Source organism: Netta rufina, assembly GCF_964035555.1.
Source record: "Netta rufina genome assembly, chromosome: 8".
In the NCBI taxonomy this organism is placed as follows: Eukaryota; Metazoa; Chordata; class Aves; order Anseriformes; family Anatidae; genus Netta; species Netta rufina.
Window position 1 is genome coordinate 22,641,626 of NC_140131.1, and position 141,759 is coordinate 22,783,384.

Consider the following 141,759-nt stretch of genomic DNA (forward strand, 5'->3'; position numbering starts at 1 on the left):
TAATCTTTTTTGATGCTAAAGTGATAGATAGGATGGAGACCGGGAAGGAATGGCCTAGCTTACAAAAGACACTTGGGTAAGCAGCCTGTGAACGGCTCAATTCATGCCTGCCACTGGTGGCATGCGAAGCAGTGGCTGATAAAGAAGGTCAGTGCTTTGAAAATGCTGAAGCAGGGTATATAATTCAATGTACAACTGCCTGACATTTTTGTGGAAAAAATATCTGCAATACGCATCTTCTGGACTGGATCCTAGTTGTCTTTTTTTTTTTTAGAGCTACGAAAGCCTCAGACACAAAAATCTCAGATGCTTAAGAATGCGGGAGGGGTTTGGTGTTTTGCTGAAACTTCAGGTTTCTCCCGCTGACTAAACTCGGAGAGAGGAAATCCCAGGGAAGGGGCTGCAGGGGAAATCACCTGAGGGGGACAGTGTGGCAGGCTCCTGCGCCTATTAAAACTTCTTGGGAGCCCTGGAATTTCTGCTTCGCTTGGTCTGGTTTTAATAACAGCCTTTGCAGGATCATAGGAAATTGACTCAGAAAATGTGTCTGAGATATTAAAAGGGAAAAAAAATAGTTTTAAGGAAGAGCTCTTGTGGAAACTTGAGCTTCTCTGTGACTTATTTTTGAACTGAGGCTCCGTGCTCTGAGCGCTGTGCCACCGCTTTCTGCGACGATTCCTTGAAGTGTCAGGATCTGCCCTGTCTAGGGAGTAGTTAAGCTTCCTGAAAAGAAAGTTGTGTTTTTAAAGTTTGTCTAGCTTTCCAGAGGAGCTCTGTTTTGCAGCCCCTGTCACTGTCATGTGAAACTGAAAATCCTGACATGCTTAATAAGTAGAAACTTTCTATTTTCTCATGTTCTGCTTTAAGATAAAAAAGACCATTTCCAGAGGTAAGATTTAGACCATCCTGTTCCAACAAGTGGCTGAACACACATTTTGTTTGGGGAATTTGCCACCTTATAGTGACATAGTGAGATACAGCCCCTGCCTTTAAAATAATCTTTTTTTTTCCCCCCCAGCTTTGGTTGGGGAGTTGTGCAGAAGGAGTCAATCAGAGGAGCTGGGCAGAAACTGCGAGCTCTCTGCCTTTTCTCACTGTTCCTCCCTCACTGTACAGGGAAAGGAAAAGGGTTAGGGGAGCAGGAAATAATTTTCTTCCTTGCTTCGCTCTGATTCTAAAGCTGGTTTGGGTTATGTGCTCTGAATATTTCTGTAAGGAAACAGAAACTATTTGCATGATACATGCCTCTTTTAATTAATCCCACTTGAGGTGGGTGGATCTCTCCCAGCAAAGCCTGTGAGTAAAGGCCCCTGGCTTTGTTAAGGGCTTGATGCCAAAGCATATATGATTTGTGAAATATTCCCCGCTGCCAGAATTTAGATTATTCCCTCTCTCTCTTAAAAGGCTGCAGTAGTATTTTGAAAGAAAATGCAGCTGTGCTCTCTTTGGTAAGGCGGCTTGAGGCAGGCACTAGAGCCACCTCCGCTTACCGTGATGTGCGTTTGCCTGCCTGCTTGGGGAGCCTGATCTTGATCAATTTTAGTTCTACTGGGGATGCTTCGATTCATGACTTTTAAATGTCCTGAATGGGAATCTCAGCTTTGCCACAAGAAGAACAATTGAATTGGAAATGTTTGTTTCTCCTGGCAGCAGAGCCCCTGGTGCTAGTGGGGGTAGGAGGGTGCTCCCCTTTCCTGCTCCTGTGGCTTTCTGAAGGCCTCCCCAGTGAAATGCTGACCTCTGCCATTAAAAAATACATGACCTTGCTCAGTGGGGAGCCCTGGGACCTGGCTACTGAAGGGTCTCGGAGGGCTGCAGCATCCACTCAAGCAGGCAGGAACAGAAGAGCTTTCAAGCACATGCATCGTGTGCTCAGGGCTGGTGGCGCACAGTCCCTGGGGCTCAGGATGATCTTTATACGGGAGGCAAGCAGCAGAAAGAGAGTTCATGTTGTCGTGCTGTTCACCAGTGGTCCCATGCTCTCTATACCTCTCTTTTTTCTGCCTTCCTACAATTCAGGTCTATCCACAGCTAGTCAGCACGGGAGGGATGATGGCTACTGTGCAGCTACATTTTATTATGTCACCGAGGCTAATTACATGACCTATTATGTTTGTTACATAACGATGGCTTGCAACATAAATTAGTAGTTCTGCCAGCCCAATGTAAAAAAGTGCTTATACTTGATAGTAATTACAGCTAGAAAATCCCAAAGTCAGATGTATTGCAGAAAGCGTCGCTTCTTGGCATTTCCTGGTCTGCAGGCTCTGTAGTCAGCCCTTTGGTTGCCAAATACCAACCATGAAGTAAGTTTTCTGCGATAGATTTTCTGAATTAAGAGTTCTTTGGAAAGATTTAATGGAATGCATAACCCTGTGTGTTGAACGATGAGGGGATCCCTTGCAAAAATTGCGTGAGGTCCTCTGATTAAAGTCTGTCATAAAATATTGGCATATAAGGCCAGAAGGATTTTCCTTCGTTAGTCTGGGAATCTCCTTCGGAGAGTTTGACCTTGCAGTCTTAAAGGCTTGCTACTATTTTTTTTTTTTTAAGGGAATATAAATAATAATCAAATAGCTATTTCTTCAAACTTTTAGGGTCAGAGAATCTTATGATGGGATGAGTAAGTGCCCACCTTAAAGCATCCTCTTGCTGAGTTGGATGATCGTAGTCTGAACACCTGAGGATAGGGGTATAACTCCATCCAACAGCAGTATCCATCTGCCCGCTCTGAATGGATCTTCTGACTTACAGTTCTTGTTGAAATGTGCACCCAGTAATAGGCTTCTTTTGCTGCTGGCTGCTTCAAGCAGGAGATTATATTTTCTGTTATCTATTAGAAAGGAGTTCTGCTTTCCCCCCTCCTCCACTGGTTCCTTTATCACTATTTTGTTTTCCCCTTTTTCTGCACACCCCTTCTTGTCCCTTTCTCAACCATTCTGGTTGCTTCCTCCTTCACCTTCTCCCCTCACTTGGTTTCCTGCCTAGCGCATTTGTCTGCCTTCCCCACATATTCCCTCCTTTCCTTCTCACTGTCTCATGTTGGTTTCTTTCCAACATATCCCTTCCTAGCACCTTTGTAAACCCGTCTCCTGCTCCTCGTATTTGTCTTTTTAAAGCCTTTTATCCAGTTTTCAAACCATAAAATGCAATATCTGGCAATCTTTCCTAACAGAGCCTGGTGTCAGTGGCCGTGACGACCACTAGAAACACTAGCTGCACTCCTTAGGGTAGACAAACCACTACCATGGGGAAAAAAACAGCTGAGGAACACTTGTCATCGTACCTGGGGTCATCCGGCTGCTTCAGTCCAAATAGGAGCAATGAAAGAAGTAGCATTGTGAATGAGGATACATACTGGAGGGACTGGCCAGAAAGCAGGTCACAGCCGCTTTTGCAAATGTGTAAAATACCACAATATAACAATTCTTGTGGTTTCATCATAATCCTGCAATACTGATCTTGCGAGAAATTTGGAACAGATTTGCACAGAACTGATTGTTCAGCTGCCTGTACTGTAACACCGTAAGAGAGAAACAGCTCCTCTGTCTGCTCCGGGAGCTTCAGTGCTCGCTCACCCCTAAAAGGATGGCTTTCTTCTCGACTAGCAAAAGGGTTTTGCTCACTGCCTTCCTTCATATGCCCTTCCTCCAAACGACTGTCCTGAGGATCAGACCAAATGAAGTTCATGGGATGTCAGACATTGCAGCCCAGGTACAACATCTGCTGCCACTGCGTCTGTCTTCCACCAGCATCTCCCTTCAGCAGCCAGAGGCAGGCCTCTTCTCTTTGCATCTTGGTGGAGAAATTGTTCTGCTGGGCTGTGGTTGGCAATACAGTATGACAGTTGAATACATTTTGGTGAAGAGTCGCTTGTTTTGCGTGGGTTTTAGGCTTGATCTATTTATTGTAACTCAGGTAGTTTTGACTATCTTTAGTATTGTTCCTGAGCTAAAACTTATTCAACAAAATTGGTTTTTTAAACGAGGTGAATTGGGAGAGATCTGTTTCCTTTGGGACTGCCCAAGTTACCTCACAATCCGGTAAAGCGGATCAGGCTGAGAAATGGCTCTTCTTAGTGTAGACCAGTCCCGTGTGATGGGGAAGGGTAATTAAAAATTATGCAAGAGAGAGGAAGACAAAAAAAGAAGGAACCTGAAGAGAGCTGTAAGAGGCAATGCTGGGATAAAGATGATATTGTGAGTGCAGTCCCCAAACACAGCTGAGTCCTGCTTTGGGAGTGTCAGCTGGCGAACTGGATGAATGAGTAATTTATTCACTTAGGTGCTTTCAGCAAAAGCTTTTTGCTTGTTTGTTTTGTGTTTTTTTTTTGCTTTCTTAGCCTTTTCTCTCTCGAGATACTATTAGAAAAAGGAAGTGGTTTTTATTTTTAGCATCTCACAACTTGAAAAAGGAAAGTAGAGTCAAACAATAGCAAATGTTGTTTGCCAGGAACACAGACAGGAACCCAAAGATGTGTTTTGTCCCCGGTTATTTATTCAATCTCATAAAAAGGGTAGTTTAACAACAGTTGCTGTGAAGGTTATATAGGATCAGAGCAAGTGTGTTCAACAGGAAATTTTTGGCCTTGTTTGAAAGAGTGGGCTGAATAGCAGTGCATGTCTAGCCTTCCTTATGCTGGAAGAAAAAAACGTACAACAGTATGTTTAAAGAGAAAGCAATGATGATTCGAACTTCCTGAACCTGCAGGCATTTTGAATGGTTCTCTTTGAAACACTCCTGTCCCTGCAAGCTGTTCTGTTGGTGAAAAGAAGGGCACTCAATGGCTACATTAACCACGGTGACATGGACGATCTTGTTAGTCGACATCATGGACAAGAAGAAATGCAAGTCCAGTTGGAGGTTATAACCAGGATGTTTGTTCCCTTTCTTGCCCTAACTTAAGAAGAGAGACACAAAATGGGAGAGGAGGGTTGAAGGAAGGAAGGTAGGAAGGCTGAACAGAGTGAGCAGAAATAGATGTGGTCTTTGAAGATGGGATACGAATTGACACTGCATGTTACAACACAGATCAGTACACGAAACTTGAACTACTGTTGAAAGACCAGATGTTCCTCCTCCCGATTTTGTGATCCTTCTGTTGTCATCATCTGCTGGGGAAGGAGGAAGGAAAAGCAGGATTCTGAAGGTGTCATTCGTCACTCCTAACTCTCTCTTCCTCCATGTGGACTTGGATCTTCTGGACCATCCTGACCTTGGGCTTCTGAAGGCTTAGGACAGTCCACTAGTGGACTAACTCCACTGGTACTTGCTTAGTTGCCATGTTCCCTGCTGAAGGGCAAAAAGGACACACAGTTTCAGAATAAGTCTTTTTTGGTTGCTCTGTGGAATTATTTTTTTAATTCAAGCTGTTTTTTTCCATGTGACACATTAATTCCCTAAAATAACTAATTCCAAAATGCAACACCTGCTTAAACATGCAAACATATTTGTGTCTGTGACTATATGATAACTTCTGATGGTCGTATAGAAAATCCAGCTTGATTTGCAAAGAAATGAATCTGGTGGAGCATCATCTTTGGGAATTGTTTGCCTCTGGAAGGAATTACCCTATAAGGTTAAGTCATGCCCTTTGGAACCACAGGAACACTGTTAGCACTGAGTTAGTGGAGATTTATATTGCTGCAGCATAGTGGTGGCTAGTGGAAGGACAAATTCTTCCCATTTGCTCTTACTTTTTTTTCCTTTTACTGAGAAGATATAGGCATCAGATAAAACTACTTAACACAACTTTAACTTGCTTATACGAAACACAAAAATTCTTCCACTGACAGTATCGTTCAGCTGGGTCATTTGAAACAGGCTGAGCTGTGCAAGTACCCGGCAGGATAGTCACACCATGCTCTGTGTCTTCGTGGAGCTTGATACGTACACCTGGAGCTGGAGGGCCACTTTAGCACTAGCATTCACGCCGTACCAGTGTGCTGCTGTGCATCTCAGTGCTCCCATTCCTGCCTTGCTTTCCAACAGCAGTCCTCTGGGCATGCTTACTGGAAACATTTCACGTTTGACAAAACAACAGTTTTCAGTACGGAAACAAATGAGAGAAACTTTCAGTCTCTTGGACCATTACGTTGAGGCGAGGGACCATCTCAGACAGGTATTCCCCTACCACTTCTTCTTTTCATCACTACTGAGGGCTGTTTCTCATTTCTCCCCTAATCATCTCCTCCTCCCAATTCTTGTCCATGATTCCGGCCGTACTGCTCTTAATGTTCCCCTTTTTCTGCTTTTCCTATTTTCTCATGACCTGTCACTGGTATCAAGTGCCTTTCCTCCTGATGGTTTTCCCACTCCTGCTCAAGATCTTTTCTCCTGAGCCGATGTCCTGGAGTCTCCACAGCAGCCACTCCGCATCTGCTGTAGGTCAGGAAGAGTTTTAAGCATGCGTAGACTGTACACGGGCTAATCAGGTCTGCAAACCATGTCTTGCCTCTGTTCTTCACCCCTCGTGGCTCCAGTAGTTTCATTTCTGGTTTGGATTTTCTGCCAAATCCGGAAGCTGGTGAAGGTCAAGAGGCAACATGCGAAGATGGATAGGTTGAGAGAAGAACTGGGAAAAGCAGTTCCGAAGTTGTGTGGGTATTTCAGAATCTTAGTAAAACAGGGAAAATCGTATAAAAATCAAATGAGCTCAAGGACAAGCCTAGGAATCAGGCTACCTAGTCTCTCTAAATAATCACCCAAGTAAGAATTGATATTTATTCCTCACCTGAAGTAAGCCACTCTTTTATCCTCCCTTGATATGCCTCACGGCCAGAGTTTTAGTGTCACCTACTTGAAAATTTGCCTCCAGTCCGACTTAAAGCCGTTTAGAGATTTTTTTAAAAACTATTTTAAAGATTTAAAAAACTATTTTCTTGTTAGATTCTGCAAAGACGATGAACGTCACGTACCAGGGTACTGCGAGGGGCCTGCGTTATAGGGAAACCAAGCTCACGGAGAAGGGAGAGAATAATGGACTTTTGTTTACAGCCTCAGATCTATAGGAATGTATCATAAAATCCAGTTATGTGCATGCCTTCCGCGAGTGTTCTCTGGTGGTCACAAGCAAACAAGAATGTAAAATGTAAGTGGAAAGGAAAGCCTTTTATTTAGAAGTATGCTAGCCGTGCTCCGAGGAGAGAAGCCATCTTCTTTGAGCGGGGCCTCCCATGGTAATTACAGCCATGCCTTACTGAAAGCATATTTTGTGGACTCTGTGTGGGGAGTGATAGCACTTCTCAAAAGGCAAGCGCTTGAAGAGCTCCCATATGTTTCTGATCGAATTTGAAGTCTAGACTCGCTTTATTTAGTTTCTTTTGCTCCGCGCTTGCCTAGCTCGAGTTTTTAGGAGTTCTTTTAAAACTGGAAAAAATGGGGTGTGCTGCTTACGTTAAAAATAAATGTAAAACTTTTCCTTTTAAAATAGTGCGGGCATGGGGGCAAGAGTTATCCTCTGCTCAAAACCCCACTGAGCTCTTCAAAGGAGGAGTCTCTGCAGCAACATGAGGGAGTTATTAAATACATACTTAGTCCACAATTTTCATTGGTAAATTCTTTATGTCTGCTTAATGTGCGCTAGTTAGAAGGACTGATTCTTTCTGCAGACTCGTTTACTCAACCCTGGGGACCTATGATCCCCTGCCCCTTTAGCACTAACTTTTACAAACACAGTTTCCTTTTTTTTAAAAAAAATAAAAAATAAAAAAAAATCAGCAGACTGTTAAAGGGGCCAGGCAGTGGGACTCGCCCCCAAAACTTGAAAACACAACGAAAACGCTTGAGACAATAACAGGAATCGCTGCAGCAGTGCCATTTTTATACGAAGGAGCTTTCTATGAATCCGGAGCAGCCGTTTGCAGGCTGGGAGCAGCTCGGTGCAACTGCTGGAATCGCCCCGATAACGCAGAGAAAACGCTCTCCGTGCTGTCTCTCCGGGTATCATCTTTTGGCCCCAGACTAAACATTTAATTGGGCTTAGTCATATATTTCCTCGCTGCCATGGCAGCTCAGCCCGGACCTGGGGGAGGTTGTTTTGCTGCGGCTGCCCCAGCTGCGCGTCCACAGGCAGGCTGCAGCTCCCTCTGCTGCTCCTCCTGCCTGCCTCCGCTGCACAGCTGCCATTTGGAGGGGCTGGCAGCCTGCATTTATGTAACCTTTGCTCAACTCCACGCTCAGAAAGCGGTCACGCCGAAGTCACGCCAAGTTTCCACAGACCTGTGCTTTTCAGAGGTGCCTGCTGCGTTATCCCGGGGTGGCAATTTGGGTGCCAGGTCCCTGCAGAGCTCCATCCAGCTCCATCCAGCCAGCGCTCCGATGTGATCCTTCAGCACTCCTGACCCTGAGGTTCCTGGTAGAGGAGGGGAAGAAAGGGTCTGAATCCTGCTCCCAGTGTAAAATGGTCGTGTATTGACTTGTCACCTTGGCAGGGAAATCTAGAGACAGGCAATTCCTGGGCTTATCTTTTCCTTTGCTTTTTGACTTGAGCTTCAGCTTGTGCCTTTGTTACTGTGTGCCGATGGCAAACGAAGCCGAGGTCTCTTCCTGAGCTGACCCTCTGTGCTGGGCTGTGCCCAGGGACCCAGGAGCATGGCCCATCGTGCTGTGTGACCCCGACACTGCCCAGGAGACCGTCGGCCGTAGGACTGGAGGTGAATGGTGCTTTTGCAGGTTTCTCAAGCCTCCCCTTTTCCCTTTTTGGTTACAGAGGGTGCCTCTGACTTGTGGGTGCAGATCCTGCTCCCCCAGCAATAGTGTGTGGGTTTAAGGGGCTGGCATGAGGCCCTGAGCAGCAGCACTGCCCTGAGAGCAAGGCAACCCCATTAGGGGCAGAGGAAAGGGACGGGAGCTTAGGGCAGATCTGCCCGTGCCTTGCAGTCATCCCTGCCCGTACCCGGGGGAGGAAAGCACACACCAACATACAGATGCAGAGGGGCCCAGAAACATACACGTGTCTCCATCAGGAGGTCTTTGTGGTGCAAACCAAGGGGCTCGTTGCTGTGCAGAGCTGCACGCAGGGCACCACACCACAGACCCTCGCAGCGCCTGTGGCAGAGGGGCCCCTAGGGAGCCACAGCTTCTCCTTCACGTGGCAGTCTGCAGCAGGAGCCTGGAGCTGACTGGCGTAGTTTTCAGCTCAGTTCTGGCTTGAATGAAAATTCAAAATAGCAGTCAGGGTGCAATGGCAGCTTTGGTTCAAGGAGGGAATAGGGCTCAGACCTGATTTTGCTTCAGGTTTGGTTGGAGTGATTAAATCCAGGATATCCTCCCCCTGCGCTCTCCAGTCTCTGATCCAGCCATGCTAAATACCAGTTTGACTAAATCACATTATTTGAATTTATTGTGCTGCATTCACCCTCGTATTAAAATGCATGCTTGGGCTTGTATCTTTTAAATTTGATATGAAGACAGCTGTATGCATTTTCCCTTGTTTGTAAATTGTATACACATGATATGATGTTTTCAGTAAGCGCTAAACAATGCAATGTGAGGCATTTCAACAAAGGAATAATTTAATGCAACCCAGCAGAAATGCAAAGCCTTAGAAGTGGTTCTTTATGAAACTACAAATTTTGGAAATGGGTCCAGAAGACCTACACTGGAGCAACACAAGAAACAATAGTTAACACAGTAACATTTTTTCTGTAAGAAAAATACACCATGAAGAAATTATATTTTGCCTTTTTTTTTTTTTTTTAGCTTGTTGATTTACTTGAACGCTTCAGTTGGCATATTTTCTGTTTGTTGCATGTTAGGGATTAAAATTCTCATTTCTTCACCAAAAGAGAATATTGTCATACAAGATGCAATTGAAGCCAAACAATTTTTTTTGGTCAAGTGTAAATTTGTCTCATATATTATGTCCCAGTTCAAAGGAGATTAACACATTGTTGCATTCTTTTCATCTTCTATTTAGTTTTAACCAAATGAGACGTTTTCTTTGTAATCTTCTTCAGAGACGGGGACAGTTCCTAATTTCACAGGTAGAGGACAGAGGAAGGGAAAGTTTTGCTTTGTCCAGGTCGTTATTGAAGTCTGCCAAAGCTGGATTAGAAGCGAAGAGCCCTTGACTCCCCACCTTGTTCGGACCAGAGCTCAGCTTTATATTCTTGTGATGATCGAGGCTGGATTGAGGAATGGAGAGAGTTGTACCACCCATGAAAGAAAATGGGGAGCAAAAAGGCTGTGAAAGAGAAGGAACGGAACAAATAGCAGCAGGATGGTGCTGAATAGCTAGGTAAGAGAGCAGCCTGGCTGTGAGGATCGGCAGGATCAGAAAGCAGGAATAATGATCATCCCCTGGTGCTTCCCCTGGCCTAAGAGGGTAACTGTGTTCAGAGGTTAAGACTGTGGACTGTCGAATACGTGAGAGAGCTGAGGTATGCATGTGGCACTCTTTACTGTCCTCGTTTTCAGGCATGCTTAGAACTGTCGTGCTTCAGTGCATGTGGAAATGTGACTTTCGTGTTTATGTGCATGTGCGTGTTCACGTAGCGACAGCAAACGGTTCGCTCTCAGTGTTTGTGCTTACTGTTTCTTTTCTCTTTCTCTCCAGTCGAAGACCACCCCCTTCACCTACTCGGCCCACTGTAATTCGTCCGTTAGATTCATCCCTGTTAGACTAAATGAAGTTTCTGGCATGCCATTCCTTGTTAACCAAATATGTGGAAGCAAATTGCTTGGTAACTGTTGCAATAACCAATGTATAGTCGCATGTATGGACATCTGTAGGCAAGTAACCAATTTTACTGATATACTCTGTCCATTCTGCTTTGTTTATGAGGTCTTAAATGTTTTGGGAAGGTCTGTACTGTCTTGACCTTTCCTTTCACAATAGCTGATGTTAGCTAACTTACTGACACACGTGTTTGCTCAGGCAGCCATGCTCACGATCCTGTACACTCAAAGGAGGGCTTGAGTTTGTGTGTGTTTGTGCACGTGTTGATTTGAGCTGCATCTTCTTTTCTCTTCTCTGCGAGGAACCTGGCTTTTTATTTGTACCTTCCAGGTTTTCTGCCATTTGGCATTTTACAGTTGTGCCCACCTTCTTTCTTGATGGTTGAACCGAGCAAAGAAAACCAACGTGGTTTCTTATCAAGCTCTTCTGACAGCCCCACACCTCCATGCCTCTTTTGCAAGAAACTTGCTGGAAGGCTGCTTCTCCCATAATTTCTTCTTCTCTGAAGCCTAGTTTATAAGGAATGTTGTTAAACTGGAAGGGTGTGTATGGGACAATGTGTTTTATTTCCTTTCCTCATGGATGACTGATACTTAGAGCTTGGGTGATTAGTAAGGACCGGGCTGCAGTGCCCCAGCCTGCAAGGTGTGGAGCTGTCTCACTAGCAGCAAGGACGGGAGAAGGGTGGTTTGAAGAGCCAGTACGTGACAGAGTGGTGTGTGCTGGCTCAGTTTGTCCTCTGGTAGTGCTTACTCACCTCAGTCCTCCCACTGAACTCGTAGGAAGGTTTGTGCATAGGTAAGTGCATGTAGTGTGTATATGTATGTATATATATATATATATATATTGCATGGCAGGATCCAGGGAACTGAGCATTGTTTTTGGCCATTTTGTGAAGCAGAGGGGAGGTAGATATATGTACATATATGTATACACATATGCATACACGCATGCATAGCTGTAAATAGGTGACCATTCCTCTGCCCACTGCGTGAGCCAATTCAGAGCTATGGCCTAGATTTGCATCTGAGCTTTCCAAGGATACACTGTGGATTTGAGATACTTGCTCACACCAGTCGATAAATTGCCAGTATGTCCTCCAAAAAAAGATTTTATCTTTGCATTTCTTGATATCCCACACACCTCAGATTAGGAATCACTTTATCCAGCCAGGTACTGAGAAGTGCTCAGCTGTGCACCCTGGCAGTGTATTATTTTAGCAGACGTTCACCTTCAGAGGTCCTCTCTGCCTGTTGCTTTACACGTTCTGTATCGATGTGTTATAAAAACCTTTTGTCTTAACTCTGCATTACTTCACTTTAAACACTTAGGGTCAGTGTTACCCGTGTAGTTTAAAACTTCTTGAGTCGACAGAATTAAGCTAGAGATTAATTTCAGAAAATATTAATTGCTGTTATTACAATTATGGTTACAGATCCCTAGGCAAAGCAATTGGTGGTTTCGAAGGTCCCCGCTATAATCAGTCCAATAAATTCATTTATTGAGGCTGCATGTAGGGCTCCAGTGCGCTGTAGCTCCGTGGTTAGGAAGAATCCAATCAAAGAGCCACAGCCAATGGGGATTTTTGCTGTTAAATATTCCCAGGCTGCTGATTAAATAAGTTGTGTTTGCCGCTGAAGCAAATCATGTTTCTGCTTGCATAAGAGAGACAAGTTTGGGAAAGCATCATGATTTGTATGTTAGCCTAACTTTAATTTCCTGTAAACCTCGTACTTACGACACACACGTGGGGAGTCTAGAGGTCAACATCTGAAGCATGGGGGAGATGGAATTTGTCAGAGCACCGGCACCTCGGTGATCTCAGAAAAGTCCTTAAATGGCTGCTGTGTGTTTGGAGAACAGGCCTACAGCTTCACAATCAGGTGCACAGAGTCAGCTTTCAAGGATGAAAAGGCTGTAAGTCCAACTGCACGTTTCTGGTTTTTACTACCAAAAACCTACTCAAAGCATATTTTGATCATGTTTCTTGGTCTACAGCTTTCTGCTGCATGGTACTCTCTGCTGTTACGTGTAGTCCATCAATCAGGTGTATTTTTACAGCTATAGTAGTCCATTTTGTTGCCTAGCCAGCAAATCTGTGTATAGCTTGTCAGAGCTCTATTACTGACTGGCAGCTGCCTTCTGATAGAAACTCAAGCTTAGCACCTCTTGCAGCTTGGCCACAGAAGGTCACTGTACCCCCAGATTTGTTCAGTGATGCTGCAAGCCTATGGTTTGGGGTTATCCCACCTTACCCTAAGCATTTTGCTGAGTTGCCTCCAGAAGGGGTGATTCAGACTGGTGTGACTGCATGGGAATGCTGGTAAGGTAGGAGCTTAATTAGATGACAAAGCTCTTGGCCTAAAAACATGTATTTAAATCCTCTGTACCTGAGACTTCTGAATTTAATGACTGTTTCTGTCAAGCATAAAGGAAATAGCTAGCACAGTTCAGCACTATCCTTAACTCTGCCCCACAGGAAATTGTATTTCTCAGCGGCAATCCTGAATTGTAAATGAAGCTCCCAGGAGCGGATTGAGGAGAGAAAGAGGAGGCAGCAGTGAGGCACCCATGGCCCTGGTGTGAGCACCATCTGGTTCTGTGCTCAGTATTGAGCTTGTGGGACGTAGCAGGTAGCTGCACTCCCCTCCTCTGCATCCCCATCACACCTAAATCTGGACCTGCTGCTAAAATACAATGCTTTTAGATGTGTAGGCTAATAATTAACCTTTAGCATAGATCCAGAGTTCGATGATTTTACCTCTTCTTGCATATATGCTTTTTAGAATCAACTATGTAGAATTGTTTCTAGAAAAAAAATGCTAAGTGCTTCACAAGAAATTGCCAATTCCAACTGAATAAACACTCTGCTCCTAGCCTTGACCCATTTTCTTGTGCTGTGCAGTGCCTGGGATGGATGATTCTGGTGAGCCATCTCTCTCCCATCCCTCGTTCTCAGAGGAGCAACTTGCCATCAGTTCACTCCACACCTAAAGGAGAGGAGAACAGGCTCACCAGTACCTTAAGGGATCTGCTAGGGGGACTGGCTGGCTGAGAGTGGCTGCTGTCCCCTCTGCAGACACCCTTCCCCAGGGTCAGCTGAGCCTGAGCTCCTGGATCAGAGAAGCACAGGTTACTCTCCCTTCGTTTGATCCCCTCTGGCAAAGCTCAGAAGATTGCTAAGGAGCAGAGGAGACTCCCGTTAAGCAACAGCAGGTTTTTTGAGCTTACGTGAGCCAGATGATGTAGGCAGCTAGGTTTCAGGAGGGTGTTTATCTAGTATTGCATGTAGGCTAAGCCCGAGTCTCTGCCCGGAGAACATGTTCCACTTTTCCTTGTCGTGGCTGACCAGCAGCTGAGGAGTTTGCTCATGCCGTAAATAGTTCTTGGCCTTTGATGTCAGGGGATCTTGCGTTACGTTAAAATGCTTGTATGTTCAGAGAAAAGGCTTATGTACATAGTTAACCTGTGTTTATTTTATTGCTGATCTTGTTGCACTTTGAGTAAGCCTCGTAAAAATAGATTATTATATTAAAGGAGATGCGTTAGAGGTTATGACACTTCATGTTAAAGCATAACATAGAAAATATTATACTCTGTATCGCAGGCCAATACACTAAATGTGTGTACATCATGTGGAGATTACTGGCTAGTTCTGTCTTTCTGTCTTAAAACAGTCCAAACCTCCTGAATTGAAAGCAGACCTATTTTGCACATGTGGCACTGGGGAGACATGGACTTTTGGGGATGCTTGTGGCACACGTCCTCCCGCGGTGGCACTGAACCTCCTCCCTGGGCTCTAGCAGAACAGCTTCCCTGTGTAAATGAACATTACTCTGCCTGTCTTTCCTCTTGCTTTGTCTGCAGGCGAGCTGATACCGATGGCTCCTCCCGTCCAGACAGTCCTCCACTCTTGCTTGATATATGATTTGTCCCGTCTTGCCGGCCGTTTGCTTTACTTCCTGTCTCTTTACTTTTCCAGGATGGTGTAAACAATGACTTCTTTTTTGTAAGAAGCAAGCACTTAATTTCTTTCCGAATTTTGCTCTGTATGTTAATGCCCTGTTTCATATGAGCCAAAACATCTGCCTTTGGTTTCGTAGTCTGTAAATGGTTCCTAGTGTTGACCTTTGAGCACAGTGAGTCGATTCCCGAAACCATGGTCATTACCGAGCATCGCATACACCTGCTGTAAACATGTTATGCTGCATTTCTGAACCTGAAATAAACTGTAACTCCTGCTGGGCTTTTATTATTACTTTCTGGATGTGCATGAGCGGGCTCCAGTCTTGTACCGTAATCTCTGCCTGCTCCCCACCTCGGTTGGGTCTGCAGCGAGGATTTACCGGAGAGGTGCGTTGCAGTTCAGATCCCTCCAAGTGTCAGGAAAAGGGGAGACGAGAGAGAAGTAGCCCACGGGAAGCATTCAACCTTCTGCCCTGCTAGGGGCTTGGATGCTTTGGGGATGTTTTGCTGAGTGAATATTTTTCAAGCAGAGCCTGGTGTTGGTTTCATTGCTGGGAGAAGCATATTTGAGGGGGGCCGAGAGCTGAGCACAGGGCCAGGCTGAGTCCTCAGGAGCAGAGTAAAACTGTGCCTGTGTACGTGTGCTGCTTGGAAGGGATTTCCCCTAAAGCAGTTGTGTATGGCCACGCAGCTGCCTCAGAATGCCTTGATTACTCAGTTCCTCCCTCAGATTGGTACGAGCCAAGTAACTGGAATGGGTGCTCGGAGGAGCAGCTCTGCACGGCACGAGTACAGCACAGCAGCAGGGGCATTTCCCACCAAGCAGCAGGCACTCAGCTGGTCCTTAGGTTTGGGGAAATTGGGAACAAAAGGTGGAACAAGCAAAGCAGTAACGTCCCCATTTGCGTTCACAGCAAGCTTGCTGTAACACTTGGGGACATTTTTTTTTTAATAGCCTTTAATGGATGCGCCCGAGGCAGTCTGCACAGTCTCCCTGAGCAAACAGCAGCATGACACACGTGTCCGTCTGCCTGGGGTACGTTACCTCTCCCTCTGTGAGTTGTTTCCAGGCGTGCTGGCCGGCAATGCACCAGTGCTGCGTGCTGGACAACGGGGTGAGCGGCCGCTCTTCTCCATCCAGGCCGCGGAGCCATCCACTGCCAAGGGTCTCTCCTGCAGGTTTTGGCAGTAGATTGATTACGCTGCTGTCACCCAAGCTTTTAGCCTTCCCCAGCAAGGTTCCCTTCAGATACCCCAGTCCAGCTCATAGACACGTCTTGTTCGCTCGCTCCTGATTTCATCAGAGTCTCATTTGAAAAAGCTCTATTCCAAGAGCAGCGTTTGCAGCAGGTAGCGGTGTAGATTTTAAGGCTGGCTAGAGAAAAGCTCTTCTAGGAGGATATTATTTCCTGCACGAAAAGTAGAAAGCCTCTGAGCAGCAACCTTCACACTTGTGATGGGGTTGTCCTAGCTCTCTGGCGCCAGCACATCAGATGGGAAATGATGAGGATGAAAGCAGAGGCTGTGCTGATAGCCAGCTGATTCTAATCTCCTTCTTGCTCTTTTCCTCACTGTGCATGTTCTGTGCCTTTTTTTTCCTTAACCCATTTTGTTAAGATAAATTTGTATATGAGTCATTCTATTGTATCTCAACCTTTTGTTTTAAATCTCTTCTCCCCCTCCCCTTGAATTTTGGGTTATTTTTTGTCTTTTTCCTAGGCGACCTCCTCCAGCTGTTCCAGGAAGATCGTCCTAACACACACACATCTTTTTTTTTTTTTTTTTTTTTTTTTGTTATGTGCAGTCTGTCATCTTTTCTCCAAAATTATCTTTAATTTGCACTAGTCTATTTGTAAATGAAATATTTTATTTTCAGATGTCAATGATAAGCCTGGATATAAAGAAAATAAAAGTCTGGCTACAAAATGAATGTGTGTTGGTTTTCTGTTGAAGGATTTACCTACTGCTTCTCAAATGGAGCCATTAATGCTCCACAAAAGCAATTGCCTGGGCTCTGTGGAGACCCCTACCCTCCGAGGTGTTGGAGGGAGGGACGTACTGCTGGGATTCCACCTCCAATTTCTGAATTCACAAGCCACCAGGACTGCTCAGTGTAAATACATTTGGCTTAGTATTAGCAGGAAGAAGAATAATCAACATCTTGAACAACAGAGACTGCAAAAGGCTCCTAACAGATGCTTAATGCACTCGCAGCAGCACCTGGCTGCGTGCTGAGTGGAAAGTTGAAGACTGCAGCAGTCTCTCTGCCGATGAATCTGCACACTTATAGACACATCGCAGCTGTTCTCACCGCTTTTTTCAAGCTAAACCTCTAAATTCTCTGCGAGTTGACCTCGTTGGAGCATCAGAGCTCAAATAGCTGCAGGTAGCTACCTCTGGGATTCCAAGTATTTCTGTCCCTGTGGCATCCGAGTGAAAGATAAGCAGGCCAGGTAAGATAAATAAGCCAGGTCTGACAAAGCTCTGCCGAGCTGGGGCAGTTCTTGCAGCTGATTTAGGACCCCGCTGACAACTCCTCTATCCAGGGAACTGCTGCCCCACCATGCTGGTAAATGAGTTTGCTCAAATGATAGGGGGTTGTAAGCCCAGAGAGCTGCAGACTTGTACAGATTTTTGTTTGCACCTCACTTAGGCTTTGTCTTTTGATGGAGTACAACAAAGGGAACAATAAAGGTATTAGCAGAAAGTGGGGAAAACACAAAAATGCCAAGTACAGTAACTCTTAGGGAGATAATCATTCCTGCTAGACTTCTGAATTGTATGTACTAGACTAGGAATTGCAGGAGCTGGAAAGAGAATAGTGATGGGCAATGTGCTTCCCAGCACCCTGGGAAAAGGGAGAAGTGGAGGATCCTAATGGTCGTGTGAACATAACTTCCAAAAGGTAGGACGAGAAGTGAGCTTGGGCTGGCTTACTTTGCTGCATCTCTCAGCAGTGGAACTCGCTGCCCTCAGAGACAGACGCAAAACAAACAAACAAAAAACAAAAACAGCATTCAGGAATTGTGCTTTTCAGGATTGCAAGAGAGATGACATCTGTACCCAGCTGGCTCTGCAAGAGGCAGGAGGTTTTGGCTTCACTTCACCTCTGAGGTAAGAGGGAATGGGACCAGGCTGAATTTTACAAGCTACTTTTTTTTTCCAGGTTGTTCAAGAATCTGTTCTGTACTAGAACAGCTCTCACTGCTTTCCCTCTATAGTATGGTGTGGTACTGAGAAAGGAAGCAATGACAAAAGGTGGCTGATATTTTATTTCTAAGGCTTTATCTACTGCACCTCAGAAACTGCTGCTGCCCTCCTGTCTGCCAGCCAACCTCAGTGTGTTAGGATGTAAGGCACAAAGTTCTTTCGGGGGACGTTTTATAGTGTTATATCCTTCACAGAAATGTTTACCTTCTTCAGAAGTATTTGATAAAAATGTTGTTGGAGATAGGACTGAACTTCATGGTTTTCAGGTAGCTACTCCTAAAATCTCATAAATAGTAGAAGGGATTGGTTAGCATAAGGGCCTTTGTGCTGGGAAACCTTGGCACGTGCTTTGGCTTCAGCTCGTAGGGTGACTTTCTGAAGAAGCCGTTTAACCTTGTCTGTGCCATTTCCATCTGGCAATGGCACATGTTCTGTGGGTAGGGGGAGAAGGCGGGTGGTGCTGCACCCCGGCCGGTGACATTATGCATCCCAGGCTGCTGCTCAGGGGATGATTTCAGACCAAAATCTTTATTTTGGTTTCCTGATCGCTCAGACTGTTGCCGTTGCCTCTCGTGGCACAAAGCTACGTGACGTGCAGAGCAAAGCCTAGCGATTACTGTGGGAACTGAAGAGATAAAAAGGTCTTACCTTCAAAGACAAAAGCTTCACTGTTTCCAGGCTTCCCAGACGCCGGTCTCCCACGTGCAGGAGGGACGGAGGCCCCTGCCAGCCCGCTGGGGCTGCTGTGGGTGGCTGCCGCTTGCCTTTCCCTGCTGCACGCTCTGTAGATGGAGATTCCAGACGGCACGTGGCGGCGACTCCCCCAGGAGCACGGCTTAGCCCCAGCCAGCGTGCAATTACTTGCATTTGGGCCAGATTCAAATCACAAGAAAACGTCCCAGTGAGGCGCTGTATCTCAGTGGAACTTGGGAATGACAACTAGAAAGAAAGGAACCACGCTTTTTGTAACACCAAGTAATTTGTGTTTAAAAAGTTTAATTCTGTAGAGGTGGTTGATGATGATTCAGTTACGTGCGAATCACAAAGGATCTATTTCTTTGCTTGGTCTCATCGTGGGCACCAGCGAAGCCTCAGAACGAGGCTCAGGTAGCGAGTGCTTAAAGGGCATCCGATTGTACTGCTGAGTTGAACACAGTTATGGCTAAGTTCTGCTCTGTAGGGCATGTTCTGACCTCAGGCACAAAGACGTACTCATTATGGCCATTTATTCCAGCAGTGCTGCAGAGTGTGCAGGCTAACGAGGCACTGAAAGGAAGCATCAGGGCAGAACAGAGAGGCTTGTGGCTGCGTGTGGAGATGAAGCTGCCTGCGGCAAGCTGAGCAGGACAAATCCTGGCTGGAGCCAGGCAGAGGTGGCCTGCTGGATCAATCCAAGCCCAGGGATCTGTTTGTAGTGACCCACTGGGTTCTAGTTGGGGTTGATACGATTGTGGCACAGCCACCACATGCCACGGCTAGCCTCAACTTGCCCAATAGGTCTCCATCAGCTCAAGGCCACCCCACTGGGAACCCGTCTCCTCCTCCTGGACATGGCCACTCCCCAGCAGAGCCTGTGACCTGAACATCCCAGTGCAGGGCTGTCCTGCTGTGCACCGAGCAGCTCCAGACAAGCAGAGAGCTCCAGTGAAGGTAAGAGCACGGACTCTGGATCATTTCGAGTCCTCTTCAGGGTCTGAGATGAAGCTTTGCTGGGGGAGCAACACAGAGCCACGGAGTCTCTGCTAGTCCTTGTGTTTCTAGCTCCCTTATTGCCCAGAGCCACATTACTTCGTGCCCATTGCCACCTGGAATCATACATTGGGAACTGATACATGTATTTGCACTTTACCCAATCCAGAGTTGTTTTTGAGAGTCTGAATTTGAGCGGATTATTTTTTAGGAAACATTTCACTTTGGGTGAATGTGTCTGGCAGAAATTATGCTTTCTTGTAGCCTTAAATCCAGCCTCAAAACAAAAAACCCAAGGCTACCTTGCCCTGTTTGCATTAGCCTAATGAACCATCAGATCCCTGCAACCACCTTGAGCTGGTGGTGAGGAACAGCTGCCCCCCAGCCCCATGTGCTGTGCCTAACAATGAAACAGCCCCCACGCACACACCGGTTTGTCCCCATTATCTTGGATATTGCACATTCAGAATGGAGTCAGGCGTGTGCTCCACCTGAGATGCACCAGCAATTGATAACCACAAAGATTTATGACTGCAGTTAGTAACAGTTTGGGGACAGTGGTGTGTTTGTGCAGCAGCAGCTTCAAGTAAACCTGGCTGCTGCTAGCACGGCCCCTACCAAGACAGAAATTAACTGCAGGAGCCGGGCAGGCTAGATTTGATTCCCTTCTTTGACAATTTTTAACTTCTTGCTTAAATTTACACCAATCCCACTGGAGTCTTGCCCTACCGATGGACTCTGTGCATCTGCTTGGGGTGGCAGCATTGCAGTGGCATTAGCCTGACACAGGATGGGGCCCCCTGGTCCCTGGCAGCTGCCTGGCTTTCTTGGGAACCTCCTCGTGAAGAAATGATTTTCTTTCTGAAGGGCTGAAGAATGTCATCTTGATTGTGAGCATCTGGCTACTCCCGCGCTCCCTGCAAGCCTGGAGCACATACTCTAAACCTCTGCAGGTTTTCTTTAATTAAAAACAAAATGAGATGTAGTTGTCACCATGACAACAAACAGCAACATTTAAAACTTGGCAAATGTCATAACAAAGCGCTGGAGGTGTTGGAGGCTCTGCAGTGGGTTCTCATTTCCTAGGAAGCCCAAGGAGCCAGCGCCTGCTCGCTGGGAAGATGCCAGTGCTCCACGTGAGCCGTTTTCCTGCAAAAAGCCCTTCACACTCGGTGGGTTTAATCGAGCAGGAACTCACACTTCTGCAGCAGTGGGGTGCCTTGCCCTTGTCACCTTTCACCATCCCAGAGTGTGCGTGCAAAGCTGGTGCTGCTGCATCTTACAGGAAAACTTACTGGGATGGTTTAAGCATCTCCTTGTACTGCTTCCAGGGTAGGAGGGGTCTGAGTGGCCTTTACACTGAAAGGAGCAGTGCTAGGGCGAAACACCGCAGGAGTGAGAGCTGTCAGCCTCAGCTGCTGCAGGTCCCGTGGTCTGCAGAGGTGCTGGTGGTCTCAGACACTTGGTGGTGTGCCTCTGCATACGGGTGTGTCTGCTTTGCCCAAGTCCGTGCCCTGCTGGACCACCTGCCCCTGGTGTGTGATGGAAAACAAATCAACAGCACAGCAGGGCCGGCTCGTCCCAGGCTGGCCTCCAGCCTGACTTGTTTGCCAGGAGCGCCCTCTGTTGCGGTATGTGTGGAGCTGGACAGACGGACACTGGACAGATAGCGCTGGACAGGACCAGGCTGGGCCCTGTCACCGCTGCAGCACCCTGGGGCCGGGCTGGGTGCCCGCTGGGTGCACCCACAGAGTGTGCTGAGCTGCGGCCTCATCCCTCTGCAGGATTCTGCCCCGTCCCTCTGGCTCGATGGCCAGAGCTGGACAAAAATACCACCGTGGGTCTGCCAGGCACCACCCTGCTGCAGGGCTGTTACAGAGCACATACAGACACATTCCCTGTGTGAGAGGTTTTATTGAGCTGGAGATCCCCCCCATAAAGTCCCTCCGTGCTGCTTGCAGCACAGAGCCCCTCTCCCCCCTGGCCAGGCCTATGTGAGGAACCTGGAGAGGTCCTCCTTGATTTCAGCCTCGTCCCACGGCCCGTGGATGTTGTCCTTGAGCTGCTGAAGCCGGATGAGGCAGTAAGGGCAGAGGCAGGAGATGGAGAGCAGCAGCGAGGCGAAGAGCACGGCACCCACGCTGGAGACGCTCGCCAGCCCTGCCAGCGCCGCCAGCGCAAAGAGCACGGTCACTGCCACGTAGCAGCGCGGTGTCCGGGCCTTCAGCTTCTTCTGCAGCATGGGCCAGAGGGCGAAGATCTGCATGGCGAAGGTGACCATGACAAAGGCGTGGAGGGAGCGCGGCAGGCGCGAGGCCAGGCACACCGAGGCGAAGATGGCCATGTTGAGGGACAGCGTGCTGGACACGATGGCGGCGTTGGCGCCGTAGTCGAAGAAGATGAGGTGGCCGAGGAGCATGAAGACCGACATGGCGTAGATCGTGTCCGTGCTGATGGACTCCGTCAGCGTCTTCAGCACCGGGGAGAAGCCGTAGGTGAAGGCGATGAACACCAGCGTGCTCTTCAGGTCTGCCCACCGCGTCCGCCCGCTCTCCCGCCGCCCAACCCCGGCGTCGATGGCATCGAAGAGCACGTAGCCGAGCAGCGAGGAGGCCAGGGCCGCCCCAAACAACCCCTGCGGGCTCAGCACCCCGGCGTCCATGTACCACCAGGTGACGACAAAAACGCAGACGCTGCAGAGCTGCTGCACCACGGCCCCCGACTCGAAGACCACGGCCCAGTACTGGTACTGGCGGGCGTGGATGTTCTTCCGCAGCTCCTCCAGGAACCGCTGGTCCACGTAGTTATCGGGGAAGGGCTGCCGCTCGTACAGCACCTTCTGCCAGCAGCGCCTGGGGCTCGTCTCCACCTGCGCACACACCATGCTGCAGCCCAGGGGCTGAGGAAGGAGCCGGCTGCGGGTTCACCGCGCTGCGGGACCCCTTTGGGGTCTGCCAGCGGGCTCGGGCAGCACCCACCTCCCCCTACAGCCCCCCCCAGGCACGGATAAGAAGCGGGGGGTGCCCACAGCGGCAGCAGGGACCCCTCAGAGCCCCCCCCAGCCCCGGAACTCCCCGGCCCCGCTCCCGGCCCCGCCGCCTCCGCCTCAGCCGAGCCCGGCCGGGCGCAAGGGACGCCGGGGAGCCCGCAGCCGCCATCTGGCGGTGGGAGCCCGGCCCTGCCCGGCTGAAGGGGCCGCTAATTAAATTCTCGATGATTAAATGATGAAAGATCCCCCTCCTTCAGCTCGTGACAGAGCAGCAGGCGCTGAAGCTGATTTTAGTTGAAGCACAGAAAGCGTGTGGGTGTTCCCAGCGCAGTGGGAACGGGGAGATGGGACCCCCTGCCAGCCCACCCCTGCACTGACATTGCTCGTTTAGCCACCCCGCTTTGGTTTGGGGTCCCCTTGGGGGTCCTGTGAGCAACCGCAGTGCTTTGGGGACACTGGGGCACCTCAGTGGTGCGAGCTGCCCGGGTCTGAAGGGCAGCTGGGCACGTCCAGGTGGCTCAGACTTTGCCTGCGAGGCACTGACTCACCTGTGCCTGCGTGCCACGCCACGGGACCGGCCACGTCACCGCCCGTCCCCGCCAGTCAGAGGCGAGCCATGGAGTCACCCCTTGGCCCTGCCGGGGCGACGTGGCCGGCAGGGTGTCTTGGCAGCAGAGCAGCTGGGAGAGGGACATTCCCGTCACGCCCCGAGCAGTGCCTAGGGTCAAGGGTGCGAGCCCCGCTGTGAGCGCCTCAGTTCCCACTCTTCATTCCGTGCAACAAGATCTCCCTCACCAGCTGCAAGGAGGGCTGTGAGGACCACCGACCGGCTCAGCCCTCTATCATATAGGAAAACACTCACTCGTGCAATCCCCTTCTGCCTGACAGTTCACTGCATGGAGCATTTGGGGTTTGTGTTTCCTAAACCCCAGCTCGGAGGGAAGAAGCCGGCACCAGAGCACTTCCCCAGTGCCCCCCAGCCTGCGTTTCAGCTCTGAGACCACAAGGAATGGCTGTGGCATTGCTCAAGCGACCCCATCACAGACGTGCTTGGTTTCTGCAGGGCTCCCAGCCCCGCAATATGCCGCTAAAGCTGCTTGGAAGCGATGCTGGAAAAGGTGACAGGCTGGGATTTAAATAGCTGTGACTGATCTAGGCCTCCACCGGAGAAATCTGAATATCAAAGCATTCAAGGCACTGGTCTCAGGGGCTGCCTTGAAGTGTGTCTGCATGTTCCCATAACGGGGCGATCGGGTGGGAACTGGTGCTTGTGGTGTGGCCCCTGTGCTTGGGTGCCTGAGGCTGCGGGGACAAGCATGGATCCTGGGCATCCCTGCATCCTTCAGCTCAGGTTTTTCCCTGTTATCCTGCCCGTGCTGAATCCAAAAGGGCACCAGGAGCAGGGCAGGTCACCTCACGGCACACACTCAGCCCTTTTTGCCATCCCGAGCTGCTGCTGCGGAGCTGGGCCCATCCACAGGCAGGTTTTGCTAGGTGTGGGGGTGGCGGGACCGGCAGGGCCGCCTGCAAGCACAGCTACACGCGCCTGGGTTTCATTCCTCTGACAACTGATCCTTGAGTTTTTCCCTTTGACCCTGGAGCTGAAACCTCCCTTTGCAGGAATGTTTTCGGGGGGAGGTTGGCGCAGCTCCAGCTGCTGAATTTTTCCGTGAGCAGAGACCAGCCCCTGCCTTACAAGGCCCCGCAGCGTTTGCTGCGGCTGCTCTCCTGCAATCACCTATTTAAGGATTTAAGTCCCCAGTGGGGAGTGGGACAACGCCAGCCCTTAGGCTCTGAGCAGCCCTGCAGCCACAAAGCTGGCACTGGTGGCTGTGAGCCCCATGGGAGGATGCTGGGGCACATGGAGCTGGTTGCCCAGGCTCCCCCTGCAGCAGTGGGCTGCTGACCACCTCCGTGAGGGTTCTCCTGTGCTTGCTGTTCCTAAAAAGTACAGCAGACTGAGCCCAGTTCTCCTGATCATCCCCCTTGCCATGCACGGGTTGGGTTTCCTGGCTCCAGGTCCACATCCCTGTCCCAGGGACAAGGTGACCCTGCCGGGGTCCCCTTCCAGCTCGAGGGCAGGGATCAATGGGATCCTGTCCTGTAGGGAATCTCTGTGCAAGTCACCAGTTCATTTTTTTTTTAATGTTTTTTCTTTTTTTTTTTTTTTTAAATGTCCGTAGGAAACGGCAGCCAACAATGACGTGAAGAATGCACTCTGCCAGCTGCAGGCCAGGCGCTCCAAGGTGGGACACGGCCAAATTTCAGCTGCCCAGGTAACCTCAGCTCAACCCACACCGTACGTGGCACATCCTTAGCACCCAGGGAGGAAACCAGGCTTCGGGACACAGCTGCAGCCTGTCTGAGGGACACGCAGGTGGGTTGTCACTGAAGCTAGGGATGAAAAAAGCAGGTTTGTGAGCAGGTTTGGTCTCAAGTTCCCAACACCAAGCAGAGCAGGGCTGGGGCTCCCAAATAAAGCTTTTGTCAGGCGGCTTCTGACTGCATTCCTCTTTGTTTTGCCCCAAATTTCAAGCCTGGGGATGGGATGTGAGGTGCTGACCCAGATCTGCCGCAGTCAGTGGAAACACTTGAAGAGCTGTAGGTGGCAAAACTCGCCAAAAAATCAGCCCCTTGGGGGACAAAAGCAGGGACAAAAGTGTTTGGGGGTGCCTGCAGTGAGGGCGATGGTTGCTTGCCCCCGCCTCCCCTAGCAGCTCTGGCACAGCACAAGCGGCGTGAAGGGATGTGGTGTTTCCCGGCGAGGTTTTTACTGTCTGCCCAGGGGAAATTTCTGTTCTTTGGCTGCCTAAGTGCAAAAAAAAAAAAAAAAAAAAAAAAAAACAGAAACAGGCTGGGGGGTGGGGCAGGTAAACTGGATGAAGCGGAGTACAGAAACAGGGCAGCTTTTATAGGAAGCGTTCAGGGGGCTGTTGCAGAAACGTGGGTTGAAAGCAATTGTCCCAGGGCAGAGAAAAGGAACCTGGTGTCTGTGGTGGTGCGTGCCATCCATGTGTTCTCTCAAAGCTGGCAGCTGTGCGTTGAGCCCATCCCTAGAGCCCTGCCCCACGGACTCCCCCTTCCACTGATGCCGCTGATCCCTTGTGCTAACCAGGGGGAGAGCAAGGCTCGGAGCAGTGGCAGTGCTTTCCTCTGGTTGTACTCTGTCACTGCAGGGGAGCTGAGAGGGGCCATGGCCTGGGTGAACCCCACCTGTAACATTTTTTCTTGCCTGCAGAGGCAAATAATCGATGTGGGTTTTGTTTGTTCCTGCCCTTGCAGGGTTGCCCTGGGGCATTGGATTCCCTGGGAATGGCCCGCAGGCCCCTGGTCATCTGCCTCCCTGTCTTTAAATATCCGCCAGAGAGCAGAGGGGATGGAGCCAGGTGGGAATCTGGTTTATTTTAGTGCTTGGCAAGATGGGAAAGGAAGCAGCTGAGCCTACGGGGGTGCCCTTTGCACGACCCGGGCGCTTGCACCGCTGTGAGCATGGTGCCACCAGCTCAGCCCGGTCCCTGTGCTGTGCCAGGGGAGTTTTGTCCTCAACAAAACGGGCACTTTTACAGCCCTTCTCGTCCCTTGGCGTACATTTGGCATGTTCCTTGTGCCACCAGTACAAAGCTGCAGGGGATGGCTGCCCCGGGCAGCCCCCAGCCCGGGGTGCTGGCAGTTTTGGTTTTGTGTTGACGAGGTGACAGCTGTGCCACCCTGCCGCATCACGCATCTGCCTCTTTGCCCTGCTTTGACCTCAATTTGCATGAGGGGCTGTTCCCCCAGCCCCTCAGCACCTTGTGGGCAGCTTCAGCCCACGCTGTCCTCCCAGAAATAGAGCCAAAAGCACAGCTTTACACCTCCAAAAGCAAGTTTTGCCGTTTCTCAGTTTCTGGGGCAAGATTTGGTCTCTCTCTTTGCAGGAGGGCACAGCCAACAGGGACCAGTGCTGCTGTGGCATGGGGCTCTGTGACAGCACAGCTGGCATGGGGCAGTGGCCTCCACACTGGGGTCACCCCAGCCCATGGGGGCCAAGGACGTGGTTTGGGTTGTGTCACAGCTAGGACAGGACCAGGGCAGTGGTAGGAGCCTGGGAAGTGTCACACCACTCACTCCTCTGCCTCAACAATCCGTGCTGGGATGCGGGAGAGTGCAGGAGGCGACCACTGGCATGACCTCCGCCCATCTCCTGCCCCAAGCATGCATCCACCAGGGCTCTGGGAGCCGTGGGACCGTGCCTGGTCTACCCGTGCCAGATGTCAAAGCTCTCGATCGGCGCCGGCTGGCTGGAGATGAAAGCAGCCACGCTCCCACACTGGGTCACGCAGTCCCTGCCAGACACTGCTGTTTGCCGTCCCCCCTGCCTGCGGGGAGAGCTGCCTGCCTCCCCTGCAGTGTGGTCACACACCCAGGCGAGGGTCACCACTTCCCCACAAAGTAGAGATGGGTAAAAAAACAGGGAGAAGAGCTTGCAGGCTGCGTGGGGACAGACCTGGCTGTGGGGACAGGTTTGTGTTCAGAGGGAACGGTTCCTTGCCCCGTCTCAGGGCAAAGACACAACCGTGGGATGCTTTAGGATGAAACAGGACCTCCTCAGGAAGCCACTGGCCTCAAATCCCCCTGCTGGAGGCCGCAGTAGGGCAGGGAGTGCCGAGCCATGACCCAGCACAGCACCAAGTTGTCACTGATGTTATGTTTGGCCAGCACCAGCCTTCCCCAGCCCTGGGATGGGGTGATGAGAGCCCAGGGCAGCGCAGCAGCGTTCAGAAACAACATCGGGCCCCCCAAAAATTACAGTGCTGACTTTGGAAGGTGTCACAGCGGATGGGCAGAGTCCCTGTGGAAGGGGGAGCTGAAACCAGTGATTTCCAGTGATGTGCTTGTTCTGGGGCTCAGTGCCGGGATGCATTAAGCAAACGTAACGAGGCACTGCGCAGAGCAAGCCTTTCAGTGACCCTACCCTACTGTATCTGCTGTTTATCGGGGGTCACTGTGACCCCTGTCTCACGTCCAGGAGTCTGGCAGCCCAGCAGCACACCGTGGCATGCCGCAGGCTTTAGGTAATGCACAAGATGGGTGCAGGAGAGGAAATAACCAACCCTGCATGAGGAGTTGCTGGGGTGCACATTTGGGATTGCACAGGAACACAGCACAAATGCCACCAGCACCCCTGGTGCCCCGTGCCAGGGGTGACATTTCTCAGGAGCTCCCACAAAAAAAATAAAAATCTATCTCACAGCATTTATTGGGTGATAAAAGAGCAGTTGGCAGCTCTGCTGGAAGCAGCATTTCTCCTGTTTGTTTTTGCAAGGAAAATTATTTCAATCCCACTTCTCACACAGCTCTTTCCCCTTTGATGTGAGCTGAAGAGTTTTTGGCTACCCAGACGTTTCAGGGCTTTTTAAAAAAGTTTTACGCTGTTTTGCTGGATTTCCCCCCGAAAGTGGATTCCCCCCCGCAAGAGGTTAACGGTTCAGCTGTAAGTTAGAGGAAGTTATCTGAAGCAATCTTGCAATTTATAGCTTTTCGTTCACTAAATAAGAAACGGTCAGGAAATTAAACAGGAAATTGCATCTGGAAGGAAAACTCAGACAAAAGTTGAGTTGTCAGAACACGCTTAGGAAGGATTTGCTTTATTTTAAACAGTAAGGAGCCAAGATCAATAGTCAGAAAAAGAAGGAGCTTTGTGCAAATTAAATCACACATTAAGGGAGAAAACAAAACACTTGGGGAAGAAAAGAAGGTTTTGTAAAGAGAAGGTGAGGATGTCCTATGAAAAATCAGAAGTAAGGCTTCACATTTTCAGCATGGAGGTGCTGAAACACAAGGGTCTAGCTGAGAGCCTGTGCCAGCCTGGTTCCTAGCATTGCCCACACCGTGCTTCACTGTGTGAGAAGCAGAAGCCAACAAGTGCCAAACACGATGCAGCTGCAGAGATCTTTCCAGGCCTCCCTCCTCCAGCAAAAGCTGCCGAGACGCTGCGTGCTCCTGGCCTCGGCTTTTCTGCAGGGTTGCCCAGCAGGAAGGGCCAGCCCCAGCCAAATGGGACTGCTGGGCAAGGGAAAATGCAGCTGTGAGCACTGCTGCTCCTTCTGCAAACTGCAGTGCTTTATAAGGATCCCAAGCAAATATTTGCTCCCGTGTCGCCTACGTGCATTGTTCTCAGGGTTAATTACAGGCTCCAGCAGGGAGATTGGGTAAGCTGTGATGTTGTTTTACCATCATACTCCTCATCTTATCAGCCTTTGAGAAGCAAGCTTAGCAAGTGACAAACTGTACCGGTAGGTCAGGGCTGATGACCTGAAGCCTCTGCCTGGCAGGTGGCACTGAAGGTTTTCGGGTGTACGCTTGTACCTGGTGGCAGCTGAGTCGAGGAAGTTTTTCTCCAGGATCCTGCCTATTTACTGTGATGGTTTCCCTGAAACAATCTGTTTGCCATGACAGCTCTTCAACTGTGTATGGTTTAAGCTGCATGTGATTAATCCCCTGCTGATAAGAGGACCGTAACACATGGGAGCCGTGCCAGCCCCGAGCAGCCACGTGGGCTGAGCAAATGTGGCCACGGAGGGGACCTGGAGGAGGCGGCAGCTGTGGCCGAGGGTCGTGTTGCACTGCCACTCGCAGCACTGTCCACCCCCAGGAGGAAGATTTTGGGCACTCCCTGACATGGTTAAAATAGCTGCGGGTGCGACGTGTGCTGTTGCTCCCACAGCTTGGAGAACACTGAGGAAGTTTGGGGGAATTTCCCACCACCAGGGGCACGGCTGGGGGACCTGCAGAGCGATTTCACTCGAACAAAGCAAGAGCTCGGAGCCTACCACCCATTTCTGACAGGGCATTTTAACAAAGGGCCACCCTCCTCTTAGAAATGCTGTTGTTTGACTTGGCAGCGTGTCCTGAAGGTAATAACTGCTCTATCATCATCGCACTGCCACTGTTGAGCCTCTGCCCTTTGCGGGAAGAGGTGGCGTGGTTCTGATGCAATTAGCAGAAGGACATCCCCTGCAAGAAGGTGTGACAGCACTGGTAGAGAAAGGCAGCCGTAGTGGCACACCGTCAAACCACGGGCACAGATGTGGGATCCGCGTGGGACTTGGCAAGTTTGTGAGCTGCAGTGGGGTGGCCCTGGAGGGGACTCAAAAGGGTTGGCCTCAGGCGCAGCCCTGTCCTCACCCCATTGTGCCCTTTGGGACCAATGTATGCACTCACAGGGGATCTGCTAGTCTAAAACCAGGTCTGAAAACACTCTTCAGGACTCAAAGCATACTCAACTTTTGGGGCTTGACAATTTTTGGCAAGAAAATAAAAAAGAGCGGGCTGTGCTTCTTGTGAAAACGTGTGCTTTTATGAAACATTTCCTTGGCAGGCTGGCTCAGGTCCCACCAAGAGCCACCTCAGCAGCACCATGGCTGGGATGAGCAGCGCAAACACCTCTCAAACACCCCTCCTGCAGCCGGGAGGGCTGGAGCTCCTCGTGGGCCGTGACTCAGCCCTTCTGCACCTCCCTCGGGGCGAAGCCGCCCTTCCTCACCCCGAGCCCTGCTGTGGGGTGAGGCTGTCCCCCTTGGCCAGAGTCCTGCTGTGTGCACATTTCCAGCGTGGCGTGCTTGTGACCGTTCACCCACGAACCTTGGGGCTCTCGTCATGCTGTGCGGGTGGGAGAGCGGGGTGCCCGCAGCCTGACACGGTGCTTTTTGTCACGGGGGCTCTGCTTTTTGTCACTGGGGCTCTGCGAGGCTGCGTTAAAACCGGGATAAATTCTGTGAGCACACCGCTGGCGCGCACCTGAGTGTGTTCTGCCCACCCTCTACTTATTACAGTGAAAAAATTAATAGTAATAATGAACAATAACGGCTTGGCGCGTCTCGGGCACCCCCTGTGCCTAAGCACGCCCCGAGCTGCCTCCTGTGAGGCACCGTCCCTCCCGCCCCCCAACCCTTTTACAAAATGGCCGCCGGCCGCCTCCCCATCACGAACTACAACCCCCATCACCCCCCGCGCTCCCCGCGCGCGGCCCGCTGGGAAATGCAGTTCTCCCGCCGGCGTCCTCCCCCGGACGGGGCGGGGCTTCCGCGCGGGAGCTCGCCTCGCCATTGGGCGCGGCGGGGCGCGGCGCGTGACGCGCATCCTTCCAGCTCAGCGCGTGCGGGGGGGGGCGGGGGAGGGGGCGGGGCTGGGCGGGCGGGTAACGGCCGCGCTCGCGCCGGAGCCGCCTCAACGGCCGCGGCCCCGCCGGCGGGGGGAGGATGCGCCGCCAGCCGCCAGCATGAGGGGGCCGCCGGCCCGCAGCGCCTGCCTCTGCCTCTGCGCCCTGCTCTGGTGAGACCCCGGCCCCCTCACGGTTCTCTCACGGCTCCCTCAGGGCCCCCTCGAGGCCTGCGCGGGGCTCTGGCGTTCTTCCCATGCCTCGTTTTGGAGTCGTGTGTGGGGAATTGGGGGGAGGTCGGGCCGGGCGCTTGGTGGGGGGGGCGCCCGGCCGCTGAGGGGACTCTGGGGTTGTTGGTTGTTGGGTAATTTGAGGGAAATATTGGTCTTTCTTGGCGCCTTGTGGGGTTTGGGAGGCGACGCAGTGAGGTGAAGGAGGTAAAAGGCAGTGCGGTGAGTGCAGAAGGAGCTTCTTGGAAGCCCTGCTGCCAAACTGCTTCGTATCGTCGCCTTTTGGGGTTTAGGAGCCCTTATACTGAGTACTGACAGAGCTTGGAAGCTTAGCCACTAAGTTGGTTCATTTTGTCACCTTTTGGGGTTTAGGAACCAATACGCCGAGTACTGACAGAGCTTGGAAGCTCAGCCGCTGAATTGGTTCATATCGTCGTGTTTTGGGGTTCGGGGGGCAGCACGGTGAGTGCAGAAAGGACGTAAAAGCGTGGCTGCCAAAATTGCTTCATATCGTCACATTTTGGGGTTTAGGAAACAATATACTGAGTATGGAAAGAACTTGAAAGCTCAGTTGTCAGATCGGTTCCTATCATCGTATTTTGGGGTTTAGGAAACAACACGGTGAGTGCAGAAAGGATCTGAAAGCTCAGCTGTTGGGTTTACATTTAGGTGTTGGGTTTACATTTAGGCAGACTTTTTAAAAGGAATAAAAAGCTCCTAGCTGCGTGTATCAGGCTGAGCTGTGAACCTGCTGAAACTGGCTCCAGACACCTTCCCTTTGCTTGTAGGACGATTAAGCCTCTTTCCACACAGGGTTCCTACGTGTATAGGTAGGTTTCTTATCGGAAGTTTGTGTTTCTTCCTGGGGATTGGAGGCGGATAACCTGTTCCTGCCTGGAGGTATGTTGCTCAGGGAGCTGGTCATGGTTTAATGATACATAGGTGACTAGAGAATTTTGTTGTTCTTCTTAATATGCTGTTATAACAAGGTTTGTCTCTGGTTTTCTGTTATTTTAAGAAAAATTTCAGGCATCTTTTCCACTGTGATTAAGGAATATAATGTCTAGCAAACTTCTTTAAAATCAGATGCTTGCTCTGTAAAGTTCAGATGATTTTTGTGTACATATAGGAGAAAACTTGGCTGGAGGTTTTTTCTTTCTCTTTAAAAGATTGCTCTTTCAAGCAGTCTTAACTGATCCCAGAGCTTGTGCTGCAGTATCCCAGAGCTCTCGCTATTAAAGTGCAGATCATGTTCAACCTGCTCTCTCTGACTACTTCTGATTAAAGAGCTCCTGGACTAATTCAGCTGTTGGAAGGGCACAAATTGACTTCTATAGTCTCTGTTGGACAAACAGCAACTTGTGTTAGAGAGTTTAAAATCCTGTTTGCGGCATGGTGCTGCAGCTTTCCCTCAGTAGCCATGTCAGGTCTGCAATTGGAAAGTCTTTTAATCCCTGTCGTGTTGCTGAGCTATGTAACGTGGTAAGTTGTGGTGTATTTAACTTCTTCCTAAAAAGAAATTTAGCGCTCTTGTTCGTGTAAACTGTAAAGCAACTTCAAATAGTAAATGGAGGGCTTTGACTGTGTTACGAACGTTGGCATGAGTGACAACTGGTGGCTTCTCAAATACAGTTGTCTGGAAATGGAATCTTGAAAGGATTTAAATGCTGGCGGGAGAGAAGCTGTTTTTACAGGTGAAAGTAACTGTCAACAAATTAAAACAAAAGTAGGAAAAAATGCCAGGCAAAAATAAGTCCAGGTGGCGCTGAGAGCGTTTTTTCAGTACCTCTCTTTAACCTGAACTTTGTTTTTATTTCTGGACAGGCACTTGCTTCCTTTATTTCATGAAATTAAACTTAAAATAGTTTTTTTTTTTTCCATACCATACGTTTTGAAGTTTGTCTGAAGAAGCTGGACCAGTGGAGAAATACCAATTTGGTTAAGGGGGGGGGATGGCAAGGTTGATTTGACAGCTTTCTAACTACAAGGTGTTTTCAAAGATCTCATCTGCTCAGTTAAAAATGTATCTGCCTATTAGAAATGTACAGAAAAATAGAAGCAGCTCAAATCTAGCTTGTTAGCTCGAGCCCTTTTGGTAGTGGCAGTACAGAGCTCTGTGGGAGCACAGGATCGCAGGTGTGGCACCGGAGGTTTTCTGAAGCACATTGCACGTGGAAGGAACACAACGGTGAGCAGCCTGGGCTGGTGAGCTTGTCCCAGGGAGTTCAAACGAGTGGGATGGCTGCAAGGCTTTAGAGACGTAGTTTTGACGGGGATGAGGCTTGGGAATATACTGCTCTAGAAATAAGACTCCCGTTGTCCTGAATTCACAGAGATTTCTTTGTTGTGCTTCTGTGAATCCCTTTCTGTGGATGTTTGCCGCGGCAAAACACCTTTAAAACTTGTGGTGCTTCAGGCTGACAATGCAGACGGAGCTGAGTAAGTGGAGTAGAAGCTCATAGGAACTGAGCTGAACCGAGACAAGCCGTGACAGTTGTTTGAACAGTAACCTGTGTAAATTGCTCTGACATCAGCTTTTGCCTAGCATGCGCTGCACTTTCAAAGGGTTAGCTATGCATTTGATAAAGAAATCATGCATGCGCTGATTTGTCTGGGATAGAATGAATCAGAAAGTGCTTTGCACATCCTGATCTACTTAGCTTTTACGAACCCTTTCATAATCTCATCTCTGCAAGTATGAATAAAAGGAAAATGGGGATTAAGTACGTGTGCACATCAGGGTTGTTCAGTTGTGGCTGCCTTGTGAGCGTGCTGCATCGGTGCAGGAAGGATTGTGTCAACGTGGCTGGCAGCAAGGTGTGCTGTTGTTGTCAGAAGGCCCCTGCTGGAGTCCTGCATCTGAATCCATAACGAGATGTACCCTGAAAGCTGTACAGATCAACAGCATGTCCAGGGCTGGGGCTGCTGTACAGGTACATCTTGGATCACTTTGTATTCCTCCCTGTGACAGGTTAAATGTGAAGATTTATGCAGATCTTAATGAGAGGGTATTCCTACTTTCCTGGTCTTTGGTTTGCGTTTACAGTCTTGTACCTTTTGGAGGGTGTGCTTCTGGAAAGCTGCTGCACTGCAAGAAGAGCTCCAGCAGTTCGTGCTGTGCTGGCAGCGTGAGAACATCACTCAGGTTTATCTTGCCCCCTCTGTCCTGTGCAGACAACAGCTGTTAGCCGGCTTAGAGATCACAGAAGTAGAGGCTTTGCTGGTTGAGCAATTATTGGCCCTGTTACTGACTTCTTGCTTAAACCTTGGGCTTGTGTCTGTTAACGACAGCAGGGTGCTGAGTGGCAGAGCTGGGGGCGAGATGGGTTGAAGGCACCACCATGGGGTTTGTGCTCCAGAGCTCAGCGTGCCTCTTGTTGCAGAGCTCTCCTGGGGTGGTTTCAGGGGGCTGCCCAGGTGGAGCTGTTCGGGGAACTTGCTTGTAATGGTGGTCACAGTTTGGTCACTATTTGCTGCTTCTCCCAGTGCATAGCTACAGAAACCTCCCTAAAAAATTGGTGCTAAAATTAAGGATTGTGTGCCTGCTTTTTGTGGCAGGAAGAAATAATTTGGGTACTGTCTATAATTAAAAACTCCTGTTTCAGGCATCCTATTTCAGAATGAAGATGTGCTCTTAGATGTGCAGGGTCTTGTTTGGCAGTGTCTTTGCTCTGTAGCTGAGGCCAGGACGCGAGCTGCCTCGTGACTCCTGGCCCTTAAAGCCCAAGCTGTGCCTGGCTTTTCCTGGCTCATGTGGAGGTGCTGCGTGCGAGCAGGGGCTTTGGTGTCTTTCCTTAAAAACAACCCTTGAATATTTACCTTCATTGATTTTCAAAGAATTCTAGAAATGCTTTCATGCCATATCTTCTAAAAGGTTTGTCCTAGAAACTTCAACTTGTTTGCTTGTTGCAGGAGCGGTGCGTGGGAGTGGCGTGTGCTCCTCTCCGGGACCCTGCCCCTTGTGAAGAGATGCTCCTGGCTTCAGCGCTTCATCTTTTTCTGAAACGCCTTTCTCTATCTTGCTAGTAGTTCCTCTTCGCCCTCACGTTCTTTCCACTGTATTTTCCAGAATGATTTTTTGCTTTTGTTGTCTTTCACTTCCATTATTAGTCCAGCACTCTCAAAGTCCACATTCCTTTCAAGGGGAGGATACGCAGCTTCTCTTGAAGTTACCGCTTAGAGGAGGTGAGAACAGCCCTCTGTCTGAAGGGGGAAATGTTTCTGAGCATTAAAGCTAGCACGTCCTTTGGCTGAGATCAAGGTAATGCAGAACTGTAAGTCCACTACAAACTTTCCTGTAATTCTTGGGGAAATTAGTGAGCTGGCAGAACAGGCAGACCGATCCCAAAACTAGCACAGGGAACTCTTGCTCAGGTGAGTGAAAATATTGCTGTAAATGACTTAAAATCCTTTTGATTGAAATGTCAGCAAATGGTTTGAACTGTTCAAAATAAGCTTGGGTGCTCAAAGGAAACTTCTTGGCTTGGTTGAATTTTGGAATGGCAATCAAGGTATTGTTGAAGTCTATTAAAAATACATCAGAAAACATCTGGGAGTCAGGTCGTAGTAGCTTTGCAGTGATCTAGGGCAGATTCCTGCTGCTGAATTTATGCAGAAATTTCACTTCATGGCTCTTTCAGGCTGTGTTTTATCTACAGTGAGTTTTAAGCAGGGGGTGTTGTCGCAGAGCAGCTGAAGGGAAACCCTCAGAGGTACCTGGGTTAAACAGTGCTGCAGACCCTACAAGCCTTCCTGGCAGTCCCTGGCTATTCCACTGTTCCCATCTAGTCCTCAGGGTCAGGATCAGATTTTACAGTGGTGTTTTTTTCCAGAACGGTGTTCTCCCAGCACTTTAGTGTGAAAGTAACTCAAATTGGATGACACGGGGAGCTTCTCTGAAGCTGAGGTTTCCACTCGGCTGGTCCTCAGCCTGGGTTTCTGTTGTTTGACTTGCAGCAGTGGGCAGCCTTGGGCAGACAGTGTGTCCTCCCTCAGTCATGCGTTTATATCAGAGCACACAGCACCTGAAAGCTTCCTCCTCGCCCCCAGGGTTCATCGGTGTGTGTCCATGATCTCCAGACCTGATGCAGGGGTGCAGGAGCGATGTGTGGCTGAGGGTGGGATGCGGGACTGCCCCTCTGGGCACTAGCTTGGGTCACTCGGGTAAAGCTTGTGGTGCAACCTTGTTTTGCAGCCTCTGCGTGCTATTGCACTTAAAAAAAATAAATAATTAAATCTGAAAGCCATATTTTAAACTGTGAGGATTGGAATTTTATTGTCTGAGGCTATGAAATGAAGAATTGTCAAAAGTATCTTTGTGTTGGGCTCTGACTGAGTGAAGTAACTGTCTCCTTGGCGTGGCATTCCCACGAGGGGACGGTCTGGAGAGCACATTCTTCACAAGGAGTGGGCAGGATACTGAAAACCAAAATTAACTGCAGAATTCAGCAGGGTTAGGAAAGGCTTTGCAAAAAAGCTCCAATTTCAGTTGTGTTGTGGCACACGAATCCAGAATGCAAGAACAGAGGTAGCACTGCTCCTCAGTTAGTGGATGGGGTAAGAAATGGGGTGTGCTGGTGCCTTTCTGGCAGCATCCTTGTTAGTCTGGGGCTGTGGAGGGAGTCCTTGGCTTTCTCCTCTCTTCAGGAGCCATCATCATTTTAAAAGCTGTCTTGGTAAGGCATGCTGCTCTTCTGTGGTAATAAATGGCTTCTAAATGAGTGGTGTGTGTGTTTAAAAAAATAGTAAGGTAGGCTAATGGTTTTTCTTTGTGTGTATCAATGCTTATTTCCAGTTCACGTGCAGAAGTGAGTATTGTGGCCGGGAGTTGTGAACGTTGCCATCCTAAAAGCTTGGCTGTCTTTCTCTGAGGTTTGCTCCCTTCTGTGGGTCCTTTTAAATGCAATTCTGTCTTGCTGAGCTCTTCTGGTACAGGCTGATCCCACCGAGCAACCAGGTGAAGATTGCCCAGTGCCATTAGTTCTGTATTGGCAGCAGATGGGGAGTGGCTGGCTGCGGCCTGGGCTTGGATCCCCTGAGACCCTGTTCCCGGGGCCTTTTTTTAAGCTCTGTGTCTGGTGACAGGGCCTTTTAAATGGATTTCCCCAAGGTAGGTTACTGTGTTACCAAGAAGGCGAGCTGTGCAGCCAGCAAAGGGGCACCTCACCCCTTCCGCAGGCTCTCTCCCCTCCAGACCCCAAACCCACCCCGCTCCTCTTGCAGAGGCCTGCTCTGCACCGGTGCTGTGGATGTTTTCGGTAGGGACGTGCCACGCGGCAGGGACGACGACGTCTTCCTTCTCCCTCTTAGCTGCTGGACGCGGTGCATCTGCACCTGTCGGTAACACAACCCTCGGGAGGTGTGAGAAATGTCAGTGGTCGTCCAGAAAGGCTGTTCCTTCGCGTTCAAGGAGGTCCTGCAATCAGTACACTCATGGGAGCTTCCTTTTATTTTCCCTTCGCTTGAAATTACTGTCTCAGGGATGTCAGCTCTACGCTGTAACGAGCTGCTTCTCTCTGGTGTCCAAAAATAGGTCTTGTTTGGGGAGAATTTAAGGCAACTCTTGAATCATTTAGAGGACAGATGTGTCTGAACTGAATCTTGTGCAAATGTTAGTGTTTTTTTGTGGTGCTTCTGGAAAGAAAAGCTTAGGCTGTTTGGTAAGATCAAACTGTGGCAACACTGCTCTTACCTTCAGGTTTTACTCATTTAAATTTGTTTTGGGGTTAGCTGTAATGTGTATGTTTCACTTTTTTCTTACCAGTTGCTTACTTTCAGCTTGATTTTTATGCTCCTCAAAACAGTTAGGAGGAGCCACACCACAGTGCAGCTATTGAAACTCCTCTATGGCCGCCTTCACGAGTAAAGAGTTGGAGGCGAGCTAGAACTGGACAGTCTCTCCCGAGAAACCTACACTGCGATTTCAAAGCCACCTGCACTTTGCGTTTCAGTTCTGTCAAAGCCCTCCCAGCCATCAGCAGAGCATAGCTAATCCGGACAGCAATAAATGTACGTGCCGTTCAGAGGGGTGAGCAGACTTTCTGCTTCGGTGGAGAACCACAGTGTGGGCCTGCCCTGGGAAGAGTATGTTTGTGTTTTTTTTCCCCTCCGTGTTTGGGCTTGCAGCTTTTGCTTTGGGGTTTGTGCACATCAAGCTGAAAAGTTCATGGTGGATCAGTGAAAACAGCTTTTAAAATACGCTAATGATCTGAAACGACTCGTGCTTAAGTTTCTTTGTTCTCAGTGAGATTTAATAGCAGCTGCTATTTTGAGTCACACCGAACAAGAAGGGAACTATTGAAGACTTCTGTGTTCGGGTTAAGTCACGAAGTGTTAGTTACATGTTTGGAGCAGCCTCTGGTGTTCCCACACTGTTGCCTCACCTGAAGTTACAGCTTGTGCCTGAGACAGTAGATCTAGTGATTGATCTCCAGGACTGTCTGGACGTCAGGGCTGCTTGCCTCCAAGTCAGCATAAATTATTGCTCTTGCCATGAGGAAGGGAAGGCTGCATTCCTGCGTGCAGCTGCAGGAGCTGCTCTGCTTTCACTGGACGTGCTGCCTGAGTTTGCTCAACTCGGAGGGCTTCTGTTCTCAGTCTACACCCAGCTTTTCGTGTTCCTTTTGCTCTGGGCATAGAGAAACGCTCGGTGGAGGTGCTGTGCCACCTTACGGGCTCTACCATGTGGTCTGTGGCTAAAGATGCCAGCTGAATGAATCTGCAGGGTTGTGACAGGTGGGGAGGAGGCAGAGCGCTGGAGGTCCAGAGAGGTGGGAGACTTCTTCCAAGCGATGGCCAGTCTCACACGGCCTTGCCTTCTGTGCAGTCGCATTCCTGATGCGCCGTCAGATCCTTCCTGCCACTGCTGCAGCAGGGCCCAGGTTGTCCTGTGCGTGCGTATGTACACACCAAGAGTTCTCGGTCCCCTCCCTGGCTTAGAGAGCTCTTGGCAGGCTTGCGGCATCGTGTTTGAGCTGGGGATGAGACCGAGAAGAACTTCCAAATATAAGCTGTGTTGCTCACATTTTTTATACACTGCAGTTGTGTTCTCATAAAGCATGACTTGTGTTTGAAGGCAGTGTATTGATGATGCTGCTAGAAATGGATGTCTTGCTTCTCTGCTAAGTGCTTTTTGTGCCTGCAGATGCGAAAGTAGTTATTAATGCGGTTGTGAAAATGTGCCCTGTTTTAAAATGCTGGTTCACAGCCAGTGCTCCCGTTCCTTTTCCGTGTTAAGGGATTTAATGTTGCTCCATACAGCTCACTGAAGATTGCTGCCTTAGCATAAGCAAAACAGGAAAAAACATTGGTGTGTATGTATAATAAAGGGCTGGAGTGAGCTGTGGTTATGTTCTCTGTAATTTTGGATCTTTTGTATTTTTATGAAGAAACAGGCAGTCATTATAGCTGGAAGAGGAGTTCAGAGGTGCTGGAATTAAAAGCATGAGAACATTTCACTGCAGAATGATTGAAACCATGCTTCAGAAAAATAAGGGACTCAGAGTTTCAGCACAGCTAATTGTTCTGAGCGAGAGTTAGGAAATAGGACTGTGAGAGGCCACAAAGGTCAGTAACATTGCAATTAGTGTGAACAAGCAACTAACTACCTGATGAGATAGGGATTTAAGATGGGCAAGCGTACGCTCTTCATTTTCAGCTTACCTGAGACATGAGACTACCCGCTGCAACCGGTGGTTATTAGGACTTCCATACCCCTCTGCTCAGTGTGCTAGTTTCTGGTAACTCCAACTGCTTCACTTGGGCTTCAAGGGCTTCTGTCTAGTTCAGAGGAAAAGCTGTTACCTCGGAGGAAGAGGAGTGGGTAGGTGTGACTGACCTGGCCTGCCTTCTTTACCTGCCTCCAGCCCAGTAAGTCAGATCCCCCAGCTTCCTTGTCTGCTTCTCTGGTGGTGAGACACCTGGTGTTGGCGTGGTGAGCTCCTGGCTTGTTCTTCCCCTGCTGATGCAGTTGGAAAAGGAGCAATAGGTTTATATAAACACCAAAAGCCTGTTTTTGTGACAGCCTGCAGCCTGGAGAAGTAGTGCTCAGTTTGCCACTCGGTGTGGGTGTGCTTACACACGAGCGTGTATGCAAGTATACAAAACTGCTCGAAAAGTGGTATCTGGCTGTGGGGTGGTGCAGCACGGATTGCTCCTTGTTGGAGGAATCTACACTGCATATGCTTCCAACAGAGGTGATCTCTGAGCTCTTACGCCAGGTGTAATTCAGAGTCTAAACCCCAGGCTCATGCCAGCGGCATAGGCAAATCCTGACCCATTAATGTTGTTACCGTTGTGGATGACTGTTAAGGCTGTGCTTTAGGTTTCAAGTCTTATGTCAGAAGGGTGCTGTTTTCTTACATGTATTTGCACAAAGCTCTGCAGCAGCCGTGTGTCCCTGTGTAGGACAGGCTCTGCTTTTGCAGGGTGTGAAGTGATGGTTGTGTGAATTCATGTGGGGTCAAACCTGCCAGCTGGCTGTCATGTCAATATTTCCTGGGCAATCGTTTGCTTTAATATGGCAGGGGACTCCAGTGTTCAAGTGTAGCTGAAAACCACACAGGATGCTGAATTTGCATAATGTGGTTGGACACAGAGCCTGCATGAAGACCTTTGGTGGCCTTTGGGCCTCCAAGCCTAAGGGATTGCTGGATGGATGTTACCCAGAATGTCCAGGGGCCGTGCACTATGTGCAGCGTGAGATGCTGTTCTCATGCAAGGGTTTGTGTAGATGCTGGCTGCCTTATTACAGAAGTAAATCCATTTCCACTCAAAGCAAAGCTGTTTGGAACTAAAAGCACAAAAAAAAAAAAAAGTGGAGGTGTTAGTAAAGCCATTACCTGGTTTCCTACTTGTGTCTGTTTTCATTAGTTTTCTCATGGGCCTTTTGACTGGCAGACTTGTTTTTGCTAATTATCTTAAATGTGCTTAGTGATATTGACAGTATAGAATTTTCTGAAGTAATAAGTAAACAGAGGCTTTTTTTTTTTTTTTTTTTAAACCGTGGCTTTAGTTTCTCCTTAGTAAAAAAAAAAAAAAAAAAAAATGCTGCTGAAGATACTCCATGACTGCATGGCAAAGGTTGATTCAAATTGTTTCTAGTATGCAGAAACTAACTTGTCACCTTCCACTTTGTGACATGGTATCACCCCAGTAACTGTTTTACTGTTATTTTTGTGTTTTGGAAGTAATATACATGTAGTGGTGGCTAGGAATTGCTTAAGGTTTAGTCCTCTAACAGCTTTGCTAAACAAGTATCTGTGAACTGTATACAGACATGTTTTGGGAACAACTGAAAAAAAAAAAAAGTTGAGGGAGGCGATGCTGAGGGAATATTAAAATGTTATTTATTCATTTAAAATCAAGACTTTGACCTTGTTTTTTTCTGTGTTCTTTAACAGGCTTCCTATTTGGCATGTCTTTTGTGAAGACAGTCTTTCATCTGCAGTGCAATATGCCTCAAGTGATGCTTGTGCCCTGGCAAGTGATGGCGAAAACATCCAGGATAAGGTATGGTAAATAAATCATGTTAATTAGCTCCTTAGTCTGACTTTTTATTTGAAAAAATAAAACTGAATCATACACTTTGGTTCATAGCCTTCTTGGCTGGAATGTTTGATGTACTCACGTGTTCTGTGAACCGTGATATCTGCCTGGTTTTGCTTCCTTTACTCCATTTGTTGCTCTTATCTGACAGTACAGCTGGGCAGGTTTTGGGGGGAGGGAGACAAATAGTCAAGCTAGCAATGGTGGTCCAGTGTTTTCTTTTATATGGGGTGCTGGCTGTCAGAAGCGGTTATTGGGGGCTGTACGTGGCTCTGTAGAGACCATGATAAGAACTGATGGCCTTGTGAAGTCTTGGCTGCGGTGTGCACATTGCGTCTGTGTTGTGTTAGAAACCCAGTGCACGAATGACTGCTATCCTGAATAGAAGGTTTAAGATAACTTGTTTCATTAAGTCCGTCTTCATCCTTTTTTCATCCCCTCTAATAAAAATTAACAAAGCTAAAATAGGTATGTAAAATTAAAAAAAATTGTCTCTTTCTTACTCGCATTGCTTGGCAGTACTGAGTGTACTGGGTTCTACCGTGATTAACCCATGGTGGGTTTCTGCATGTTTCAATTCCATAGCGAGTTCTCAAGCAGTTGAGCTGTATCAGAAAGTCATGGTGATTTGATTCAGTTTTATTTACACAGGTAAAGAATCATCCTATGATAAGCACAGATAACGATGTTAAGGGCGTCCCATTTCCCCCTTCAGTCAGTAGTAGTGTCATGGTCCTGATTCCATGAAAATTTCTATATGTCACATAAAAACTGGGAAATCACGTCAAGTGTTCTAATAGACTCAAGTGGTGAGCTGTCTGGCTAGAAAAACTTACTTTTTTGTCATCCGTTTTTTACACATTTTATTGTTTAGGGCAGCTTTTTTTTGCCAGCTTGTACATCCAAATAGCATTTGGTTTTATTCTTCTGGCTGCCTGAATTTGGTGGACAAGCTGTGCTTTAAAGCCACAAGAACACAGGAGGTGTGTTTTTTTTTTTTTTGTTTTGTTTTTTTAAATCCTGCTTAGGTTCAATGGCTGCTACAATAAACCTGAAAGGATCAAGTGAGCTTTGAGATTGGGAAGCTGCTGGTGTATGTCTTCCTGCTTCCTTCAGCATTGTTCCCTTCATTCCATTAGCATTGCTACATTATTAAGATAATTTCTCAGCTTAAACCTCAAGATGTGAAAGCTCATACATCATGCTATAATTTTTTATTCATTAAGGGAAAATCTCAGTTGCGTGAGAAGTCTTAAGCATTTGGCTGTTACTTCTTAACAGGCTGCTGGAGATGTCTTGTAAGGAGCAGTGTTCCAGCTCTTGTTCAGTTTTCTTTAGTTGTCTTCTTGAGTTATTGTTGGTGTTTAGTCTTGTATAGCATAGCGGCCTGTTTTGGGGTCCAAACACTAGCACTTCTGTTTGACCAGAGAATTTTAGATTGCCCTTGTAAAAACAAGGGCTATGGGAATTCCTACCGGATTTGTTTTCGTATTTTAAATAATTGTTGTAGAAAGAATGTTCTCAGAAATAACTTGTGTATTGTGTAGTCATTTTCCTTTAAAAAAAAAAAAAAAAAATTTTGTAGAGTGAAGTAAATTGATTACACAGCCTGGTGCTTATAGAATATTTTCTTCGTAAATTGCATATTCTTGCTCTGTGAACTCATTGCACCTGACAGTAAATCTTTAGTTGTAAAAGCAAAAGCTTTTTAAAAAGGTTACAACAGACTTAGGAATTTATTGTAGTTTCACTGATACGACTGCTATAAAATGTGCCGGGTGTTACTTTGTAGTCCTTTTTTAATGGTTGTCTTTTGAAAGCCATTGTAGGATCACTTTTCTTCCCTCTTCTGGGCAGCACAGGAATAGGGAGGATCTGTGAACACAGCAGACTATGGCAGAGTGATTGACTTGCCTTAGCACAGGAGCTGAATGGCCTCAAACTTGCCCGTGAAAGTTTAACTGAATTGATTTTATTTGCTGTAGGGTTTGTATGGATGAGAATTTAACCGTACGTGGGCAGTGGTTCTGAAGGTTCATAAAGCTTAGTTTCTTGTTGATGTTTGGGTGGTTGTAAAGGTAGTAATCAGTCTCTGCCAAAGCTAGCTCCTCTTATTAGAATAAGAAGGCATTTGTTACTGCATACATACTGTTTTACCTTTTAATACACTAGAGGGAAGAGGCTGGTCCCAGACTGGAGTCTGAGCATGCAGACTCAAGTACGCAGAGTTACTCCACAGAAGAGCTACTTGATGACTCTACAAAATCTGACCAGGTAAGCCTATTATTTCACTCACTCTCCTTACGCTCTTCAAATGCTTCTTGTATTTCACAGTCTTTCATTTTGAGTTGTCTAAAGCTCTTGGTAACCATCTAGGTAACCATCTATCACATTTCACTTGCACGTAGGGTTGCTGCCAGACTCATTTCCAATGAAGAAGAAAACCTGTGAGCTAGCAGATCTTGCATTTCCCATGTGCATAAGTAATAGTAATTTAGTATTTGTAGGTACTGAGTAAATCTTTCCAAGGTAAATTAAAGATGGATGTTACAGGTATGGATGTCACTCCTAAAAAAAAAACAAACAAAAACAAAAACAAAAAACAAAAAAACCAACTCACTGAAATCTTTTATATATAGGTCAGATGTGGGGATTGTAACAGTCACTTTTTATCTTTCATCTTCCATGCCTTTTGTCATTTTTTTCCATTGTTTAAAATGAAAGCATTTTCCAAAGGGTTTTGTTTTAACTATTTGCAGGGTTGTTAATATTAAGTCAGTGCCAGGTGCTAAATGTTACGAAGCCCACTGTTACAGATGACTTAACATATACATTTGTGCTCTGTAGGTTACAAGACAACAGAAGTAGGATGTACTTCCGATGATATATATTGCATAGTTTAAATATGTAATTCTGTGGTGTAAACCTAGACTACTTCATGGTTAGTTAAATGACTTAGAGTAATCCTGGTATTGACAAGAGACTCTTGTTTGAAGTGTTTTTATTGCCACAAAGAATTGATCTGACCTGTTTTGGTGGCTGTGTACTCCTCCAGATTCAGAAATACTTACTTTGGTTAGGCTGTGCACATGCTTATAAAACTGAGGAACTAGAATTAGTACACCTCAAGATTACTGAACTCTCAGAAGTGGTAAGTGATTTATCTTTAGTTACAGCAGAGGATAGACTTCTGAATGCATTTCTGACCTCCATTGGTGTGTTAAAATTGTAAGCCTTCCCCAAAGCGCAGCCGAAGATGAAAATTAAACTGTATTGAAGCATGAAGCATATAGAACTGCTCATTTCAGTTGTTGAAATACTCAAGCTAGTTTTCTTGTGGTTATCTTTTCGTAGTCTTTTCCTCATGGTTGATGAAGCCGTTGCATATGCTTTTCCAGTTAATACTTTTATGCTGTTGTTGTAGGCTGTGAAAGAGTGTTGTAACTGCCCTGAAGTAGCACTGAATGCCAGCTAGGTTTACGAACAAAGAAGACTTTTCTGATCTATCCTGCTGTCTGATTTTCAGGTTTATTGATGACAGAAATCTCAATTACTGAACTGTTAAAATTTTGTAGGTGTTCTTACAAGAACTCTTTCTCTGTTCAAGTTTTCTAAAACTTATGTTCATCTGTAATGTTTTCACAGGCTAAAGAAGTAAGTGAAACAAGCCAGCTTGAAGCTCAGACTCCAACTCCGGTAGATTTAAATGGAGCTTCACCTAGCATAGTTGCAAGCACTGAAAATAATTCCAGTTCACCTACCTCAGAGATATCTACAGTCTCGCAGCCTGAGTAAGTTTTTTTTGTTTGTTTGTTTGTTTTTTTTTAATTTTATTGTTTTGGGCTTTGACAGAATACCACTTTTTCTGATATTGTTAAAAGGGTTACCTGTTCAGGTGTAGCAGAGGGGTGTACTTCTCTAGACTGTTACGTGCTATTATTTTGCTCTTCTTTGGTTTATGGTGTCAACACTAATGGAATATGCCATCACTTAATCTGCAGACTGAGAGTTGCATACTTGCTTGACTGTTGCCATTACCAGTTTTAAGGCCCTGCTCTGAAAAGGGGAAATTCAATGTCTCTTATATGCTATGTAGTCTGTATTATAAAAGCCACCGGGTCTTCAACATCAGGATTTCTGCCCCTCACAAATGTGCTGCACATATGTGATAAAGAACATCATGGCTGAGTGATGGCCTCTGTTTTCAGTTAAGGGTTAACTTCGTAGGGTTTGGGGTTTTGCTCCAGGACTGGGAACAGAGCAGTCTTAAATGAGTTCTGTTATTAAGAGACTTACAATAAAAATGACAAATTTCATTATAAGCATATCCAAGTTGTTTGTAAATCTAGTACTTAGCAGTGTATTGTGAAGCTACCTCTGCTGCTGTAGACAGAGTCCTTTGAGAACCGATGTCCCTACTTCTGTTTCCGTTCTTCTGTGGAATGCTGTGCAGCCAAATTTGAATAGTAGTATAGGAATTCATGTGTTTATATTTCTAGGTACTTGCACAAAATTCTCCTTGTTCTTTTCTGCTTTAAGGTTATATATTTTTTTTGTCTGCTAATAAAGGTCTAGTATTTTGACAGATAAAATTTAGCACATTAGAAGTGAAGTATAATTCCCTAGTTCTTTTTTTGTGTATGTGTCCAGTTTTGCTGATTTACTAAATTCAGTGGTCTTAGCATAGAAAAGGTCTGAAAATCTTGTTGTCTGACTGATCTTACCTAGTCTGCTGGGGCTAACGCTTAAGTACCTTTAAACATCTTTAATCACAAGTCTTGGAAAATCAAGTTCCCAAAACTTGCAGTTTTCATAAAGCAAAACTGGAATGTAACTTCAGTGTTTCTTTTTATAGCTTTTGTGGACTGCTGTACCAACTTGTTTATATGACTAGATGCAGGCCCTACTGTTGTCAGGTGCTGGAGGAGATTCAGGATCTTTGTCTAAAAGAAAAAGCTCAGTGTCGTGGACTTGTTGAAAATAGTCTTGTGCTACTGTAGTTGCTAGAGTGGTGTACTATGAAGACTCAAACTATCAAACAAAGGAGTATTGAAACTTGCTTTGGAGCACCTGGTTTATTAGTTGTGGGTAGGAGTGCTCTGATCCTGGTATTCTTTAGGGGAAGAAAGGACAGGATCAATAGAGGGGACGTAGCATATTTATATATTTTTTTTCAAACTTCAGTTTTACTTTAAATACGAATTTGTAGTCTATTTTACTACAGACTATCTTAATACCCAAGAAGGGTGTGGATGCAGTCCAGCTCCACAGTTAAACAAGATTTTTAAAAAGACTCAGCTGCATTTGTTATTGTTAGACAACATTTTTTCTCTTTTAGGTACTAATTCTTATCAGTGTAACAAATTGCAGCTCCAGTAGGTGTTACTGGTCTGGTACTGCTGCAGGACCTCTTAGACAAAATATTCTGGAAGTAATTTTATTCCAGACTACTTCAAAATAAATCCTTTCTTGCTGCCATTGTAGCTTATCTTTGCAGCCCTAATTTGTGGAAAGCTTATTGAAAAATAATTTGTGCTCTTCTGGTTTTAAGTGACAACAGCTGCTATGCATGGTAAGCCTGGTAATGCACTTGAAAAATGAAGGCAAGGCTACTAACAAATGAAAGTGCACAAAGCAGGGGGGTGCTGCAGTTCCTAGGCTTGTGCTACTCCTGCCAAATCTAGATACTGAAGGCCAGGCAGGTACACCCTGATATCTATCTCTCTCTATATGAACTTAGAGATATGTGATACATATGATTATATGATATATCTGGTGCATATATATGTCAGTTCATGCTTGATGTATATTTTAAGTTGGTAACTACTCATACTGTCATCTATTCATCATTTTTTCACCAAGATCAAGAATATGTGGAGCTTTTTAGTTAGAAGCAGAGTGGTCACCCCTACTTTGGCTGTTAGTGTTATGTGCAGAATTAGCCTGTGTGCATCTCAGACATGCATCTTGGGGGATTACGGAGAAACTATTCTGTTTATAGCTACTAACTTCTTGTATTTGAGGGGTTTGATAGATTGTGCTACATAGTCTTGAATGCCTCTGAGTTTTTTTGTTTTGTATCAAGGGAACTTAATCATGTGAAAGGTACTAAAATTGTACCCTTGTGTTTGTTATGGCTGCTTTTTGTGAATGTAGCTGTCAAAACTGAAAAGATGACTTTCTACGTTGCCCAAGTGCTGTTTGTTTTTGCAGATTTGTGTGCTTATGTTGAAATTTAGGAAGCAGAGTAAAGGCTCTTAGTTAAATCTGGCTTATAACCTTCTAGATCAATATGAAACATCCCTGCACTGGAAACTCATCCCTCCCCACCCACTCCATGACTCCTAAAGAGCATGCAGGGAGGCTTTCTTTGCATTTTTGCCCTAGTATTTGTCTGATGCAGTATGTTTGTTCTCCTTGGGAAAGGAGAATTAAAGCAATGGGCAGATAAGCAAGTTCAGGCTGCTCATGCAGCATAGGTAATGATCTACTGGATTACATCATTTCTGTTGCACTAGCAGAAAAAAAACGAATGGAAAAAGTCCGGCAGGCTGTGCCACGTACTGTTATGCCACACCTTTCCTTGTGGAGGTTTGGCCAAGTTCTGTTCTGACTGTTCCCCATTGACTTGGTAACATTAGGAGCTTTTAGTTATGGGACTCAGTCTCCTGTTTAAGACTCTTTGTTGGAAGAAAGAAGATTGCTGGAATTCCGATTGTGAACCTTGTAGTTTGTAGTAGTGATGGGCAAAAGTATCCATTGCAATGTTTGTGATAAGTTAAGTGGGAGTTCTGGGAGATGGGAAGCTAGCTTTGAGTTTATTTGACTAGAGTGAAGAAGAAATCCTGTTCTTGCACAACTGAGAATGCTGTCCCACGAATACGGCATACTTCATTCCCCTTGTTTTCTTAATTATTTCTGAGATTGTTTTTTTTAAAGCTTTCAAATATCTTTAGTTTATCTAGTTGATTAGCAGGGTTACTTGTATTATCAGAAGGGTAAAAAGCATATTGTTTCTTTCCTTCAGTGCAATAGAAAATTCCCGTGCTGATACCCCTGTAGTCAGCTCTAGTGAAGCTGAACAGTCAGAACCTGACTGTGATATTGGTGGGACACTTGAGGCTGACCCTCAGAGTGAGCCTTCCTCTTTTGTCAGTCCACCAGAGAGGTGAGTATTGAAGTAGGTTGTGAGACTGAATAATTTAAAGGTAATTGTTCATTTCTGTCCTAGCCTTGCAACAAAGATCTGCATGTGCTTGCTTATCCGCATTTGTATGTGTGTTTTAATATTGTGTATGACTGAAAATGTGATCGTTTTATAGGTCCTAATGCTCTAAAATTTTCAGCCTTGCAGGCCAACATATAGAGAACATATCTTCTTCACATGGCAAGGGAAAGAAGACAAAATCTGAGTTTGAATCAAAAGTTGCAGCAGCTGAAAAAGGGGCAGATCAAAAATCTGCTCTGAATGCCTCTGAGAACTTAAAAAGGGAGGTAAGCAGTACTGAGATTCTGCTCAGCACGCACAAGAGTACGAAGGCCTTTGTTAAATAATCAACAGTGTTAAAGATGAGTGATTTCCATCGCTTTTTTGATTGCCACTGTCTAAATGCATAGCTCTTGCATCAGAAGCACTGCGTGCGGGTCTGATGTTGCCCTCTCAGCAAAGGTTTAAAATGGAAGAACAGGGCAGCAAGGTCAATCATTTTGCACAACTCAGTTTTTCTGAGCTGTCTCTTCCAGTACAGGATCTAGGGAAATCATGTCAAACAAAACCATCTGGAGCAGAATCCAGAAGAACGGTTCTTGGTATAATAGGTAGTGAAAGTGGGACTTGCTGTAGGATGCTGGCTTCCTCTGCGTGGGTTAAAGAAATGCAGGGGGTTTGTGGTCCAGGTAAGCTTGTAGAACAGAAGTCTGAAAGTTGACTCTCTCGACTGAGTCAGGAAGTCCTTAAGCAGCAAGCAGATAGCTAGAGGCAAAGACGACACTTGGAGGAAATATACAATGTTTGCTGTGTTGTTACTCTTTCCTAAGTATCTTGTTTGCCCAGTGTTAAAATTGGGTTACTTAGCTTAGACAAGACTTAGCCTGAACTGTGGGACTGCCTTTATGTTCTCATTGAGAGGCATTTTATAAAGCTTATTTGTTTTTATATAGGTAAAGAATGTCCAAGGCCACAGTAACACCACATTTTGCTATTTTAGGATCACATTTAGATTGCCACTAATAACTTTGTTAACTTTTTAAATGTGTAGTCTATCTAAGAAGTTACTCCCACTGAACAGACTGTGGTGTGCCTTAAAATGCAGTCAGAAAGAGTATTCTAAAGAATTTGACTACAAAAAATGGTGTAAAGTGATTTTTATAAAATGCTTTAAATATTTTTTTTTTAAATAACCTAATTCTTTAATGACTGAATTAAATAATTGTGGCGTTGCATTCTGTCATAGTTAAGCAAGAGCATTGTTTACTCAATTGGCTTTTTGATTTGTCACTTGCCTCATAGTCCGGTGAGGATCAGATATTTCTGAAATTTCTTGGGAGAAGAAAATAGGCATTTTTTTAGGTCCTCTGATTTCAAATTATATGGGGATGTATATTTGGATATGTCAAATCTAAAGGTCAGTTGCGCTGTACGTCATGTGAAGAATTCTGTCATGTCACTTTTATCTAAGTATGTGTTATTCCTCTCTGTTTGAGGGCTTTCAGTTACAGAACTGTGTGAAATACTTCAAGTACAAAGATGTCAGCCTACAAAGCAGTCCTTCTGGAAATTACTCGTAAAATATTGGCTGCAAAACAACAAATCTTCCTCACTTTAAATGCCTAGCAAAAGGTTTTTTCACATGACGTGCTGGAAATGTGTTTATATGAAGAAGTTAAGACTTCAAATGGTAGTATAGACTGTGGTTAAATTAAAGTGTAATTACTTTGGCAAGTCCAAAACATGTTTTCTGTATTAAACATAAAATATTTCTTTTAAATATCCAATTCTGGTGTTTTTTGTGGTTTTTGGAATTTCCGGGGGACCTCTGGAATTCTGACATGACCAGCGTTTGTCTTTTAAAGATTTCTGCTGTAGGGAAACCTTTTTTTCTTAGGGAGAGGAGAAGCAAAAATCTTGAAGACAAAGCAGTTGTTTTATCAGACAGAAAGTTTACATTGTACTTGAAATGTATTAATTCAGTGACAAAAATTGTCAGTATCTCAGTGAAAGCCTAAGATTCTGGGAGGAGACCATCACATGTTTATCTACCTTGGTACTAAGTTTTCAGCATGTGTCTAAATGATGGATCTCCTGTTGACTTGATGTAGAAGTTGAGCAGGCATTGATTTTTTTTATTTTTTTTTTATTTTTAAGAAAAAAAAAAAAAACACAACAGACATTAATTCGTCTTTGTTTCAGTGTTTGTATTGAAAAATATTTGCAATTGGTGTTTTCTTTCTTTCTTCCAGAAAGACTATAAGAAAACAGGAGAAATTGACCCTACATCTGTTATAACTCCAAAGGATCCTGGAGATATTCCGACATTTGATGAATGGAAGAAGAAAGTCATGGAAGTAGAGAAAGAAAAGAGTAAGTTCAGGATTCATTTGCTTGCCTTAAATACAGATTGCTTTAATCTTCTCTTAAATCTGAATAGTGAAACTAGCTGAATCCAGAATGCAGCCAGTAGGTTTGCATTCCTACTAGAATTACATGAGTAATGGCATTTATTACATAAAAGTAGTGACAGCAGTTCCCTGCATGTGGAAACATTTGTTGTGTGAGTGTTACAATACCGGTATTTTCTGTTCCTAGGTCAATCAATGCACCCTTCTGCTGTTGGTGGACAGCATTCCACAAAAAAGGTTCAGAAAAACAGAAATAACTATGCCTCTGTAGAGTGTGGTGCCAAAATTCTGGCAGCAAATCCAGAGGCAAAGGTAAGCATTCACTAATTATTAGCATGCATTACTTCAGTTTAAAGTCATGCAAAAAGTAGTGCAAAGTACAGCTACGTAAAAGTGAACACTGATTTTTGAAGTCATCTTTTATTTTGGGGTTTGGGTTTATTGTGATTTTGGGTTTATGTAAAAATGGCATGTAAACAGTGATCTGTCCCTCTTATTTAAGAGGGATTGCTGCAGAGAAAAACTTCTCTTTGACTGAAATATTTGGAAGGGGGAGGAGAATCTGCTCAGTATAGAAATTGGACAAAGTTGTATGAAATAGCTCACCATAGTAAATAAGCTGTGATTGCCCAAGGCTGATGTGGTATACTGTCACCTGTATATTATTGTGCTTAAATGTTATGAAACCTGATATTAATCTTCAGAACTAATACTAAGTTTATTTTCGTGGAGTGGGAGGGCATGGGAAACTTGGTGATGTTATTATCTTCCATACAACATAAAATACTAATTGTTGTATTCTTTATACAGAGCACGTCTGCTATTTTAATGGAAAATATGGACCTTTATATGCTAAATCCGTGCAGTACTAAAATCTGGTAGGTTACAGAGGTTTGCCTGTTTGTAAAGGCTAATTCTAGTTTTCCATCGCTACGGGGGTGCGCGTGTACTATGGAACTGGCTGGATCTTGGTGCATTTGTGCCTGTGAAATGTATGTAGGGAGCTTTAACTGATTTAGCAGAAGGCATTTAAGTGTGTCCCCTGTAGAATTATGTCTCTGAGTGCTACGATTAAGGAGATAACTTTGTTCACGTTGTCATTTGTAGTTGTGACATAACTGTAATTCAAAAGAAAAAGAGCTGGGTATTCAAGTAAAGCTTTTGGTTTCTTTCCTCAGTTGCCAAATACTTGCAGGACGCATTATTGCTATTTACCACATATATAAATAATTGGCCTTTCAGGTATATGACTTAAGTGGTGGTTGCTATCCTTAGTTTTCAGTTCTGTGACTTGCTGCCCTTGATTTTGAAGGGATCAGCAAGTGATGCCTCCTAATTCTATAGCATTTCTGTAGTGTTCCTTTATACCCAGTGAAGTAAAGGACTGAGGAGTGTAATCCTACAGGTGGAGTGCTTCTATTAATAATTTCCTTTATGTCTTCAAGGTTTGTTATTGAGCTTTGTGAACCAATCCAAGTAAAACAGCTTGATATTGCGAATCATGAATTATTCTCTTCAACTCCTAAAGACTTTCTGGTGTCCATTAGTGACAGGTATGTTATCAAAATCAGCTCTTTTGAATGAAGAATGAAATAACTATTAAATGTGTCTGTATCAGGCATGATTTGTGCATTATTTTATGCAAATTGAGATGCGTTGTGAAATGACAGATTTTCTTTGTGTGTATACGATCAGTTACTAGCTTTTTTCCCTGTGTTTCCTGTGTTTTTTGTGTGAAGAATAGTCTTACTTTGCTACACATCTCTTCATTAAAAAGCACAATGCAGCTATAATGCAACTCAAAAAAAACCAAACTAATAATAACTTATTTTGCAGACAGGTGTTTTGGAAGACATAAATGTCTTTAAACAGCAGAGTATGGAGTTTTGAATTTCATTAGATGACTATTTTTTTTTGTTTGTTTTCTAGGTATCCAACAAACAAATGGATTAAACTAGGTACTTTCCATGCTAGAGATGAGAGGAATGTCCAAAGCTTTCCTCTGGATGAACAGATGTATGCCAAATACGTTAAGGTAACTTAAGCATAAATGTTTTTGCAGGGTTGTCAGAAAATGAAGTGTTTGCTGGTTTTACCTTCTATCTGGAAACGTGTTATCAAAGCATTCATTGCTATTAATTGCATTAGTTTCAGTATTGGCCTCATACTAAATGTCTGTCAGACAGTCACAAGTGTTACCTTTCTCAAATGGTGCCTGATAACGTGTTGGAACGCGTGTGTTACCTTGTGTCCAAGAGCTTCCTTAGTTGCTATCTGAATGTAGAAAAATCCAGGCGATGTTCTGATTTGCTTGACTTACCAAACCGTCTTTTGAATATATGATTAAAAATGTAATCCTATTTTGTCTTTTGGCTGTATCTGCTTGTGTGTATGTATGTACATCTATGCACATACATACACATTCTCCTGGAGCACAGATTAGAATAGTGCATTTCTTGATATGTTTGTGCAGTATTCTGCTGTATAGTTGTAGGTGAACATGAAAGAGTAAACATTTAAATTCCTGGTTTTGCTCGACAGACTCAAAGTGCACTTTTGCATTTTTTCAATCATAACTGCTATGTGAGCAAATTACTTAGAATTACTGCTACTGGAGCTAAATGTCTCAAATTATAACTTCAGAAGGCTTTTCACATTACTGCAACACAGGTTTTTGGGGAATTATGAAACACTGTTTGCTTTTTAAAAAGAAATCTGACTTTGTACATTCATTTGGAGGTAAAATTTACTTCCAGAGGCTGCTTTGTTTAAAACATCTTAATTGTAAGAAGCCTGTACACCTTGCACGATGCATCTAGTTATTTTTTAAAGCAAACATCAGTGCGACATAAAACTGAATCTCAAAGCTGAGACTGAAGTCCACTAAAGCAGTATGACCCTTTCACTTCCTGTGTTACGGGTTACTGGGGCAGTGAATGGAACTGAAAAACAGAAAGCAACTGCTTCGTCATGGTAACTACTGAAATTAGGTTTGCCTGATGGGAGAGATCCCTGTCTTGCATTTGCCATGATCTCTGACCTATCAAAATAGCTTGCAACAGTGTTTATTCAGGAGATTCAACCAGAATAAAATTCCATAAATAATGTGGTGCTTGCACAGGGTTAAAAGCGTTACTGAAGATACTGTGATGTAGTGGAGCTGTAATCCAAATAAAATGCAGACTGTTTAGGCCCTCTCAGCAATGTTACCTTGTAATTAAGGTGCTTACAAAAACTGAATACTGGATTGTGCTATTAAATTGTTCTGTGCTTTCTTCAAAAGGTAGCTGTAATAGTTATCTATTGAATTTATATACCCAGAAATTCTGCATGAGTCAGGATAAAGACCTCATTTATTTTTAATTGTGTTTCTGGCTGAATTAATGCCTTAAGGTATCTAGAATCTTGACTGTCACTGAAGCTCCAAAATTACACTGGATGCTTCAGCAATTAATCTCCTGGAGGATATGGTATTTTGCCTTGAATAATATACTGTGGTAATTTTTTTTAAAGAACTTATAGTAATGTTTTCACTTTATAGCATAAAATGTAAGCGATTTCTAGGAGTGCCTAGTCTGCAGGATGAGTCCAAAAAATGTTCAGAAAGGTTTATTTTTTGAAGTAGCTTAATAAATGATCTGAAATTGACTCTTTGTAGGAGTGTTTTTATGAAAATAGTTACCTTGATCTCATTTGCAAATTATCACAGTCCTTCATTGAGAGTTTCTATGTAGTGGTTTTATAAGTGCATTCTACTCTTCCAAGCTGAGTTTAGACTAAATACCAGAGTGTAGTTAAGATCTCGCTAGAAATATACTGAATGAAGCTTCCAAATGTGTAAGATGTTCTATGCACAATCTTCCAGTTGTCTCTACAAATTGCAGCATGTTACATTGAACTCAAAGCAGTAGCAGGACATAGAATGCATGCTATGATTTTTTCTTTTGTGTCACTTCCTGTAATCTGTGCTCTTTAAAGGGGAAAAATTACACATAGTGAATATAACTCACCTTAATACTTTGTCTGGAATCGTGCTGCTTAGAAAAATTGAATAACTTCACAAAGTTAATTAATAAAACGTGTTGCATGCTAATTGCTGTCTGCAAGGTATGAGGGCTAAATGAAATCTGCTACCTAAAGCATATGAAATAGTATTGCAACTTTATCCTTCATAACTTGTCATCCTAGGCATTATAGTAGTGAATTGAAAACAGCAAAACTCTGTAGTTGCCTGTGGCATGTTTGGCCTTTGTACTGACATCTTTTTTTTTTTTTTTTTTCTTTTCCTTTCTCTTGCTTCAGATGTTCATCAAGTACATAAAGGTTAGCAACCTCTTCTTTTGGAATGCTGAATGCATAGGGCTTGGGGTTTCTCTGCGGCTCAGCACATTAATGCATGGCAAGAATAAAGCTTTCAGTCTTTTCTGTTCTGGTGTTTTGGGCAATCTGCAAATCCCTTGTATAAAACAAAAACAAACAAACAAAAACACCCCCCTATGTTAAATGGATTCTTAACTCCATGGATCTTTGGTCTTTCATTTTAAGTATGTTTTATTCTGTAGGTGGAGCTGATATCACACTTTGGATCAGAACATTTTTGTCCCTTAAGTCTTATAAGGTAATGTCAAGTATTTTGCTTTGTATTTCTACCTTTTTGCAATGTGGATTAGTGTGTTCTAACAAGAGCTGGGAAACAAAGTCTGATTTTCAGCATACCTAAGTTAGCTGGAAATGCTGCAAATTGACGTAATTGCCTAAGATGACCTGCTGCATAATGTTCTCTTCACATGTGTTTAAATAAGCTTCACATTTTTTAATTCAATTTCCCATTATGTAGGGAATAGTTTGTATTTGCTGGAGGTGAGGCAGAGAGGGTAGAGAACAGGGAGCATGAGCAGCCTCCCCGTGAGGACATGAGCATTTATTTCAAGGCTGACCAAGCAAAACAAGGAACAAGTGGTACGCTAAAAAGAGCAGGTGTGCTGAGTGCTGTTGAGAAGCTGTGTTGCAGGCACCCGAGGTATGACCAGTCAGTAATATTTGAAACATCTAAATCAGAACTGTACGTGTAGTTCTGTGCTGTTCCTGAAAACCACTTTAAGTTCTGCTGTTAAAGCCATGCTAGGACTTGAACCCAAGAAATCCAGTGTTGTAAACAAAACAATATTTTTAGTGAGTAAGACTGCTTTAAATTGCTTTTATTTGAATTGATTTCAGCAGAGCAGGTCAAAGAACATAGCGTGCAAAATCAGGTAGTCAGGATTTAAAGTTTGTCAAAGGTCAAGCTGAGGAGATTTAAGAGCTTGTGGGGCACTTGAGATGAGAACATGTAGATAAGAGTTCAAGTTGAAAAGGAGAGCAGACCTCTTTGGAATCATTACAACTTAAAACAGGATCTTGGTTTGGAGCAGTGCTTGAGAACATGCAACAGACTGGATAGGAGTTTGAGAAACTTACCTGGCAGCGTATCTGCTGCTTGGTCTTGGCTAACCGAAGGTAACTATTGCTTATCTGATTTGTTTGTTCCATACCACATGATGTTACCGTTGCTTATCTAATCATCAGTCATGTCAGGTAATTGCATAGCTAATAGACAAATGCTTGATTTTTGGTTTTTAAAACTGTTTGCAGGGTATTTGGTACTAGCATGGTTGAGGAATATGAAGAAATAGCTGATTCTCAGTATCAGTCTGAACGACAAGAACTCTTTGATGAAGATTATGGTAGGCAATAACTTCTGTTTTTTCCTTTGTTTTGGTATACCTTATGCAAGTCTGTTGACTTGTCTCCTGTGTATGTTAAATGATTTGACTGTTCAATTTAAGTTGTCTTGTTTGATGTTAAGCATTTCTGGGCTTATCCAAGCATCCTTTTAAATTTTAAACTGATAGTAACTCTTTGGAGGATTATTTTAAAACACTAGTAATGTCTTAGTCTCGTTTGTCAGGCTAGTCAATAATACCTTCATGTACTGACAATAGCGAAGGCTAACTAAAATAATCAGAGTAGCGTCCATAGCCTTTTCCCTAGGATTGTTTGGACCATCAATGTTGCAAACAATTGGAAAGGGCTTATGTTGGCTGGCAGACTTCATAAAAGATGTGTGAAAACACCTTCCCCTCATCCTACAGCCCTCATGTGGAAGATTGGGGGAGAAGCCTGCACTAAGCCCAGTTAGCTGTTGGTGAATCCAGGGGAAACTGAAGCTTGAACTCTGAATCTCTTCGTATTTCTCACTGCATTGAGCTTGATACTTCAGTATGTCATTTCTGACCTTTAACTCTATTTCTGTAGCTTTATTTTTATGCTGTCAAACTGACAGTGTTGAATGACATGTTAAATCTTGAGGTTTATTTTGATTGATTGTGACATGTAATTTTGATAGTCATAAATATTCTTCTTTATTCATAGATTATCTGTTGGATTACAATACAGGGGAAGAAAAATCTTCAAAAAATCTCCTTGGTTCTGCTACAAGTGAGTATGACTTGGTAGAAAAATGCTGTGCTGAAATAAGTGAGCTGTTTGACATTGGAATGACACTTCCTTATGCAACAGTTATGACTTCCTGATTTTCCTACTGAAGCAATTTGTTGTGATTCCTATTTAATTGTGTAGGAGTGAACAGTAGCAATTTGAAAACGGATTATCATGAAATACTCTAAGACCAGAACTTTTAGATCTTTTTTTCAGAAACCTCGCTTTCTGTGAGTAAGGATCCTGAGCACCTAAAACAATCTGAATTTTACATAGGGCTATAAACATTCAGCATTAATATGCAGTAGAACCGTAATTACTTGGGAAACTTGGAAATCCAGGCAGAAATAAGGTGCTTTATCTATAGGAAGCAATATAAAGATTTACTTCCTACAGCCTGAGTGGAAGGGATGGAGAATACTTTCTGAGAAGAGTTTGTGTAAATATTGTAGCTTCCGTGTCTTCCATGAGTACTGTATATTTTTTTGACAGAACTGATAGTTCTTGGCTGTCTCTTGTCACTTTCCCCTTTTGGAAAGCCTTCAGATGTGGGTTTTGTTTGGCCAAGTATACTTGAATATTCAGTTTTAATGGTATTCTTAACTCCTAATTTATTTAGGATAATATCAGCTGCCAGACACCCTACACTGTGCCACTCTTCCTTCTGGCCCAGATAATGAAGATCTGTTGTTCAGATTCAAGACTGCAACCTGAAGTTCTCAGGCTTTCCTTACGGTCCGTAGTGTATGAGAGCTGCAGGGTTCTTCACAACCGTCTCCTAGAACATAGTTGTCCCTTACAAAGGTCGTGGCTACGCATATTGCACAGCTTAGCATGGTTCTGAATGGGGCAATAGGTAGTGGAAAACGCAGTTTTTTTCTACTAAATGTTAGCCTCTCACGCATAAGAGAAAGCAGGGTATTCTTGTGTGACACTGCTTATCTTTGGTTTGTGGCCCAAATCCAAATTTCAAGACAACCTGAGGCATATTGATATTCTGTCCCCAGGTGCAGTATTACAAGGTATCGCTCACTGAAAAAAAAAAAGATTCTCAATGTTTTTTTTTAAGTGTACTTAAGACAGCAATGAAAAGATTTGAAACTTCATTGTTAGTGCTTTATCAGCACAGCTGGGCACTAAGACATTGCAGTGGTAATTATTTAATCCTGGCTGATAGATCTTAGTTTTGAGACCTTTTTTCTCCCTAATGTGTTCCTTTTTTGAAGGCGTACCATGTTTGAGAGTATCGTTTTGGGGGGCTTGTGTGTGTTAGAACAAATGAGACAGAATTCCGTTTTAGATTGTCTGTCTTTAAATAGTGACTGATAGCACAATGAGGGAGAGGGACCTCAGGGGAGGGGGATAATGAGCTTCAGGTACATCAATTCAAGAAACATTTTGCTGATTTAGCCTGTGTGGGTAGTTCTCTGCTCTTCTAGCCATCTCACAGACTGGCAGGCTTCTATACCAACCTTCAATTCTCCCGCTCTTTTCTTGCCTCTCCATCAATAATAAGAAATGATGCTACAAGTTTAACAACTTCAGATTGTCACTTTTCAAAGAGTAAAAGTCCAAGGTAAATAACGTAATTCAGGAACATGGTTTCTGACCCATTCTGGAGGGAGGGCAACGATAAGACTCGACAAAGCTTTGTGAAATCGAAGAATTTAGTCAGAACTTCTGAAATGCCCTTCTGTAAATTTGACCTTATCCACATAACATAGATGGTTATATGTTGGTGGGTGTGGGAGGAATGAGCAATGTAGGGCCAACTTTGGTGTGTTTATAGTAAGGTGCTCTTTCACTGTTCTTCACTTTCTAAATAAGCCTACATGTTAGCTATGTTATATATGCCTATATAGAGCAGACTCTTTGCATCTAGTTTTGTGACTTTTATATGGGAAAATACTGTTCTACTTTGTAGAAGGTAATCCAGATCAGTGGATATGTGTTACTGTTTTCTCCCATTTGCCTTGGCTGATCTTGATGGTGATCTGTTCCTTGAATGTTGAAGTGTAAGTTTTCTTCAAATCCCCAAAAACTTGGAATTATGTTGCAGCATCAGAGTTGAAAGTCTGATTCAGGATTAATAAGGTTTGCACACCAACAAAGTCAGCTCAGCCTAGTATTAATGAATATTTATTCTTTTGTTTGTCCTGCTGTGGGCATTTTGTCTTTAAAGGAGGAATTCTTGTCTTGTACGTATAGCAAATGACATTCCTTGACTCATTCCTTGAATGGTGTCATGACAAATGACCTGGCCTGTTTTCAGTAGAGTTCCTCAGTTTGAGTGTTAAAGCTCAAAGTACCTGACTCAGGGCTTCCCTCAGTGGTTCACACTCTGCTTGAACAGTTTTCTGTCTGTTTCACCGTTTCCTGGTTTGAATGGGCTGATGGTCAGTGAGAGCTTCCTCCCACTTCTTGTCTTCGTTGTTAGAAAGTCTCACTGGATGGTTCAGGCTTGGTGTAGCTGATGTGGTTGGGAAATTGTTGCATTTGTTTTGTGAGGGAGGCCAGATGATTCCTTTCTGCAGGAGTTGCCAAAGCTAATGTAGAAAAACTACATTTAGAGCACAGTCTAAGGCAGCATTTAGAGATGTGTACTGACGCGTGCATTGGCAGCTATTTGGAATTACTGGGGGAGGTTTTGGTGAGCTGCTCCAGACAGCTCTGCCTGAATGCCTAAACAAAGTGGTACTGTGTACTGAGCTTTTCTTCAGCAGTTGTGTATCCCATTTCCCACATAAACTGTATTTTAACTGCCTAGAAGCTGACTGAAGAAAGACTTCAGTAGACTGTGACTGGTATTAGATACTGGTTTTCAAATACAAGCTTCTGACTTATAAACAGAAATCTCTTAGCCTTTAAAAGAAATGGATGCATTTCTTATAATTAGAATGACTTTTTTTTTAATGTATAATGTGATTAATTTCAGGTAAGTGTTACGTAATAGCAGATTGTTCCATGGTGTGATCTCTGAGCCCTCTGAATTTGTCCTCATCAGTTGGTTTCCATTTCAGATGCTATCCTCAGTATGGTGAACATTGCTGCTAATATGCTTGGAGCCAAAACTGAAGAGAATTCTGAAGCTGAAGGTATTTATTTTTTGGTTAAAAGTATTCTAGAAAGTCTTATTTCTCTTTTGCTTTTTTTTTGTTTGTTTGTTTTAATTGTGAAGACCTTGATGGTCTGTGTTGAAATTATTTTTCTTCACCATCTTTTATGCCATTACATCATCAGTGCTGTAAAATACTTATCCTATTGACTGCAAACCATGGAGTGAAGAAGTTGAATCTGCCAAGAAGGGAACTGATACGAATATACCATATGTTTGCTCAGCTATATTCTGATGAGACCTTTACTCTGTTATGCAGCTTTAGTTGTAGAGTCTAACTCCTTCCTGGAAATATTTTGAGGCTGTCCATAACATCAGATAGTTAAACTGTTGTTAGTGTTTTCAAATAACTGGAACTTTAATGACACCTGCAGTTGTTGCTTTGTTAGAGCTAATATCTAATGCCCCACCCCAAAATCATGGAAAATAAACATGGTTCTTGAATCTTTGTCCTAATTCTTCTTCCATCCTGCAACAGGGAACAAAAGCATATCTGAAAATGTCACTGCCACCCCTGCAACTTCAACAGCTGCACCAAGACTGCCTGAACCAACTCCTGTTCCTTCACCAGAGTAAGCAATTGGTGTATTTTTGAGTGTTCTCCTAGCAGAGATTAGCACGTACCAGTCTGGAATCTTTGGGAGTAGAATGCTCTGATACGGCACACTCCCTTAAACAAGTAAAAATGAAAGCATTTGGAGAAGTATGGGAAGTTACTAACCAGGGAAATTTATTGCTTTAGTTACTATTTGTAGCTACTATTTGTAGCTCTTTCATTACATGTTTTAACACTTGACAAAATGTCCAAATGCATCACTAATGTTTTCAATAGTTTATATTAGTTTGTTTGGAAGAAGTAAGAGGAGCATTTCATTCTTTGTGGCTCTTGCAGATTTCTTGGATGGCTGCTGCCTTAATATTGTTTGAGGTTTTGCATGTTGTCTCCTGCAAGGAAGGTGAATTAGGAATGTAAGCTATATAGCTGAAACTTAAAAACAAAAACCAAACTTTTTGAAGCTTATATTTTTTGCTAGGCTGTCTTTTAATGAAAGCACATATGCAAAGGTATGGAATTGGGTGGGGAGGGGGAGTTGTATGTATGAAATCTGTGCCTTTTTTTTTTTTTTTTTTTTAGGTGATGAGTTGTTTAGAATTGATTTGGCTGCTTAAAGCTGAGACTCTAGCTCATAGATATTAAGACATGACTGGTGCTGCATATAACGGTTTTATGTTTCATTAGAGACCAAGGAAGGTCAGATGGAAGACTTTGATTCTTGCATTTGGAGGCTGGAATAGAAGAGTAAAATGTTTGCTGTGTATTAAGAATAAATAAATTAGTGGTATTTGAACTGGCAACCCCTTTACAGGATAACGGGACATACCTGATTGGGAAGGTCTTGCTGTTTCAGAAGCTAGGATTGAAATAAATTGTTGAAAACCAGGATGGAAATATAGTAGAAAAAAATAAATTACGATTTGTGACTGCATTCAAACTGGCCTTTGGTCATAACTTGGTGAATTTTCTAAAGTACCCTACTTCTGCAATCTTCTAGAGTAAGCATGTAAACCTGTTGAAGTAACATCCTGTCTTTAACTTTCTTCTTGTAGACTTGTTACTACAGATATTCCACAGATAGATAAAGAGCAACTAAATGTGGATTTGACAAAAGAAAGTCCAATTGTTCAGCTAGTACAAGAGTATGAAGAAGATGTAAGCCAGTCAACAGTAACCTTGCTGCCCAGTGATGATCAGGAAGAAGAAGCATCGGCATGGTTTGAACTTGAGACAGACAAATATTGCCCTGACTTGAGAACAGCATGTTGCATTTCCACTTTCTCAGAATATCTGTTTAAATGGTGTTCGCTTACAGCAGCCATCCATCGGCGGCGTACCAAGACTGAAGGTAAACATAAGCAAGATTACTCTGCTCATGCTCAGCAGCCGCAGGCAGTTCTGACTGAATCAGTGCACGTGTCAACAGATGAGCCTCTGCCTGAGCAATTAGAGAGCAAAGTTGAGAGGCTGCCTGGATCTACTGCTGCAGTTGACTTCAGCAGTGTGGTCCACGAGGAGATCAGTAATGAGACCACAGATGCTATTGAATTGGAACCAAGCCATCCTCAAACTGTCTCTCAGTCCCTCCTCCTCGAAGTTACCTCTGAAGTTAAGCCATTGCCAACAACAGAGATGGTGCTGGAGCCTGCTAAAGAAGACTTGGGCCAGGTGGCACCAAGGGGCACTCCCCCAGTGGATACAGCTGAGATGAGCGCAGAAACAGAGAGGATTGAGAGCTCTGCTGCAGAAGAAACCCCTGTAGTTTCTGAAACCAGTGTGCTCACTGAAGTAAAGGAGATGAGCACGAGAGAGACTGTTGCTACTCCAGTGATCTCAAAGCCTACAGAGACTGTTCTGCAGCCTGAACATACAGTGGGCACATTAGCCAGTGATGCTGGGGAAGGGAAGGAAAGCACTCCAGAAGTGCAGAAACCTGTCGTGTCTCCTGTTGAGTCCCCTGTATCTGAAACGAAGGAGGATGATCAGGCAACTGAAGAAGCTTTTATGTCAATTCCGGTCTCTGGGGGACCGCAGAGAACAGCTACAGACTTCTATGCTGAGTTGCAGAATTCAACAGATCTAGGCTACACTAATGGAAACCTCGTTCATGGATCTAATCAAAAGGAGTCCGTCTTCATGCGCCTCAACAATCGAATTAAAGCCTTGGAAGTAAATATGTCTCTCAGCAGCCGTTATTTAGAAGAACTGAGTCAGAGGTAAGCCTGAGGAAGGATGGGAAAAAGGTACTGTACATAGACATGATTTTAGCCAACTGTGCAAAGGAATTACACAGATACGCAAAGGAATGTATGGAAGGTAATGCAGTGGGGAGAGCTTTGTGGAAAATTGAGGAAAAGTACTGAATCCTGAGAAGCTACCGGAGACCTAGACATGTGTGGTTAGCTAGGGTTCCCTTTCTGTGTTTTCAGCTACAGTCAACATTTTGTTTTGTTGATTTATTCGTGTATTGCTATGTTTTGGGGCTTTTTTTCTTAAGGATTGAGTGCTGCAAGCACTTAGCCTCTCTGTAATCACTTCAGCAAAAGTGCACGTCCTCCTGTTGCTGTTAAATTGAGTGACACACACCTACAGTGCCTTCTTCACTGGGCTACTCGGTTGCTTCCACATAAACTGCTGTGTAATGACTCCTGTTGAAGAAGGGAGCATGGAGAGGGAACTCAGAACTTTATATGAGGGATGCACGTTTATTAGTGTTTCGTCTGTGGTGATCCTCAGCCATAGGACAACCGGGAAATTACCTATTTAAGAACTGGTTCCAAGGAAGATCTCTGTTACATTTACTGTTGTGCTGTCTTGGCAGTGAGTGTTTTGCAGAGTGAATCCGCTCCATAGTGAATGCCAGTAAATGAGCACTCAGTTCTAAGGTGCTGAAATTATCTTTGACCTTAAGCTTAGAATAAAACCACCCAAGGTAGAATGAAGTGTCCCTGTTCTACGTCTGAAACTAGAAAAGGAACACCACTTGAAGTTTAAATAAAGCTGTTTTGGACAAATGAGAGATTTCTCCTTGCGTAGTGGTGTGTTCTGAAGACAAGTTTAGTGCTGTGAGTTTTATGAACTAGCATTTCAGATCTTTGTGCTGTTTTTGTTTTAGGTACCGAAAGCAAATGGAAGAAATGCAGAAGGCGTTCAATAAAACGATAATAAAACTTCAGAACACCTCAAGAATAGCAGAAGAGCAGGTATGGCTTGTTGAAGTACTTACATGTTTTCCTAAATAAGAAAGACTACTTTAAAGAAAGTTGCTAGGACGTAGTTTTTTTCTACTGAAGGTGTTTTTCTTATCTGTGTGTATGCCTTTTAAAAGCAAGTCCATTCCTTGCTTCCAAACCATTTTCTCTGTAAAAAAAAAAAAACTTTGCAGACATGCTCCCAGTCTCTTTTAAAATAAAGCCATTTCCTGCTTGTTTTTCAGTGTGTCAGTTGGCAGCTGTTAATGGCTAAAAGTCGTAAATATATTTGTCAGTGGAAGTTACCCATGTCACTTCCAACCCTTGTTTCTTGGTTGTAGCTGCACTCAAAACCTGTTTGTGGAAGCTTGGTTGGGTTTTGCAGCTCTGGTTTAAAATACAGATAGGCAATTACTCTGATGTTGCTGGAGAGAGACCTAACCTCCAGAAAGGGGGAGGGAGTGGTAATGGCATGTCATATTTGCAATTCAAAGGGGGGCACGTATAGCAGAAGTTTTAGTTCCTTCTCTGAAATGTCATTAAAGAATGTGGGAGCTGAAAGAGAAGGTTTTGTTGTTTTTTCCCATGAACTACTGTCCTAGCTTTCCTGAGTAGCTGTCAAATATAGCATTAACCGCGTGCTGAATAATCACAAAAGCAATTGTGCATGTTTTAGCAAGCTTAATCCCAAGCACTGAAAATTTCTGAAGTATAATCCCAGGCATGTAGTTAGCTCATTCGTCAAAAGCAAAGAAAATCACAAATTCCCTGAAATCACACGCATGCTCTTTTTTGCATGTCTTAAGTATTATCAAATGCTGGTCAGTCTGAGGTGCTCTTCTTGGCTAACCTCCCTTATGCTCTTCGCACCTTTCTCAATTTCTTGTAAGATTAAGGATCTTGTTAGGACTTCATCCAGGAAACGATAGCTGCAAAGGGCTTATTTCTGGCTGCCTTGGGCCCCTCATACTGGGCGTCTGCCCACCTGAGCCCAGAACAGAAGCCAGATTTCAGCCTTTAGATTTCAGCTTTGCCTAGTCATCTGCACACGTTTTCTGACATGACTGTACTTGGCTTCCTGATAGCCACTGCATGCAGCTGGCTACTTCTTCTGCCTTTCATAAAGATAGTAGTGACTGCAGTGAAATGTACTAGGCATAACGTTACAAAACATCGCTTTATACATAAAAATGCTGATGTTTTGAAATGTTTATATGACTAATGCTGTATAAACAGTTTCAAATGATAAGTGGAAGTTGTGTTTGAAAAGAGTGTTAAATGGATCATGTGGCTACATCGTGCCTGGCTGTGTCAGACAGAATGCTAATGTTGTGCAAGTAAAAGTCCGTGGTAGCAGAATCCTGACAACTAAACAGCATGGGCATGACTCTCCTTAATACAGGATCAGCGGCAAACAGAAGCGATCCAGCTGTTACAGGCTCAGCTCACCAACATGACGCAGCTTGTTTCCAATCTGTCAACAACCGTGGCGGAATTAAAACGTGAGGTAATTATAAATCAGTAATATGGCACAAGAACTCAAGCAAAGGAAACAGATACATAAACATATCTCGGTTTGAAGAGGCCTGGGCTTTTTAAGTGAAGCTTTTCATTTGGGAAAATGTCAGTAGTTGTTGCTTCCAGTTCCTGCTTCAGCAGTTGGCCAAGGGACGGGAGGAACAGCTGAGTAGTTTGAGCTGTCTGGTGCACAGTGGACTTGATGTAATAGGTTTTTACTAGAGCCCTACTAGTCCTGTGATTGTAATCTGATCTTGTGATAAAAGATAGAACTTAGGCTCAGATACTCAGTCCAGCTTTCTGTAGTGCGTTGGAGTTGATACTGCTCTGTAAAATGGCTTTTAATTAGACTAAGCACTGACTTCAAAGTGGCAGTAATAGGATTTGTTGCACTCAGTATTTGAAACGTGCAGTGGGGAATGGTAAATTTTATGCTTCAAGAACTTTACTGCCATTTGATGTATTATGTGACCAGTTGTATCGGATGGCTTTATGTTCTCCAACTTCAGTAAAATGGGATGCTTTACAGTGTCCAGCACTTACCCTGCCCACTTGAACACCAATAGTCTTGCAACAGGAGATGTGTGAGAGTGTACTGAACACTGTTGGAACTGGGCTGTGACAACAGACAAGCGTGTGGAGGGCTGTGCTTTTTGCTATTGAGTGGCAAACTAGCATGGCTAAAGCCCCCTTCTCTTTTCTTCTCTGGCTATTGTGATCTTTGGAGATAAAGGGAATCTTGGCAACAATATTAGGAACATGTTCTTTCAGATGTTTACATTCGCTAGCCTGGGATTTCAAGCCATATCGTAAACATGACTTTTTTGTGTGTGTTGCCAAGAACGTGTCTTGAGCTGTTTCCTAATGCTTAGTAGGGCTCCCTCGATGCCTGGTTGGCTAAGCTCCTGTTAATGAGTGCCGTGCTTTTGTAGGATCTGACAGTGGGTGATCAGGTTATGTTAGACAAGCATCCTGGAATTTGAGCATGACTTTCCCTGAACTCAGTTCTAGTCACCTGAGTCAACTAATCTGAGCAATTTGATCAATGATGGTGCTGCAGTCAGCGGAATCTTGTCCTGCGTTATCAGCTAGTGGTCTTTAGCTGTTAGTCCTTGAATGCCATATGGCCAACATACTTCTGGAAAAACTATTCCAGTTTAAACATTAGTGATAAGAGGGAAAACAAGAAGGTGACTTGAAAAGAACAGTTGTGTTCTTTGAAAGTTCTGGTGTTGAAAGCAGAGTGTAACAGTATCACTGCATTGTTCATTAGTCTTTAACAACTATATCAAATTCTTTCAGGTTTCTGATCGGCAAACCTACCTTGTGATTTCGCTGGTTCTCTGTGTCATTCTGGGCTTGGTGGTTTGTGTGCAGCGGTGCAGAAGCACGTCTCAGTTCTGTGAAGATTACTTCTCAAAAATTCCCAAAAGTAATCACTACCCTAGCCCCAAAAGGTAACGTATTTGCACTAGAAGCTTAATTGTTCTCGCAGCTTTTGTTGGTGTTCCCTAAATCTTCTGGGACTGGGGCATCAAGCAGTTACTACTCTGCAGTAGTGGTCTCATAGGAGCATTTTGGAGCTACTGAACTTAACATGCCTTGGTAGCTTAGTACAAAGATAGTAACTACTGTGTCTGTTTGCCAGGCTTCCTAGGGCACCTGGGCAAATGCTGATTTTGTCCTTCTGCCAAGGATGCTCTTTAATGGAAAAATGCATTGTCTTGAGAAAAACATGCATAAAATTTTTTGGGTTTTGTTTCTTAGATGTTTTTCCTCTTACGATGATATGAATTTGAAAAGAAGAACTTCTCTTCCACTGGTCAGATCGCAGTCTTTTCAGCTATCTGGTAAAGAAGGTATTATTCACATATATAATACAGCTAATCTCTGGTGTTACTCTTGACACTATACAATCTGTCTTATTGCATGTGTATGAAAATGAAAATCATAGGTTAATGTTGAAGTACACTGGATTGTAGTAGTTTACTTACACATTCTTTATATGAGGTGGTTCGTGAATGTTACCAGATGCTCCCAGAAATGTGCTAAATTAAGCTGAAATGTTAAATCTAGGGTAAACGCTAATAGAGGTATAAATGATGGCCTTCTTGTTGGTTGAAACAGTTGATGCAGGTACTCAAGTCTACAAAGCTAGGCAGTTTATACAGAGTGGTATTTCGTAATGCCAAACACAGCCTGAATGCCCTATTTGGATGTCCTAATGGCTTATCTTGAAACTTGGCATATATTTAGGGATCCAAATTTTCTTACTGCAGCCAATAGACCATTCCTCTTGGTTTGGCAAAGAGGATTGAATGATCTGGTCGTTTGAGTATTCGCAGTAGACTGAGGACAAATGAATTTTGACTTCTTAGGCCATCATCATTGTGCAAAAACAAAAGTGGCGTAGCTCATAAAAACTATTGAGTATTGCAGCTGATGCCGTGCTTCTAGATTCAGCATTCTTTCTTCAGTTTTTTTGTACTGCACATAAAACTGGGTGGAAATTTGACTTGATTTGGGAACATTGCAGTAAAGATCAGACTATTTTTTTTCAGAATTGTGGTTTTTTAGTATTCTCTGCTGCTTAGGCTTGGAAGAATGATTTACAAAGCACTAATGGAGGAACACCAGACGGCTCTTATGCCAGTATGAATATCTGTCTGTGCTTCTAGCTGCACATTAAACACTGTTACATTGTTAACGGTGTATTTTTGAGAAGCCCACTTCTGCCAGCCACCTGTCCCTTTTCCCCAAGGGGTGTTCTGGGCCATAGGAGCAGTGCGCAACCTGTCAGAAGGTCAGGAGTTTCCGTGTCTGTCACTGCCAGCTGCCGTGACAGCAGACGGGAATTCTTTAGTGCCAACTTCACTTTCCGTGTGGTTGTGTTGAAAATGGCTTTGTTCTAGAGCCGGCAGCGTTAGTAAATTCTTGTACTCTTTCTTATAGTGGATCAAGAGGACCTGTACATCGTAGAACCCCTCAAGTTCTCCCCAGAGAAGAAGGTACAGTAGCTGCAGAGGCAGGCTGAGGCTGACACATTCCTGCCGGCAGGTGGTGTGTGTCTCGGCTGCTCTCCTGGCTCCTGGGGTTGGGCTTTAAGCTCTGCTTGCCTGTCAGAAGCTGACTGTTTCTCTTTTTATTTGTGGTTTCAGAAAAAGCGTTGCAAATACAAAAGTGAAAAGATAGAGACTATCAAGCCGACGGCAGAGCCTCTGCATCCTGTAGCCAATGGGGAAATAAAAGGAAGGAAGCCGTTTACAAACCAGAGGGACTTCTCTAACATTGGGGAAGTTTATCACTCTTCGTATAAAGGGCCTCCGTCTGAGGGAAGCTCAGAAACGTCATCGCAGTCTGAGGAGTCTTATTTCTGTGGCATTTCAGCTTGTACGAGTCTGTGCAATGGACAAACCCAAAAGACAAAAACTGAGAAGAGGGCTATAAAGCGAAGACGGTCTAAAGTTTCAGACCAAGGGAAGCTCATAAAAACTCTAATACAGACTAAGTCAGGGTCAATGCCAAGCCTGCATGACATAATCAAAGGAAACAAAGAGATAACAGTGGGAGCACTTGGTGTCACGGCAGTTTCTGGACACATCTAAAACTAGCTGAACTTCTCAAACAGGAGAGTGTTTGTTCATTTGAGAACAGTCTGTGGTATTCTGTGGGAGGATGGTGGGAGACGAAGAGCTCAACTAATTGGAAAGTATTCAGAAATTTGGTTTCTGCCTTTTTAAATAGATGGGATTGTGTCAATCTTGGCTATAAGCTGCAGCTTTACAAGGCTGATAATTTCCTATGAGAACATCTTGGGGGGGGAGGGAGGGCAGGGTTCATTTTATAAAGGTTTTTTCACAGTTCCTGGGGCGGAGATTTTTTGAAACCCAGTTTGTTGGGTGGAATAGGGATAAAAGCCTAATCCTCTTCCTTCAGCTTTGTTCCTATTTCTTGCACCTTCCCATATTTATGTGCCTTTTGTCTATTTATAATGCCACTGGAAGAGGGGAGATACAATTGTTTGTCATTTGATTTATTTTGTAATTTCTCTAGCTTTTTTTGAAGATGCAACACTACAGTGCTGTAAAGGGACATGTGTTGGCCTTCAGCTGGACTCAGTAATGTGGACTGGATACTGTAAAAATACTAATAGGTGGACTTGCCTGACTAAATCCCGGTTTTGCAAACTCAGTTGAGAAAAGTGTCTCACTAGGGTTAGTAGTTAGATTTATCTCCACCTTCCGTTACAAATCAGAGCTGTAGTCAGAAGTACTGAATGAATGACAGTTCCTCTGTAGCATTTCTTGTGTACGCTGGGATCTTACGCTGACAAATGCGTTTGTTACCTAAACTGACTGCTGTAGTTCTCCAGGAGAGATGAATGGGGAGTGCTCACTGTTTCTGTGTGAAGAGTTTAGGGGAAAGCTCAGCTGAAGAATGCGAGGATGAGTTGGTGCAGCTGGCGGTGCTTTCCAAGCCAGTTCTGGATGCGTTGAGTTTGCAAAGCCTCGAAGTCTACCCCGTCAGGTTGGTTCCAAGTGGGTATTTCCATGACGTTTGCTTTTGTATTGGCTAACAAATGTGCAGTGTTTGTATGGTTGGTATTTTCATATCCAAGTGTTTTTTATTTTGACTGTGACTGTATATTTGGATACTATAGAGTGCGTGATTGGTAAAATGCTGTATGTATCTGAGTGAGTGGAACAAAAGGTTACTCCTTTTGGCAAATGTTACAGGTTCATGTTGTAAAAAATAAGTTAACTTATTGAGCACTTTTAGTGGTACCCTTTTTAACAGATCTAATGCCTTTCCTGGGTATTGTATGTAATGTGACTTATTTAAAGCCTTTGTTTTTTTTGCTGCTTTCTTGTTAGTTTATGAATACTTTAGGGTGATGTACTTTTGGATTTGATCTGCACAATTAGCCAGTCGGAGCACATGAATCAGACTTGTTGAACATGAATTCAAAAGGGTTTCAAACCTGAATGAGGAAAATACACACCACCTGAGTGCGGCATACGATGTTGTGGAACAAGAGTATGTAACTACAGAGCTGTAGTGCCATTAGAAACTGTGAATTTCCAAATAAATCTGAACACTTTGTCTTTAATGTAGTGGTACTTTTCCTTTGATAATCAAACTTGTAGCTTAATTTTACCTCTGAGAAGGAGTAGTCTTTAAATTTCCATACAGAACCAGGACACATGGAACCATTTGTAGCAAGCACAGCAGTGCTGTGTGCAGCCCAATGCCATGCTCGCTGGATGTCCAGCCCCTTCTCAGCCCTTTTCTCAAATGAGACTTTCTCAGTGCTAATTTCTCTTGACTCATAGCACTCCCTGTGATGAAGTTAAAACAAATTGCATGTGGGGTTTGGTGCAGGATGGAGACTGCTTTTGTGGGGGGTGATTTTTCCTGGTGTGGGTTTTTTTGTTTTAAATTACCTTCCTTCCTTTTGACACGTCACTTTTAGGAAGTCTGCTTTCCTTTACTGCCCTGGCTGTTACTGAGCTCTTCGCATCAGTAAGAATTCTCACCACTAAGACTCGGCTGAAGTTGGACGCTTCTGAATTCTTAGAAAAGCCCATTTAATGACCTTCCCATGAGAGACCTCAAGTATGCTGATAGGTATAGAATGAGGCCAAATGAGTCATGATGCAATATGCTGGTGTCAAATGTGTCTTTGGTAGGGGTTTTTATTTACCCTTGGTTGCTGCTCGCCTTTAAGCATTAGATGAGGGGAAAAAAGTGTTAAACCAGTGATGATCATATATATTTATCAACTATATGGTGTGAGCATATAGCTCCATGGCATGTTAAGTTTCATGGAAGCAGCTACTTGAAGGCTTTGTGAATCCTGAGCTTTTCTGGAACTGTGGTGTTACATAGAGGGCTGGAAACCTTCCTCATCATCTTTTTCTGTTTTATTGGAATAGGTAACTCTTGTCCTTTTTTTTCAATTGATTTTCCCTAGACTGAATTTCCTCACAGCACTGGAGAGCTGTCCATGAAGATTACATGGAAATTATGATTTAGGAATTAGCAGCACTTTGCTGTGCTTCCTCATGCAAGAATTGTTTCTAAAAACATTTTATGTACTCATCCTCGTTATCTTTTGGGAACGTGATATTTAGCCTTGAGCTGAAATGCATTTTTTATGTTCTTTTGCTGATGTAGTCTGTTTTATACCTTAGGTGCTGGTAAGTTTGAGTAGGCAGTGAGTGTTTAATTTCCAAGTATATGTTCAAGTTTCCAAGTCAACAATTTCAGGTGTGAAACTAAATCACTCTTCCTTTATTCCCTGCAATCTGCCCTAAAGTTGGGCAGGGCTTAGAGATCTAAGAAGTTGATGCATTCCGTGGAGAAAAAAAAAAATAATAAAATACCACCAATAAAGCTTGTCATGTAATGAACATATAGGGCACATGCTATGGAAATAATGTACATCTAAAATAGAGCAGAGCTCTGTTTCAGGCGTATGGTTTGAGGCCACGTGGCTTGCAATTCACGCTGGAGATGTGGCAGTTACTGTAAGTGGTAGCTAACAGGGTCAGAAATAATTCTCACTCAGGCTCCCATGTTTCAAAACTGTCTTGGGAAGACCTCATAGTATTCACTCTTCTGAAAGTATCCCACAAAATCAGTATAAAAAACGCATAACATCATTTAGCTGTGTAGATTCACTGTCCTGAAAGCTCATTATTGTTCTTAAGAAATGGTGCCTCTGGACTCTATGTCTACAGAAGCTTGTGTGCATTCATCTGGTGTGATGGGGAGGGAGTAAAAGCATTGCCCACAGTGCAGACTTGTTTTAAGTACCCAGCTAACAGAAGCCTGGGCACCTGTTATTTTTAAAAAAAAGTCAGCTTTTTTTTTTTTTTTGGTGCTGAGTCAGTGGAGATTGACAAGAGTCATTGCTGCTAACAGTGGAGTTCATCTGTCATAGGATCTGGTGCGTGTCAATCAACGATCAACTTTCCATATTCTCGTGTTACCTAAGCATTTCAACTATGTCCAGGTCTAAACTTTCACATCAACTACTACGTGCTTCAACCACTGAAAAAGCATTTGAGGAACCTACTGACCTGCTTGTGCTGTTGTGAACTGGTGTGTTTGCCTCTGGCAATAGGATGGAGACTGAACCACAGCTTCCTCTTGCTCTGCTTGCTGCTTTAAATTATTTGTAACCACTTTTTTATTTTTAAAAAAAAAGGGCACACTCCTAAAGTCAAGTTCTTATTTGCTTAATGTAACCCTTTCATGTGGGCTCTTGAGTCATTTTTTACTTCCCATTTTGGTCTTATTAGTGTCACATCGACTAGCTTTCAAAACCTGATTCTTTGAAATCAAGCCTCTCCTAAATTGGTCATAATCTATATAGAGATGAAGGTGGCTCATAAAGCTTGACAAATTCCTGTGGCATCGTGAGTACTTAAAAGGAGGCCTCGTCTATCTTGTGATATTTCAGGTTGGGCGATTCTTGGTGCGAAATACCAAGAAATCAGGTTTGTGTTCTAAGCGGTGAGGGCTGCATTACTGCTCCTTGGGAACAATCACAGAATTGGCAAGAGGCAAGTCTCTGGGGGTTAATGGCTTGCTCAAGCACCTGTCTTGCTTGCCTCTTTTCCACAGGTGGGGCAGGAAGGGTGCTGTGTTTTCTCAGGTTTCCCCTTGGAGTGCTGGCAGCTGTCGCAGGACCTATCCTTTTGGGCTGCTGCAGTTGCTGTCCCAACAGGAGACAGTCTGCCTCCTGCTCCTGAGGTTTCAGATGTGCAGGGAAGAGATGAGCGTCCAGCTGCTGGGCAGTCCATGGCAGAGGAAGACTTTGCTACCCTTTAAACTGTTACAAACGCAAGATGCCCTGCTTTAAAAACACAACTCCTTTTTCCAACCAACCGGTTACGAACTAGGCATGACCTCCTGGTCTTCATTATGATTTCTAGAGGGCTTTGAGTCAGATTGTGCAAAGTTTATTCAGTATAATGCATAACTTCAAAAAACAAACAGCTGTATTGGAATAGCCATGAGAATTTTTTTTCATTAAAGCACATCTCCCTGTAAGTTATTACTTGGTAGGTGGCTTTGGCAGCAGCTGGTATAGTGAGAAGTGCAGCTGTTGATGACATTACAATGCAGAGGTCTCATCTTTCAGCTCCCTAGGGCACAGCTGTGCTGTGTGTGCTGGGGGTGGACTCTTCTCCAGGATGCCACTGGGAGGTTTTGTGGAGCTGTTGGAGCCACCTGAGCTCTGCTGCAACCTCAGACAAACCACAACACTCAGCGAACAGCTCCGGGGATTACCTTAAGAAGCCTGTCGCAGCGAAGGGAGCCGTTTCCTGTTAGAAAATCTGTTGCACGCAGAAGCACTTGGAGCACTTTCTGATCTCTTTGCACTGCAAATGTTTCCATCAGAGGATGGATAGTCACAAACATGCACTGTATAAACACATTACTAGCCATATCTGCCAGCAGAAGGTATTTAGGCTGTATACATTAAGCATCAGTGGAAATCCAGTATTTTTAAAATATGCAAAGTCTGCTAGCTGTTGTGGTGGTATTGGTAGGAAGAGAACTACAGTCTGAGGTGCCTCTATGGTGGCTTCTGCTTTTGCCAGCTTGCCATGTGAGATGAGATGGAACAGCTTAACAAGCTTCACTTAATTAGTACAAACATGTTCCACTTCATTTGGAACAATTAAAGTGTAGAGGTCTGACCACAAAGTGCTGTGGGTAGGCATCCTCCAAGCAGCGTGTCTCATCTCGTGGAAACCCTGAGTGTCGAACAGCATCAGGTATTGCTAAGAAAATCTGGGGGTTTGTATCAGTTTGAGAAGAGAGAATGTTCCCAGGCCTTGTTTAGCTAAAGTGCTAGCTTAGGAAAGGATGGTGAAAATCAGGAATCTTTCCCATGTAGTCCTTCATTTGAAAATGATAATTTTAAGAGCTGCCAAGGAGCTTTCTGCTGCTTTACTGCTGTTTCTCCTACTGCAACTGGTCTCACCATGCTGCTTTTCGTAGGTCACTTACTAAGTTACAGATGAGAGGAAGGTCTTTTGATGAGGACTGGAGATTAAGATAATTCTGTGCCTTCTGGAGCTAGCAATGGAAAATAAATGTTTGCCACCCTGAGGGTATTTTTTCCTTTGTTAGATCTGGTGGCTGGAGGCTATGTCCAGCTGCTGGGCCCTCTACGAAGTCACTGAGAACAAGAATCCCTGTCTGTGACTTTTCAGGAAAAGAGCTTGAAGCAGTTAATGAATCTCTCTTATTAGCCACAACTTGACACAGTTACTGCTGAAATTTCAGGGTTGTACACACAGCCCAGAAAACTACCTGTAGCTCAAGATTACATCTCAGGGATGTCAGCTGCAGGTCCCTCAGTGTTTTGGGAATTTGGCTGATGTGGGACATGGGTGTCGAGGTGTCTGTAATGAGATGGGACGTGGCTGTGGGCAGCACAAATGTGGGGCTGAATTTGCTCAGTGATGCAGAGCTGAGGGGTGAGCCTGGGGGAAGTTGGTGAGGACTGGTAGATCTCATTTTATTTTTTTAATAGGCTGAAAATGGCTGTTCCCAAGGAGGAGTAAAATGGTCAAATACCGACCCAGCCACGTAGGCCAGCAGAACCAGCTGGCATTTTCCAGGGCTGAGGCTGGCTGATGCACTGGCAGCGTGAGGCAGTGTTGATCCCACGTGAAGGGTTTGTGAATGCAGTTATTGACGGGAAATCAACATCTGTGTGTTCACTGTGGTCTTCCTCGCAACCTCTGAGCGGCCACAGCATCTTGTTCCATTTTCTTTCATGACTAAGTTATCGTACGATGTTTAATAACCTGCTTTTTTCTTTCCTGTATATTCAAGCAATTGATCCCATTACCTCATAACCTCTGTACTTCGTTCCCTTTCTTTTATTACAGATGCAATCAAAAGAAACGAAATCTTACTCTGCTTTCAATTCCCTTTTGAGCTGCTTTGGCTCTTTCCCCTGCTCGATTCTCTCCTGCCTCAGGTCCCAGGCAGAAGGGCCCTGCAGAGCCCTGTACCTCTCCTGCCGAACCCAGGGCTGCTGCCCACTTGTTGGGATCATGGTGCAGTTTGCACGTACTTGATGAACGAGAGAACAAAACCTCTTGCTTGCTGGAAGAGGGCCTTAATATGGCAATGCCAGGCCAGAGCTTTCAGAGATGGGTTTTGAAATCTGCTCTTGTGTGAATGTGAATGTCTCCCTAGTGGGCTGTGGGCAACGAGGCCACATCTTTACACCTGCCTCGTGCTTCTAGCAAAGAGTGACCGTTGAGGAAATGAAAAGCATCACCTTCCCCTGGGAAAATGGAGCTGTTAAAACCATGTAATAAAGAAACAGCACTAAGATGTCAGCGCTCACCACAAGGTCGCACAACCTGTGGGATGCTGTGTGATGCTGGGGCAGGAATGGCAGCTGGGCTCCAATCCGTGTGCCTTCCCCTGCCCTCCTGCCTTACTGGACAACCTAAGGGGCTGTGCAGGACCCTCAGGGCTGGCACACTCAATTATCACCTATGTGGGTTGTTAAACCTGACCACTGCCTATCTCCAGAGTCAGGGCAGTGCAGGGCTGGTGGTGGGCCCTTTGCTCAGTGGCACAGAGATCTGGCAGTGCTGGGTGAGTTCTGGGAGTTCTGGTGTCTTCTGCACCCCTTAAAGGCTTCAGTGGGTGAAGATAATAGTATGTGTGGAAGCAGTTTTTTTCCCAAGCTTCCATTCTACTGTTCAGTCAAAAATAAATCCTTTTTTTTGTTATAAATGCTATCTCCCTCGGCTTTGGCTTCCAGTTAGTGGCTCTTTAGAAAGGCTTTTTCTGTGAGATAAGAACCCTCTGCTGATAGAAATCTCGTCTCTCTTTACAGATTTTCTTGTGCTGTCTGTCCATGCCACTCTGTTCTTGAATGAACCAAACACCTTTGCTGTCTGGCAGTTATTGCAGCTCCTTCCTGAACCCCTCTGAAGTTGAATATGAACTTGTAACATGAGTTGTGGGACTGTCTGTATCTTCCCAGTTAGCCTGGTGCTATGTGTAAGCTCATACCCATGGCCCCTGTGTCCTTTCCCTGCTGCAAGCTCATGTCCAGCTGGGCAGCCTCTCTGTGTTGCTTTCAGACCTGTGCTTTATTTCTAATTTCTTGGATGTTATTTGCTATCTAAAGAGTTGGATCTGCAGTCTGTGTTCCTAGGCTTGCTTTCTTCTGATTGAATTCTCTGTTCTCGTGTTTTTCTTTTTGGCACTGTCTTATCAGTTATTTTAATCTGCAAATATTACTTGCAGTTAATAAAATTATTTCCTAGCTCTGGGGGAAAGGTGTTCAACTAGCACAGTATAGAGGAAAACGCCTGGAGTGAAATCAGAAGCCTTTTCCTGGATGGTGCTCTGCTTGCTTTATCCAAGATACTCATAAGGGAGCGTTAATGGGGTGCATCTCTCCTGCCCTATGTGGCTGGCACTTACTGGTTTTGTACTAATTGCCTCTCTTGGCTTTCGGGTTAATGTTCTGAAACCAACGCACCCTTGGCTTTGAATGCTGTCTTTCTGAATGCTTCTTAACCACTTCTTCAGTTGGTCTTGGGTGTAATTTATGCAGCCTTGTGGGCTCTCAATAGTTGCTTTTTAGCATTTCCAATAGTCAGTGCTATAATAGGAAATATTTATTAATTGCTTTCAGATGTGTATCTGTACAGAACCTTGATGTCTTCCTCCTACGCAGCGGTTCACACCGAACTTAATTTTATTTTTCTGTCAAGTATTAGATCTAGATCATTATTCAAGTTCTGCTTTCCTTGAGATAATATATGCATATATAAATGTGTTATTTAGTCTTTAAACCTACTGATATGAACTTGTATCTGTATTTCTTAGCTGCTGCCTGATTCTATTTGCTGTCAGTACAAACTTTAGCATGGTGCTGTGTATTGCTAATAAGAACTCCCACCTTTCCTCTGGAGGCAAAGGGAGCTGGAGGAAAGAATTCTTCTTAACAAGTTACCATTTTTTTAATCTGTGTAACAGATTAATTCCTTGCGTTTTTGCTGATTTTGCCATACATGATCCTCTGATAAAGGGTATGGAAAGTGTTTACAATTGGTGATCTTCTGGCAGAGAGACAAAATTGGACACCCCTTTTGTCCTTATGTCCTTTTTTACTGCTCAGCTGTCCCTGACCAGTATTTTGGGTGAGAACAACCTTGCCTAAATTTTGATTCCCGGCTTTCATTAATTCACCCACCCATTAAAAAAAAAGTCATCTTTGTGAAAATAGGAAACAGTGGGTGACTGATAAGTGCACTTGTGACATTTAAGAGAGCCTGCTCATGTGCCCACAATCCCACCAGGATGAGCTGTCTGTGGTGAAATGTCAGAAAAAGGTGGGGGCTCAGCCTGAAGACCTATAAGCATCCCGGTGGAGGAGAGGCAGAGGTGACCCTGTTTCATGAGAGTATTTGGAGACTCAGGAAGTACTGGGCTTTGGTCCTTGCTCCTTGGGCCATTATTGTATTTTAAAGCAGTTGAGGGGCTCCAGCTCCAGTGGCGTGCATGGTCCATGTTGCAAAAAAAAAAACACAGGTATGGTGGTGCCATTGTCCTTGTTGTTCTATGTTGAAGGTAGGCATGACCAGGTGTGAACTGCTGGAAGTGGATTTGTGCTACTTTTATGTCTAGAAACCTAGAAGTACGAGGAAGATTCAGACAGGCTGCTGAAACTATTCATGCTGAGGATCATCACTTCAGCAAGCGGCTGTGGTGAACATCTTCAAAAAGCAGTGGGGTGGCTGGTGGTGCAGGGCTTTGAGGGCACATCTGACTGTTAGTGGTGCGGTTGGAGGCACAGCTCAGCCCTTGCTTTGGAGAAACCAGTGTGCGTATGTTGTTGAAGTGTGCTGTCCTCAAACGCCAGGTTTTGATGTTCCAGATCAAAGCCTCCGTGTTGGGGCTGCTTTCTTAAGCCACAAGAGACAAAACTCCAGTTTTGTTCTTGCGTTAGGCATTTCCTTTTTTCAATACTGTCCCCTACAAGTACACGCATCTGTGAAATGGAAGAGCAAATCGCTATGGACAGTGTTCTGAGAGTGCCTGTAAATCTATGGGAAATCACATTACCACCATTTAGATATCTGTGGCCAACGAAGCCTTAAACTGAGAAATAAAAATGTTCTTGTCTCTCCTCGTGATTTTGTCCTTCCAGCGTGGCCCAAACTCTGGATCCTTTCTTGAAGGGTAAGAGAAATTCTATGAAGGTGTGTAGCTCGGCATCTATCCCAGGCTTAATCGTGAGTCTCTCACCAAGGTTAGGTCCTGCTGCAGCACTCACCGTTGTCATGAAGAGAAGATTTAAAAACAAACACACACCAGTCCTTCCCTCTCTGATGCTTCAAGAGGGCTGTGGGATTAGAGATAGCATTTGCAGAGGTAAGTGTGGCAGCAGAAGCTGCTGGAAGAGCCTGCTTTTGCCCCAGGGTGATGTTTCTGGTGCTACAGTGCACTGCTGGTTCAGTCTGCCCAGTGCCCCTCAGCGATTTGGTGTGGTGCAGGCAGCCCACGGCACTGGCTGTGCTTGGGCTGTTAGTGCTGGGGCAGCTCTGCTGAGGCTGCAACACCAACAATATCTTCTTCTTGTCGATTGCATTGGTTTGTAACAGTGGGATGGTGTCTGGAACCAGGGTTTATGTGAAACTATACCCAGGATTTGTGCCATAGGGAGCAGACAAGGTGGGATACGGTAGAAAGCAGTAATTTGTCCTCTGTAAAATGAAGTAATACTTGAGTGCCTGCAGATGTACTTGGGATCAGGTCTTCATCCTTTTGCCGAGGAGATTGTACTCAGCTCTGCTTCTTGTGCAGGGTGCCAGAAGCAGAAGAGTCTTTCTTCCCTCTGCCTGTGGTGCAGAACACCACAGTGGAAAAGCAACTGCCTCTGCCTGAGTGGGCTGCTGGAAAGGGTGGCTGGCTGGTGGGTGTGTGCTGGGCTGATTACTCAGCCCCTGGCTGCCAGCACAGCCCTCGGGTGTGCTGCTAGCACTTCGCTGGGTGCACCTGCTTCCCGAGGCTTGTGTTGTGCGAGCGCCGTCTGCCACTGGCTTCGTCCCGCTGTGTGTGCATGCTGCCGCTGTGTGGGAGGAGCAGGCGGATGCCCCGAACTTGCAGATGAGGGCGGAAGCTTTTGGGGGTTTGCTATTTCTGCTTGAGGCTTTCATAGAGTTCTGCAGCATCTGAGCTGGGTGTTCACTGCTGGAGTGATGCAGGCATATAAAAGCAGAGCTGGGTCTTCCCCCAGGGCTCAGTCTGGGCCAGCCCCAGCAGTTTTTGGCTGCCACATGGAAGATCACGCAAAGCACGTCCAGCCCATCCCACTCCCAGCCATGCAGCAGAACTTGAACTACGTGTACCCACAAATATTTTGGGTGGACGGCTGTGCCAACACCAGTACCTCCTGCCCTCCGGCACCCCCTATTGCTCCCTTCCCACCACCGGTACCTGATCGGAGGAGAAAGCCAAAGAGCACCAGGGAAAGGAGCAGCATCGGCTTCCTGGTGATCTCCTTGCTGATCCTGATGGCCCTGACTGGAGTGGGGCTGAGCATGTTTCAGATTTTCCATCTGGAGAAGCAACTGGCAGAACTCAGAGAGGTAAAGTTTGGCTGGCTACCTGCAGAGGCTGTGGGGAAAAGTTGGTGGCAGCAATGTGTCTGCCTCACCAGTGTGAGTGGGGCTGTTCATTGCTGTGGAGGACTGCTCTGTTGGTGACTGTGATATATCTGGATGTCTTGGTTGAGTGCTGCAGGGTCTCTCTCCCTGTATGGTTCTTCCCACCTTCCAGCTCTGCCTGAACCATTGTTGAAGATAGTCTTTGGCTGCATCTAGATGATGCCCTTATGCTCTCACCCTGCTAAGAGAGCTTGTCGCTCTTCTTTTTTGACAGTCTGCCAGCACTGAACACATCCCTCCAGCTCTGGAGAAGCTCATAGGTGAGTTGATGTAGGCAGAGGAACGCCTCCATTCCTGCGTCTGCAAATGCTCCTGTCAAATTCTTTCCTCCTCTTGTTAAGGGACAAAGGTGGGGTTGCAGCTCTGATGCTCTGAAAGTGCTCCCTTTATTTGCTTGGCTAAAGGAGAGCTTTATCTCTGGGGTATGGCGAAGGAGTCCTGCACCCTGCCTGCTGGAGTGCTTGGTGGTGTGAACAACGTGTCCCGGGGCAGTCTGCCTCTGCCTTGGGGCTCCCGGGCCCTAGTGGGGCAATGGTACGGGGGGACTCTGCTGTGAAAATGAATTCTGGCTGTCTTAACACTCAGCAACAATGTGCATGGAACAAGGAGAACAAAGAACCAATATGGGCACCACACATTTCTGCTTTGTCTCCTCGCTTGTTAAGATTTTGGGATGACGTACAGGGTTTCGTTTTCTTTGGGGGTGGGGGATTCACTCGCACCCTTGAGAAGGAAACTTATTTTTTCCTAAATTTTTTTGGTATGCAGTCTCACTGCAACCAAAACTAGTTGAGAAGAACCTCATTACATGGTGTTTTTTCTCTTACAAAATGTCATTTCAGTGAAATTGAAACTTGCCAAAGAACCTAGAAATGTCTCTAAATTTAGGCTTCTGCTTAAGCCCACTGATGAAGCCATTTTAAGATGAAAACTCTCTCTTTGCTCTTTTTGTTCTTCCCTTTGCTTTTGGTCATGTCTAAATCTTTTACTTCAGTGTTTTTTTTTTTTTTTTTTTTTTTTTAAATCTTCCTATTTCCCTGCAGTATTTGTCTGAGCACCTCTCTGTCTCTTTACATTAATTCACAGCCTTGTGCTGCTGTGAATCTGCACCATTTCAGCTTCATGGGCACCTCCCTTCTGCTCTCCGGGCTGGCTTTTCCATGGAGCACATAGCTAATGCCTTCTCTATTTTCATGCAGGGCAGGAGAGACAGGCAGCAAAAAAGGAAGTGAGGAAAGCAGCACACTTAACAGGTATGTGCTGAGGGCCCAGCAAGATGTGGGAGCAGAGGATGGGGCACGTGGCTGGGGGGAGAGGGCAGCCTGGTTATAGTTGTAAGGAGCTGCCTCATACAGGCTTTCTCAGTTTCCCTTGGTGTAATGTGTGTGCTCTGGCAGCTGGAAGTTACTCCCACAGCTAAAATCTTCCCCTTATTCAGGCTCTGCAATGAGAGCTCTAGTTTTTCGGTTGGGCTTTGTTTTGTCTGTGGAGTGTGTTGGGCAGAGAGCTTTCAGAAGCAGCTCAGCACCAGGTGAGCACACAGCAGGTGAGGGCTCCCACCTCCCCAAGGTTGGAACAGACATTTTCACGAAAAGGACACAGAAAGCAGCTGACTTGTTGTGACATCAGGTATAACTTATAAAAAGACACCTTAATGCTTGTACTTACTGCATTGCCTCTCTCCTTTCGGCTTCCAGGAAACCCATCGCAGCGGGACCTCCCTTTGGAGTGGGAGCCTGTCTCCGGCCATGCTTTCACTAACGGCATTCAGTACCGCAACCAGGGCCTCGTGATCAACGAGACTGGCCTGTACTACGTGTACTCCAACGTGCTCTTCCGAGGAAGCATCTGCAGCAGCCAGATGTTGAGCCATGTCGTCTACAAGACAAATCCGGCCTCGCCAGGCAGCCACGTGCTGATGGAGGACAAATACATCAATTACTGTGCAAATCAGAAAATGTGGGCCCGGAAAAGCTACCTGGGGGCTTTATTCAAGCTCAGGGAGAGGGACAGTCTGTATGTCAATGTCTCCAAAATCTCTCTGGTTAATTTTGAGGAATCCAAGACATTCTTTGGCTTATTCAAGCTTTAAATGGCACTGTTGGAGCATGGCTGGCAGCAGCCCCAACTCTCCCAGGCATGCACAGGAGGTAAGGGCTGCTTGAGAGGCAGCAGCCCCATGCCAAGCCAGGGTTTCTCGCTAGGAAGAAGGAACCATGTTATGGCCATCTGCATGAGTGGGCTCAAGTGACTGGTAAAAGCTCGAAACCAGGCCTCTGGGAAGCACCTAGGCTCCTGTGATGACCTGAAGAGAATCACACGTTTTCCTCCTCTGAGTAAAATGACAAACCAAAAATGTGGAGCATCAAAGATGCTGTTGAAACTCACTACTTGCTCAAGAAGGCTGTGCTACCTGAGAAGGCGCTGGGGCCTCAGTGGCTTTGGCCTACACGTGGTGTTGTGCCCCCAGGGAGCTTGGGCCAGCACGCGTGTGGGGACAGCTGGATGCCATTGAGGAGGCCCCTCAAGCTTGGACCATGCAGTGCCACACCACAGGGGGTGGTATGGGAGCAACCTCAGACTCCTTGCCCCAAGCAGTGTCCTGTCTGCCCTGCCTGGGCATTTGGCACTGTAATTGCCGTCTGACAGATAGCCACCTGCCAGGTGGCTTGCTAAGTGGGATAGACTTGTTTTTGTGTTAAATTATGGACTATTCCCTTTCCAGAAAATGCTTTCAACCCCCTTTATTTAAATTGCCCTGACAGCTTCACAAGGAATGTTCTGGAAGTGGTAGCGCCGTGAGGGGGTCCCAGCCCTGTTGAGAAACCATGATCTGGCTGGCTCCTCTCCACACTGTGGGGGGATGGCTGGGAGGCCAGGTGCCCCCCACATGTCAGCCCAACTCACTGACAAGACCTGAGCAACGTGGCAGTGGAGGGCAGTGGAGCCTGAAGTGAAAACAGTGGCTCCAGCCCCTTCCTGCCTTTACGGTGCCTCAGGCCCTCTGTGGAGACCTGGCCCTGGCTGCCCCTAGCATGGCCCCCGTATGAGTGTCTCCTGAGCAAAACAGAGATGGTAAATAAAGATATATTTTTCTAGAAAACAGCACTGTCCTCTCCTCATTTGGCCCTGAAGGCCTTGGGTCAGGGTCCAGGACCCTGCTCTTTCTGCAGCAGCATGGGAGAAATCTGGCAGCTTGACTCCACTTTGCTCCTTGTCACAGAGCTCTGGGAAAACCAAAGTGTTGGATCAGGACTGATGAGGTGGGCAGCTCAGACCGAGTTTCCCAAGCCCTGTTTGGCTATCAGGGAGGGGGGCTAATCTGGAAATTCAAGCCTGAGCTGGTGTGGAGAGAAATGTAGGTGGGAAACATTTTGAGAAGATCTGCTGTGCTTCTGAAACATTGTTTTGGGTCTGTTTTGGGAGCTCTGTTCTGGATGTGGGTGGCTGGGAGATCTTCCCCACGTGCTGGAGATGGTGTGCTGTGGTGTTTGGAGCTGGATACAAGCCTCTCCCCTGTCCCCAGATCATTTTTCCTCCAGGTCTCAGCGAGGTGTGGAAGAGCTTTGGAAGCAAGTCAGACACTCATTGCTGAGCACAAGTGCTGCCATCCCCTAAAGCCCCAGTGCTCCTTCACATGCCTGCCAGCCCCAGCAGCACTTCACGTGGCAGTCTGAAGGGCAAGGAAAGAGGTGCTTGGTGTTGGATAGCATTCGCTGACTCCAGGGCCCATGAAGTGGTCTGTGAAGCTCTTCCGTTGCATGTGTTAACCTCAGTGCCACCTGCCGTGTTGCTACTGGGCAGTACAGAAAGGCTGTGGTGCCTCATCTTTTGCCTGTTTTCCAGGCTTCTTGTAACTCTGATGTGGTCATAGCAGCACACAACACTTGTTTCCTTTTCCAGGGTGCTGCTCTCTGCTCTGCGGTGTGTGGCCTGTGGTCTGCTGTTGCCTGAGTGAGGTCAACACTACACTCTTCTCATGCAGCTGCTCCTACAGCACTCACAGCTTTCCATTGCATTTCTCAGGAACCAAAGTGCCTCTAAAGGTCAAAGATAACCTTCTAGGAACCTTTTTGGTTGTCTGTTTCTTTTCCACTGCCCTACCTCCTCCTGCATTCAGAGGGGCAAACCGCATAGTGCAGGGTTAGGGGTGTTGGACCTGGACCTATCCCAGAAAGGCTGGAAGTTTCCATCCCCTTCAGATTTGTTTACACTGTGTTGCTTTCTAGGCATCCAGCTGAGGGGTGTGCATCTGTATGTGCATGTGCCTGTATGCTTGCAGCTATTTCTGCAGCAAAACTAGCCGAGCACATTGTGCGTTTCCTTTCTCTGCTGGCAAGCAGCTCAGAGACACAGGTCATTCAGCACCCAAAGGAAACTGGCGCTGAGGCTATGCACTCGCCTCATGCTGTAGTAATGAAGGGCTGGAAAACTCCAAAAGTTTTGTATAAATCCATACAGATTAGCTCATCCGGCCTCAGTGTAAACTCTGGGGCGGGATGTGGCAGTTGCTATTGCTGCACATCAGGAGGGGGCAAGGAGCTGTTAGCCTTTTTATCCGATGTGCTGATGGGAACGCAAATCTGCACGCTTGAGGTGGTGGCATGGGGAGGTGGACAGTGATGTTATAAATAGTGCTGGGGTCTCTCGAGGTGGACAGAGCTGCCTTTCCTTGCGGTACAAAGCTATGTGCTTTTAGCCTTGCTCCTGAGTCAGAGTGGCTGTCACTGTGCTGAGTCAGTGGTACTGATGCCAGCAGCACACGTGTTTCTGTTTTGCAATCCTTTTCTCAAATATCATTCCAACCTGTCTGGAGAAAAACCACTGCTTAGCTTGTGGGCTCTAACTAAAGATTCAAAGTAAGGTCATGACAGGATCGTAGGACTTCAAACTGCACAGACTTGATTCAAAGAGCGCATGCACCAGAGCAGCATTATTGAAGCCATCTGTTTAATTATCAGTCTAGTGAGCTATTCATAGATTGGAATATTTGCTTAATGTTAGCATTAAATACTTGATGATTATTTAATGTCAGCATTGTTATTACTCCTGTGATCACTTAAATTATTTGATAAAAATATTCAAACAAATTAAATTTAATATCAAATGCTCACATATTTTGTTTCCTTTCCAGCACGAGGATGTCTGTGATGGAAAGGCTATCCCAGCTGCCTTGGCAGGGCTGACCATTGTGACTTTTTTTTTCCCCCTGTTTGAGGAAGTCATTCTTCCTCGTGGGTCATGTTTCTGGATTGCAGTGGTCTAAGCCAAGCTCCTCTCTCCTGAGGGAACAGCCTGGGCCATATGTGGAGGTACCCGGAGTTTAGGCAATGTTTTAACAGTTCTCCAGAGAGCTGCTTCTCTGAGGAGAACATGGTTGACAAAAAGTGATAAGCCCAGAGCAACCTGCTGATAAGAAGTTCCTGCTCTGCTCCCAACACCTGGGGGGCTTTCTGGGCTTCAGAGCCTTTCTTCTTAGGCACAGCCGTGCTTTCCTATGTGATCTAGTTCAGACGTGAGCCAGCGGGTCTGTTGCAGGCGCACCAAATCTCATGAGTAGTCAAACCCTTTAGAAGCAATGTCTGTGTGAATGGGGTGTGCAGCTGGCCGAACCTGCATGACAGAAACACGCTGCTATGTGGCCGAGCACAGTGAGCTGCTTGAGATGGGCTCGTCTGTGGTTGATGCGTATCAGACACCACGTTCTATTTACCATGGTAGAGGAAAGGGGAGGGCAGCGTGCTAGCGTTTTAGAAACCTTGGGCAGCTTCTGAATATGTGCAACAACTAAAGTGGCAGGAGGGAAAGGACTATATAGATAGGGTCTTTGCTTCTTCCACAGTAAAAGTGCATTGGAGATGAGGGGAAGCCTGGCAAGCTCTAAGAGATGCGGGATAAATATAAGAGGTGAGATGAGCAATGAGCAGGGCAGGGTTGGGTGCAGCTCCTGCTGCAGCTCAGCTTTCCCACCCAACAGAAAGCAGAAACTGCCTTCAGAGGAGGAGAAATAATCCCTGGGCAGCTATGGCCAGCATCTTTTGTATCCAACATATCAATAGTGCATCTGTGCCTTCTTTTTAGTAACTTGTGGTTACTCCTGATGGGGAGGAAGGTCACTGGCACACAGTGAAGGCTTGAAGGGCACCTGAAACATGGAAGCAGGAGGAGCTGCTGCTGGTCTACAGCTGATCCCCAGCATGTGCTGAGCCAGCAGAGACTCAGACACATGAAACGGCGCCACAACATGGAGTGGCTCCCAGCGGGCTCACTCAGATATGCATCTTGGCTCAGAAACCACACAGCTTAGTCGTTGCAGCTAGCTGTTAAGATGTGTTATATATGACTGTTTCTGCAGCCCTCCAAAGAAGAGTGAGCATGAGTAAGAATGGAAGAACTGATATTTCTGAAGCCACTCCAGAGTCCTGTGAGTTCAGAGAGAGCCTTCAGTTTGATCTGACAAGCTTCATTCTTGTTGCCTGTTGCTTTTTTTTTTTTTTTTTTCCTTACATGTGTGTGCATGCTTATTCATTTACCTGAAGACAATCTCAGGGTTTCTGAGTTTCTGTTACAATATCTTGTGGGGTTACTCCCAGGTCGTGGAACTGTAAAGAATCTGCAAGCTAGCTATTTACCAGGCTGGGAAGGAGTGTCATGCAGTGGTTAGAGAGAGGAGGAAGGAAGGAAGGCAGGGAAGCTTAATTATTACTACTATTTTTCTAGTGCTCAGAAAAGTAGGCATGTTACATCATGGTTACAAAAGTATAATTTTAGGCATGACTAAGCGACTGAGGTTTAACGCAAAAGAGGATGAGGTGAGTAAGAAGAGAGGACGAATTTGGATGCAAAGTGAGGGAAGTTACTTATGTATTGGTGCTTTTTAAAAGATGAGGAACAAAGGCATGACAATTTGTTGCTGATTCATCTCTTGGGGTAATGAGAGTCAAATATTCCACTCCCTACACAACTGAAGCCCTGATAGTCACAAAGTAGGACTGCATTTTGAGGTGCAGGAGACTGCTGGCAGCATCTGCAACAGTGTCCTCTGACAGCTAGGGGTGCAGAGCTCCTGGGCCCCTGCCTGGGGTCTGACCAGCAGCGCTGCTGTTGGATCCCACCAAAAGGTACTGGTCTGGCGGGTTACCCAGGCCTGGACACCAGCAGTCATGGGAACAGGCATGTCAGCTTTCTGTTGTGAATTCTTTCTTTGAAAATAAGCTTCTCTTTGATTTGGGTAGCAAAGAGACGGAAAGCTCTGTGAACTAATAAACGCTGATGTGTTTTTCTCTGCCTCTCATCTCACTGTTCCACAGCAAGCTCTGTATGGCTTACCCTTCTCTAAGGAGAATAAACTCCATTTTGCAAACAATTTCTATTCTAAATCACAGAGAAGTTTGCATCTGTCACTCTGTTTCCCCTTCTTTGCAGCTAGTTTCCTTCACCAACAGTTGAAAGTCTCCTTGCACAGTTTTCTTTTGCCACTGGGGATTCCTCTGGTTCCCCTTTATCCAGTCTGTCTTAGGGAGGGATAGCCTGCTGGCCAGATAATTCCCTGGGACACTCAGCATGGAAACTTGAGCTGGCCTGGGGAGTAGCTGGGCTTTGAGCCACCTGGATGACTGTTATTAAAACAGACTGTGCTCTCCTGAGCTGTATGCTGGGGATGTGCATTCCACCTGGCATAGCTCATGAGATTTTTAATACAGAGACAAAAGATTTCAGAAAAGTCATCTGAGACGGAGATTTTTCCCTTCTAATTTAAACAGTCTTCAAGCTAGCTGTTTGTGTGGGAGGTTGGATGGATGTGAAGTTCCCAAAGCGGGGTTCAATCTGTTTATGGCTGTTGCAGATCTCAGCTATCAGTCGGTCAGACAAAAGAAATGGTATGAGCTGCCACAGTCTCAGTACAGCTCTAAAGGACATGCTGAAAGAGTGACTTGCTGCTATTCTCTCTGTCCATGCTCCCTGCTGAGGCATCTGCATGGAGAACAGGTATCCAAGATTTGGCTTTCATTAAAGTCCTGAAGAAGAAATCCAAATCACAGAAGACCAAGAGTGCTTTAGCAGCAAGAGAATGCAATTTGCTCTAATTCCCTGCTTGTTTTCAACAGGACAGAACCAGGAGAAATTCAGCATATTCAATAAATAAATCACATTCCTGTGCTTGGTTTGGGAAAGGGCAGGTTGTCTGGTTATTTTTAAATAAGCCCAGAAGCGCACTGTTGCAGCCTGTGCAGTGGTCCTTGCTGTTGTGCTCTGAAATCAATCCTGTGCGTCCTTGCCACTGAGCAGCCCTGCCGGGCTGTGTGGGGCTTTGTGCACACGTTGTTTTGCTGCTGCGAGCTAATTTAAGGCTTGGTGTTGTAGGGAGTTGTTGTGGCTTAGTGAGCTGCTTGTCTGTTAGCAGAGCCGTGGCCACTGGAAACATGAAAGAGTTGTCAGCCTTTGAAGTTTTGGGGGTTGTTTCTGCCTCCTGCCCACAGCTGCGCTTGCTTAATTTATCTAAGTTCCCAAGGACTCAAGTGCAGAGCTTTGCAAGGGCTCTTCTGTTACCCTACTCCAAATTTGCAGAGAGGGTAGGGAACGATCATTTTGAAGGCTTGCTTGAAATTCCCTACTCGCATCGTGCAGAGACCCTGCCTGCTGGGCTGGAGGATGCGTCAGGCAAGGCTGCTGAAGGAGAGAAGAGGACAGTAATTGCTTGATCCAGCTGGAATCACCCTTAGGTATTGCTGGGTCTGCACATGGAGCTTGTCTCCTTCTTCCCTGCTCTTGTAGTATGTGTTTTGTCTTCATATGCATTTTCTTCTGCACAGGGGAGTGTTCAGTGGCAAGACATGGTGTCTGCCATCGAGCAGTACACACATCCACGTAGTCACGGCATCAGGTGCCATCCCACTTACTTACACAATGGATGTTTCAGACCTGGTGAGGCCATCTACGCAGCGCTACAACAGAAGTACCAGTGCAGAGTACTGGGCCTTGAGATGTGTGACTTGCATTTTGACGTGAATGTAACTTGCTGGTCTTTGCTCCCAGAGTGCCCGTAAGGTAGAAAAGATACAGTGATGGTTCCCCAATCTGGGATAAAAGCTCAGGGGAGGCCCAGCATGTGTCAGTGCACTGAAGGCTACAAGCAGGCACTAAATCTACCTAGGAGATCAAAGAAAACCATGCCCCACAACTCCCCCCTTCCTATTTTACTCAGAAATGTCATTAGAAAAGCTTCTAAGTACAAGCTGTAGCAGAAGACATCCTGTGGGTCTTTCAGGGGTTTTATAATTTCCACTGTTAGCTCATATGACAGACAGAGGAGAGAAACAGAAAGCATGACAGAACCTAAAAATGGGCTTAGGACCTTTACTGTGGGGCAGAAGCGATCCTGTTCCAGCAGGGGATGGGACGCCAACAGCAGCAGTTCCAGCTGGTACCAGGCTCTTCACCAAGGGCCGGTGGTTTGCTACAAGCTATAAGCAGGTGCTGTGAGCTCCTGCCTCTGTACACGGCTTCCTCTCTCCTGCAGGACACTGGCCTGAAAGGTCAACTTGTCACTTCAGCCAAAGCTATCCACTCCCCCCCCCCATCATCCTTTGGTTTCGTGGAGAGCTAAGTGGCCAAAATTCAACCCTGCTCATTGGACGGAACTAGAAGATGTGCTGAGGGGATGTATGAGAAAATGAGGTGGGGATGACTGTGGCAGACCTCAAGGCTGCTGTTTGGTACTGTTGGGGTTGAATGTAGAGCATACCAAGAGATGTGTAACCGCTGAATTACTTGAAAAATCCTAAACTGGCACTTGGTAGTGCTTTCGTTTCTGCCTTTCAGCTCGTTGCCTGTAAACCATGCTTATCACATAACTTTATAGGACACTGTGAAGAAAACCTTGCTAAGTTTTCCGTAGTGCTCATATTGGGGTTATGACAAGCATTGAAAGTGCATAAGGAAATGGTGACAGTGGTGAGTCTTGCCCGTCCGCCTGCCCACAGCCAGGCCAAATCAACACACCTAGTTCTTCAGAGAGAGAATAAGGTCATATGAACAAAGGACATGACTGAGAGAAAATAAACCGATGTTTGTCTCAAATCCTTAACTCTCCAGTAACTGCACTTACACAGCAAGCATTACTTCTCTGTACAGCCTTTTGGGAAGCTTGATGCTTTTTAACAAGTTGCTCTCCTTTGCTAACTTGAGATTGTTTTCTAGTGATTTATACCTTTTGCAAGTCTAGTACTGCAGCTGAACACTTCGCTTTTGCTCTTAGGGGTGTGAAAACCTCTTGCAGAACTGTGGAATTGTCTGTTAGCAATATGCTTCACGTTATTGGTTTGACAATTTGGTCTTTCTTTAACCCTTTTGACTCCTCTCATTCTTTACCTTTGATCTCTTCTGTCTGTGCGTGTGTGCATGTGAAGGGGGGGAGGAGGAGAGAGAGAACAAAACCATGATGACCCTGTAGCCCTGTAGCACTGTTTCCTGTGGTCTTAAAGAGCATTTTTAACACAGAGATGAGAACCTGAAGTACATCTGCTTTCTCTTGCTGAGAGTAAAAGGGAGCAGGTAGGCGGCGGAGCCCCACACTGACTTTCAGTAGCCCCCACTCTTGCACAGAGCTGCTGAGTCTGCAGGATGGCATCTCTCAGGAATCCCTCCTTCCCCACACCACTCAATGGGGTTGTGGTCTGCAATGGCCCTGTCAGCACTGCAGATCTGTTTCCACCAAAGATGGAGCCAGAAAAGCTGCATTCCCTCTTGGCATCCCTCTGGGCTGAACAGGAACAGTTGCTTACCTCTGGGGGAAGCAGGACCGAGCCATGTTGAAAGTAGTCAGAACTCCCAGCAGGCATGTGCTGTAAAAGTAGCACATCTTAAACCTTCTAGATGATTACTCCACACACCTGTGAACAGTGGAAATTTAAATAATAATTGTTACTTGTGGTGCGTTGACCCTGGCTAGCTACCAAATGCTCACTCAGCTGTTTTCGCACTCTCCCTCCTCACTAGGATAGAGGGAAAAAATGAGATGGAAAAGCTTGTCAGTTGCAATAAAGACAGACTACTTACCAATTGCCATCATGGATTAAACAGAATTGAGGAAAACTAATTTATTCCCAATTAAAATTGATACAGATAGTGGGAGAGAAATTAAAGCAATGCCTCTTCCTCACCCGTGCTTCCTTCCAGGCTCAGCTTCACCCCTTCCCTCCTGACTCCTCTGCCCAGTGGTGCAGGAATGGTGGCTCTGGTCAGTCCTTTACAGCTCCTGTCTACTGCTCCTTCCTTCTCCCACTTTCCCCTGCTCCTTTGTGTTAAACCCACTCCGCTGTGGCCTCCCCAAAGCCTGCAGGGGAACCCCTGCTCAGGCAGCGCCATCTTCTCCCCTCCTCTCACCTCTGTGCTGCAGAGCTGTTTAGCGCATTTTTTTTTCCTCAGTCCTCACTGCCAGGCAGTGTTTCGGCTTTTCTTAAACTCTTTTACCCAGAGCCACCACCTGCACTGCTGCTGGGCTCTGCTGTGGGGGCCGGTGATTCTGTCACTGAGGTGCTTGGAACGTTCTGGAACCCTCTGGAAATGGCGTTGCCCCTTGGAACGTTCTGGAACCCTCTGGAAGTGGTGGTGCTCCTTGAAACGTTCTGGAACCCTCTGGAAATGGCAGTGTTCCTTGGAACATTCTGGAGCCCTCTGGAAGTGGCGTTGCTCCTTGAAATGTTCTGGAACCCTCCGGAAGTGGCAGTGCTCCTTGGAACGTTCCAGAACCCTCTGGAAATGGCAGCACTCCACATGAGGCAGCCCCCGTGCTCTCCTCACAGAGACCTGCAGCCATCAGCTGGGCACAGCCATCCAGCTTCAAATAAAACCTGAAATGTTTGGGAGGCAGCATTAATGAGAAGGACGGTGCAGCCATGTAATGTGCTTCAGCTCTGGGAAATGATGTGGGGTTGTGGTGTCCCGTGTGCTGAGGAAATAGCCTGCCTCAGGCTTGGGGGTGCGGGCAGCAAATGGAAGGGTTTGGAAATGACCACAGAGGGGAAGAAACACCATCTTAGAGGCACAGCAAAGACTTGTGAGAAGATGGCTGTAGCTAGGATGTTAAAAACAAGCAGTTACGGTCCCGACACAAAGGATGACTTCCCAGAAGTAGGGACGCAGCCATGTCTGCCCTCAGGCTGGCATCCAGCTGCAGACGTATCTGACGCTGTGGCCCTGCAAAGCTGGTACGTGTGGCGTGAAGGCTGTGCTACAGGCGAGCTCTGGTAAAAACATCCCTAATGCTGCTGAAACCAAACCAAGCAACCAACCTGCCGTGCCTAATTAGGCGTGCAACATGCTACTTTAGTGCGAGGTGGTTTTCGGTGAGACCTCACCCATAGGCATTGTTTGCTGTAAGGTTACGATGAACTCAAAACTATTTTAATTAAGAGGAAAAACTGAAGGGCTTTACTGTAAATTACGGAAGTTAGAATACAGCAAAAGGAGAGGAGTGAGCCTGTGGCATCACACCAAACTTAAGAGGAAAAACTTGTTAAGGAAAATTAGTTATTAATAAGCACTATATAGACAGTTTTTTTACTCCCCTTAAATGGAGTAAAACTAAAAATAATTGCAGCCAGTGCTGTAGCAGATAAAACTGTCAGTGACTTAAGCAGGACACTTGCAGTGTTTTGGGTTTATATTTGGAAAGAAATAGAATACAATAATATCGTAACCATGACATAATGTTTTGTTTCTAATGAAGCTAGTCAGGTGAACATAAAGCTAGCCCATCAAACGTAAACCCAGAAGGCCTGGAGGCTTTGTATGGAGAACATCTGATATTTTTGTGTTTCTGACTGGAACTGCCCGAGCTACTGATGTTAGTTTTAACTAATAGTTTAAAACATTAGCTTTAACCATAGTTTAAATCTTTGAGTGCATGTTGAGGAGAGGCCAGTAGTCTGATGTCTGTTAAAAATGAAATTGCTGCTGTGAACTTGTAGCTAATGACTGGAAAGGAAAGCCTGAATAGAAACTCAGAAGGACCCCTTTTTAGTAAGAGGCAACTCAGAGCAAGGGGAGAGAACAAAACAGATGCGTGGAGGTTTACCTGCTCACTCAGTCCTCACAGCTGGGGCTTTGGACCAAGGCACTGGTGAACCCCTGCTGCCCCAGTGAGGTCTCCGTCGGCCCCAAGGCTTGTCCTTGTGCCACAGCTCCTCCCTGGGACTCCTCTCTCTGCCTTCCCCACAAAGTCTCAGGACCTTTTCCCCAGGCAGGCTCAGTACCTCCCTGAGGATGGGACAAGTTCCCTCCCCTTGAAAGCAGATGACAAATGCAAGATGACAGATGCACAAAGCCAAGTGCAGCCAGATAACTGCCTTGGCAGCAGGTACCTGCCTTCAGTCTCACTGCTGGGCTGTGAACTCATCAGCACAGTAATGGTGCTAGCAGTGTCCTGGTGGCCTGTATGGGGTAAGAGTTTTGCAGGGACTACTGCTATGTTTTGGCCACCTGGGGAGAAACCTGTTTGCCTGCTGCTCTGTCAATCCACCAGAACAAACCCCACACAGAACAAATGCTCAGTGTGGTGGTCTGTAGGGAATGCTGCTTCTCTGCTGCGCCATGGAGCCCCGCTAGGAAGTGCATTTCCCAGCTATCACATCGAGTCTTGCAGCCCATTTTTGTGGCTTAAATGTCCCAGGAGTGCCCTGACAAAGATCCTAAGACCAAACTCTTTTGCATCTTTTACACATGACATAGGGGCTTGAGAACTTGACTGCAGGCATAAAAGCATGAAAGGATGGTTCACTCTTCCTTTACTTATTGCTGGGCCTTCTTTGTTGCAGAAAGTTTCCCCTTTGAAATAAGAAAACTTCGGAGTGTGAAGTACTTTTTTTTTTTTTTTTTTTTTTTTTTTAAATGCATGTTTGATCTTCAGGCAGCATTTTCCCACGCAGTGTTTGCTGGCAGCTGAAATCTGTAGCTGGGGTTTGCACTCTGCATTGTATTTTTCTTTGCTCTTGATTTCTGGTTGCTTTTTTTTTTAATGCCTTTTCAGGTGACGCATGATTCTTATTGTTATCCTGTTTGATGATTTATATGTTGCTTGTCAGCATTTAGTGTGCTTTGATGTATGGTGGCATCATGGGGTGTGTGTGCACCTCTGCATGTGTCACTGAAGTCCTCTCAGCAATCTGTGATGACTCATATTTTTCTTATCCTTTTTGTGTGTGTGTGTGTTTTTTTGTTGTTTGTTTTTCCCCTTCACCTTTGTTAATGTTTGCATGAACTTAAGTCCAGAATGTACTTTATTTTGAAGTTCCCTCTGAGGGAGATGCTTAGTTATAGCAAGATACTGAAATAAGGAGCTGGCATTGAGATGAGCAGGGAGTGGGTGCTTGACCGGAGATGCAGTACCTGTAGTAGGTGAAAAATATCCTAAATTGTGAATGCTGGCAGGTTGCAGCCAATTGTTCATGTGTGTATGTGGATGAATGTCCAAAAGTGAACTAATTTTCGCTTACTACGGTATCTAAAGCAGATGCAACATCTCTAGAGGCATCTTCTCTCCATGCAGCTTTTATGGTGGATAGCTGTATGCCCAGGTAAAGGAGGGTATATGACTGGAGGTGGAAAAAGAAAATGCAGGAAGGAACAGCTTCTTGTGGCTGGAAGAGTTTCATCCAGTGCATTCCAGCCTTCCTTGTGCTGTGGAAGGAAGCACATGCAGATAGTTGCAAATGCCCCAAAAGAAGCACTGCTGATGGAGAAAGGATGAGGCAGAGAAACTAGTATTGTATGGGCTGTTTATCCCACCCAAAGGTGGCTACAATACAGTGGTGGAAAGGTGGTCTGTAAAAATACTTCACTTATCTTGTAAGCAAGGTTTTAGTGTCCTTCTACTTTACCAAAGAATTTTGCTTTGCCTGCACAGGTGGGACCTGGCAGCTGAGGAATGTGAACACCCCAATGGCTGTGTCTGCAAGGCCTGGAGGAAGAGTGACATGGGTGAGTAGCCAGGAGAATCGTTTGGGGTTATGATGTGTGGGGCTGTGGCAAGCACTGGGGAGTGGGAAATGCCATGAACTCCTTGCCAGCAAGGGGAAACTGTGAGAGGGAGGGCGTGGGGGCTGACCACAGAGAAGGGAGGAATTACATAGAAGGCCTTCAAGATCAGCCTGGATGGTCCGAGAGCTCATGCAGGTGCTGTGATTCCCACATGCAGGTGTGTGGGATGCACCAGAAGCTGCAGCCTGGTGATGCAGTTGCCTTAGATTCACAAAAATAGTGTCCTTTGTCTCAGAGCCTGGTATCCTGGGGACACTGCACTGAGCTGACTCTTTGCAGTTCGTGGGCAAGGTCATCTTACAGGGGCATTTTCAACTGATGGGTAGCAGAGATGGTAAAAGGCATGGCCTGAACAAGGATCCAAGGCCAGGGGCTTGGGGGAGAATTAGAATTTTGAGGAACATTGGCAGAGGTCTTCACACTGAATGAAGCCAAGGTTCTTCCAGATGAAAAAAAATCTTCGGTGGCAAGAGGAATGCTGCACACAGGTCTCATCTGCAGGTAGGGCAGTTCCAGTCTCCAGCACCATTGCACATGCACTGCTAACCCTCGAGATAAGCCAGTGTCTCTGTCCCACCTGAACTACTTGGCCCTGTCATGCAGTGCTGCCAGGAGGACTTGTGGTCTGTGGTGTTATCACGCTCATCTGCCAGGGCAATGTGGCACTGTGACTGGGTGGTGTGATACTTCCAAAACAGCCCTGGAGACAGCAGGGCACACAGGTGATTCATAAATATTTGCATTCTGCAAATGACTCTTCTCCTGGGACGGGTGAATCACATCTGATGGTGGTGAGGGCTTGGGGTGAGATCAAGCCCTTCTTTCCACGAAGGGTGATGGAGTCTTCCCCAGCCCCGGGGCTTTAGCATCATGGCCCGTACCTAACTTGGGGACCTTTTGGAAACTCCTTCCTCCCTCCTGTTCAGCAAGCTGTCTGCCTGATGCTGCAGCAGAGCCCATTCCTTGTGACCAGATGATTCCTGGGACAGCACGGAGGGCGCACGGTGGTGCCACCTGGCACCCCCAGCCTGGGCTCCCCCTGTGCTGCTGCAGGCTGGTGTTTTACCTGCTCTGGAGAGGACCCATGGCTGCGGTGACCGCCTGCGCTGCCCTGCCTGCTGGGTGGGAGGTGACGTTCAAACATTTCCATGATGCGCGGTGGTGGCGGGGGCAGGAAGCGCTGATAATCTCAGCTGCAAGGAGACTTTCTTCCTTGGGATTGTTGGTTTTAGTCTCAGGGTGGGTTGTGGGACCCTGGGGACCAGAGCAGGGCTAGTGCTAATGTCTACCTGGCTGCCAGGGTTACCATGGGATTATTTTAATTCCAGAAGCGAGGCTTGCCCTGTGCCTGGGAGACAGATTTGGCTTGTGGCTACGGGGTGAGGCCCTCGCATGAGTGTGCATTCTCTACAAAACCTGCCTCCTCCCTTGGAGATCCCTGAGCCTGGGGAGGCTCCCTTAGGAAGTGATGCTGGCTCCAAGCAGGTGGTGTCTCTGCACTCAGGAGGATAGTCTTATTTCAGGGAAGCTCTCCTCCAGCAGAAAGCAAGGAGGAGAGGATGTGCAGGAGGGGCTGAACAGCTCCTCCCCATTCTAGGCACCTTTTGGGGTGACAGGCTTGTTCCACCCGTAGGTGCTTGCGGCGGGCCATTCCCCGTGACGGCTCTCTGCCACCTGGAAGGGAACGTAACAACAGCTATCATGATAAACAGCTCAGGGCTCATTAGAACAACAGATAGAAACAGAAAATGTTTCCTCTTTATTTCGTGTAAACACAGCTACAGGAAATTGAGGTACCTTGGGCAGGAAGCAGAGGTTACTGAGGACAGGGACAGGACAGCCAGCAGGGTTTAGAGTGCTTCTGGCAGTGACCTTAGTTCCCCCCTCCTGCTCCAAAGAATTGTCGCATCTTAATTTTGGGATGGAGTCTCAAGAGCTTCAAAGAGTTTTGGTATGGGATATCAGGGATGTAAAGCCCATAGCCTGGGAGACAGTCTGCTTTGCTGCGCAGACTGCACCTTGCAGTCACGGCTGGATGAATGCTCTCAGGAAACGCTTTACAGGAAAAAAGATCTGAAGTCAGGACAGTTTATGCACTGCTGCAAAGAAATATACAAAGGTCTTGAATACCGTGGAAGGGAGGCTTAAAGGGCACAATTAAAACCAACACCCTGCTTTTCACATGCAAATTTTCAGGCTTGTTAATATGTGACTTCTGGATGCAGATACCAAATGCGACCGTGCCAAAGTAGGTTTTGGCAAAAACATGCCTGGATTGCTTTGTGAATGCTAAATGGGAAGCTGAAGTTAGAGTAATCTTAAAAGCAAAATCGATGGGAGACTCAAAAGAAGATTAAGATCCAAATAAGCATTTTGACTGAGTCCAAAGAAGTTAGAGATGGCTACTGCCACTAATGCCTTACTGAAACTATTCACCAGCTAGACAGAATAATGCTACTTCCAGCTGTATCCCTGCACAGATTCGGGCAAATGAGACTGTATTAAACATCTTTGGGACTGGATGTTTCCCACTTCTTTTGAAGGTTTTTCACATAGTTCTCTTGGGACCAGTGTGGGCTGACTGTGATATGAAGTATATCAAATTGAAAGTTTAGGTTGGCTCATTAGCAAAGCGCTCAGAATTGATGTGAAAGCAACGGGTCTGAATCGTCCAGCAGAGGCATCCCACAATACCTCTTCACTGGACCTAGTTTGCAGCCTTTCATGGCTCTTGCTCTGTCTTTGGTAACCTAACCTTGCCAAAGGATAGGTCACTGTTGCATTCATTGCTAAGCACACAATAAGTAAATAAATAAATAAATAATGTCCTAAATGAAGCCAAGAGAACTCTCATAGGTTTGGAAAAGACTATTTTTGGGTAAGCTGGGCCTGCTGTGAGAACTGGAAAAAGGTGAGAGGAAAAAATACACATGCAGTAATAAGATTTTCTCCGATTTCTGACCTCGCCTAGGGGCCTCATATCTAAGAGTCTGAAAGAAGTTTCTGAGAAACTATGTGCTAACTTTGAATCTTTGGAAGAGAGGGAGATTCCAGAGACTAGGAGCACACAAGCGACGTGACGGTAGGTGTTACAGTGCCCAAAGAGCTAATGTCACAGCCAAGCAAATAGTGGGAAAGCAGTCAACAGGGAGGAGCTGAAGCTGTCTGTGTGGCCTGAATGGGTCACAGGTGTTCTCTGCAGGCTAGGCTTGTAGGTGCTTTTAATTTCAACCTGAGTCTGCAGGCCCTAAGGGTTCTAGCCTATTGCTAAAGAGACAGCAAAAGGTATCTAAAAGCAGCTAGGCTTGGCCTTGGCAAGCAATTCTTTGTGGCTCATCTGTGGGAGGGAGCAGAAGTGTCTTTGAGCTGGAGCAGGCAGAAAGAGAAGCAAAGAGCAAAGAAGGCAGCGGGTGACTTTCATCCCTCCTACCTCTTAACCAGCTTCTGCAGCATTTACCTCATAGTGAGACTGCAGCTTAAACTATATTGTTTAAGGACTCCGAGGAGCAATTCAGTTCTGGATTGTAACTGCTGTTTTGGGAAAGACAAATACAGAAAGCTCTTTCTCTTGCTGGAGAAAGGCCTGAGATCCACAGGTGAAAAACAGCCTAAGTGGGTGAAAAACGAAACACCTGGTTTGCACAGGGAGGCATGATTAAACTGCAGAATTCTGACTGGCGGTGTCCTCACACCTGTGTGGTGAACAAGTTTCAGCCAAAGGTTAACAATCCTAATTGTGCTAATTACTTAAAGCAAGGCACGGGGGTAGGAGCTGGTTTAGTTATTCTGTGCTGGAGAGGAGGTGGGGTTTTGTGCTCTTTTACTTTCATGCTTTAAATCTTGAAGGCTATTGTCCCTGTGGAGACCTAGGGCATAACTGGTGACTTACATTTTGTGCTAACTAATATCTGGGTGCTGATAATGCACTTCAAAAGGGGGAGCCTGGTTCTTCACAATGCACCAGCTATCTGTTACTGGGCAGTGCCAGAGATTAGGCAGAGGCTGGTGCTTCTGGTCTGCCCCAGGAGCTGGTGCTTTGTGGAACCATGTCCGAGCTTTGGGACAGCTAGTAGTACAGAGGCTGGACAAATGCTGAAGGCAGCAGAATCCCCTTCAGCAAGGATATCTGATACTTGAACTGCAGAGAGATTTGTGCCCCACGGCTCTGCAAATTTCCTTGATGCTGCCTAGCTATGAACGTAGTGAGAGGGGTGCCTCTGTGACCTTTGCTAAAGTGCAGCTCCACATCATCATTTACAGGCCTCCCCACGCGTCCCCACAGGAGTGGGTGCCTCCAAAACCTCTGGGATTGCAGTCACAAAAATACTCTTCTGCGGCCAGTGACCCAAATGTGAATCCTGCCCATGTTTGTTGCACAGGAAAATGCAAAGGGGAGAGAGTGAAACTCGGCTAACCAGCAGCTGCAGAAGGATAAAAGTGTTTACAAGAAAGGAAACCACCTGTGATTTCAGTCTTGATTTTACCTGACCTGGCCTCTCTTCCTGCTTCCCCCCAGACTGCTCCTGGACATGTAATTACTTAAGTGACTACACTTATATGCGGGTCTACCCAGCAGTGTGGGCACCTCACTGGAAAACTCCCAACTCTTCTGCTGTAATCCCAATGGTGCAGACTGGGATGTGCTGAAGCGGAGTAGGCGCTGCTGTGCAAGGTAAGGGGGAGAGGGACACTGCAGCTTTGTGGCAGGGAGGGGGCCCTGCTCCATGGCCAGGTTGGCTGCCTTGCCTGGCATGGCTTGGATCCTAGGAGTGCTGTTGGGGGACATCTCTAGGTGGTTTGTCTCAAACTCTCTCAGGCACTGTTTGATCAGGAGCAGTGCGGTGCGCTTGCTTCCCCTCTGAAAGCTGATTTGGTGAGATAAAGTACTCTCAGTCCTGATGCCAGTAGGTATTTCCATTAGACATTTAAAAAAAAAAAAAAAAAAAGCCCTTTTCCACACCTCTACATCAGAGAGAGAGCAGCTCTACCCACACTCAAATGCCTCTGTATTTCAGTAGCCTGTACCAAAAACAGAGCAGCAGCAGGATTCAGAATGAATGGATGCCTGTTGGTGCTCCAGAATTAGATGGCAACAGTCCTTGTATAAAGGGGTCCTTTTTTACCTCAGTCCACACCTTGTCATTTTGCCCTGTTGTGCCTCAGCTGAGAGTGTTTCCAGCCTTCTCTCTGCAGTGGGTCTGAAAAATATTAAAGAAACTAGGAGGTTTTGGATTAGCTGTGCTGGGTAAATGAAATGCAAAACTCTTACTTTAATCATGTTACTAACCTGAATGTTCTCCTCTTTGCCATGGTTTAAATGTCAAAGCTGAGCATCTTCCTGTAAGGGACTTCAAAGCCGTGCTTAGAGTGAGGCCCTCTTGATGTAGCATCGATGTGAAATGTGGTTGATGAGTGAGGCTGTAGGGTGGAAGCCCTCCTTCCATAAGTTCCTGTGCAGGTGTTTGAAAGGTTTTGGGTGAGGAAGGCTCATTCCTCTTACCTTGAAGTGCTCTGTCTATCCCTTAATGTCTCAATTTCTCATCTATGCTGAAGTGACTTATGAGATGTGGCTGTGCAACCAGAGTTTTGTCTCGGGGTTGTTGTTTCTCCTGTTTGAATTTAGCTTCTTTTAAAGTAGGAAAAATACCATCTCTGAGTGACGTGCAGCTTTGGTGGTTCATGCCTCTTGCTCCTGCCTGCTCCACCACGAGCAGTGACTTTGTCTTGCTGATAGCTGCAGTGCAAGTGTGATGTCTGGTTCTGGATTAGCCTCAAGCCTTGAGTCTTCCGGAGAAAGTGGTGATGCAACAGGCATAGTGAAACACATTCCCGGCAAAGCTAGTTTACTTTTTCTTTCTGAAACCCTTTTGTCTTGCTCCAAACTCTCTGTTTCAGCAAGAGCATTGCAACTGTACTGGGTTGCTCATCCTTACCACGGGATGTGTGTTTGTCACCAGGTCTGGGACAACATAGTGTTTACCTATTTCCCTGTTAACAGGAGACTGCCCACTTACATACTTGTTGGAACACCTTGTCTGTATCTTTACCATTCTGGCTGGTGAAGGGAACTGGTTTTTCAAACTCCTTGCAGATCATTCCCAAAGGTAGAAAACCTTCGTGCTACCAGGAACTCTGTTGTTAGGACTAGAATGCTCCCATGATGCCTTTTCCCCTGAGGTTTTACACCATGTTTTTGACTTCAGCGTGTTTATTTGCAGAATGGTAACTCCGTGAGCGTTACTCCTGATGAAGATGCTACCTCTCAGCCTGGGTGCATAGGCGGTGGGTATGGCAGAGGAGTGGTGTGGGTGGCCAGTGCAATGGAGCACAGTCTTTGTTATTTCTCTCATGCATTGAGCTTTGTTGTTATGCAGATGGTTTTCTTCTGGGTGAGATGAAAGGTGCATTGGTAACTTTGGAAGGATAGAGATTTGTATGTAACAACTGCATCTACTGGGCTACGCTGGGAAGGTGTTTTGCCCGTCCTATGTGGTTTGTTTCTGGCAGCCACAGAGAGTGAGGCAGGGCTGATGAGAACGTCCTTGTCTGTGAGTGTGTGGGAGCAAGTTGGAGAGCTGTGACCAAAAGGAGATATGGCCCTTTCCTCTCCTCATGTGGTGACCAGCAATAAAGATGTGTGCAGGCAGAGGAGAAATGCAAATGGTAGAGCAGCATGGCATGGAGTAGACCCAAGGGCCCTGAACTCTGGGATACAGGCACTGTGCGTGTTTACCAGCCGTGGCACGGGGGAGGAGAGGTGCAAATGGCTTCTTGACACACTGATGTGATAAATGTTAGACATATTCCAACAAGTAGGGAAAAATACCATGCTCCTGGAGATTCTGCCTGCCCCCATAATCGCTTACATCTGCATTGTTTTTACCCTGCCCACGCATTTCAGCTGCTCCAGTAAGCACATGAAGAAACCACCCTCCCACTGCCAAGTGACTCAGACTGTCACCCCTCCAGGAAACTGCGAGATAATCGGTTGATAATGGTGGCTCCTCCTTAGCTTCAGAGGTGGTGGGACACCTCTCAAATGGCTGCTTGCAGCAGCTCCAGAGGCATCCCCACCTCCTCAAATTCAAATGTGCTCTGGAGATCAAAAAGCCGAGCTCCTCAGCTGCAGCCTGGGACTGGGTTACCTTTGCATGGTGCAAGCGGGGACTCCTCCCGGGGGTGGCTTTTCTCTTTCCTGCCTTGTGCTGGGTTGCCCTTTGAGGCTGCCTGCTCTTCTTCTCTGTTCTCCAACCCCTTCCTCCGTGGTAGCCATGTGTAGCACAGTGTCACACGTGGGATGGAGAGCAACCGTGTTTCTGTGCAGAGCAAGACAAGGATGCCCCAACGTGAGCATGATGGGGGAAGCCCAGAGCAGGCGGGTTAGGAGGAGCAGGGCCTCCCAGAGCAATAGGATAGCTGTCTCGTGCCATTTGGGGACTGTTTGCTTTAAACTGGAACCTCGGAAAAACAAGAGCAAGGAATTTTATGGGTGCAGAGTCTGGCACATACACTGCTGCCAAGGCAGTCCTGATACTTTGTGACACTTGATTTTTTCCCCCCATCTGATTTCAGTGTTGTACAGCAGAGCAGTGACCAGTCAGGGTTTCTCCTGTCCCCCCTGCATGTCTGGATGTGGTGACCCAGGGCCATCTGATTGCACTGGCTGAACCTTTACAGGTGTGACACCACAGTCACTCCCATCCGCTCCCCTACCATCCTGGTTCTGAAATAACACCGAGTTGATCTTGATGGTGCTCTGGGGCTGGAGACAGATGATTCTCATCTCAAAGTGGCAGGATAGAAACACAAATTAAGGCTGAAACTGGCTGCGATGGAAGCTCCAAAGTATCTGACAGGGTAATGCATAAACTACTTTGAAGAGAGATGTGCTGTTATTCAGCACAGGCTGTTCGAAGACACCTTGCTCCATGCACATCCAGCATTGCCCCTTCACCCTGGCAGGGTATGGCTGCCAAAAGTCACAGTGGTGGCTTTTTTTTCCCCCCACCAGAGATGCACGCTGGTGCCTGCAGCACATCCCTGCAGGGCACAGCAGTGCCCGTGGCACATCCCCGCAGCACAGGCTGCTGTGGGAGAGCCGAGGTGAGGGGCTTTTGAGGCAGCTCAGTAAGTGCTGCTTTCTGTTGTGCTGTCCTGGAGGCTGTGCTTTGGTTTTACTTTGACAATAAAATAAATTCTGGTGCTGGTCCTGCACCACAACACGTGGTGCAGGTGAAGTTCGAGCAGGGACCACTAGATGTCTGTACAAACCAGGGTTTGATGTGCAGCTCTCCCAGCTGTGGTTTATGAGTTTATTGGCTCATAAATAGCAGAGATGGGGCACAGATTTAAAAATCACAGTTCTGCTTGGAGAGCACAGAAGGGTGGCTGCAACAGAACGGGGTCAGAGGCAGGGTCCTGCAGCACAGTGTGGGATGGTGCATGACCAAGCATGGCTTGAAGAGCCAGAGTAATCCTACAACCTCACAGCACTCTTTAGGTATGCATTGTACAACCACTACCAGAGCTCCCAGCAAAGAGCCTATGCAAAAAGCCAGTGAAATCTGTCCTTTGCAAGGAAGCTTGTTTGTTGGCAGAAGAGTTTTTTGGGTTTTTTTGCTCTTTGCCTACAGTGAATCTTTCCAATTGTAGGCCTGACCCCACCTCCACGGTATGGCTCAGTCCCTGCAGTGAGAGGTCGGTGCAGTTGTGCTTCCACTGGCAAGAAATTGCTTTCCAGCCTGCAGCTTGCCTATGAGGTGGGCATTAAGCTGTGTATCAGAGAGCTTTCAAGCCTCGTTTCAGAAGGAAATGCAAACTCTTTAAAGCTATCAGGCTCCAGGTCCAGGTTCTTGTCCTCTGGAAAGTCTGCAAAGCTTGTCCAGGATTTTCCTTGTACACAGTGAGGTCTGATCTCTCTCCACACCATCCCAGCAGCCCTGTGTCACTGAGCACAGCGTCTGCTTTCCTTGAGCAAGGGCTTAGGTCTTCCTGAAAGCTAAGGTTAAGGTAGCTTCAAGAAGCCCTGCTCCACTGCTGCTAGTGATGTCTCTCTGCTCCCCCAAATTCCCAGGTGTGCTCGTTGAACCCGTGTCCCACCCCAGAGAGCTGCGTTCCCAAGCTGAGGCAGCGTGCTTTGCTTTACCTCCGCAAGACGCGGTAGGGTGCTACATGGTGGGAGGGAGAAGAGGAGGAGGAAGAGGCTCTCCTAACGCTTGTCCCCGCTCAAGATTCTCCCACTAGAGGGCAGGGAAGGTCTGCGATAGAGCAGGGTGGCTTCAAAGCCTGCTCGAAAGCGCGGAGCTGTCCCTGGAGTGAGAGCCTGCACCTGAGGAAGGATCCTGGGCTCTTCCTCCTAAAGGGCTCCTGGGGCTGGCTGAGCTCGCTGCATGCTGGTCTGGTGCAGGAACGCTCCCTCCATCCCCAAACCCCATCCCTTCTTGCTCTGCTCCCCCTGACACCTCTTTGTGTCTGTGTGGACCCTTCCTGCTCTGCTCCTCCCTTCTTCTGCCCTTGTTTCAGCTCAGGCTGGAGCATCACCTTAGCCTGCCCAGGGCATGTGGCCCTACTGCAGAGGCTTGGGGATTGTACAAGGGATGTACAAGGCTCTCCACACAGTGCCTTCGGCATTTCTGATGTCTCTGACATGCAGGGAAGCAGAGGATTCAGTGGCTGGGCTTTAGGTGAGCCCAGGCACCTGGACTGTAAAATTGCAGGGGTACTCTTTGAGGTAGGAATGATACCAGCATGGGCAAGGAGGGAGTAGCACGTCTGCCTTGTGTTGACTTTGTGAAGTGATGGGGAATGGCTGTGGGACTGTGCCCTCTTACAGCAGTGTGTGTTAATCCAATGCAACCTGTGGCTGAGGAGATATGGGCCCAGGACCCAGCCACACCTGAGCTCCAGCCTGCTGGTGTGATGGTGGAGCTCTGGCAGTGCAGCAGAGCTCGAGAGGAAGTGCAGCTGTGGGAAAATGGCCATTACATGGTGTGCTCCTTGTACTGCGTCACGCCAGATGCACACACAGTCCGAGTCAAAGGACTTCTTCGGGCTGTGGCTGGAGCCTTTCACTGCCTAGGAGTGACTGGTCAGAGCTGGGGGTGTTTTAGATTCCCAGAAAAATGGCCATGCTCTTTAAAGGTGCACACCAGACCCATGTCGTGCTCGTTGCCTGATTTAAACTCAGCCTGCTAGCCAAGTCACAGGCAGGGCAGTGAGCACTACCCAGCAGCATGCCAACGAGGCCAGTGCTTTGGAGCAGGCAACCTGCAGCATCTCGTGTGATGTAGCTGCTTGTCTGCAGCAGGGAGGGGGACTTGCACTTCTGCACTCAAAAGTAGCAACACGTTGGCTTGGGTAAACATTTGTTGATGGAAGAAGCTGCACTAAAAAGACATGGCTGTGAAGACAAATCCCCTGAAAGGAGCTGTGCGTGTTTTCTTGAGAGCAGTCTGCTCTGTGCAGCACTTCTAGGGGTACATCAATGCAGCCAGGCTGGGTGTCTGCAGGTTTAGCATGAGCTCTGTTCCCCTGGTGAGGAAAAAGGGGCCATGTGGTTTCCCTCACCCAAGCTAGCTCGGGTACCACCACGCTGCTCCTCAGGGTACAGAACGGATGTGTCGTTGAGCTGGGGCTGGGCTGCAATGACTGCTGGCAGCAATCACAGGGCACACAGCGTTCAGCGCTCTCGCACCCTGGTCTGAGCTGCTGTGAACTTCGAGCTCGTGAACCCACAGCTGTCTTCAGTGGGCTTGTTTACTGGCTAGAGCAAAGAAGTGCTCCAGGCAAACAGGAACTCTCTGGGTGTCTCAGGCTTTTGGGTGCTGAAAGAGTTCTGGGACTTGGTTAGAGCTGGTTTACCTATTAAAAGAACACTTATTTCTGGCTTTTCTTGAAGGAAGCTTGGGCTTTCAGGAAGATGTTGCCTAAGGATGTCTGTGGCCAATTAGAGTAATAATTATTGGGCTTTATTCCAGAGACTGTTTGTAAAGCACTGAGCAGATTGTGTCTCTTGATGATCCTATTTTTGTTTTTCCTTTTTTTTTTTTTTTTTTCCATTTCCCTTCCAGTTAGCAAGGCAGTCTATGGTAATTATTTGGGATGGATACTATTTAAATCCTGGTATTGGGCAAGCTTTGATATACCCTGTGAGGAAACCCAAGAATCCACACTTCGGGGAAGACATTGCTGCTGTTACCCAGGAAGACACCTATTTTGAGTGTAACAGACAACTTCACCAGCCTGCATAGGGAACGGGAAGAGAGAACGAATGCATTTCTTTCCCAGGAATGAAAATGTGCACACTTATATTTCTGGCACAACCGTGGACAGAGCACAAAGGAATGTGAGAACAGTGCTAAGCCCCAGCTGGCTGCCTTGCCACTGGGCTGTGTCAAACCAGGAGTTAGTGCTGCCCCTCCAGTTGGGATCCATGTATCCTCGTGTAGCCAGCTTTATCAGATAAAGTTTGTTTATAACTTTAAAGCCCCATGGACTGGTGTAGTCAGGCTTTTAAATCTCTAAGCCCTGGATGTATTCCCAAGCCTGAGATATATTGTTTACACTGGGCTGTCTGGAAGTACAAATGCATCCAAGGCCGTGAGGAAGAAAAATAGCACCTTCTGCAACAGCCTCCTAACTACTGTGTCTGGTTAGCAGCAGGCATAGGATGTAGCTGGATGCAGAGCAAGTGTGGGAGGTTGAGATCTGGGAATGGGAGAATTGGCTCCAAGAGGAGTGGAAGTCCCCAGCCAGTGCTTGATGAAGCCTCCGGGCAGGTGTGACCTGAGGCTTGCTCAGCTTTGAATCTCTGTGCAGGAAACTGTTAGCAAAATATTGCAAGAGTACTCAGTCTGCAACACAACCTTCCTCTCCAGGAGCCACTAGTCCTGGGTCTTCTCCGAATAGCGGGGATAGAAAGCTATTTGAGTTTTGTAGGTGCTCCGGGAGAGGATGCCCTCTTCTGTCACTAAAATCTGAGGGTGCCCCAGGACACTGCGTGATGGGCAGTTTCTTACTGTGGCTTCGGGGAAGGCTGCGAGCTGCTTGCCAGTGTCAGAGCCCTCTGGTTCCTGTAGAGCAGGCCTGTTACCTGATGTCGTTCCCCAGATTGAATTGTTTTGTGTGTGTAGTCAGCCAGAAAAGTCCTCAAGTCCCATCCTTTTTTCATGTTTGCATCTGTCCTTCCTTTTGAGCTTGCTTCTTGTAAACATCTGTGTGCAGTACAACATCAGCCTCTAGTTTGTTCCTTTATGACTCAGCTGGATGCAATTCCAGCTTGTGATGCAGGCAAAGCCAGCGAGGTGGAGATGGAACATGAATAGAAAAGAGGGGCCATCTAAGAGCATGATGAGGAGCCAAAGAAGGGAAATAAATATGCAGTGCCCTGCCAGAGACTTATTTTCTTATTCCCAGTTGAGAAGATTTTTCAGTAACTGCTGAAGCAAGCTGGCGCAATGGTAACTGGGGTCACATTCGACCACAACAGTGTCTGTGGTTAACGATGGCTCATTGGTGCCTACAGTTACTGCTCACAGCCATGGCTTCTGCTTGGCTTTTTATTCGTGACTGATTTCCTGTATTTCGCTTGGGGTCCTATCTGATTACATGCTCTTTTCCGTGGTATTTGTTCTAACTCTTGGACTGCTGCCTCTGTAGCAGAGCGCTGTGCAGTTGCCTTTGTCCAGCTTCTTCCCAACAAGCAAAAATTCTTGGAAGATGCAGCGTGCTTGTTGCAGCCAGGCAGGAGCTGTTCCTTTGGCCTGGCCCTGTCACTGTCACGGTGACAGTCTTGTTGGAGATGGTGGGAGAGGACTTGGACATCACCCAGGCTCACAATGACTTGCAGTAAGCCCGGTCTTGTCATTGGGAAGTGAGGTGACCTCCGTGCGGAGATGAAGATGACAAAGGGAAAGACTTCTCAGAGGGTTAAGATGAGATCAAGAGGTGGAAGTGGGAGAACTTGTGTGTGCCAGCTGATCTCATGAGACATTCCCAACCACATTAACAGAAGCTGTGTGACTCCAGCCCCCTAGCTTGGGGTAATGCTAAGCCCTGACAAGGCGTGTTTTGTGTCACAGTGAAATTACGGTGTCAGAGTTAGCCAGGGGTGTGAAAACCTTAATAATACTACTTGAGAAAGATGAGTCAACCTTCGGCAGTCAGCGTCCTGCACTGGGGGTGGCTCTGACGTTTCTGAAACATGATGCTGAACAAGTCTGGATGTGCTTCTATTTGAAGGCAGTTGCTTATTTGTTTGACAGCAAATAATCCTTCAATGACTTTTCTGTTGACAAGCTTGGAATCTTATTTCTTGTCCCAGAAAATCTTGCTGTAAGTGAGAACCAGCTGGAAATCCTTGAGAGCCAAATACTATAGCTGTTTCTTTTCTGGTCTGATGGATTCATTCTCTTACGCTTCAAGCAGTTCTTTCAGTGCCTAAAAATGCTCTGATAAGTGTAGGAGTCCTCTGAGCATCCTTTGTCAAGCAAGCTCAGAGCTGTAGCCTTCTCCCACCTTATGAGCTGTTTGACTGGCTCTGATGTGGTTTGTGGTTACGTGTAACATCACTCATGTGGCCCTCATGTGCTTTTGATTTCAGCATCACTAGTGAGTGCACTTTCACGTGCAAGTGTGAGCTTTGCTCAGGAGAAGTGTGCAAGTACTACGGAGAGGCGCTGAGAGTCACCTTCCCCAGTCTGACCTGCAGGGTCCCTTCATCGGAGGTGCAGGCACCTGGTCTCTTGGTGCTGCTGCTGTGCAGCCCCAGGGGACGCCTTGCCAGGCACGGTCCTTGCACTCAGCTGCTGCAAAGTGCAGTAGCTGTGAGTATGCCAGCGTGGGATGAAATTCCCCAGGGTTAGATGGTATCTACAAGGCAGTGAGAAGTTAGTCTCATTCCTGCCTTGCCGAATTACAATGCCTCCGTTGACGCTATGATGCAACGCTTGGGGTGTTGGTCTCTTAAAAACTTCAGTCTGGGTGTTACCCTGTCACAATGCGTGGGCTTTGAAGACATTTGTTCTGCCAGTGTCTGCTCTTTATTTGCCTAACACACACAGCATGGGCACTGGCGTCCCGGGTTGCCAAATGAGCCATGATATGTTGATGGCAAAGAGGGCAGGCATGGTGCTGCTGTTGGAATGTGGTGTTGAGTCAGTAAATTTTCTGCTAAAAGATGACAAAGCAAATGGCAGCTCTGTTTTCTCTAATTGATGTTTGGCACAGGTCTGTCTGAAGCTATTGCACTGTTAGTGGTGCAAACCCCGTGGTGGCTAAGACAGATGCAGGACGGCCTGTTATATTGGGCTCTACTAGAGGGGAACTAATCCAGAGAGAGCAGGGGCAGCTAGCTGCAAGACTAGCTCAGCTTCTTCTGGGAAGTCCTCGTTAACTGCAGCTTGGTGTTCTGCTTTGACTGATACAAAGAGGAAGCAGGCAGATGGGATTTTTTTTTGGACTGTATTCCTATCATCTTTGGCCTGGGGATATGTAGTAGCAGACAAAGGTGAAGCAGTTTGCTAGACCTCTGCAAACTGGGTGGAAGAGCGAAAAAGATGGAAGGAAGGCATGAAGCTCACTTGAGCAAAGGGGAGTGAGCTCTTGTGCTCTGTAAAGCCATCATGACATATCCTACTGGGCAATTTCCCTTAGTCTCTGCCGACTAGACATTGTGAGGACCCGAGTTCAGTGCTTCTGCAGAAAAATATGAATCCCAGGCCCAGGAGTTGTGTTTCTCTGGGCTTAGTAGGGTGATGATTAAAAATGTAATAGCTGATGAACCAAGATGCTGTTGAAGGAACAAGACACTTCAGAATGGGAACTGGTGCACAGAAGGGTCCTGTTAGCACGCTTACAGTAACTGGTGTATGTATGCCTTCTTAACTGTATCTTCAACTCTCTGCTTGAATGTCGTAGGGCTTAATGCAGGGGATTAGGAAACCAGCCAAACCACAAAGAATAGTTCTCAAAAAGGCCTGACCCCATTAATCAGCAAAGCAAAGATTCCCCCCCCTCCTCTGCTGAACCGTTTCATAGCCAGGGACGTGGCACGCTGTGTTTTACAGCACGTTGCCTGGTGTTGGGAGTGCTAATGGATGTGCGGGGCTCTAAACTGGTAGTGAGAGGGTACCCTAGATGAGAAGGTGACTCTGCTCCAAAATGGCACCCAAGGAAACTAAAAGTGCTCAGCGATAGGTACAAGCAGAAGAAATCATGCAGCTAAAGATCAGTAGAAACTGGTGATTGAAGTCACCCAGAAATAAGACTCCATCTGAGAAGAGCTCTCTTATAACAGGGATGCAATTAAAGCTCTTTTTAGAAAGGTGAGCTTTTTGCTTTGTACAGAGCTTGAGAGATTTCCCTTAAAACCTCTTGTCTTGGAGTTTTGTCTCTCTCAATTCCTGGTACCTCTACTTCACTTCTGTCCCAAATGGTGTGAGGCTATGCTGTCGCTTGGAGAGGAGGTAATGCTAGCAGGAAAACCCAGTATCTGGTTTGTTTTGTAATTATGCTTGCAGATGCAAGTCTTTTTAGTTCAAAAGCTCTTCCACAGAGGAAGTGACGTTCTTATGCTCTTTTCCTTCTGCCACTGAGTTCATAACTCTGCCCTGGTCAGGCCTCGCCTGGGGTACTGTGTCTAGTTCTGGGCTCCCTGGTACAAGAAAGACAGGGATCTCCTGGAAAGAGTTCAGCAGAGGGGCACAAAGATGATGTGGGGCCTGGAGCATCTTCCCAATGAAGAAAGGCTGAGAGACCTGGGTCTGTTCAGCCTGGAGAAGAGAAGACTGAGAGGAGACCTCCTCAATGTATATAAATATCTGAGGGGTGTGGGACAGAAGGATGTAGCCAACCTCTTCTCAGTGGTTTGTGGGGATAGGACAAGGGGCAATGGCTGCAAGTTAGAGCACAGGAAGTTCTGCACTGAAAGAACTTGTTCACGGTGAGGGTGACGGAGCACTGGAACAGCCTGCCTAGGGAGGTTGTGGAGTCTCCTTCTCTGGAGATATTCAAGGCCTGTCTGGACGCCTACCTGGGCAGCCTGCTCTGATGAACCTGCTTTGGCAGGGGGGTTGGACCCGATGATCTTTCGAGGTCCCTTCCAACCCCTACAGTTCTGTGATTGTGTCATTCAGTGATCCTCAGCTGCATACTTTAAAGGGGGCTGGGAAGCCACGCAAGCCATCTTTGTTGCATATTCATAGTGGACTCCAGATAGGGGCTACTCAGCTTGCTGAGTTTTTTCTGCAGTGCTTTTATGTCATTTATTTTGGGTATATCATGCACTCATGAGGGTCTTAGGAATAGATATTTCAATATTGTGTTTGTTCTCGCCACATAGATAGGCGCACTATACTCGTGCTGGCAGATGTCATTCCGAAGTGTGGAGAACTTATGCCTATAGATCACATTTTGGGTCTGAGTCTTCTAGGACGCAGGCCTGAGCGATATTCAGATCCACCTCTCAGATGGCACCCAGCTCACTTCCTTTCATTCTGTTGTGCAGTGATGCATTTGGCTTCCAATATCAAAGCCTGACAGTGCTGTGCAGCTGTCTGAGAAAGGTCACCGAAAGCCAGAGGAGTTTCACAAAAAACATAGATGAAAAGTTGACTCAGATTCGCTGAAGAGAACTAAACCCTTCTCTTTTTCTTTTAGAATTATCTGTTTTTTGTGAAACTCACTGGTTTGCTGTGACCTTTATCTTTTACCCAGATGTAAGAGGCTTTGTTTTTGCATTCACGTGGGGAAGGATTTTAATACAGAGTTCACATCCTGTGCTGCAGGTTGGATTGAGACTTGGTTGGTCCCATCACCAACAACTCTTGTTGCCAGCCTCAGCATCTGCCAGTACCTCTGAGTGGGAGGGTTGCAGCTGGCAGTGATGAGGGATGCCTCAATCCAGCATCTCACTCTGGCAGCCTAGAAGTATTCATTCCTGCTGGATGGCCTCAGACCTTGCAAGGCTGCGCCTGTGCTCCAGAGGTTGTATCCTGAATCCTTCCCTTCCTCAGTGCAGTGTGATGCTGGGGGGGACTTCTGTGATATGATGATGTTGGGCCGAAGTTTTTCTTGATCCTAGGGGATAAACAAGATCCTAGGAGATAAACAAGAGCTCTGTGTGAATGGTGGTGCCCAAGGCCTTTTATCAGCCTGGGCTGAAATTAGAGATTTTGCTGGCATCAATCTATAGCGATAGTCAGTTATGCTGTTGGTGTGGCTACTTTTCTTTTGGCACAGTTTATTTTTCCTGTGTGTACACAAGTAGGTAAAATAGAAGTTTGATATCTGATGAGGTGCCCAGAAAGTGCTTGTGTAGGATAGACAGCAGTATGAGGTTGTGATGCCCTAGGTGTATTTTGGGAGGGCTGGTAGTTGATGCAGCAGGTCATAGTCTCAGGTGACTCTAGGATGCTATTAATATCCTGTCAGGCACAACATCTTGCTTTGAAACCAGCAGCTACTGGCTGTGGCAGCTGATGGCCCCTATGTGGGTTGGTGGTTCCCGCAGACACCACTGAAACCGATGCTCTTGTCTTGCTGCTGCCATCTGTAGAGAGAGGTTGCGGAGCAGGGTGGAACTCAGTGACACTGCACAGTGGATGGGAGGAAAGAAGCTGTTTAGCTGGATTCTCCTCCTAATGCAACTGCTTTCCCTTTTGAGAAGTTCCATGAGTCACACGTGGCTAAGTTCATAACAAAGCAAGAAGCTTTCATAGGGTGGAATTCTCTCGCCACCAGCAAGAGATGTCCCAGTGCTGTGGGGTGGGCCATGGTAGGGGTCCTTGTGTCTGCCTAGGCAGTGTGACTTTTAAAGCGAAGTGAATTTAAGCATTGGTTTCAGAGCAGACTGTCCACAACCTTCTTTCTTGCTGCAAAGCGATCAGGAGAGGCATCTCATTTTAGGGTTTTGTGAGTGGGTGATGGCTGGATGCAAGGCAGTTCCCCAGCAGCAGCCATATTGGCCTGGCAGGCTTGTGCCCATGGGGCTTGCTTGCTCTTTGACTGTGGCAATAGTCTAGACTTCTGCAACACTATTACAGCTCCAAGCACATTGTCCTCGTGTTGTAACCATTTCCGTCTCTCCAGGGAGGCCTTGCCTCTGTCCCCTCCTGTGGGAAGTGGATGGGAGTTGCTGTGCCTCTCCATAGCTATCTAAAAGGAAAGGAGCTTGTCTAAGGAGTGGGCATCTCTTCACCATCAGAAGAGAGGTGAATGCTTCGGGGATGGTCTGAGCATTACTTGCCAGAGCACACCCTAGGCAATCTGCGTGGTGTGATTGGGTGCATCAAGTCTAAATGCATGTGAACATCCAACTTTGATTTCTGTAGCTTTGAAATCAGAGGGGAAGTTGCGAAGAGGCTCATATTTGTGGAAATAATAATTTGGGAGCCTCTAGTAATATTTTCAGAAAGCTATAAGAAAAGTATGGCCTACGTTCCCAAATAAATCCACAGAAGAATCTTTAAAATGTGCTTTGTCTCATTTGCAATTACAGAAACTGAAACTGGGCTTCTGAATCATTTTGACGGCTGTTGGGAAGTTGGCTGTTAGGTATCTAGCATGTTTATTTGGAAGTTTCCCTAGCGGGATTACTGTCTGTGTTATGTCTTTCCCTTTTGTCAAGGCAGGGAAGTCATTCTCGGGGCACATGCTGATTGCAGTAATACAGCACTAGCTTTTTCAGTCAGTTGATCAGATAAGAGGTACGATTTCTGTGGGTTGAAAGAGGGACCATGTGTATGTAAACAGAGAGGAAAGTTGCCCTGATTCAATTAAAACTGTGATTAAAAGCTTTGGCCATCAAACCGGGGCAGATCCTGCAGAGGAACCCTCAGGATTTGGGTAGACAATTTAAGGTAGCTTTAGGTGAAGTGGCTGCACCCGCTGAGCTGTAGGAAGTGTGTGTGCCTGCTGGCCTTCCTTGATCATGCATGAACTGCATCTGAGTTCAGGCCAGTTATGCCTTTCCCTGTTGATGCATGTGCCTGTGGTGATTCACAAATACTTGCAGAGGTTTTTACTGTCAGACGAACTCAATCTAAGCCAACTTCACCCTATTAGGAGTCTGCTAGAGTTGACTAGACATAAACAATTCCTTTAATGAGAATGAGCAACTGCAGGAGTGTTCACCCCTCTGCAGCTTAAGTAGTTGCAGCTCACAATTTAAATCCGATTAGAACAGCTTGTTCTGTCCTTTTACCCAACTCGACATCATTCAGCATGTGAGTCGCAGATAGGAATTTTTCTCCATGTTAGAAGGGATGGGGATTGCTGGAGGAATTACAAAGTGCATTGGGAATTGCTGTACTGGGAGACAACCAAAAATACCAAGATCAGAGATACTGGGGTGGCTGGAGGCGAGGAGTACTCAACCTTACCTACAACTTCCATGAATTGCCCTTGATCAAAAAGTCAGTGCTGGTTAACAAAATATGCTTTGGACAGAAGTTATGAGGCAACTTCAGCGTGGAAGGATCAGAACTATCATACCAGGAATACTAAGACCAGAATAATAGAAATGGGCTGAAACTCAGCAATACAGGGTGCTCAGTGACTAATAACAAAAATCTGTTCTTAAGCAGGGGCCTCATCAGTTAGAAAATACTGAGAAGGAGAAAAATGTCAGTGTACTGGCTGATCACAGGATGACTATGAACCATCAATGTGATGTTCTTGTGAAAAAGGAAAATTTACTGTGAAGATGCACCAGGTGAGTTGTGGTGACCCCTGGTCCCCTCTGGTACACAGGCACTGGAGGAGATGTAAAAAGTGGTGTGGATGCCCTGTGTCCTTGGACATTTTGGTGCAATCTCGTGTAATAAAGGAAGCCCAGCAAAAAGTCTTCAAGAACGCTGAACGAAATGAAAGGATTGAGTGAGTATAAAGGACAAGAGTCTCAACTGAAGAGTAGTGCTGTCAGAAGAAGAAAAATATGTTTGTCACTATTTCTTATGTGTTGGTTGCAAATGAGGAGGTTTTTAACCATTAGGGTGTAGAATATCATCCTGCTAGAAACAGAAGCACCAGGAAATCTAGCCTTTCCCTAAAATGACATGCTAGAAGGGACTAAAGGACAGGCCCCTAATAGCACAGCATGGTCTGTTAGCTGGTTCATCCAGTTCAGTGCTCCCAGACAAGCTGTTGGTTAAGATGCTGCAAGTTTTCACAGAATCACAGAATTTCTAGGCTGGAAGAGACCTCAAGATCATCAAGTCCAACCTCTGACCTAACACTAACAGTCTCCACTAAACCATATCCCTAAGCTCTACATCTAAACGTCTTTTAAAGACCTCCAGGGATGGTGACTCCACCACTTCCCTGGGCAGCCCATTCCAATGTTTTGTAGATTAGTTTGCTGGCACAAAGTTAACGAGTGTAAGCTAGCTTGCTGAAAATGCATAGAAGTGGGCCTTTGTAACTACATCTTTATTTTTTTTTAAGTAGAGTTTTTCAGAGATTTAGAGAAAGCTGTTTTGAGTTGTGTGCTCACAAGCCCCAAGTTCACTGAGCTGAATTAAGCCAAGGTAGATCAGGGGAACACTGATTTCAAGAAAGTGCCCCTGCACGTACTCAAACTGATTTTTAACGACGTGATTTGAAAGCCCGTTACTAGATGACAGAGCTGTGATTTCTCTGTTGGTAAAGGTTATGATGGAGGAAGCCAGAGATGCTCAAAGAATTCTTGGCGAGGTGGGGCAATTAACTATTAGAGATTTGGAAAGCAGAGGTGTGCGTTAGTCATCAGAGTGTGCTGGGAGCTGTCGGTAGCTGATGTACCCTTTTGCTGAACAGATGGCACTGCAGGCTTGCTCCAAGAGAAAACCTAGGTCATTACTGTCAGATGCAAATTGCTCTTCTGCAAAGTAGACGTCCACTGATTTGTCATTATGAACTTCAGATACTTTTTGCTTGTATTTCTACGTTCCTTCCATCAGTGGTTTCAATTCTGTATTATAAGTGATCTAATATAAGTAGGAAGAGTCATATCTGCAGGAGGGCAAACCTTTATCCTTGTAGTCAGAAGGAGCTTGGGTGGTTTTATTTGAGTCAACAGGATCAAAAAAGGAGCAAGCAGCCCTAGGAAAGCTAAATTTAACAGTGCTGCCTTGTGAGGCATGTTCTGCCCTGGTACTGTGCAGACTTCGGGGATTTCGCTTCCTCCCAGTGCTGTTCTCCAGCAGCTTGGCCCTGGCAGGACGCCACAAGACACAGCAAGGGTGCAGCTCACCCACCTACAGCCAGAGCACAGCATCCTCAGGTTGCAACTGCCCTGCTTTCACGTGCAAATCTGGGGGGTTTGCTTGCTGTTACCTGAAATCCTCTATGGTCTACTTGTATAAATTGTGAGCCAAAGAGGGGCTGTATTGGGTCAGAGCAGGGCCTGAAGCAGATGACTGTGGAAGAGAGTAGGTCTCTGCAATTTCCTCAGTGATTTACTTTCTTTTACGCTTTTGCAGTTTTTCCTTTACTCTTTGAATGTTTGTTATGATGCGTGCGGGCCCAACCTCAACCAAACTAAGAATGTTCCTATTAAGAAAGTCCCTCTTCTTACCCAGTTAATGGCTGCTGTAAGACTGATCTAAGCAGATCTCTGGTTAATGGCTTTTCAGTGCTCAGGAAGTGGATCGGCAGCTTGCCCCATTTGTGCAGCACCTAGAGCTTCTCCTGGCGATCTGGGAGGTTCAGAATGAGAGACCCAAGCACTTTCCCAACATGCCAGGTCCAAGCAGTGTGCCAGTTGTGCTGTCCAGATCACTGACTTGCAGCCTTCTGAGGAAGGAGCATCTGGTTCCTACCAGCACTGTATTGCCTAACTTATCTACCACTACTGGTCCCAGAAATGGATACCAGAGGCTTTAGGTCATCTCCACTAATGCTCCTGACACTGCTGAACCTGTCACCGTTTGGAAGGAATTAGAAACGATGGGAATTTCCTGTTTTAAAAATCTCTAGCAATATGGAGTTAGAGAGAGGGACTGTCCACTTCTGCTTGTATATTTTTAAGATTGCAGCTCAAAGAACATGTCTTACGGTATTAGTTGGTGTCTAGCAGGCTGTCCCTTAGCAGTCCCAGTATTTCTTGTGATGGTCACTTTTCCTTTGTTTCCTGCTCCCGGGAAGTGCTACGAACTCCCTGGTAGCAGTTTGTTCTCATACTGTTGCTTTCTGCTGAGTTAATTTTCCATAGGTGCCTTTCCAGCCCCATGTGATTCTCCTCAAGCACTCCCTAGAAACAGTACGGTGTTCAGATCAAAGAGCCAGGGGGTCCTGATGAGGCAGGACTGATGTCCCCATCGCTTTCTTTGTTGGGGGCAGTTTGGGCTGCAAACGGAGCTCACTGAGTGGATTTTCTTGGCTCGCTTCCTCCCACACTGATGTATCACCAGGTGAGAAGTGAAGGGAAAGCTGCTGGAGCAGGCTGGGAGCAGTTTATCCCTGTCCTTGTTTTTTAATGGACATGAAAAGCAGTGGGTGTCTGGACCTGGCTTCTCTTTGTGGTAAAGCGGTGCTGTTGTTTGAAGAACCTGGAAACTACTGTTCTGAACATCACTGGAAGGAAATGAGCTGGTTTTGTGCTTTAGCAGCAGGGGATATTTCTTGCCTGGAGCCCTGCAGGCGTGTTGGGGTTCAGTGGTGGATAGGTCACACAGAAATATCTTATAAGCAGAAATCCCCCCCTGGAGAAGTTAAACTTCATGGGTTTTATTCTTCTCTCAGTTGCACCCTCCTTTCTGTAATGTAACTTCGTTTAGTTCCTTGGAGTTGTTCTAACCCACCTCAATGTGAGTAAAACCAGGAGGAGCTCTTGTATTTTCAGATGCAGCTTTGTGCATGTAGCAACTGCCAAATATCAGGCTTACACCTAAAGCCACTGATTTTAAAAGAACCACTGGAAAGTTTAGGATTTCACTTTGACTCATGCTAGTTTTCTTTTTATGGGAACATCATGAAGACTCCCCTTTCTTGATTCAGTTTTGACCCAACCAGAGCTGGGATAGCCCCTTTGGTGGAGCAGTGTGCATGAATTTCATAGGAACTTAAACAGATGCCAAGGAGAGATAGTTAACTCAATAGCATGTCTTTGTGTTTTTTGTTTTTTTCACCTCAGGAGAACCTCTATAAGCTAAAATTAACATTAGACCTTGAGTTTTCACCTTCCAGGTACTGAAATGACCCAGACACCTTGCTTATAATATTAAGAATGAAATTCTAGTAAGAATTCATATGTTAATGTTTGTCTGAAAACAGAGTGCAGGGAAGTCTTTGGGGTCAGAAAAAAAGTTGATATTTATACAGTAAAGTCTAAACAGGTCAGATTTCCTTTAGCAAAAGAGCATGCATTGCTCGGGGTTTCACTCGTGTAGTAAAGCAGAGGGTATTTTTATTGCTGCCAGTCAAACAGCAACAAGTTACAGATAAATTGGCAATACAACATGATAAACTTATCATGGTATGAAACCGTGGGCTCTGCTCAAACAGTACCACTAACAAATTCCTTGTGACTTGATGTGGTCTAGCTATTAGAGTTAAAAGAATTGAAATAGGTACGACTTTATATTAAACACAGAAACATTGAAACTTAGACTTTATCAGAAGGTAATTAAACAGTCATCTTTATTTACAGTAAGCCTTATTTTTCTCTCCTGCCAAGGGAAAAGACTATTTGGAGTATCAGCACTTGCTTATGTAAGCAGAGGGTAGATGGGTATCTTATCTGGAAATAATAACTGCCAACTTCAGCTGGGTAATTCTGGTTAAGGAGGAGGTCTGGGCCAGCAATGTTGAGGGCTTTTGACCCATGAGACTGCAAATAACTGCAGAGCCACATGGGGTTGCCACCAAAACATCTCACGGCTCTCTGAGCTTGAGCTGGCACTGGAAGTCATTTTAACCCGTGTTCTGTGCTGAGAAATGAAGCTGTGAGCCCAGATGCCTCTTCGTGTCTGCTTCCATGAGAAGAGCAACTCTTTCACCTGCCTGAGTGTCGTGCTTTGTGTGTGAGAGCTGGCCCTTGCTACCTGGGCTTGGCTGAGCTCTGCAGGGCTGCTCACCTTCAGCATTGTATAAAGAGGCTGCGATGCTAAGAGGAAAGAAACCTGGCTGCAAGCTCAGCAAATCCAGTACAAATCAAACACCCTCTCCATGCCTTGTCTCCATGGCATCTGAGCAGTGCCACTCCTGGGAAGAAGGGGGCTTGTGCCTGAGGAAAGACACCTGTGCTGCCAAGGCCTGCCCCGAGGAGTACTGACACAGGGTGTCTCTTTCTGAGATTGTTCTGTGGCCACCCACAGTTACCTGTCTTGCCGCTGAGGTGTCCTTACAGGACAGCTTCCACCAGACCAAACTCGTAGTTAAGAAATCCAAAAACAATGCCTTAGCATGCAGCCTGGTCTCGTGTCCAAACCCGATGTGGCTAACGGATATATTTGTTTTGAATCAGTCATTCCGGAGTCTGCAATGGTACTTCTTGTTCTCCCACAAGAGCTGTGGATGGTTTTAATGTATTCCATCTCTCTTGAGCTTTGGCTGTGGGAATAACTGCTGTCAGGGCCAGCTCATCCAGTTCTTTGTGGTCTCATTCACCGCATCTTTGGCACCTCTTCTTCCATTGTCTTGCAGAGCTTCCTGAGTGGTGGTGCTGGAGCTTTGGTAACGGGATCCCTTCTCCTTTGAGCAGTGGAGGAGGACATCTTCTGGTGCCAACACGAAATGATTCTGGAGATGTGTCTGGCCTCTTGGCCTAAGCTTGCAACTGGTGAGATGTGCAGACTTCCACTCAGTGATGGTGGAAAAGCAGCACAGGAAAAATAACCTATGGCAGCTGTGCAAAGGAAAAAAGCTCTAGTCTCCCCTCATGGATGTGATGTCCTTCTTTGACTTCTTACCCATTAAATACATGACTTTCAATCCCTGCCAGTTCATTTCTGTAGCTTATTAATTATTGGTTAATGAAGCCATCACCCGGTAGGAAACCTTGGATCAGATTTCCCAGCCTGTGGCTTATCTTGTGGGCAAGACTTCCTTTCTGAAAGTTGTCCCTGACAGATGCATTACTTACTTGTGCCACCTCCAGAGGGATGTGAGACCTGGCAGCTCAGCTGCCAGGCAGCTTGCAGAGTCTAGCTGCTTTTCCAATTTACCAGTGTGGTTTTTTTTTTTTTTTTTGTCATCATCTTTTATCTACACAGTTGTATCTCTATTAAGTGATATGCATTAAATTATCTGGAAATAGTGGGAAGCTACTTGATTTCTTTGTAGCCATAGACCCATGGCCCTCTCCATGGGTGCTGGTGCAGCTCCAGTGAGAGCTGAGGCTCTGGCTTACCCCTCCTCATCCTCTCAAGCTGGGGGATATCCCAGCTGCCTGCCAGATCTGTGCTCCCATGTGGCAGAGCTGTACTGCCTCCCACTGCTGCTCTGCTTCTGGCTTGTCCTGCACACAGCTGACCAGAGAAAGGTGCTAAAGTGGTGGTGTTCTGGCACCGCTTGTAGGGTTTCCAGCCCTCTGTGTTGGTGTGTGCTCTGTGACGGGCTCTTCCCCACTCCCTGCGTGATTAGGGAAAATGCATGGTGTCTGTCCATGGTGTTGTGATTCAGGATATAAAGACCTTTGACTCTTGAAGTCGTCATGTGAGGAAAAAATCTCGAATTTCTTCAGACAACAACCCCTATAATAATTAAGAAAAAGAATAAAAATCACAAACTAATAAGGATTCTTCTGGTGGGGATTAAATACCCTCCTTTCTTTTTCTCCCACTTCCAGAGAGTGTTCCCTGGAAACACTCCAGATCTGTGTAATTCAATCCCTTTTACTCATTAATTCGTTAAGAATTCTTCAAAGGAGAAGTTAAACGTTTACAATAGATAGTTTTAACAGTTTTGACCTTAAAAGTCTTTGTTAATGCAGTCTGTCAGGTATCAGGGTCAGCTGATGCTTTTACCCAGGTATGAGTCCACCCTTTCTCAGCCATTCCTACTGTCGTCTCAGTAGTCAGGAGCACTTGGAACAGTCCATCCCACTAAGGTTGCAGTTTCAATTCTCTCCATGTTCACATCAGATCCCAATCTCCTGCTCGGAATGGATGGATCAGGACTTCCAAGGGTGTGTTTTGAGCTAATGATCCTATGGTCCTGAGAGATGACAAAGAGGACAACAGCCTGAGTATATAGTTCTTAAGAAAAGCATCTTTTGACACAAATTGAGTTAATCCATTCCCTTTGTCCATGTACAGCAATCCAAATAATATTTCATGTGGGGTAACTCCCACATCTTTTCTTGGTGCAGTTTAAATTTGGAGAAGTACCAAAGATAAGCATTTTGTTTAGGGAAGCTGAGTTTCCAGAACTTAGTCAATTGCTGCTTACTGTCTGATCCTCTCCACACTTCCAGAAGAGGAAGGATGCTGAGGAGTGTGACATTTCCACTTAATTCCTAGAGTCCACATTAGCCCTTGCAATATTCCTGACATAAAGCGATTTCTTTGATCAGAGTCAATATTCTCAACAATTCCATACCTGGGAGTGTTTTGTTCTGGAATTACTTTAGTTACTGTGTTCACAGTAAGAGATACTGAATGGAAAGCTTCCACCCACCCTGAGAAATGCTCTACAAAACTAGTAAGTATTTAAATCTACCTACTCTAAGGAGTTCTGTAAAATCTACCTGTACGTTTTGGAAGTGTTGAATTCCTGGTTCTCGCCCCCTTTGGGCTGACTGCAGATAATTTTCCTATTTACCTTTTGACCTATTACACAACTCCTCCATACTTGTTCAGCTAGAGTGTATATATATTCCTACCCATGCATATGTCCATAGCACCGCGTCACACATTGCTTGAATTCCCCAATGACCCTCTTGATGTAAAACAGTTAACATTTGCCTCATTAATACTTTATTCAGCATTTCTCTCCCATCAGGGAGTATCCGTTTTCCTTTGGACTTCGTGACTCATAATTCCTTAAAAACCTATTTCTCTTAAAACTTTTTAGTTCTTTTTAGTTTTGGGTAGGGGTAGCTCAACAATTCCTTGAGTCCTCTCTGAATTTATTCTTCGTTCCCCCTCAGACACTAGATGCCCTAAGTATTTGACATCTTTTTCTATGAATTTTATTTTCCAATACTTCCAAGCCCTGTTTTCCCAGGAAGTCGAATAGCTTGTTAGTGTCTTCCTTCACAACTGCTTTCTCCTGTCCTGACAATAAAAAATCATCCACATGTAGTAACAGTAACACCTCCTTTGGAGGTTGGAATTACTCCAAAATTTGTTCTAGAACTTGCCCATATAAATTGGTGGTCCTGTAAATTCCTGAGATAAAATTGTCCATCTGTATTGCTGCTTCTGCCCCATTTCAGGGTCTTTCCACTCAAAGGCAAATATATCTTTGCTTTCAGGGTCTGAGAGCACCCCATTAATAATACTGTTATTCCAGCCTAACAATTTATTATTTGAATGCCCAATTTCATTATCAAATCCTTTCCCTACAAGTTATTGCATGCACCCAAGGCAGGGACTAATTGCCCAGTGATCATGCTATCCCTACTCTCAGCTTGGTGTCCCCAGAAAGTGGCACTGTTATCCCAGTCCCTTCTACTCCCATCACATTTAGGGTTTAATTAGTTAATTTAAGCCTTAATACTTTACAGGTCAGTAATGACCTGACTGCCTCAGTGTATTGTGTTCATAAGGCAAAGTTCTGGTGTGTGGGAGGGGGCTGCAGTGGTAGCCCCTGTGAGAAGAATCCAGCAGCTGCCCCGTGTTAGAGAAGGGACAGTTTCAGCTGGCTCCAAAGGGGCCCACCTCTGCCCAGAGCCAAGCCATGAGCAATGCAGTTTAAATCTCAATGAGAGCATATTTAAGAAAAGATTTAAAAATTAAAGAAAACACCTGCTGCACAACATCAGCTGTGAGAGTGAGGAGTGAGAAACTTCCCTGCATACACCAAGGTCAGTGCAGAGGAGGCGCAGTGCAGTGCAGAAATGTTCCAGGTGCTGGAGCTGAAGGCCCCCTTTGGCACACAGAGAGGCCCCGTGGGAAAGGCAGACCCCCACAGCCCATGATGTGCTGCAGCAGAGCAGATCTCCATGCTGCAGCCCATTTAGGAACAGCCCAGGAAGGTCAGCACACCAAGAGAGGGACCACACACCAGAGCAGCTCCCAAAGAGCCTGTTTTTCACTGCCTGTGGAGAAACCCCCACAGGAGCAATCCAGAAAGGTTGGCACCCCACAACAGAGGCAACAGAGCAGTGGGGAGAGTGACTGTGAAGGAGTAGTGGAAACAAAGCACGGACTGACTGCAGCCCCCGCTCCTGCCCACTCCCCATGCCACTCAGAGCAGGGAAGAGGTGGAAAAGAGTGGATGGGGGAAGGCACCCCCAGCCTGTTTTTTTGTTTCTCACTGCTCCAGCCCATCAATAGGTAATAAAATTTATTAATCTTCCTATGCTAAGTCTGTTTTGCCTGTAACGATAATTGTAGAGTGATCCCCATTGAGGTACACTTTTTCGTTTATCAGGGAACCAGCTTTCTGAGAAGCCCTGACTCCCCTGTTCTGAATTTATAACAGCAATCTCTCCTCCTTCTCCCACTCTGGATACTCCTATTTGAAGTGGCCAGCCTGGCCACACTTAAAACATCTCAAAGCCTGTCCCTGCTTTGATTTAGGCTGCAACACAGGTAGCTTTCCTTGTCTGCTATTCCTCCGTCTCTCTTCCTCTCCTTTCCATCCTGAGCCCTCTATCTCCCCCTCTGCCTCACTACCCAGTATGCTGTGAATACCATTTGTTTTGCTCTCTATTTTTCCTGCTCATCTTCCCTCCTGGCATGCACGTTCATACTACCTGCACTGTTCACTCCATCCTCTCACCTTCTGGAGCTTTTCCTACATATCTGGCCACGCTTTAATCACAAAATGAACTTTAAAGAGCCCGTGGGCTATTGGGTCCTCAGGATTCATTCCTCAGGATTCATTCCTGAGTACTTTCTATTTCTGATCCTTCATAGGATTTCTGTGTTGTGGGTTGTTGTTATTGCAGTTAGATAAGTGGATGTTTCTGCTCTATTGGAATTACTCTCAGTCTGGGGGTGGGTGTTAGTTCTTTCCCATTTTTGCATAGCTGCCTGGAAAATCACTTCCCTCCTAAACATTCTCCTCCAGTGAATAACATACTCGAGATTGACATTTCCCCCCAGGAATACAAATTAGGCATTAGAAACGGATTTGACTGTTCTGCTAGGCCCTCAATTAAAGGCTTGCATTTCCTTCTTAAAACTCCTAACCTCTCTGCTGGTAAGGGGGAAGTGGCACCGGCTCTGTGTCAGCCTTGCGCGGCCCTGAGGCCCCACTGGGACCCTCCTGCCTCTGCTCCCACTGCTTCACACTCCCCAGTGTGACTTCTTCAGGGACAGCATCAATGGCATTCCCCGTCTTCGCTCCTGGAGCGGCTGCTGCTGCCTCCAGGGCAATATTAGGATTGTAGGGAGCATAACTTGATTCCTCCTCTGAAAGTAGAACTTTATTGTTTACATATAAATTTCAAGCCTGGATTTTCATCAGACCTGTATTTTAGCCAAAATACTGAAGTTCCTTTTATTAGCTTTTTAAGCCAGACAATTACACAATGTCAAGCCATTTTATAATTTATTTTTTAATATTTTTCCCTAAGTTTTGGGTTGTTTTTCCAAATGTTTATCATTCTCTCCAAAGGGCTATCTTTAGGCACAATCCTGGGGTCTCCAACCCCACTGCTGATTCTTGGAACCCTTAATCCCCAGCTCTTTCTGATGTGCTGCTGTGGACTTTACCACCCACAGGGTACCACATGCCTTCACCTAGGATTAGGACAGAGGTGGGGTGTACTGCCGAGCACCTCACTTCACCGTGCTTAGGGTACCTTACACTGAAGGGCCCAAACCCCCAAGACTCTCTTTCGCTCATCTCTCTTTTGCTTTGTCCCTCTCCAGCTGAGGGGACTTGATTTGTCCCCTCACGGGACTACAGAACCTTGTGGTCGGGACTCCGCACTCACTTCACGCTATAAGTGCGTCTCAGTCACACTCCACACAAGAGTCTCCCCAAACTCAACCCGAGGCAAGATATGCTGAAGTTTCCCTTACCTCAGTCCGTGCATGGCTTCCCAGTCTGGATTATCAGCAGTAATCTCTGTGCCTGTTACTGATCTGGGCTGGACTATAAGTGGGCTGTGTCTGTGTATGTCTGTGCTGGCCTTCCTTCTCCCCAGAGCTTCGCAGAGCCTGTCTTCAGATTAACAGTCTCGGTCCTTTCCCAGCTGTACCGAGATGACCCACCACCCCTGACAGGACTGCTGAAATCAGTTTATCACCTTCCTGTCTGTGGTGGTGAGAAATCTTCGGCAGGCGACAAAATCCTGGATGAGCCCCCAAATTGTGAGAAAAAATCTCAAATGATTTTCTTCAGACAGGATTTTCTGTGAAGCTATTTTATTTGCAATTGCAATGGCAGGCGTCCTGTCAATTAGGAGCGCATTTTAGTAAACAAATCATAATCTTTTATTCCCTGTTACCCAACCCCTGATCACCACCCCTGTTTCCTCATAGGCTGAGTACTACATGTTCACAAGCTACTCGACGCTCCTCTATACCATATATGTATAATTTTTCTTTTTTTCAACCCTTTAATTTCTCCTTTCTTATGTTTTGAGAACTCGTGATCTTTGTTTTACTGTTCTCACACTGCTCATCCTGTTTTTCTCAAGTTTCTACCTTATTTTGGAACAGTGAGGCCTTCTACTGTCCACTTATCTACTTAGCATTTCCCCTTATTACGACTACATAACTACCCTGGAATACAGAAAACTGGTTCTCTACTGCAAAAACACAACTGCGTTTCTCATGGTCAGAAGTCAATCTCCTGTATAGCCGGAACAAATATTTCCTGCAGCCATCTCTTCTGTTCTAGCCAGTGGAGATTCTGAAGCTCCTGCTGTGATGGTGCTTGATCATGCTGCCATTCTCCAGGGTGATTTGGGGCTTCGTGCAAGTTGGGCAGAACAGAGCTCAAAGCAATGCCTTGAAAAGTCATGGTAACCACAAGTGACACACTGATGGTTTTTCCAAAATCAACTCATAAGGCACCTATAAACCTAGATCAGCTTCTGATTTGATCTATAGCAAGATGTAAATAGGCCAAATGACTTTTCAATTTAGACAGTCTTCTCCTTCTGGCTTCTTCCAGTTTACTGCCTTTGTTAAAAGTGCTCGTATTTTAGCTTCCTTCTGCAACATACTCAGTTTTCTCTATACGACTTCAGTCCTCTTTTTAGTTGGTTTCTCATTGACAGCAAAACCAGCTGCGGTAATTGTATTGCTATTCCTCTGGAATTTCCTCAGTAGTTCCTAAAACAATGCTGTTTGGTGTGTAATGTTATCTTGGACTGTATTACATGGAAGAGAGAACGTTACTTATGAATGAAATCCAAAGCATTTTCCTACACTACAACATCGGAAAAGGGAGTGCTGCTTTCTTTAGAACTCAAACTCTTGTATTTGCTTTCATTTGCAATTTCCTAAGAAAGACAAATTGTTTTGTTGTTTTTAATTTGTCAGTATCCTTCGGGCATGTTCTGCTGTTCCAGTGCCGTGCTGCTTATTAGGGCTCTGGCCTTGCTGGCGGTTCTCCAGCCTAAACATACATGAAATCTGCTACTTGTCAAAACTGCTACCCTCTGTTGCTAATGCTGGTTATGGTGAAATATACTCCTGGACTCTAGCGTGCCTCCAGACAGCTCTGCATGTTGCCCGTTCTACCTGCTGAGATTTCTTCTTAGTGCCTCATAAGAGAACTCATCTTCTCCCCAAGGCACCTCTGTACAGAATTTTTTCCCATCTTCTGTCTTATACGGGTGAGAAAGCCCTGGGTCTCTCTAGCTGCCACTTTTCATTTGCAGCCCACGCAACATGGAAAGTTTCCACGTAAAGAAGCAGACCTCAAAAGGGCTGTGAGCTTTGTCTGATCCCTATCACCAGCACAAGGGATGTGCACCATTGTGTCCTCCATCCCCTCCTTCCCAAAAGCTGGCAGTCCTTGACTACAAATTGGCTGCAAATCCCTTGAAGCACACAAGTGAGCTTGTCAGTCGTGTGGTGATAGTTATGTAGTCAGTACTTCTTAGTGCAGCTTGACTGTGAGCAGGAAGTATCACAAGTGAGCCAGGAATAGTAGGTGTTTTTCCAGAAGTGGGGATCCCCAGAAGCACTGGAGCCAATATTGGATGTTCTCAGCTGGTGCCCCAGGTTAAGCAGGAGGATGTGCTCACTGCTCAGCTGCTCCCTGTCTTTTTGTGGGTCTTCGTTAACAGGAGAAGTTCACAAACACGAGCAGAGATGTGACTGGAAAAGTACAGGATGTCAGGGTGCTGAGAAGATCTGCCTGGGACAGGGTTAGACTTTGCTCCTCCTAGAGACATTGTCACGAGTCGGGTATCTGTACCATTGTCATTTTTGGTGGTAGAAGTCTCTCCTTCCAGATGTGGCTCAAGAAGCAGTGTACCTGGTGTCAGACCACTGGCAAAAGAGGAATTGCGTATTTAGGAATAGATTAGATTAAAAAAAAATAGCTCCAAGACTGACAGTCCTCATCTCTGCAAGTCAGCAAACTTTGCTGAGATTCCTTCTATTTTACTTTTTTATGTTACTCCAGAGGAATCCATGTTTTACCTCTGTCAGAAACAGGATATTGGACTAGATAGAGTAGCTGCCCTGGATGAAGAACACTGTTCATGTAAAAGTTGAGAGCAATGTGTTGGAGAGTGACATTATGTGAACAGCTTCGAAGAAAAGTCTTGGCTGACTGGGAGATGTCTGACCACCATGACCTGCTGCCTCCTTTCCTCTGGAGGAGCTTGGTACAGTGACCCAGGAAATGCTAGCAAAGGTTACACAAGCTTTGCCTACAAAGGTTAATAAAAAATCAAGACAGACTAAGGTCTCCAGGGAAATTTGAAAGAGAGGTGGTCTCCCCAGTCCTTGCCCTCCTTCCATGCGTTGAGCTTGGAGCATGAGCACTGGGATCCAGAAACAGAGGATCTCAGAGAGAAACTGAGGAGAGCTGAGCATGTGTTCAGACTAAGACAGGAGATCTCTTTTAGCAAGGTAATGACAGCTGCTGCCTGTTAATAGGGATTGCCTGTTAATTAGCCTACAGCTGTTCTAATGTTTTAGGTTTTGCAGAGTGCTTTCAGCATTAGTTTGAGAGGATTCCTTACAGTGCTCGGTTGTTTTCTGTTCCTTGTCTTTGTGCTTGGATTACACAAGCTATATGTGGGCAGAGTGAGAGGAAGAAGAAGGAAGGAAAGGGAAGCCTCACAAAGTTTTTGTGGTTTTACCCACAAGACAAGGCAGATTTCCCCTATTTGCATGCTCTCCTCCTCTCTCTGGGATAATAAGTGGTCTCTCAGGGAACAATGGTGCTTATTCCTTGGTTCTCTGAACCTGTGCTGTGAACTTACCAGCTTTTGGGAAGTAGGATTGGTGTGCCTGTTATCTTTTATGGTTTAAGGAGGATGTGGTCATCTTGCTGTGGGATGTTTCTAGGAAAAGGTGCAAGACTTACCAGAAATGCACGATTAAACTGGTAATCTAACTGCCTCATTTATATAGAGTTAATATCTTAAGATCGAACTCATGGAGGTTGAGAAGTTCTTAACCCAATGAATCCTAATTTATTTTCCTGTTAGGATCACCCTAAACAATAGTTTCTTGCTAAAACTAAGAAGATACGTGGAAGGATGACCTGTACATGTACCCTAATCCTGATAACTCTTCTGAAGCACTCAGTCTCCTTACTGCTAGAGGCACGCTTCTTGCCTCAACTACCCTTTACTGTCTGATCTTGTGTAGCTCTTCTTACACACATCCACGGTGATGAACGGTGTATAGCTGTTTGCAAATACTTTTTCTCCCCTTTCTATTAGGAGACTGCAATGCAGAAAGATGAACACTCTGCCTGTCATGATGGCCAAGACAACAAAGTAGATCCCCCCTGCAATAGCACAAGTGTGCAGGGAGATGTACTCCTATTACTTGGACTACTTGGGTTAAAGTGAAATCAGGATGATGAGATTTTATGCCAGACAGCCACGCACAAATTACAGGATCTCTGGCTGTCTCACAGAGCTGGATGGAGCAGCACAGGGAGTCAAGGAAGCTTAACATAAGATGAAAAGTTATATGCCAGGCTGAAATCTCTACTTTGCAAGGGCTAGGAAGCACAGTTGTGCTCTTAGATTTTAGCCAAATAATCTGTTTGCCATCTCTGATGTGGATGGAGGGTGGTGTGTAGCTTTATCTGCTCTCTGGAGTATCATCTAACTCACACCAGCAATTTGTGTTTGTAATACGTGTAATATGAATTTGCACTAGCAATATGGAGCCCAGAGTAGGCTTCGTTTTTTTGCATCTTTTCTGTTCAGCTTATTGCCCAGCATTTCTACCTAATCAGGGACATCTATAGCTGTCAAGTTGCAGATGAAAAAAGCTGGCAGTGATAGTTGCTGTTGAAGTACACACAGCTGTGCTAACTTGCTCTACAGAGGATCTGATCTTTTATTAGTGGAATTCTGATGATTTGACCTTGTGCTCATGTTGAGTCTTCCCATGCACTTGCAGTGCAGAAAGTATCTGGCTTAAATTCTTCTGTGGTGGTTGTTTGCTTCTTCCCAGCCCTCCCACCCACTGTAGAATGCTACCTTCTTGAGGCTGTGGGAATGAATTAAGGAATTCCACTGGGAGCTGGGAAATTTTTTCTCTAGCCACCACCGAACTGAAGGACTTGGGCATGCCACTTAAATAATCTCTTGGACGCTATCGTGTTTGTCTGCTTTATGTGGATATGAGTACTTTATGGAAGCAGTTAGTTACTGCCACAAGGTCACAGAAGGCATTGACAAATATGGTTCCTTGGAAGGAGATGTGTCAAAAGATCATTCTGTATCCATATAGGATGTTGAACATTAAACCAGAACTATACAGTCACCTTATAATGCCAAGTGTCACGTTGCTGTGGTGCTGCTTGCTTTCTGCTGACTCTGACCTCTTTATTTCAGTGTTTCCTTCCTTTCTTAATGTTCCTACCTTATACATTTCTGGCTTCTTAATAAATTTAGGGTTTGAAAGGAAACATTTTTTTGGCATTTCTGGTTTGACGTCCTTCCACTGCTAAGATCTGATGCCTGTTGGTACTTGCAGTGTGTTATTCCACTACTCAAATTGCTGGTGAAATATTCCAGGACAGTCTATGTAAGCAGAGGTTGAACAGTAGGTGCAATTTTTTTTTTTTTTTTGAATTTTAGAGAAATTTTTGTTACAGAAAGGTGCAGTCCTTTTGCAGTGCAGGTCAGATGGCTCAACTTGCATAAGGGAAACACAGTGAGATCTGTTAGGTGTAGACCACTTGTTGTTTGCCTCATCCAAGGTAGGTCAGTTCTTGCTTTTGCTAAGAATATCTGAGGATCATGTGGGAGACCTCATTCCCAGAGGATGGCCTTGGTGGTGTCTCCTGCTTGTTGGAGAATGCAGCCTTTCATTAAATAAGGTAGGTATGATTCATGCTATAAAAGTAGAAGGTATTGGAGAGGCTACACAAAAATCTACTCCCCTCCCACAGAAAATATGAATGTTTAAATAAGCTATTTTTATCTTGCTCTGGGAATAAACAATCCCAGTACTATTTGTGGAAGCAGGATGTCAACAGAATTACTTGAAAATTACCTAGTTACTTCTCTTTGCACATAAGGAAAATGTCAGCATGTTGTGACATCCCAGCTGGAGCCTTCTCTCTTAATTTGCTTTAGCATGCTGCAATAGATGGGGTGTATGGGGATTGATATTTGGGAGCCATGCAGTCCCTGTGATGTCACCTGCTGGTGCCACTGGAGGGGAGGCTGTGGTGAGGTCAGGGAGAATTTGTCTTGTACAAAGCCCTGCTCATAGAGGTGAGCGGGTGAGCAAGGCACTTAGATGGCAGCTCTGGTGTTTCACCAAAGCCTTTCAAGTTGATGCAGCTGAGTAGTAAACTGACCTAAAGTAAAAGTACTTCAAGAAACTGGTGTGTCTCTACCTTGGAGAACCTAACCAGGAATATGGCATTTCCATTTTCTAGAAAGAAGAATTCTGAAGCCAAAACTTTTTTTATTTTTTTATCCCTAGTGGAAACGAGGCATTTTACACACATGTCCAAGGAGAAATGTTCCCCAAGGGAACATTTCCTAAGGCTCAGCCTGCGTTACCTAGGGGAGGTGGAAGAGAGAACCTGAGAAGAGGATAACTTGCAGAGTAACATTGCCCATTTGCTTGAATCCTGGCAAAATGCATCAGGTGGATAAAGGCCTCTGAATGAGCTGCCCTCTACTTCATCTGCATGGTCCACACTGACTGTGGTTAACAGATGGGAGGGAAACACAAAACCTTTTCCTGCCTCCAGGTGGAAGGAGGAACCTGCTGCTTGGGAAGTCTTGGAGCATGAACGGGCGAATTGGTGCTGTCTGTCTGAAGGTGCACTGACAGCAGCTCATCACTCAAGCTAATTTTGGAAGGTTGCATTGGGATGATTAGAGACAGTTCTAGGAAGGAAAGCCATCTAAGCAGGAGCACGGTGCATATACTGGTACTAGGGGAGATACTGATATGTTGAAGTAACTGCCTGTATTTCCAGGGATTTATAATAAAGTCATCAGGATCATAGAGTGAGGGTGGCTGTGAAGCATTTATTCCTTGCTTAATCTATTCCTGAACAGGGAGTCAGAGTCTTCACAAAAAAGAAAAAACATGGACTGAACACCATCATGGTGGTAATAGGAAGGAAATCACCCTTTGGGGTGATAACTGCGTGTCCTCTTTAGGGAAGCACTGACATCCCCAGGCAATGTCAGATGCTCTGTCCCACTGCCCATGTACCTGATGTGACCGTTTGTCTGGTTGCTGTATGGGAGAGGCAGAGATGGGGATGGAAAGAAACCCCCCTCTCCCTGTGGTGTGACCCAGCATTATTTCCAGGGTTGTGTGAAATGCGAATGTTGTCAGCCCCTGCTGAGTAATATACAGAGTGCCACTCGAGTTTCTAGAGCCCATAGTCGAGGACCACAGCAGGGACCACACTACACGTATTTGTCTGAGCTCACCACAGGACTGGGAAACTGGAATTTCCCCTTGCGCATTTTGCTAAGGGGGTGAGAGCGCCCCACCAGGGCTCAAGCAAGGCAGCCAGCCCACCTCGCTCTACCACATTTGTGAAGAGATGCGACACATCCTGACAGGAAACAGAGAAGTTGCCGAATGCTCTCTGAACTTGGTGCCGGCATCTTTCCTTCCCAAGTCATCCTGCCTCCCAGTGTTCCCTAGGCACTGATGAAAGTGGGCAGGGGTTCTGGGCACAGGATCAGCATAATTTTCCTTGGAGGAAAAGCTCTAAGAGTACTAATAAGAAGTCTTCCATTCTGCATTTTAAATAGTGTAGATCAATTCTGTGGACATTGTGGATGATGCGGTGCTTCCCTCAAGGGAAGTTGGAGGCAATCTTAAGGAAGTCAGATCAGCCTCCCTAATGTACTTGCCACTGGTTCTTCCCTGGAGCACAGTTTGCGCTGGGTACAGCCAAGGAACCTTGCTCAATTAATTAGTGTCTCCTGGCAGCCTGCATTGGTTCTCAGCTCCATTTTCTAACTTCACCTGTAATTTTGGTCACATCCGAATACATACATCAAAAACCAGCTATGGCTGCAAAAGGCTTTTTTGTCAGGCTGCCTACTCAGACAGGCAAATGCTCCATATACAAGGGCAGTGTACAAAATACACTCCATGAGGAGAAGAATCTACTTTGGCATTTAGACACATTTCATCCTTTTTTCCATCCATGAGTCATGGTCCTTTTCTATTCAAAGCAAGCAGCAAAAGCTTCAAAAAAATATCCAAAAGGTTCGTGGAACTTCAGGGGAAATAAGTAGGAATGTCCTGTTGATCCATGAATGAAGCTTCTCTTATTCCATATGCTTTAAGCAAAGAATTTAAAGATTGCTTTGAAAATTAGACTAGACCATTGCAAGGAGCAGAGGAACTGTTTCTGGCTCTGCTGAGATCAGCCCACTCACAGACTCCAGAGGCCAAGTTCAGAAGCCCTGACATCCACAACAGACAAACAGATTCCTCTGGTTCAGGACTACTTAGCATTTTTTTTTGAGTCAGAAATGATGATCACTGTGATCACACTCGTACCATCAATTGTGACCAATACTGGTTATTGTAACAGCCCAAACTAAATATGTTGTGGGAATTACTGCAGAGCTATGTTGCAGCTGGGTTTGATAGGGAGCATCAAAGAATTCTGGCAATGGCATCTTCTAAGTGTGTGAGCAAACATCATATGATCATTTTTTAATGCTAACGTTACTGGGGTGAGCAAGTCTTTAATTCAGCTCTTGGATGGAATGAGAAATATTGGCCATGGAATGAAGTCCTTGACTCCATCTGGAAAAGCTGCTAACTCATATGTGCTTCTCTGGAAGCTGTGGGAGTTTTATTTGCTGTAGCTACTTGTGTGCCTCTAATAATAGTATTGCAATTAATAATAAGCAAATGAGAAATTTTGTACTGAGTAAACTTAGGATAATTTATTCCCTGTACAGCAGATACATACAGCAAGAGAAATGAGCAGCTTCTGTGTTATTTTCCAGTGTGAGCAAAAGCTTCTTGGAAAATCTGTGCTGTTCTCCCAACTCTTTGGACTTGTGCGAGCTGTGACAGCCAGTAAAACTCTGGTCCACTGGTACCATTATATACAGCATGTGTTTGTGCACACAAAAGCAAACAAAAAACCATTAATCCTTTCTGGTCTGCCCATCAAAAACATTGCAAGTAACTGAGAGCTGGCTAGCCCCATCAGGTGTTGGGTTAGGATGTGTCATGTCTGCTTTAGGGATACGGCCTCCCATATTGCTTCTTAACCATTTTTCATTTCGTATCCCATAGCTAAATAGTGCAATGCAGTGTTCTGACACTTTTTTTGTTGTTCTTTATATTCCAGTACACTTTTTACTCACTTTTGATATAGTTTCTTCTATGATTCATTACTGGAAATTGGTTTCTCACACCTTTTAGTTAGGGCACGGACTGCCAGTACATAGCTGAAGTACCAGCTCTTAGGAGGAGAATTCATCCTGTAGTGAGCACTGAGAGGCTGCAATCATGCGTTTCCATTGGAGGGAAAGCCAGGTGAAAGTGTTGATGTGCAACATGTATCAGGCAGCCTCAGATATTACTGTTCTTTTATGGCTTTGTACTGTTCTGAGGCCTGTTTTGGACATAAAATTATAGGTGGGGGAAAAAACTGCAAATATTTGGAATGCATTTGTTTAGCAAAGCTCCAAAGGATGTGGTCTCAGTGGACTGAGCTATTTGTAATTTTCTCAGCCTTTCCCAAATGTGATTTTTTAACATCTCCTATGTTCTTTCACAAACAACAAAATCCTATTAGCTTCAAGATCAAAAGATATAACTTTTTTTTAAGAGATTAAACAAGTTCTGCCTGGAATTAAAAGACATCATGTTTTATCAGAGAGCAGTTACATAGAAATGAGTTGGCTTCTATTTCCATTTTAAGACTTTAAACCCAAACATAATGTCTTTCTGGAAGAAAAGTCTTGGTTAAACCACAAAGCTAGGGCTTAATGAAGAAATTAACCTTCCTGTGTTACAAAAAATAAATTGAGATGATATCCTTTCAGGTCTTAGAATTCAGTCATCTGACAGTAAATTAAACAAAACCCAAAAACAACAACCAAATCTTATAATGCAATTTATGCAACCAGTATTTTCGAGTCTTTAGGGCTTGGTAGAATCATATACAGTAATCTGTGAATTCCCACTGACTGAATGTTTTAGCTTCTCATCCTTTTGTGTACATTTCAGATGCTACTCATTTAGCATGGTATCAGAGCTGTTATTACTTGTTTGGATTCCTCACCATAATGCCTTTAAGCTCTGTGGTTTGAGTTTGGCAAGGGCCGCACTGATGGGCCCTGTTGTGCATGGGGGCTACAGTCATTCTGAAAACTGAGCACTTTCTCCTCTCCAAAGCAAGGAGCCAATTCTTTGTGTCTCCTTTGAAGCTCAGTATGGAATAACTCTTCTCTAATTTGCCTTGAGTTGACTGGATATTGTCTTGTGCTTTGGTGAGCTGCTTTGTGCCACTTTCAAGGTAAGGCCACAGAAAGCAGAGTGCTCTGTACTTAGCAGGTTTCCTTCTGATTTAGCAATCAGTGTCTGGGAGAAAAGGCAGGGGAAAAAAATAAAATGTCTCAGTGTTCCATGAAAGTAAAATCTCCTTGTTGTGTGGCATGTGGGTAGCCTGCCAAACCTGCCATGGGCAGATAAATGTTGGGGATTGATCTGGCTGAGTGCTCAGTACTTACACTTCAGAATCGCCTGCCTTTGCCTCTGCCGCAGCATTTGTTATTCCTTAGAGCAGCACAGGGATTTCCTAGGAAAGAACTGCCACAATCAATATACCAATCAATAACAGAGCTATTAACAAGACCCAGTTCTGCAACTTTCAGTAGTGACAATAGTGACTACTGTACTTCTACAATAGTTTCAGTAGTCTTTCACACGGCCGTAAGAGTGAGATAATTTGAAAGTTGGCTTGGAATGAGATGATCTGGGAGGTCCCTTCCAACCCAAACCATTCTATAAGTTATATCGCTCCATCAGGCACTTCCCTCTCCTTTGGGGGGGTCACATCAAATCTTTGTCTTTTTTTTTTTTTTTAATTAATTTATTTATGTATTAGTTTATTGGCTTATAATGGTGGGGAATTGCACACACAGTGTGCCAAATTGTAAGAGCTGGTTGCTGTGGCTGAGCTGGCCCATGGTGGCACAACAGCTGCAAACAGCAGGGACTCTCCCTTGCCATGAGGCTAACTCGGTCGCTTTGATCCTGACTTTGATCTGAGTGACAGGAGAGCTTTCCTTGTCCAAGCTGGCCAACCCTAGCACATCAAAAGAGGTAGTTGGATACCTTTTGTGTTAGACATCTTCAGACTTTTTCCTGTAGTGATTTCTTGAGTAAACAAGATGAGTGAGGATGAGATGGGGGTAGACAGAGGATATTCCCATCATTGTCACCTTTGACTTGGTGGTTTTAAGGGACTCCAGAAGGTTCATGTCATTCTGGGGCTTGTATTTGCAATTTTGCTTGGCAAGACTGAATTACCTCGGCAAACTTGAGCGACTGCAATGTATTTTTACATATTGCTTTAACATCCTGACCACATCTATGTGCCTCCCTACTCATGCCTTGGGCTAGTGTTTCTTTCAGTTTTAGCAGTGGTTAATTTGACAAAGAATTTGCCACTGCCATCTACCATCTACTGAGGTAGATGGCAACAAATAAGGTTTTTAATCTGCCTGTTACCTAGACTTGTGTTGGCTGGGGTGCTACATGGGGGAGGAGAGGAAGGAAGTTGGGTGGGAGGGAGCAGGAACAGGAGGAGTGGAGAAAGAGTGGGGAAAAATGTGTACTAGTACCATTTGACCTTTGTAGTGCTAATTTTCCTTTTAATTTAATAGTTCATTTACCGAACTTCCTTTCTTCTTTGTGGCTGCGTAAAATCCCCGTTCTGTGTCCCCAGTGGTAACACTCACCCTTCAGCTGCATCTGTGATGCTGAGAGGTACTTAGTTGCTTTGACAAGAGGGATTTCTCCTGCTGTGATGTGGGATATGGTGATTCAGCAAGGAAATGGGTGCAGTTGCTTGGGCTCTGCAGTATTCCAATTCTTGACAGTATAAAGAATATCTTGGTTTTAAGCAGCCTGTTGAGCTAGCTGCATCACCTGATCGTGTCAGCAGTGATGAAGCAAGACTTAGAAAGTGATGGAGAAAGGGAGATGTTTTACTCTTTCCCCCTTCACCCTTCCTTGTAGTATAAGGAGGCATAATACCCACTGTCACCCATCCATTTATTCACAGACATGCATGTACGTTCCCTCCTCTGATCTGCAGGGACATGTGTGGCCTGTGTATTATAGAAGAATATCAAGTGAAATGCACCAGCTGTGGATGATGACATGCTGCCTGCCATTCTGGTGGTCTTAGATGAATCCAAGTCAAATGAAATTGGGTTTATTACCATTTCCCCTGTAGTTTTGCTAGTGGGTCTGGTCCAAGTCACTTCTTTATTTCAGTTTTTGGAGAGCTGAAAGCCATTTATTCCCCTGGAGGTAGGTTGTGGGAGTTTATTAATACCATTATAATGCACTTCAGAATGCTGGCTGGACGATGCAAAGGCAGTGAAAAATATTTTGGCAGTCATTTCACTGTGAGAGCAGAGGAGGCAATTGAACAGACCTGTATGCGTATCCAAGTGTTTGTGTCTGGACTGAACCAAGCATGTGCTCTTGTCTGCCTCAGGTTGCTGTCTTCACCATGGGCCAGCACAACTTGCCTGAGAGAAAAATGAAAGAAGGCTTAGGGAAACTGTTGAATTCTTCTGCAACGATATTGCTTTTTGTTGTTCTTGGCCCAAAGTTGCTATGTATTTTGGAGCAGGAGAAGTGAGGTTTCTTCACAGTTCCATTTTTTAAATCCATGGTATAGCACCCTCAATACAGATCCTCATTCCACAGTAAACCTTATTTCATATTTTTAATCCTGCCAACACCTTTTCCTCCATAGTGCCAGTGGCACTGCTTACCCACAGGGAACTGGGCAGTGGGTGAACAGGAGCTGTGGACTGACAAGGAGTACTGGGGGACCCTGACCCGCCTCGTAAACCTGCCTTTATGTGCTGCTATTTAGCTAGAAATCTTCCTCCTTTGCAGAGGATTCTTTGTGCTTTTTTACAGGTGTTCATCATGTCTTACCTGAATTTATTAGACGGTAGTCAATAAAGCAAAGAAACCAACAAACATGCTGGCAGATAGATCTGTATGCTTGGATTTCCACCCCCCTCTTTGTACAGCTCAAGACCCTGCTTCTCTGGCACCTCATGTCAGGTATCGCCACCCACATTCATGTAAAATGGATTGTTACTAACCTCTTTGGGGTGCTGTCCAGTTTGGGTCCCTGTATCAGAATTGTATCAGAATTGGGACCTGGATCAGAATTGTCAGGTTGTTTGGTGGCAGCACCCTCATGTACTTTTTCCTATTGTCTTTTCATGGGTAAAAATCCAAAACACTTATCAGCCCATCTTGCCAGACTCTTTCCAGTTAGAATAAAAGTTTCAGGGACACAAGATTTGCCTAGGCAGGCTGTGAAGTCAGTGCAGGTGCAGACTGAGAGGGCTTTCTCCTTTTTGTTCCTGACTGCTGTGAGCTGCTCTATGACCCAAAAGCCTCGCTTTCCTGTCCTGCCCTGGTAAGGCAGAAGAAACAACTTTGGATTGGGGAACTGTTGTTTGATCTCTGTAAGGCATGTTGGGAAGGGTGACCTGGGGAGCTGATGTCTGAAATGGAGGCAATGTAAGGTTTCTTGTTTGCAAGGTAATGTTTTAACTAACACGTTCAACAACTCGCTATGGACTTCATACTGAAATGACCTGTGCAGTCACAGGGAATTTCCCTGGGACTTGCCATAGACTTGCTGGTACAGTCCTGTCTGCTGTGGATGCCCATCTCCAGTGTGTAATATCAAACTTCCCCAGATTGCACTGATGATACAGCAGCAGCTTTTAGGCAGTTCACCTTCGAGCACCTCGAAGTGAGTAAGGAAAACACCCAAAAAGAAAGTGATAGCTGCTGCAGTACCGGTGCTTGGGGACAACCTTCTGTTGACATTTTTGCAAAGCATGAATCAGGAAATTTGACCTTCCTCCCCTGCACAGGCTTCTCATGGTATATACTACTGTGTGGCCTCTGCTTCCTGTGACCCAGATAAGACTGCAGTGTGCTTGTTTAACATTTACTATGCTCTTCAGCTGTACTAATAGTAAGAAAAAAAAAAAGTGTAAAAGCACTGCAGGTTATCCCTAATCATCTCAGTACATAGCTTGGGATTCCCTGAACTGGGGAATACCGGGCTTGCACTGGAGAGGAGGTGGCAGATGAAAAGTACCAGAATAGCAGGGAGTCTGCTAAGCATAGAGATGGAAGGGAAAAATCAGGGAGAGTCTGCTAAATGCTGGCAGCTAGAGCAGAGGGAGGCAGGAAGGGCTTAGCTGGAATGTGACACGAGTTTTTTCCATTTGCCTTTTTTTTGAGGGTGAAGCCATTTCACCTTATTTTATCATACTTTAGCCCATTTTAACTGCACTCAATTTGATTGTGCTCTATAATTTCTATTGTAGTATCTCCCCAGAAGTAATTATAGGGTTCCTTGTTGATATCCGTATTTTTATTTCTACTGAGAGCTGAGTAGTAGGCCCTGTCTTCACCAAAGATTTTACCATCATTCTTTGCTTTCCTCCACTTGTAAAATGGATGTTTTTCAGCATCATCTGTGGCCAAAACCTTAGTTATTTAAAACAGGGCTGGATACAGTATGAATCTAGAAACTGTAGGGAATAGGGCTGAACCTAGCCTGCCAACCTGGGGTCCAGATTTTGAATATTCATTAAACCTGAGGATCCTAGGATCCTGCCTTGCCTGTAGAGTGCTCCATTGGTCTTTCTTGCCCAATTTCTAAACTCTTCAAATTCTGGATGTGGCAGTTACCAAGAAAAGCATGATGGGGGACCAGCAAGGAGTCACTCACATCTCAGAATAGTGCAAACCAGCGCAAGCTGTAGAGTCCTATGCACTCTCTTCCACCTTAGGCAACTGGGGTTAGCAGAGGCTCCAAACCTTTGTTAAAGAATTTTCACTGCTAAGCAAAGAAACTTAATATCTTCTCTGTAGTTCTTATCTTGAAAAGGGATGAAGAGGACATGGGGATTTTCTCCTCTTAATGCGTTTCCTGGTGTTCAGATGGGATGATTTGGTAGCAAACAGGAAGAGTTGTTCCTGTGGGGAAGTTGTAGTGCAGGGAACACTCGGTAAAATTCTCAGGTTGTGTTAAGTAGAACGTGGGTAAAATATGATCGTTTAGGGGCATGCTTCTTATTGCATTGGGTCTGCACTTAGCTGCATATGTGCTCATTTCAAATTTAATTAGCATTTAGAGCTGCCTTACTCATGGTTGGTTTTCCTGGGGTCTGTGCAATTTCCTAATCTGTAGGATACTGGTAGAGTAAAGGCTTCTTAGATCTACCTGATGATGGGTGTCCAACTGGGTGTGCTTGAAATGGAGCTCACTTCCAGGCAGTGCTGAGGGGTGGACCTTTAGAAAATCTGCTTCATTGGAGTGTTTCCAGCAGAGAAGTGAAAACTGAAATATTCATGCACTTCAGTGATTTTGAAAATGTTGCTTTTGTAGTAGCCAGGCTTAATTCCAAGCAAAATCTCACAGAAAGGGATAAATCCATAGGGGTGAGAGGCAGGCTGGTGCATGTACCCTGTTAGATGGTTCATTTTGACAGTGGATGTGTAACTGCCACATGGTAAAGCTGCATAGACTACTGGCTGGTGAGACACTATCCAGGTTGATAGAAACTGCTTTACAACCAGTCCCTCCCTCCTGAATAACACCACTCCATTTTTATTCCATCACCTACAGGGTGGTAACTTTTATCTCGGATGAACCTGATGGCTATCATGTGGCCACATGACTCTAAAGCAGACCATCATCGTGGCTTCAGGTTTTGGGCAATGTTTCATGGTTACTGGTGCTGCCAAGCTTTCCCACCTGGGCTGTTCTTACTTCTGGTAGGTGCCTGAGATGAGGTGGGAGATGGCTGTCCTGTGGCAGGTGCTAAATGGTTGATCTTCATTCCTCTTCCTTAGAGGCAAGGGAATGCTTTGAACAGACTACTTTAAGGGACACCTTGCCACCTCTCTCATGATGAGAGACTAATTACATGCTGTCATGTGGTTAGTATGGTTTAGGAGAGGGAGTTCTCCCATCCTTGTCACAGCTCCTCCTGCTTTCTGGTTCTCAGGAAAAAAATAAAATAAAAATCCCCCTAACCTTGGAAACTCCATTTACTGAACCTCTTTTC

General features: G+C 45.7%; 4 protein-coding genes across 12 annotated transcripts in view; 3 read left to right on the forward strand and 1 right to left on the reverse strand.

Annotated features, from left to right (window-relative positions):
- DNM3 (dynamin 3) overlaps positions 1-16,465 on the forward strand; it is a gene marked incomplete at its 5' end in the record, with an annotated part of 185,864 nt that extends 169,399 nt beyond the window's left edge. For 3 of the 4 annotated variants that reach the window (XM_084291312.1, XM_084291311.1, XM_084291314.1), the window contains one exon: positions 10,559-16,437. In XM_084291312.1, coding sequence (XP_084147438.1) covers positions 10,559-10,628 — 70 coding nt within the window. In that variant the 3' untranslated portion in view covers positions 10,629-16,437. Of the gene's footprint in view, positions 1-10,558 lie in introns of all 4 variants that reach the window. The other variant, XM_084291313.1, reaches the window with a different exon arrangement.
- Positions 16,466-21,472: 5,007 nt separating this feature from the next.
- PIGC (phosphatidylinositol glycan anchor biosynthesis class C) lies at positions 21,473-22,584 on the reverse strand. The gene has a single exon (XM_084291319.1). It carries the CDS (start codon positions 22,428-22,430, stop codon positions 21,537-21,539), a length of 894 nt encoding a protein of 297 aa, XP_084147445.1. The 5' UTR covers positions 22,431-22,584; the 3' UTR covers positions 21,473-21,536.
- An 8,127-nt stretch (positions 22,585-30,711) lies between these two features.
- SUCO (SUN domain containing ossification factor) lies at positions 30,712-71,026 on the forward strand. Of its 6 annotated transcripts, none has more exons than XM_084291302.1 (25): positions 30,722-30,845; positions 37,706-37,985; positions 41,303-41,411; positions 43,620-43,721; positions 45,093-45,238; positions 48,475-48,615; positions 48,794-48,941; positions 50,907-51,027; positions 51,253-51,377; positions 51,876-51,943; positions 52,511-52,618; positions 52,995-53,100; positions 55,368-55,388; positions 55,628-55,683; positions 56,697-56,788; positions 57,477-57,542; positions 60,563-60,637; positions 61,136-61,229; positions 62,266-63,429; positions 64,329-64,416; positions 65,807-65,911; positions 67,225-67,379; positions 67,690-67,781; positions 68,875-68,930; positions 69,081-71,026. In XM_084291302.1, the coding sequence occupies exons 2-25, from the start codon at positions 37,909-37,911 to the stop codon at positions 69,525-69,527; spliced, it is 3,762 nt and encodes a 1,253-aa protein (XP_084147428.1). In that variant the 5' UTR covers positions 30,722-30,845; positions 37,706-37,908; the 3' UTR covers positions 69,528-71,026. The 6 variants fall into 6 exon arrangements, with proteins under 6 accessions (XP_084147431.1, XP_084147432.1, XP_084147428.1 ...); XM_084291303.1 differs by having other exon boundaries at positions 67,690-67,772; XM_084291307.1 differs by having other exon boundaries at positions 68,875-68,982; positions 69,081-69,207.
- A 9,160-nt stretch (positions 71,027-80,186) lies between these two features.
- Positions 80,187-83,288, forward strand: FASLG (Fas ligand; the record flags this gene model as incomplete). Its single annotated transcript, XM_084291320.1, has 4 exons — positions 80,187-80,576; positions 80,869-80,914; positions 81,854-81,907; positions 82,352-83,288. The coding sequence occupies 4 exons, from the start codon at positions 80,187-80,189 to the stop codon at positions 82,744-82,746; spliced, it is 885 nt and encodes a 294-aa protein (XP_084147446.1). The 3' UTR covers positions 82,747-83,288.
- Between the last annotated feature and the right edge of the window lie 58,471 nt (positions 83,289-141,759).

Coding starts and splice junctions, on each gene's coding strand:
- PIGC (XM_084291319.1), bottom strand. CDS start 22,430: ATGGTGTGTGCGCAGGTGGAGACGAGCCCCAGGCGCTGCTGGCAGAAG.
- SUCO (XM_084291302.1), top strand. CDS start 37,909: ATGTACGTGCCGTTCAGAGGGGTGAGCAGACTTTCTGCTTCGGTGGAG. Junction 43,722..45,092: donor ACTCTACAAAATCTGACCAG/GTAAGCCTATTA, acceptor ATGTTTTCACAG/GCTAAAGAAGTAAGTGAAAC. Junction 52,619..52,994: donor CTGGTGTCCATTAGTGACAG/GTATGTTATCAA, acceptor TTTGTTTTCTAG/GTATCCAACAAACAAATGGA.